General features: G+C 41.1%; 2 protein-coding genes and 1 long non-coding RNA gene across 6 annotated transcripts; 1 reads left to right on the forward strand and 2 right to left on the reverse strand.

Annotated features, from left to right (window-relative positions):
- Positions 1–1,137: 1,137 nt before the first annotated feature.
- On the reverse strand, positions 1,138–8,758 carry fadd (Fas (tnfrsf6)-associated via death domain). The gene is made up of 2 exons (XM_034105622.2): positions 8,363–8,758; positions 1,138–3,925 (listed from the first exon to the last, which is right to left on the reverse strand). Exons 1-2 carry the CDS (start codon positions 8,661–8,663, stop codon positions 3,654–3,656), a joined length of 573 nt encoding a protein of 190 aa, XP_033961513.1. The 5' UTR covers positions 8,664–8,758; the 3' UTR covers positions 1,138–3,653.
- A 5,469-nt stretch (positions 8,759–14,227) lies between these two features.
- Positions 14,228–112,975, reverse strand: ano1a (anoctamin 1, calcium activated chloride channel a). Of its 4 annotated transcripts, none has more exons than XM_071206120.1 (25): positions 112,897–112,975; positions 97,693–97,844; positions 87,698–88,045; positions 83,115–83,213; positions 82,263–82,414; positions 69,600–69,654; positions 68,340–68,391; positions 65,416–65,471; positions 65,138–65,179; positions 59,298–59,362; positions 58,800–58,934; positions 52,963–53,123; positions 49,940–50,025; positions 46,060–46,131; positions 44,945–45,019; positions 41,812–42,013; positions 40,987–41,098; positions 40,767–40,824; positions 31,833–31,933; positions 30,821–30,963; positions 25,329–25,481; positions 23,599–23,651; positions 23,269–23,453; positions 21,114–21,219; positions 14,228–19,837 (listed from the first exon to the last, which is right to left on the reverse strand). In XM_071206120.1, exons 2-25 carry the CDS (start codon positions 97,783–97,785, stop codon positions 19,565–19,567), a joined length of 2,877 nt encoding a protein of 958 aa, XP_071062221.1. In that variant the 5' UTR covers positions 97,786–97,844; positions 112,897–112,975; the 3' UTR covers positions 14,228–19,564. The 4 variants fall into 4 exon arrangements, with proteins under 4 accessions (XP_071062221.1, XP_033961850.1, XP_071062223.1 ...); XM_034105959.2 differs by lacking the exon at positions 112,897–112,975 and adding an exon at positions 110,263–110,652; XM_071206122.1 differs by lacking the exons at positions 97,693–97,844; positions 112,897–112,975 and adding an exon at positions 110,263–110,652.
- Positions 72,657–74,641, forward strand: LOC139435469 (uncharacterized). Its single transcript, XR_011644708.1, has 3 exons — positions 72,657–72,788; positions 73,617–73,703; positions 74,068–74,641. It is a non-coding gene; the product is annotated as an uncharacterized lncRNA (long non-coding RNA).
- Positions 112,976–144,179: the final 31,204 nt, after the last annotated feature.

Here is a 144,179-nt window from a genome sequence, read left to right on the forward strand (position 1 = left end):
CAAATAGCATCTCATTGGGCGGTGGTGGCGAAGTCGATAGGGACTTGGCTTGGCAACTGGAAGGTCACCAGTTCAAGTCCCGGCAAGACCAAGTGCTACCGAGGTGTCCCTGAGCAAGGCACCGTTCCCTACACTGCTCCCCGGGCGCTGTTCAAAATGGCTGCCCACTGCTCCTAACACTAGGATGGGTCAAATGCAGAGAAACAATTTCCCCACGGGGATTAATAAAGTATATCAATCAATCAATCAATCATTACACTCATATTTTGTTTGATGGCTTATGATCATAAAATATAACCATTACTGTGAATTACATTTAATTCATTCCATTTTGGAAAATATGCTTATTAATTTCCCGTCAGAATAGCAGCTGAGAACTTCAATATCGCTGCCTGGCACACTTGGCTGAGGTAACAGCCAGCAGCTGGTTAGCTTAGCACAAAGATGTAGAACAGCCAGTCTGGGACTGAGGTCAATGCTCTTACGTTATCAGCCTCACACATGCATATGTTTACAAAAATGGGTTTAAGGCACGTCCAGTTCGTAGAAAACCCTGCTGCACATCAAAACAAGCGCACCCAACAGCTGACACCAGCCATATTTTTCAGTTTTGGCAAGCCATCAGCCAGCTTTGAGATCTGCTACAGTTGGTCGACTTGGTGAAGCGATTCTCTGTATGTAAAACACTCATAGTATATTATATTGAAAATAGAATGAAAAAAGTAATTGTATAGTATGTTAAAAAATATGATAAGATGTATATGGTGTAGTTTGTCAAAACTCAAATGAGAGAACTAATTGTATATTATGCCAAAAAATGTAAAGGTCATACTATAATATCGTATGTGTAAACAAATCAATAGTATAGCATGTCGACAATATCATGGAAGAAGTTATATCTTGTTGTAAAGAAAAAAATCCTTTTAGACCATGTTGAAAAATATAAAAAAATAATTGCATAATATAGTACGTTAAGAAATATGAACATGTCATTTTATAATATGTCAAAAATATATTTCTAAAATCTCAATATTAAACATTAAGTCACATTTCTGATTATCATCATGAAAAAAGTCTGACAAAATACAGTGCAATAAACAAAACATTGTACGTTGCAAAAACATCAAAGATCTGATCTCAGAAGGAAAATAGTGTTGGATTTTACTGAAAGTCCCACGACATGCCCCCCCGTCCGGCTGCACCCAGACTCAGGAGGCTTAGAGTAATGCACATTGATGAGTAGAAGAGAGGTGGTGGAAATTCAAACAAGAGAACAAACCAAAAAAGCACAGAAAAGTCTTAAAGGCTTTACTTGTGTGCAAAAACGTAATGCATTTTTACCAAAAAGAATACACTGAAATGTAACCCCTTTGTAATCACCAACATTTTGATGATCAACTGTAATTTATTAACGGTTTCAGTAACTCAGATAAAAAATTACAACATTTATTTTGTAAATAAATGACATAACACCATTACATTGTTGCTACCCAACAATGATAAAAACCTTTTAACAAAAGTTCCCCAAATGCCTGACCGCTCCTCATAATAACATCATCTGAAGTCACATGTCTGGAGGCTCATTCATCAACACTTCTATGTGGTGATACGGCACACAGTGCTGTGCTCTGATAGCGCTGGTGACTGAACTGGGATGTCGTTCATTTATTGCCGAACGTTAGCGTTTTACTTCTGGCTATTGAATTTACGCTTCAACTATAATAACAGTGTTGTTTTTATGTGGGGATTATCCTGCTGAACAAAATGTGTAAGTATCATAAATGTGTGTTTGCCACAGAACTTATTTTCTGCAATAATCAAAATAAAGACATGCTTATTTCCCGGTCGGCCTACTAAAATACGTCATCTCTGCACCTCTGTATTGAAGTCAGTACTAAACGTGCACTCGTAGCACTTAACAAGGAGCTACTTAAACAGGTTCATCAGCATAGGAGAAAGCTCCTTAAAACCATAAACTGATGGCATTTGTGGAGATCGTCCCAATTATTTTATCTTGCGCATATTTTGGATTTTACTAAGTATTTGTTTAATTTGAAAGTCCTGAGTATTTTTGTTGGGGGAGAGCGGCCGGTCTAACGTATGAATAAACATGGATCACAATGCTAGTTTTGACACAGAAGAGGTTGAAAATATATATTCGAATGCATATCATTATAATTACGAGCCTGCTAGGCGTCCAAGAGACCAGGAGCAGCCAAGGATTAGAAGAAATAACGGCCATCAGCAAGAAATGGAGCTGTGGTGTGTGGAGAACCAGTGGAGCACAGGGCAGCTGTCTTGGTGAGTGACCGGTGTTCCGGATTAACTGGTTTCCCGATCAACTGGTTTATAGAGGTGGGGCACAGTTTAACCCGGGCGGATCGCAGTTTACCTGAGAGGATCACAGTTTACCACAGCTGAAGACTTCTCCACGCTGCTTTCAAACTGTGAGTAAACAACGCACGCTTCACTTGGAGGCTGTCTGAAGGTGTACACAGGTCTCAGATGGACTTGGTATCACATTTAAGAACGATATTCAGTAATTAGTCTGGCAGCAATAGCTGGTTTAAATGATTTATTGGAGTTCGCAATGTTTTGAACAGACATCCCCAGTCAACTCGTTTTTCTTTTTGTAGTCCTCGCTGTTCGCGTCCGGATATCTCCATCGTAACCACAACCTCACACACTGGTACTGAATGTGCATCAAAGTCTTCCTACCGAGCCAAATATACCAAAAGATGTATGTAAACGACAGAAGAAGCGATCGAAAATCACCGCCACATCTGTGCTCCAGTTGATCGGGAAACCAGTTAACGGGGAAACCAGTTAATCCGGAACACCGGCTTTAGCTACAGTTAATGTTAGCTAACGTCAGTCACATCACAACATTGTAAAGTTAGCTATCATATATATCAGGCTATAACTAAAGTAGTAATGATAATATAGTAACGTTACTGGCAGGACTGTTGATACTGATCCATAACAGAAACTAATGCGCAAGTATCAGCCGTATCTCGCGTTACCTAATGCAACTCCACACTACGTCTTACCGGACGGGAGAGAGAGAGAGGAGCGAAGGGGGGAGAGAGATGTAATACGGTTTCCTGATAAACGTTTTGTTTGATCGGCCTCAGCTGTGGAGAGTATGTGCTGCAGGGAGGTGGATGCACCCAGGAAGGAAAGCTAGCTCCGGTCCTTTTACTGTTAGGGACTCGATGTCCCGACAGGCTGGATTTTGTGCAACCTACGGTAAAATTACCGAAAAAATGCCAGCTCACTAAATCACAACCAAAAATACAAACTACCGCGGATTGGGCAGAGAAGGAGTCCGAGAAAGTTGCTCCCCATGTGACGTAATTTGACGTATGACGTTAAAAAAAGCAGTTTTTAGTAGCAGAGCTCAAAACGGCTCCTTTCCCTCTGAATTCCTGCCCTTATGTCTTGTAAAAAATATCAAATCCTGCATTAACTTTTTTTAATTGTAATTTTCAGGCAAGGTTAAGCATAAATCTATTTAAAAAAAAAACCCTGCAAGTTGCTCTTTAAGTTGATTCTTTTGCATAGTTTTATATATTTGCGTATCATTCTCTTGATATTGTTTCTTGTAGTTTAATCACAGCCCTCACAGTTCTGTCAGACTGTTGTGTAGATCCTCAACAGGAGGGCAGGCTGTCCTCCACCAGGTCGGCGGTGCGGTTCAGCATGCAGGCTCTCAGGGCCTGGATCAGCTCCTGGGTCTGGGCCTGGGCCCCCCGACTCCTCCTCCACTCCTTCAGCAGCTCCCTGGTCGTTTCCTCCAGATCTGTGGGATGCCTCTTGGAGACGGAGTCTATCTTCACCTCCGTCAGGCCCAGTCTGCGGCCCATTTTACGCCAATTCTTTCCCAGATTCTCCACGATCACCTCTGTGGCGATGCCCAGTTTATCTGATGAAAGGAGGAGGAGGCATTATGGGTTGGCAGGAGAGAAATCATTTGTATTTCTCTAATTATAATACGTTCTGAAATAAAGTATACTCAGGCAAATATGAAACTCATCTACTCAAACACCTTCCCAGGACAAAAATGACATTTGGTAGCTAAAAGGAACAATTTGGAACAGTTGAGGGTTTGGAGATTTATAATTTTGTCATTTTATTTAGCTAATTTAAAAGTCAGCAGTTTCAAACAAATCTCCTAAACATGTATTTGCTATTTTTTCCCCAAAACATTCTTCCAAGAACAAGACCGCTTCTTACATGGTCATTTCATTTTCACATGCTGATAGCTCCACAAAAGTATGATGCTGATCTATAATCCATCCGACTTGTTCGAGGAAAATGTGGAATTGCAAACACTACTACTTAAAGAGCCTGTGACACGAGTTTCCCCCATCATCCAAACCCATCAATTTGAGTAAATATTGTCCCCTTGAAAACCGTTACTGAACTGATTTTGGATATTTGTACTTTGATAACCATTAATCTGCCCTTCAATGTTGACCATTTTCTGGATCTTCTCGGGGATTCTTCAAGTCCCGCCAAATGATGTGTGACGTCATTGCGGGCACAGCGCTCCAGCTGCACCGTTCAGGATCCCAGCATCTGCATGTAAACGCACAATGGCGCACACAGCAGCAAGCTCAGACAGCGATGAAAGTTTAATTTTGAACGTGTCTGAGAGCTCATATGAGGCTGAAGGATCGGTTTATGTTGTATCTGTTAGAAGTTTAGGAATGAGGTGCGTCAATATGGGCGATCATATGGTCATGTAGCCAGTGGTGGACTGGGACTAAAAAATCATCCCGGGACTCTCGACCGGCCCACTTCGGTACCGCTAGTAAATTGTCAATGGGGGGAGTGGGGGATGTCAGGGGCGGCGGGTGCTGTAGATAGTAAATGTAAATATGTAAATATTTGTGTCACTGCATCCTGGTAAAATACAAATATAATGTATAATGTCTGTGTCTTTGACATTAGCGCTGCTAGCCACCTGTGCCCTGTACTACGAAGCCAGTTCAACATACCCTGGATATGTTTGAGTAACAAACAAACTAACAACAAACTAACAAACGAGATCTCGCTAAGCGGTCCTACGACGCTGGTTATAAACTCGGTAAATCAAGCCAGGGTTTCTCTCTCCAGCTGAGAGCGCGTTCACGTCTAAGACACGAGTGGATCTGACTTTAATTACTTTTGACTCGAGTGTTTCGTCAACATAATGTGTTGCTTAAAATAATACTTCTGCATACAGTATGTGACACTGTAAGTGTTACACGGCCAGATACGGCTGGAGAAGCTGACTTAGATAAGAAAATATATTATGATATTATATGATCGATGATCTGATTGATGATGTAATATGAATGATAAGTGCGACACGTCGGCGTCTTCTCTGCATACGGCAGTTTAAACTGTATTTCCTTTATCCTGTAATATGACTTGAGAGATTTAAACTCCGCACACTGAGTTGATCTCTTTTCTATAGACGCCGGAGGCGGGCAGCGTCAGGTAAAAGAAGTTATTTAGCCTTCTCAAACCTGAGCCTCACGCGCCGCCTATGGGGGATGTGCTATGACTTATCTGACCGGCCCACTTCGGTACCGGCCCATCGGGATTCGTCCCGATGGCCAATCCGCCACTGCACCCAGCCCACGTAAACTGTCAACGGGGGGAGCCTCGCTGCGGGGAAACGGTGGACCTAGTGTCCCGATCGGAGTGGGAATAATAATAATAATAATCCGTGCATTTTATCCATTAATTTCCCCAACATTGTGGTAAAAAAAACACGTTTAATCCATGTTGGTGTACTACAACTACAAAAAGCATCGGTTTGTTTTCTCATCAGGAAATGCAGACCGGCTCAAACAAACGATTTTTAATCATCATCCTCACGATCATTTAATGTATCATATGTTCGCCGAATTGACATGAAAGCACTAATAAATGTAGTTTCATCCACTTGAGTTTACAACTACAAAAATAATCGATTTGTTTTTATATCACATCCGACGGGAGGAAATTCAGTAGCTCTCACTACCGATTTTTAATCCTAATGTAATCATCATCTTCACCACGATCATTTATGTTTATGTTCGCCGAATTGACATGAAAGCACTGACAAATATGAATATACTGTAGTCAACTTCATTAAAACGTTATTAACGTGCCTAAACTCAGTAATTCACCATTTCTACGCATGACAACACACTTTGTCCGTGTTTGGCTCTCTCGCCGCACAGTGAAGCGTTCCCGCATTGACGTCACTTCCGGCTTCCCCCAAAACTTCAAAATGAGTTGAAGGAATTTCCCGCGATGTTCGAAATTATTGATATTTAACGGAACGGTATCGCTTTTTCTTTTTTAAACTGACGGTTCGAGATTTCTAGTAGCCCAATATTTCATTGCACAACAGTTGTTGGGATGCTATCACAGGCTCTTTAAGGGAAGATTGTACAGACAGAAATGTTCTTTCAGACTAGAACCAATAACATCCACATTTTAGTGTTACCTTACCAGCTTGGTTTATTTTTGTCTTTAGATTTCTCCTAAATTGAACAAAAGTTAGCATTAGAGAAGGCCTCATTTGAATATCTAATCATGGTGAAAATGTTTTTTTTAAAATGCTGATGGTAGTTTTTTCATTTAGAAAGTATGCATGGGTCCAAAGAGTTTTCCTTAGTTAAAGCATTTGACTCTAAAATTATATTTAAAAAATGTTCACATTTCTCTAACAGATTTTCTTTTTTTAATAAATAATTATAATTAAATAATAATTTTCAGATAGTCATAAGTTACCTGCGCAGACGATATTAGTATCATCTCCGAACATGACACTAAAATGTTGCTGCCTGATGTTTTTCCAGTTGAAACCGCTCCGTTTCATTTACACATCAGGCGGTAATGTGAAGGGACAAGTTCAGAGACACCCTAGATGCATTGCAGCTTATGCCTATGACAGCTAATGTTATCACACACTGAGGCCGTTTCTCAATCTCGAGGATACTGGCTTCCAAGCCAATATTTCAAGGATGCTATGTCATCGAGTGCCGCCGAAGGACTGTTCCAATCTCCAGCATACTTGGAATTCCACCGAGGCCGCGTCCTTGGTTTGGAGGAAATTTCGAGGCTGCACATGGGTAGACTTCGCGTCCTTAAAATCCCCACAATGCTTTGCGCACGGACCAATTTCAAAAACCCTTGCGGAGAATGGCTGAACCGATGCAGCACACATTTAAATGTATGTCGTGGCGTAGAACATGTGTTGGTAAATATGTTACTTTGTTACATTTGTTTGTTATCACCACAAATGTGTTCCGTGAAAGTAAAGCAAGTTCATAATTAGATAGACATCGTGAGGTATTTATTTTCGGTACAGTTTATGTTGAAACCGTTAGAGAGAGTGGCACACTTGTTAGCCTGTTCCATTCTTCTTCGTTTTCCGAAGCCGTGGCTTGGAAGTGACTTGGAAGTACGCGACTACCAAGCCAGCATCCTCGCGATTGAGAAATACCCAGAGTTCCAGACTGGGGTAATATTTCATGACTCTCAAAGTACTCAAATTGTTTATTTTAACCTATACAAATACATGATAAATGATTAGTTCCTTATATGTTGTGTTATTCATCTAAATAAGTAAATAAACTGGGAAAAAATAACTCCACCTACTTGTGTTTTAAAACACATTGATCTATTTACAGTCTACATAATTACATATCATTACAATATTAAATATTACATTTTGTTTTAATTCAATATAGTTAACCTATTTGTTGATTTCTTTCCTGCATTTAATTTGCACCATTGTGTCGCTTGCTCAATTCTTATATATAAGATATATACTTAGATTGTTTACAATGTATTTTTTATAAATCATTAAATAAAACAGTTAAAGTACTTATTACTTAGTGACTTGTGTATTGAAGCAACAGCATCAAATGTGCTGTGGTACGAACATAACTTTTAATAGTGAACAACGTTTAATTTTCAGAATAATAAACATGGATTATTATCATTTATTTATTTTACAATATAGGCCTACAGACATTGTGAATTTCATCAAAGTATATAAATAGTTAAAGCCTTTGACTGTTGAAATGTATTAGAGGAGTAAATAGTAGGCCTACTGTGTTTGCCTGAATGGAGTAGAAGTATAATACTTCTACTCCATATACTTCTATAGCAACATGACATTGAAATACTCAATTAAAGCAACATAAAATAATACTTCAGTACAAGAGTGTATGTGTCGAGTAGGGAAGTTAGTTAGGCTACTGTACACCAATGGTAATGTGTACACAGTCTATGGTATGGGAGTTGTAGTCCTAGAGGAGTAACACCCTCTGTGGAACTACAAACAGTAGGTAGCAGTGTGACTGTAGCCCACCTCTCTCCTCTTTGTCCGGCAGGACGTCGCTCAGATCGGCCTGACTCTCGAAGCTCTCCAACTTCTCCGCCAGGTCTTGCCGCTGGATTTGTGTGAGGAAGCGGCTCAGGCAGTCGGTGTTGTCTGCTCCGAGCTTCATTCTCTCGGTCAGCACCTGGAAGAGTCGGACCCCGCTGGATATCTTCTCCAGCTCCCGCTTCCCCAGCATGTCCCCGCACAGGAACTTCAAGTCCTCCAGCTGCTTCTCCGTCAGCTGGTTGGAGATGTCCAGCAGCAGGCTGTTGAACTGGAGGGAGCTCATGTCGATGTTCACGGTGAGCCTCCGCCGAGACACCGAGCAGTCTGAGGGAGGGAGCGGGAGGAGGAAGCACCGTTTCACTTTCACTTCCGCCTGTTGCACTGTCGGTTAGTCCAGCTGATCCATTCAATTCATTTCAAATAGCTTTATTGGCATGAGCATAATGACAAACATGAGTACATAATCATTCATAACATGAACTAGAAAAATATATAAACAAAACAAAAAAACACAGATCTTTACTTAGATACAAGTACAAATACTAGGATCTTAAATATAATCCACTATAAAATTCTCAAGTAAAAGTTCAAAAATATAAGCATCAAAATCAGCATATCATGTGTTTTTATATGTAAAAAATAAAATCGTAAAGGGGAGTGTTTATATAAATGTAATTCAAAAGTAAGATATTAGCCTCTAAAATGTAGCAGAGTAGAGATTTAAAGTAGCATAAAATGGAAATGACAAATGTGTCAAAAAAGTACTTAAATACAATACTTGATTAATTGTACATAGTTGCTTTCCAGTTTCCACCACTGGTTACGTCTTTAAGTGTTGGTTTGGAATGGATCCTACCTCTACTGCGTCTGTTTCTTGTTTGTCACTTTTCCGGTCACTTCCTTGAATGTGACTCCTACCTGCACTGAGTCACATCTGGACGACTGATGTCAGGTGCAAGAAGAGAGCACACATTTTTATTTAAAAATGAAAATCAATACAAAATGTAAGGATAAAATGTGCATATCATTTGAAGATGATGTGATAGAATGTTTTATTATTATTTTTTGCACAAGGATGGACTGAATCCAAACTAAGTTTTTAGCACTCCTACCAAAAACCACAGCAATATGACACCACCATAACAATATATTATAAATGAGAACGCAATAAAAACGTATTCATAAAAAAAAACCATTTATTTTATTTTGAATAATTTGTATTCTCATAATCCTTACCTCCCCTGGCATGTTTCTAATCATACAAGGTGTTGTGCTTTCCGTCAGTCATATATGCTATTTCTATTGTGAGTCTTATTGGACAATTTCACACTTACATTACGAGTTCAGATATGTAGACAGAATATGTCTGCCAACACCAAATTATGATATGTGTATCAATTAAAGGATATGAATATTTTATTTTGAAATATTTCTATCATCAAACACTTCCTTTTTTACCATGGAATATGCACCACGATCACACATTATCAACTAAGAGTGTATCTCCACAAAATAAGCTATAATACAATCTTAATGGTATATATTGTGTTTCTATCCTCCTGAGACCCAGAAAGAAAAAGGTTTCAAATATCCTTATTTGTTTAGATCACACAAGTCACAACATAAACTATATTGTGTGTCGTCTGAAGAGGACATCAGGGGGGTATACTGCGAAGCAGGATTTTCGCTTAGCCGGCTAAATTCAGGGAAAACTCCGGTTTTCCGGTCCTACGAAGCTGGTTCTCTTTTTAGCAAGCTCGATCTCCATGGTAATATATGCTAAGCAGCTAACCTGGTCGGGACCAGGTTAGGTTGCAGGCTAAGAGCTCAACTCAGTGAAAGCACCGCCTGCTGACCAATCAGAGCTCAGTGTGCGGAGTTTAAAGCGATCAAGTCATATTACAGGAGAAAGGAAATACAGAAAAACTGCCGTCGCAGGAAAGACGGCCGGCAAAAATCACCGACTGTGTGAACGTGAACATTAATAGAATATCACCTCCATCTTCAGAGCAATCTGACTATTATAACATTAGCGTTAAGAAAGCTTACTTAAATATCGGCCACAACATCAGTACCCGGATCAGAGTAACATTAAGTACAGTCTGCGGCATATCACTTCATAATGTATCATATCTCTCCTTATCTGAGTCAGCTGAGCCGTATCTGGCCGTGCAACACTCACAGTGTCACATACTGTATGCAGAAGTATTATTTTAAGCAACACATAAGTTGACGAAACACTCGAGACAAATGTAATTGAAGTCAGATCGTGTTTTAGACGGGCAGTGATATCATAAACCTGTTAATGTACGCATTCAAACACTTGTTCTGTTACCAGCTGTATTCACCTTGCAGGTGCAGCTATGTGGCTTTTATCCTGGATAAAGTGTTTGAGTCATGGATGTTTAAAGTTTAACTTCTTCATTTTTGACTAGTATTAAAGTTCACTTTTCATTCAGGAAGTATGACGCTGCGCTGTCAGTGCGCTTCTCCATGTTTGTGATTGGTCGAATGCTCCAGATACCACCCCTTTCATGTGAACACGCACCTAACTAGATAGGACACGGCTGGCTTGAGCGATCCACTTGATAACCAGCGTCGTAGGACAGTTTAGCGAGAGCGCGTATGTTTTGGATTAAGCCAACCGGCTAACTCAAACATATCCAGGTTAGGTTGAACCAGGTTCGTAGCATAGGCCCCAGGTGTTAGTTATGCAAAGCATAGTATACAGACAACATTAACATACAAGTACATTTAGACAACATTAGAGCACAACAACTCAATGCAACAAATACTGAGCCCTCATTTGTAGCACTCCATCCCTTTCTGAAATGCAGAGATACATCTGACACTTGAGGCACTTGATGTATGTTTTCTCACTGCATTCGTCTGCCATGAACCCTACAGAAACCTACGTGTTAGTTGTGGCTCATAGTGGACTACATTTGTGTCATGTAAAATGGGGCAAATAAATAGTTAGTAAAAATCCCCATGTCCTCCTCAGAGGACATTCATAAGAACATTTAGTTGTAGGTCAAATCATTATTACACTGCTCTGAAACTCACTACACTAACTCCTAAGATGTTCCCTTACTATAATTAATTAAAAATATTGAACTCACAATTACAATTTCTCTTTCTATAAATAGTCCTTGTGTTGATGGACGCCATTTTGAAATACGTTAGGCTTGTTTGAGAGAAGCAAGACCTGCGCAGACCTGCGCAGTTGCGATCAACGTCTTGCTAGTGCGTTGCATGATGGTTAATCATTTTGTCCGACTTGCTCTGGAGGCTCGCCCACATGAGACTTTGAAATCTCGCGGGACAAAGACGCCCGCAGCCTTGAGAGCGAGGCGAGGCGAGTTGGCGCACTTGCTCTCCACGAGCTGCGGAAGCGAAATGCTTGATGGGAAACGGCTCGCTGGTATCTCGAGCTGAGCGCTCATTGGTGGGTTTTACCACGTGCTGCTGATGAAACTCTCCAATTGGCTGGCAAAAGTGTGTTGTTGTTTTGTGTCAGTTTTACGTCGCCACATCCATTCCCATTTTTCATCATTGTTCCACAATGTTTATCATCATGAAATTAATATCTATACATTTTATACTATACTGCTTACCGTTTTCATACTTTATATATCTTAGCATATTCATACACACTGTTCATACTGCTCACAGGCTGATATCTAGTGTATTCATACACACTGTTCATACTGCTCTCAGGCTGATATCTAGTGTATTAATACACACTGTTCATACTGCTCTCAGGCTGATATCTAGTGTATTAATACACACTGTTCATACTGCTCTCAGGCTGATATCTAGTGTATTAATACACACTGTTCATACTGCTCTCAGGCTGATATCTAGTGTATTAATACACACTGTCATACTGCTCACAGGCTGATATCTAGTGTATTCATACCCCTCACTGTTTATTCATCATTCAATTCATTCTATATGTTATTCTGTAGATTGTGTACATTACTTTCCACTTCACTGCTTGTTGCACCTGGTTAGAAGCTAAACTGCATTTCGTTGTCTCAGTACCTGTAATATGTGCAATAACAATAAAATTGAATCTAATCTTGAGCAGGAACAAATGTATTTACTTAGTACATATCTGACATGAACGATTAAACACATTTGTGCATTCTTTATAAATGCAAACCGAGTCAAGCCGACTCCGGAGGTGGCGGTATGCACCTTAAAGTTGTTTGCAATCCGCCAAAAAACCGAGAGAAAAAGAATGCGAAGAAGAAGATGAAGAAGAAGAAGCCGACTCGGAGCTGTCCGACTTCAGGCGAGCTTTTTGACACCTCCCCCGGCTGCGATCGGCTACTCTCGTCTACTTTCGAGGCGAGCCGCAACGCGTCTCAAACAAGCCTAGTCTCATTAGGCTTGTTTGAGACACATTGCGGCTCGCCTCGAAAGTAGACGAGAGTAGCCGATCGCAGCCGGGGGAGGTGTCAAAAAGCTCGCCTGAAGTCGGACAGCTCGGACTCGGAGTCGGCTTGACTGGCTGGGTTTGCGATGGCGGAAATTGCGTTGGCGTTTTTCGTTGCAGATGAAGTGGATGCAATAGAAATCCCACATGTATTGTATGGAGAATGACATGATGATGAACCACACCAGTGACTGGGTTCCATAATTAGAAATGCTCCTCCCTCTTAATGTTTGCAAACTGATAGGTGGACAGGCTACAAATGATCAGTCCTTCAGATCCGCACACATGAAGCTTCATGAGCATGAATTGAACAGACCTGCTGCTGTGTTAATTCTTTAGCTGCCACTTTAAGCTTTATGATGTGTACAACATGGATGTAATTTGATTTAATCTTGCCATTTTAAATGATGTATTCAATAAATAAGGTTAAACCAAATCATTACATTACAATAGATTTTATTTTAATGATTTGGTTTAACTTAAAGAGAAACTTTATTGTTATTGCACATATTACAGGTACTGAGACACGAACAGTTTAGCTTCTAACCAGGTGCAACAAGCAGTGAAGAGGAAAGTAATGTACACAATCTACAGAATAACATATAGAATGATGAATAAACAGTGTGTATTAATACACTAGATATCAGCCTGTGAGCAGTATGAACAGTGTGTATGAATACACTAGATATCAGCCTGTGAGCAGTATGAACAGTGTGTATGAATATGCTAAGATATATAAAGTATGAAAACGGTAAGCAGTATAGTATAACATATATAGATATTAATGTCATGATGATAAACATTGTGGAACAATGATGAAAAACGGGAATGGATGTGGCGACGTAAAACTGACACAAAACAACAACAAACTTTTGCCAGCCAATGGGAGAGTTTCATCAGCAGCACGTGGTAAAACCCACCAATGAGCGCACAGCTCGAGATACCAGCGAGCCGTTTCCCATCAAGCATTTCGCTTCCGCAGCTCGTGGAGAGCAACTGTGCCAACTCGCCTCGCTCTTAAGGCTGCGGGCGTCTTTGTCCCGCGAGATTTCAAAGTCTCATGTGGGCGAGCCTCCAGAGCAAGTCGGACAAAATGACTAACCATCATGCAACGCACTAGCAAGACGTTGATCGCAAATGCGCAGGTCTTGCTTGTCTCAAACAAGCCTATTATCTTTTTCAAAGCCACACCCCCACATATGTCACATGTCTGAAAAGCCCAGGGTGTCCTCTGTGGAGTACAGGACTTAATGCTGTGGCATGTATAACCTCATAGTTATGGACCAAACCAAATGTCAAAAAGGACTAAATGAATGGGTGGGTCTCAGGAGGATCTATAGTGCATTGAATACAAATGCCATGAAGTGAATACAGGAATTTACAATAAATGTCTGAAGGCTGCAGACAGTTCATCTCGCATTTATTTGCATTTAGTTGAACCAAAAACAGACACAAATCGCAGGGACAGACAGATCGGTTATACATGCATAAACACTCACACATGTTGTGAAATGTGCTTTGACACAATGTTATAATAGATATTAGCACAACTTGCAGTGTTTGATTCATGCTGTAACTACAACATGACACACAAGGCAGGGGACATGTCATGGGGGACGCCGGGGAGGGGCTTCACATGTGACATCATCTTATAAGAGATTCAAGAGGGAAAACACACAGCTAACACTAGCTCCGCAGCCCTGTGACAGCAGCTATCACTGAATATCAACACTAACCTACTTACATACAGAGTATTAAGATTTGGTACAAAATAAAATGTGCAGTCTTTGCTCAAAAAGCGAGTCATTTTCCAAGAAAAAGCAACATCTTCTGTGATAAAATGTCTTTGTAGTCTGTATTAGGAGATGTTTTCTCCAAATTCATCGTTTCCACTAAATAATTCAAATGAAGACAATCAGATAAAATACATCACTGTCTTTGTGATAGTCTTAATAGGTGGTCCCCTGTGGGCTGATAAAACCATTTGACACATTAAATGCATTTTCATCGACAACATTTTGATCTAAACGTGATTATACATCACGGGAAAATAAAATAATAATACATTCTATAAGTCTGGGTTAGGGCTTAAATCAGGGGTAGTTTGATATATATACAGCAGGGGGCAGGTTTCGACACATGGGTGAGTTTGGAGTGGACATGTGACTGCTCCTTCCAGAACATTAAAGTGGCATCCAGTCACTCCCCGTGTTATTTTTTGCAGATTGATAAATACAAAACTAAATATATACTATATTATTCAGTCTTTGTGCTGCAAATAGTTGCAGCTTTAGGTAAATGCCAATTCATTCAAAGCTTTAAATAAGGCAAGATAATAAAATATAAACAGTGTTGCCTTTCCATTGGTACAATCTGCTTTGTACTGATCTGCTGATGGAAATCTGAAATAAGTCAGAATAGTTGAGGGAGTTCCTGAAGTAGGCTGGGAGAATGTAAGGCAGTAAATCAGTCACTTCGCTTAAAAACTGTCACTGTGGTGTGAGCAAACCCTGCCGCTGCTTTTAAGGGTCCTTAAGAAGCTCAAAATCCCTACTGTAGCCAGATGCAGAGTCCCCTTAATTACCTATTATGCAAAATGCACTTTTTTTAATGTATTTTATACATAAATATGTGTCCCCGGTGTGTAAGGAGACTCACAAAGTGTCAGAAAATAAAACCCTCTCTTTTCCTCCTTACCCACATCTCTAAAAACTGGGGTACAACGGAGCTGATCCAGATTTGATGCGGTAATGACGTAATATCGGAAATGTGGGCTGGCTTTACGTTGAACTCCTGGCAACGTTCTGCCCCAACCTATCGTCCCCTATCAGAAACGTCGCTGTATCAGAAACAATGCGCTACGTGTTTTGGAAGTAATATGGTCTGTGTTTACATTAGCAAGCATCGCCAACACTCAGCTGTACTGGAGAGAGTATGTGTAAAGACGCCTGATATAAAAGGTTCTGTCCTTGTGGTGAACCCGCAAGAGAGGAAGCGTTTGAGCTCCATACTGTTTCAGAAACAATCCTTGAGTTTCTGCTGGTAGGCAGCCTTCTCTTCACAGAGCTCACTGCTTGCATGCGAGCGCTCCAAAGGGGCGTGGCCAGCAGCAGCTCGGTTACTTTTAAAGGGCCAGACCCAGAATCAGCACTTTAGTAACAGGGCTGAAATAGAGGGGTATGAGGCATGCTACAATGGGTGATCTGTTTGGTATTTTGAGCAAAACACATTTTGTATAGATATGGTCAATAATATATTGTTCAAATATAGCATAATAGGTGAGCTTTAAGTAATGAGCCCATAGTGCTATCAGTGTTGTTCCATTCACCAATCAAATTTGTTTCAAGATGCAGTTTTCTGATTTTATATAAGAACACGATGGACATATTTGTACCACTACACGTGACTTTAAACATTGAAATCCATCTTCAGTGCACAACTTTAAATGTAGTAAATGTAACATTTCCGCAAATAAAATGTCTATAAAAAAGACTAGTTCTACGTAACATACTTTGCTTAGTTGTGTACATACAATATGCAAAATGTTTTCAACCATTTTCAAATATACAGAAGTCCTTAACCGTTTTCTTTAAGTCATCTCTAATGGTGTTTCCCCTTTGCAAATGCGGTCATAAATGGATTTTGTGCCAGATCTTCTTGAGATTTTGTTTGTTATAACTATATATATTTATACCTAATGAAGAATTTAGTTTAAGGGACATTTGGAACTTAGAAGCAGTTAGCTTCTGACCCTCATTGTAGAGAGGACACCTCTGCTGATAATTTGGCTCATGGTAAAAACCTTCTAAACGATGACCAATCTTAACTGGAAGCAGACTGCAAACAAAAAGTGGATATAGCAACCATGAAGTGACCCATTGGCTAGTGACACATAATAAGGAAGCTTTTTTGTCTTTAATATAAAAGCTGCATTCAAGTCCCGTGAGAAAGGTGGCCACAAAGGTGGCATGGTGTTGGAGCCTCAACTGTAGCACTTTCGGCCATCTGGTTTCTTGGCCTCATCATCTTGGAGAGAGAGGGTGAAGTATAGGGATGGGTATCGTTAGGATGTTATCGATACCGATACTGCTTATCGATACCGGTATTTTTCAATACTCTTATCGATACTTTTCAATAATTTGGTGCTCAAAATTATAGACATGATGTGAAGATTAAACAGTCATTTTATTGTAATTTATTTTTATATATTATTTAATGTAACTTTTTCAATGTCATAGCAAGCAGGTATGAGTGTGTTTGATAGTGTGTCTCTGGAAGGGGGGCGGTAATTAGGGGCAGTTTATAAATCCATGTAAACATGACCATTATTCAGTTAAAACGAGACGCTGCGTGCGCACCTCCTAAACCGGAAGCTCCCGTCAGCTAACCATTATAATCCGTTTATTATTTATAATTGTAATGATGGATTATCAGTAATCATTTTAAAGTTACACAGAGACATTGGATTAACCGTTTGTATGCCCTTGATCACAAAACAGCAAAGGTAAGACATCATTATCATCATGGCTATGTAAAGTGAAGTTGTTTACTTGCTCTTTCCTGGCTGCTAGTTCAGTGAGTTTTGGTCGTACAGTTACACCAATGGAATCTCAGCTTTCATGTGATATGTTATTTGTGCAGATAAAATGATAAAATGACGTAGAAAAGATCGCTTTTGCCAGTTATGTGCTAAAATAGCCGTTAGCCCGTTTCGCTAAGTGTTGATTTAGACTCTTGGTGTTGGACTTCTGTTCCGTGTGGGTCAAATGGTTAATATCGTCTGTTAGCTGAGTTTCTTCCCGTTAAGTGGGTATGCATCATTAATAGGTTGTTAAATGTTAAGAAGCCTTGAGACGCTGTTTCTAGCAAGACGTTGCGTCTGCCCCCGGGAGTCTCACAATAATAAGAGCGCTGTTAGGAGAGATGACGAGTGGCATTCACAGTGGCCAATCAGAGTGGTAATCAAACCGGATACGTCACACGGGATGAGGGTTCCCAACCAACCAGAATTGTTTAAACTAAGGAAGTAGCGTAATTCATATACCGATAGCAGCACCGTTTGTCCAGCGGCTTAACGGTATACCAATACCGTCCAATCAGGTACCGGTACTGACTTAGTACCAGTTCTCGATACCCATCCCTAGTGAAGTATAATAAAACCAAATACTGAAGAAGAAACATTTCAGGCAATCAAACCGTTACTATTAACTTCCATGTGCTCAAAATCATTTACAAAATAAACATCATGCTATTTGGAGCTAGTGATTGAGATAACTCACTAGAAAAGTATTTACTGTGGTATTTCATTGAGTGAAATTCATTTTCCTAGAGACTTCTATACAAGTGGACCCTCCTGGATATTAGGGATTCACATCCGCAAGGTTTTTCAGGAGAAAATGAGTGCAGTGGCGGCAATGGTGGTTAAGACAACAACTCCCATGATTACGCACTACTTCACTATGCTAACAAACTCTGTATTTTTAGCAACGTAAGTATTCATTGGCGCCCTGTTAATGAAAGCAGGTAAGTTAACATGAATTACAGATCGACCTTGCTAACCAAGCTATCAAACCAGCACAAGCGTTAGCTGGTCATTTAGTGCTTGTCATGCTAACAGTACCTAGCATCGCCGGCCTCCCTCCTCTCCAGCTCCTACAGTACCTCTCCTCCATGGATCATGCAAACCAAAATGGAACATTTGAGGCATGAAACAGTCGTCTACAATCCAATGGCTGATGTCACGGTAACTTCTGTATATTTACTTTGATATTCAGTCTGTGGTTTTCAACTTGTTGTGCTGACAACTTCCATAAGATAATCGCTAAACAATCTATTTATAAAGCTTAAGGAATCATCAAAAACTTGTGTTGAAAATATTTCTCTCGTGGTTATTAGGGCACACCCGAAGTATATCATCTCAGCGAGAGGAGCGTGACGTCACTTTGTGTTTATCCTCTAAATCTAGCCAAATACAGCTTTTCGACTCCAGTTCATTGGACTTGACTTGTGCTTCCAGGAATAATGCCACTGAGCACTGTTTGACAGTTTGTACATAGTCAAAAAAAAAAAAGTAACAATGAGCAAAATGGTGCTCGTACAAAACAAGAGTACAAATTGATGACACAGAAGTTCTTCCAAAACCTTCTGGTGTTCATCTCAATAAACAAAACACATGTGCTAGACCATGTTGCGCATTAAAAACAGTACATCAATACAATCTTGCATTTGTCTATAACTCTGCAAAGAAACGGGGTAAAAGGCCTTGGCAGGAGAAAGGACTTCCTGTTGTGTTGGGAGGGACTTCTTCTCAGCAGGGCCATTTGGACGGAGGCTGTCTTTCATATAAAAGCTGCATTCAAGTCCCGTGAGAAAGGTGGCAGTTATGAACCTACTGCTCAAAGATATTCATATTAAGTTGCAGGTTGGGTTTGGTTTGGACATCCTGAATGAAGACCCCATTGACAAGGACTTTTCCCAGAGTCAAGTGAACTAATGGCTTGTTCCCTTCAAACACAGTTTGCGATTCTAAATCCTACGAGTATTGTTGGCTAGATGTATGCCCGATGTATGGCTTGCTCTTTACATGGGAACAGATAAAAGAGGCAAACAATTAGTTCTACTGCTAACACGTTAACGTTTGAACTGCAGGTTAATTACTGCAAGTATTACCAAACAACATGAACGCAGCAAAGCTTTGCTGATTCCTAAAAACTGATCATGTGTTTCTTAAAGTAGCGTATTTACAGTTTATATATAGGTGCTGGGTTTTCTTGTGGCTGCTTGTGCCTGTTTTCCCACCCGGCTGCGTGCGCGGCGGTTCTGGAGCGCGGCTGCGGGGGGGTCTGCGTCGCAGAGGAGGGGTGGTTGTCCCGCGCTGCAAGCCTCTTGCCCTGCTCCTCCTTCATGAAGAGCTCCACCATGAGAATCTTCTCCTTGTGCATCTGGAGACTGATGTCCTTGGGGATGTCCGGGATCAGCCAGTCCACAAAGTCACTCATGAGCATCACCACGTTCTGCAGGGGGGGGGGCAGAGAGAAGAAATAAAGCATGGAAGCACACAGCCTAGCCGAGTAACATAAAGCCAAGCTAAGTAACTATTGTCCTACTGTTGGTTATTCGTGACATGCTGACACCATGTGTTGTGCCCAGATGGACCTCAAAGAAGGCCCTTTTTCCACTACTGTTTTACTAATCAATAACAAACAAACAAAAGAAGAAACCTGTGTCTCATACATCTTATCTAGAGTTATATTAAACACAGTTTATGGCACATCGTAGTACTGTAATATCTCAGCAGTACAATATAGTGTCTTCCTATTGGCCGTCATTACCGCAGCATTGTGCCTGAAGATCCTCTGCCGTGCCTGGTAGCAGAAGTAGAGGAGACTTGAGCTTAATTAGTAATGTCTTTTAAACAGCTAACGTAAGCCATCATTGGCTACTGGTCAATCCAGAACGAGTTGTATCTCAACTAGTCATGGTTAGGATGAGGATGAGTTTCTTTTCATTTGAAAGAGTCATGTGTGTAGGTTAGCAGCAATGAGGTCCACGACATTAGCTATCCTAGAGTTATTATTGAATACGTTTGATCCAAACTGTTTTGCCTTAAGAACAAGTTAAAAAAGATTTGTCACGATAATTTTTAAAGAATATTATTTCTATTGTAAAGATACATCCTAAACGGGACAGTTTACAGAATAACAATGAACTAGTTGGTGCACCGCAGTGACACACACTCCAAGGTAGACACTGTCTCGTGAAACATCTTCTCAAAAAGCAGATACGTTTTGTTGAGAAGCTGACCATCTGCTAACAGATTGTATAAGTAAATTAAAATCTACAAATACATTTCAGAAAGGAAGTCCAACCAAAACAGAGCAGATGTCAAAAGATATACGCCAGGGACAACTGGTTTGATTTGCTGTAGGTTAGAAATGTAAATAAGGCATAGCTATTAGGCATGATAACAAATAGCGAGTTATTGTTTTATTTTAAATGGACAGTCTCCTTGTTTGGAGACATTTTTTAAATGAATCAAGTTAAAATAAAAATCAAGCTAATTCAAATGAGCTGAAGGGAAGCCTGTTCCCTTTGAAGACCTTCCACATTAAAGTCTGCAGAGAATCTGTCACACCACTCGCTCACACACCTCATCAAACATGGATGAGTTGTTTGCACGTTTGCTTTCTTTACCCACATCAAATACGAATGGTTAAAGTAAGTGACTGTGTGAAAGCATGTTGAAGCATACGGTGTGTGTGATATTAATATCTGTGTGTTGTTCCAAACCTGAAAGACAACAACGAAGGCGAGGCGAGCGGCCAGAACCGCCCAGAACTCTTTGGAGAGTTCATACTGTGAGCTGGAGGAGGGAGGCTCTCTGTAGTCCTTATACCTGGACACAGACACATCTTTATTAAGAAATGCAATGTACATGTTCCATGTGATGCTTGTCCATCTAACCTGTTCCCCTTAAAGACATGGAGATCATCAAGAGGAGGACAAGGGACAGAAATACAGGCGACGGTGCTGTTTAACAGTACAGGGTTTTACTGTATAACAGTTCTAGTTTAGGAGGTCAGGCCATGAGAATAAGACTTTGAAAATGTCCTCCGGAGAATGGGAGGAGTTTTAGTATTGTTTGAATTTTGAATGATGAACCACCAGGACACCAATAGGGCTGTAGTGTCACAAAAAATGTGCAAGTTGCACATGAAGCCAAAATGGCAAGTTCAAGTAGAAAATTCCCAGGATGTTCCGGCGATCTTTCACATCCATGGACCCCAAAGGTCATCCGCCCTTCAGCTTTCCTCAATCCCCCTTCCAGGCTGCTCAGTGATGTCTGATCTTGACTCCGTCGTGTGAATGGAGGAGGGAAATAACTGTTAGCGCTTTTTAAAAGGTCACCTATTGCAAAATCCACTTTTTCATGTCTTTCATCAATAAATATGTTTCCCTGATAAGAGATTGGGAAAATATTCTCTCTCTTTTTGTCCTGATCCATCTATATAGAAACCTAGCTGATCAGATTTTGGCCACTTTGTGATGTCACAATGTTCTTTGGGTTGTGCAACCATTATAACCAACCAAGGTAAGCCCCGCCCACCTTATCACCTGGATCTCCTCCTCGAGCACCATTGTGTTTTTAGTAACCAATCATCTCAGTGGGGCGTGGCCCGCAGCCGCTCATTAGCATTTAAAGTTACAGACACAGAATCAGCACTTTTGGAACAGGGCTGAAACAGAGGGGTTTAGGGGATGCTACAATGATCTGTTTGGTGTTTCAGTCAAACACTTCAGAGACATGTTCTGTACATATCTGAGAACTGTAATATATTGTTGAAAAAGAGTATAATAGGGAACCTTTAAGACGATTAAAAAATGTGTACTTCAAAGACAAATCATACGCTGATTTACTGATGTGTGTTTTCCAATGAGAACAATTCTCTCTGGGCTCAATGGAATCAAATGACTGAGCTGTTATTTCATATTTCCCCTTTTGGCTTCAAAACCCTGTGTTGTATACTTCCTCTGGGCTTGGCAGAGATGCCAACGCTACGGATACAGAACCCTCTGAAACACTGACCAATCAGAGTAGAATGGGCTTAAAGGTCCATGTCATGCTTTTCCGGTTATGACCCGTCCCCTTGTGTGTGATGAAGGTTGTTCTGCATGTAGACGGTCTGCAGAGTCACAGACCCTCAAAGTACACCCTTTAGCGAGTACAACTCTAACACAGAGAAGACCTGCCTGCTGCCCCAGAACGCCTCGGTGGAGATTTCTCTTTTTCTTCCTGGGTACAGTGACGTATTTGGGTATAGTGCCGTAACGGCTCTGCGGATTGGTCCAAATGCTACGTCCGCGGAGCCGTCACACACACTCAATCTTTTCTCAGCTGCAGCTCTGCCGATTGTTCCGCCTGAGATGGCGGGACGCGGCGAGGCTGTGTGTGTGCTCACACACAAACTCCCAGCCAGGCAGCGGGCGTGTGTGTGAGCTCGGGCTGGGTGTCGCTGTCTCGCAGACGGCCACTGGGCTCACAGGGAGGGGGGGGGGCAGGAGCTCCAACAAGCCGTTTAGGACAGAGAGTGAATACACACACTATACAGAGATGCTGTGAGAAACCAATGTGAGTGTGGAACATTGAACAGTATAAATACATTCTAGACCTCAACAATGGAATTATGATCATTGGAAATGGCCATGACACGGGACCTTTAAAGAAACAGGCGCCAAAACGGAACATTTCAAACCAAGGGTGAATATAGATATATATGCTATACAGTATATGTATATATATATATGTATGAGATAAATAATGTGTTTTTTGATCAAATCAATACGTGTGAAAAATACTAGAATGAACGTTCAAATGTGTCCAATAAATCTCCTTTAAATATATCACTTTTGGTGAAGTGGTCCTGGATATAAAGTGAAATGTTACCTGCATATTTCTACTTTGTAGCCCAGGTGCATTGGCTGGAGAGGGGCTGTGCCGGGCTGGAAGTCGCTGACGTTGAAGTACGACAGGGTGTGGTTGACGAAGCCGTGCATGGTGCCGTCCAGGCTGTACATGTACTGGTACACCAGCCGAGGGATGAAGTCCGAGGTGAAGGAGATGACAAAGGCCTGGGGGCAGAGAACTGCTAATCAGCGCATCCCCTTAATGTGTCTGTTATTTTGAATACAGACGAAGAAAATCTCCATAATCTGACATTTTATTCTTCAGACATGTTTTTGAAGTACAACAGTGCAGTGATGGTAAAGGACTTACATTTACGATGACTGCTACCTTGCTGAGGCCTCTCAAGAGGTTGTACCAGATGCCTGCAGAAAGACAGAAGGTCTGCCATTAAGCTGGGACATGCACACACAGACCTTAGAGGGGGCTTCAGCTCCTGCAGACTGGCCTCCTCAGGCTTTTTCAGAAGGTCAATTGGTATTCAATAGTGTTGACAATGTTACTAAGCATCATCTGCTCTACACTCAGACTCACACATGCCATGAGGCCCAATGCCTTTGTTTAATCTGCTTTGACACTTCCCCTAACTCCCTCATCCTATTGGAACATGCTTCCAGCTGAGCTGAGACTGACGTTCATCCCATGGTGCAACTAAATGGAATTGAAGCAACTCATACGTTTGACTACTTATTTTTGTTATTATTAATTTGAATGAATTAAGCTGTTTGGAAGCCCTCAGTGCATGAAGGGTGTTTAAGGGTTTCCCTCCAATTCTACACCACTGAAAAAAAGAAATGCTATTTCTGATCATTTTATTATTGCTACAATATGTTTGTTCAAGAGTTTGGTAAAGCTAGAGCAGACAATGAATAAACACTATTTAGCCTAAAGACAAAACCTGCAGAAGAAGTCCACCCAGGACTCAGGAACAACTACAACCATTGTATCTGGTATGATATGTATTTAACATTGATGCTCTGCCCGTTGATTTTACATTCATTTAGCTAGGTGGAGCCAAAATGAGTGCAGCACCTAAGCATTATAATGGTAGGTAAACCCTGAGAGAAGGTGCTGGTATTTATATGTTGATGTTGGCTTATAGATGTCTTAGTAAAATAACTAAGACATCTAGTTATTTGGTGTTTCATGTAAATTATAAAATGTTTTTATTCTTTGTTTGTGATAATGCATAATGCACAGCAATCTGGGTGGGTAGATTTGTTCTTGGATTATTATGAATTCATTCTCTATAAAATAAGACTTTATATCATAATATTACAATTTATTTTTGAACTATTCCACATTCATTTGTGTTTTCCCAGAGTAAACAGAAATGTTGGAAAATGTGCAGAAAGTTTTGAACATGAGCAGAAATCTTGAAGGAAACCGAGTGTCCCTGAGGGAGACCCCGGAACCCCCTCTTATTCATGTTCCTGCTGTTGTGCAAACGGACAATATGCCCCTTTCCAGGATTTTAATATGTTTTTGACATTATCAAAAAAGTAGTCATTCCAGGTGTACATTATATTATTATTGTAATCAGTTACTACCAGCCACCACTAGATGGCCCCAGTACAGAGTTGGTCAAACTTCCCCATGTTTTGTGTTGTTGCAGTTGAGCACGACCACACTGCAGGTTTGGATTCTCATTTCCTATTGGTGGTCTGAGTCAAATCTATTTGTGAGGTTTATTGTATCACTTATTATGATTGTTTGTTTAAGTTAAGCAGTTTGTTTTGTTTTAAGACAATTAACAAATAAAAGGTAACTATCATTATTATTATTAGCATTTAAAAGTTAAAATGTTCTGGATGTCTGGCACATTTAAGGGTAGTCTAAGAATATTTGCTTTCACAGTGACATGTTAACACCTTCATTTTTAAGACTGCTAATCATTTTGGTTATAAATCAATATTGACATGCCTTTATGTGTACATGTCCTTCTAGTTTTTATTGTGATTGAACCTCTCGTCTCCTCCTGCACAGGCTGTTCTCCTGGATTTTCTTACAATAAAATAAAGTTGATATAGGGGGGCACCTACCAATGTCTTTGGCCTTGGCTGCAATCGGCCTGCGCAGCTCCATGACAAACTTCTTGGCATCCAGGCGGATCTCAATGATGTTATTCAGGAGAGCGAAGAGAGGAGCCAGAGGGAAGGAGGCCACGAAAAGAGTTACCATCCCAAACTGGATGACTGAAGACACAGAACAGGGGAGACATGAGCAGGAGTTACTGAATTGTCACACTGGCTTCTGCTACTGACCTGGACTCCTGGACGTTAACAGTGTAGTATTGGAACGCTATACTGTTCAACTACGTTTGGGTGGAATGTGTCAGGTCCAAAAGATGCTTGGATGTGCCATTGCCCCTATACTACAAATGATATATTTATAAATTAAATAAATAAATACATTAAAAAAACTTCGTTAATATAGGAAAATTGGTCAATTAAGATCCAGATGCTAAATTACTAAAATCCTTTAATATGTTAAAAAATATATGTGTAAAATCAACAAACACAAAAAGTGTGTAGTAGGGTGTAAGATGATGTAAAGTGGATGTAAGATGATATTATCCCAGCTTCTGGTAGACATTGCTACATTGGATCATGCTCAAAAGGGATATGTTGCCATTACAGGCAAATGACATAAACCTTTATCGTGATTTAGATCGCACATTTCTCTGTACTTGAAAATTATATGAACAGTTGGAATAAAGTACATAGACAACTCAACAAAGTATATCATTTAGATGTAGATTTAGACCTTTTATTGCAAAAATGTACATATTATTTCAACTAAGCGTGTAAGGATGACACAGCACACACACTGTATCTCCAATAAAGCCCCCAAATATACCTTTAAAATCAATATAAAAATCTCTATATCACAATGTATTTAATATAACCAAAGCCATTTTATTCTTTTTTTTTTATCAGAAGCACATACTTATGATGTAATGATGTCATCACATTCCACGCTTCTTAATTCTGGGCGGAGCTAAATGCTTTTGGAATATGATGACAGCACAAAGGCAGTTCCAGGGATGTCATGGTAACAATTCTAGGCTTTGAACGTTTGAATATACTCTGACTGACATACTCAGATACACACATTTTCCAGTAACAGTAGACCCGTACGTTACTTTAACAAACCCGTACTTCAGACTGCTGCTTCTACTATATTATATTCCGTGGTATAAAAAGTAGAGGAAGTCTGAACACAAAATGTCTCAGGAGTCCAGCAGGGATGAGACCACCCTCCAGGGAAGTGAAACCCTGGAGGGACAAAATAGTCTGTCCCACAAGGTTTTGTCTCTAAGTATGGAGACAGGAGCCATCAACCAACAGAATGCTGGCTTGAGTGTGCAAATAATTGAGCTTAGCACTCAGCTTGTGAACAGTCAAGATTTTAAAAAGCTGTTGAAAGACCTACAGAAAGAGAAGAAAGCAGCAAAAGATTTCAGTAGAAATCTTGAAAGGCAAGTGGAGGAATTCCGCATCAAACTCCAGACTCAAACAGCCTTGCAGGAAAAATGTAGGGCTGTTGAGGAGGAGAAGCAAAAACTCCTCCAGGAAAATTGGCTGCTGCAGAGTGAAATCGTGGAGATAAACGGGAGATTCACCGACCACGAAAGACTGCGTAGTGAATTTGAGACAATAAAACGTGAAAACACCACAAAGAGCCGGGAAAACGATGCGCTGGAAAGGCAGATTCAGACCACACTCAGGGAAATCCGCAAGAAAGGTGGGAGGAAACAGGAAGACAAACGTAAACGATTGCAGGGGGAGTGTATTAGCGTCACCGAACGCAACACTTCCCTGAAAACACGGGTCCAGGAACTAACCCAAACACTTGCGGATGAAGAAAGTAAAATGGCCGAGTGTGCACGTATGACAGCTGAAAAACCGGCCAAGCTGAGACAAACTGACATCCTCCAACGCAGAGTCCGAGAACTGACAGTGAGACACCGACGCCTGCCGGCCAGCCGTTATGACCAGGTCAAGGCTGAGGCGGATTGCATTTCCAGCGAGCATGAAGCGCTCAGGCAGCAACATCAGTTTCTGGACGCCAGGATCAGAGCGAGGAACGCTTTGGACAGCGAATGTGAGGAGCTGGATATGGAGAAGGACAAAATAAGCGAGGAGAACTATGTCCTCCGCAAAAACATCGAGGTCCTTCTCAATCACAGCAGGTCCAGAAACTATTACGGTGTGTTGGCCAAAAACGAAGCCATCACAGCAGAGAGAGACGCCGGACTCCAACTGAGGGAGAAGCTGAGACGCAAAGTTCAAGAGCTGAACAACGCCAAGGAAGGCGATGGTGCCATGGTGGAGGAGAAGGAGGGAGCCAGCCTGGAGCTCGTCTCTCGGCTCTTTCAGGGGCTGCAGGAGCTGTCTGACCTGTGGAGCCCTCCAGGCACCCAGAGAGGCTTCGACAGCACCCAGGGGTCCTCACACGCCAACGAGTCTTCAGGATGTACGTCCCTGTGAGCTGACCAGAGGGGAGTCTGAGCTCTTTGAGGCTTTACTGTAAGAGAGTAAGGTTTAACTCCGCCCAACTTCCTTCTGTGATCTCAGTCATTGGTTTTCTCCGGGTTAGCTCCGGTTCGCCAACATTTATGATTTCAAATGTTAAAAAAAACTAGAACTTACTTTTTATTTTGATGTGACCTTAAAGAGCCTGTGACAGCATCCCAACAACTGTTGTGCAATGAAATATTGGGCTACTAGTCATCTCGAACCGTCAGTTTAATTTTTTTTTCGGTTTTCACGATTAATTTGCATTTTTACTTTCCTACGGTTTGTGAAATGGCTGAACCGAAAAATCGCGATTTTAAAACATTTCTAGACTCCGCAGATTTGTTTTGCTTTAAGGGACTCCGTAGTAGCTTACTCTCTCACTTTCCAGAACGCGCACAAAACTCAGCCACATTGCCTGTGACTCCCCGATCTGCAGCTCTGCCCGATCTGCTGTTGTTATGCTGTGTTCGTTGTTGAGCATAACAGAGGACTCAGACATTGTACATTACATATATAACTAAACACGCCTTTTCTCCTCCTTATCTCTTTCATGACTTTTCATTTAATATGGTTTTGAACGCTGTAATCAATACTCAAGACAGGAAAAACTTCACGGCTGGTTTCATTTCTGGTAGTTCCGGTTGTTGTCTCATGCTACCCACGTCTGTAAACAAACGTATTCAAATAAACTGTACCTTCATTTAATATTCAGCAATAATAATATCTCGACGTCTATACAGTAGTTGAAATCAGTAGGTTTCGGTGTGCAACACTCCGTGTCATATCGCTACTAAATTCACCTCTATAGTAAATGGTATATTAGCCACATGCTAAATGCTAACCGGAGATGAAGGATTTTCAGAATAAAAGCTTAACAACTGCGCACGAGAACTTCTGGTTTTTCAGTATAAAACAGCATTTAAACTGACGGTATGTTTAAGGTACTTTATGCCATCAAAAACATTGATTTTAATTTATAACACTGTGCGCATGTGCAGAGCTGCAGATCGGGTAGTCACATAGCCTACTACAATCACATTCACCGCTTCACCGACAGAAGTACCATAAAAATGTCCACGAACACAGATGAAGAACTCATTCCTAAAAAAGGTGCTACTTCAGTTGTATGGAAGTGGTTCGGGTACAAGCGGTCATACATAGAACAAACAACTGTTCTGTGTAAGGTCTGTGGAAAGACAACTTCCTAGAAAGTTAAAGGGATGTTATTTTGTTTGAGGGTATTTTTTTATTATTCATTTCATTATCATTATTTATTATTTGTTGTATTTCATTTTACAAGTTTTTTCAGGGATGGCCTACAAGAGATTTTTTTTTCAGTTTGATTTAAAAAAAATCTTTGCACATTAATGACAGCCAAGTGCCGTGGTGCTGTTTTTATTTAATTTTTTTTAATTCTTGAACAACTGATTTGTTCACATAGGCCTAGACTACTTGGTAATCTCATTTATTTTTATTGTGTTAATAAAGAAAATATGTATTTAAATGTTGCCTTGGTCTGGTTTGTTTAGAAAAAAACAGAAAAAAATCGAGGTTTAAATCGAAAATTGTCCATTTTTTTTATTTTTAGGCCAAATCGCCCAGCCCTAAATTGAGTATCCTAAAAAGGGCACAAGAAGTAGAAGTATTGAGCTTGAAGCCGTTTTAATCTCTCAGTTGTATTGGGATAAGCTTCCGACATCCTTCATTAAGTGATATGGATCTTCTTCCTCCTTGGGAATTATGGATCAACGGCTTGATTAGATTAAAAAAGAGCAATTACATGACCGCCGTTTCCATGAGCCAAATTAAAACTTAATTAAACACATGCATGCATGGACATCCCTGGTGCACGTGAAGAATGATACATCCAAGTTTTCCACATGACTGACTGTTACGGTTGAGTGAAGGAAGCAGGACCCAAATGCAGATAACTCGGATTAACCTTTATTTCAAGGATATGAAAATAACTTGAACGAAACAGAACACTCCCCGGTGAACTCAGTCACCAACAGAAGACGAACCAACACTGAACACAGGAAGAGACAAGACTAAATGCAGGGAGGGGTAATCACAGGACGAGAAACAGCCGGGCAGGGGAGGAGAAACACAAGGGCCACAGGTGAACACGATCAGACAACGAGACACACAGGGAAACTAACGACAGGGGAACACACAGGGAGAGGGACCAGACAAGAACCAGAGGAAAACATGACGGGGAGAACAGCAAAACACCCAAACCTACAAACGTGACATAACATGAGAATCGTGACACTGACTGACTGTCCGTGTGCTGCTAAATTATATATTTATACAATTAAAGTCAACACAGTTGACTTCAAAGCGAACATGTACTTGTATTACAGCTCAATGGAATATCTAAGCCTGCTTGTTTCTTATTGTGCTGACACTATATGTGTTTGTTGCACATAGTGTGTGTTTCAAAGTGCTCGCAGCCATTATGCTTGTTAGATTTGACCTTCAAATGGGATGTTCCTGAGTCAGGGTGGGGGGCACCACTCTGACAGCGATGAGGCTGAGAACCTCTGCTGTTAGTCAGCTGCATAATGCATCACTGAGGTGAAGAGCACGATCAGCAAGGATGGAACTACAGACTGCTCCTGTGTCTCGTTCATGTTCAGGAACCATCAAATAACAAAACAAAAAACCTCAAGTTGTATTTTACAAATGACCAAAAAGTCATCACTTCTTAATTGTATCTTATTAGACATGTGTGAAATGTAATAATTAGAATTTCATAAGTTAGGCTAGAAACAGGTTTTGTTAGTCACAGTGAGCTTTTCCTTCTACCACCAACATCCCATCATTTCATCCCTGAGTTCAACCTTTGTGAGCAATTTGAAAGGATTCACGTGTCACGTGACAGACAGACAACCAGAGAACATATACTGTAGCCTCGGGACCAGCAGCTGTCAGCGCGGAGACATAACCAATCCCAACAGAGCATCAGTGTGCATGCCATGTGTGTTCAACGGCCTTGTGTTCAGACTCACTCATCTCCATGTACTCGGGGCTGAGGCCGACGAAGGGACCCAGGATGTGGTCCTTCTCGTGCCGCTGCAGGGTTTTGTTCAGCTCCTCCTCTTGCTTTGAGTCCAACTCTGACTTCCTCCTCCGGAGCAGTTTCTTCAGCTTCCTGTACATACATACAAGTATGGGAACAACACGTTGTTAACGGAGTCTTTTCTTTTGATAAAAAGGACCCATTACATGGATGCTAAACTAATGCAGTCTAATGCAACAGGGTAAACACCTCCCTACATGACGTTTCCTTGGCAATGTGACGTTGCTGCATTGGGGAATCGTTTATTTGTGCCTGCCCTTATTGATATATATGGCTGGACAAAATAAATACCTCTTTGTATAACTCAATGTTGTGAAATAAATTGTTACAACACTGTCAATATCAAAGTCTTTTTTCCAATTGATCCATCTTCATCCTCGTGAAACATGCCACCTGGATTATTGGTGGTTAATTGGTTATGGATGTAATCACCATAGCAACACCATTTGTTTGTGGAGTATGGTTTTTTAACGTCTCAAGGCTCTCATGATAAATCCAGACAAAGGTCATTTTCTCCTGACTATTAGAGAAAATACAAGAGAATGTGGTTTCCCCTTGATGATACAGAACTCTTTCATGGACAGAATGTACGTAGGTCTAAAAATGATATATGTGACACAGTGGAGAACTGTGCTTTTGTTGTACCACGTCATAAAGAAAGGGAACCAAACAAAAAGGAGAATAGGCTTCCATTACAGAGTTCTGTACGGATGAAGCAAGACAGAGAACATGGAAGGCATAATGCTGTCTAGTTCCCAGGTAAGTGCGTCTGAAAACCAGACAGGCCTTTAAATGATTTCTCTCGGGCAAAACTGAGTGGGAGTGCAATATTTGTTCTGGGGCTTGCTGAACCGACGCATTGCGATCTACTGTGTGTGGAAATGTTGTTCACCGTGTTAGCTTCGTGGGAATACATGTTGCAGTGGAAGTCATGTACTCACGGCATGCCTATCTCAAACAGGTTGTTCTGGATGAGCTGCTTGCCCAGCATAGTGATGCACAGCTGGATGCACAGCTCCATGAGGCAGCCTGCATGAGCACACTGCAGAGACAAGGTTCAGGAAGTGAGGTCAGATAGAGGCAAAGAGCATGGGGGGACAGTGGGGAGTTCAAAGTGCAGTCAGGAGAAGCGGACCACAGACAGCCACGTCACGCTGTGTTCCCTTAGTGCCATGAACACACACTTATCTTAGAAGTAGAATGAGAGCAGAACAGAGATTCAAATCAACATTACAACTTGGGCAGGCCAGCTGTAATGTGTATGTGTTCCTTTACTATTGAAACAATCAAAACAGTGTAACTTCCATATAAACTGACTGGTGGCAAGTTTGGACTCACATAAGTGAGGTTTTAACAACTTTAACAAGCAGCTGAGTGGTAACGTTACACAAAGAGAGCCAGATTTAATAAAACATGTAAGTATTATTCTTCATCTACACAACTCGCTTGGGAAAGCACATTTCTGTCGGTAGATAAGTGACGACTTTGGTTGGCACATTTTCTCTAATCATGTTAGCATTAACGCTAAGGCAGACTTAGCTAGCTTGATGATTCCAGCATGATTGAATCGGTTACACAATAATTGCAAAACAGTGCAATAGTGGCTGGTCCCTAACCCCTAGATTCCACCGGGTCCGTCTGCGGCGCGTACGGCTGCGCCACGGTTTTGGTCCGGCCTCCTCCGGCGTCATACCCTACCGGGCGCGTTTCAGAAGCATTTCAGAAGCGGAGCGTCTTGCCTGCCGGCTCGCAGTTTTTGTTGATTTGGGCATATTTCCTGGACAGGCTACTTTGTACAGACAAAGTTAATAATACTTGTAATATCCCAGTTATAAACGACCAGTGGCGTTTTTATATGTACAAAACTATAAAACTTAGATGTCTATAAGCTTCTGCAGTGAGGTTCATGGCTGGTGAGGCACTGGCTCTTCAGGTTTACAAATATTATATTTTGACCTAAATCAAAATACAATATTATTTTCAAAAGCTTTTTTTGTCTGATGCTTCGATTAATTTTAAACAGACAGTTCAACCAAAGGATACCCAAAACATGTAATTCTATCATTTAAATATTTAATTGTTCTCTCTTAGTAAGATCCCATTTTCAATCAAATTGCGGTCTTGACTTGAAGATGAAGTCCATTTGCCTATCCTTCTGGACAAAAATCTCTATTACTTTTTTGTAAAAGTCCTCCTTATGTTCTTGTAGTTTCAAAAGTCTATCGTAAATCTAATCTAATCAATAGATTTATGATTCGAAAAGTAGGGTAGACATGTGGATATTATCCGGCTGAACAAAACGTGCATTTATCTAACAGGTTTGTTTCCCACAGATCTTATTTTGAGCTATTTTCTAAAATCCTATGGAGAAATCTCATTGCTTTTTTGTCGAGGGAAGCCATGCGCAGCTTACTTCCGGGTTTTAGGACGCGTCACTGCAGCTCTCTCGTCTCCTCTTAACACACCACACTTTTCGCGGCACACGTACTTACAGCCAATCAGCTCTGAATGATGTGAGATGACGTATGGTGGGGATGGCAGCTCAATGCCCCTATGGTCATTATTTTTTGCCACACATTAAATAGTATTGTTAAATACTCTGAGCATGCGCAGTGTAGTTTTTACAATCACCATTGACTTAGACAGTCAGAGGGAGGGGCAGGATCAGGTTTTGTCCCACATGGCTCTAAACAGCTCAATAGGCACACACTGTAGACACTAATTAGAAGAACACAGACTAAAACAGCAATGTACAGACGAATCAGATGATTAAACCTGATCTTAAAATATATATTTTTTATTTTTTTGTAATCATTATTTGTAATACTTTCTGCTGACACTAGGTGGGGCTGTGCCCCTAATGACCAGTCGCCACTGTAAACGACATTAATCAAAGATGTGTTGCTGTATTTTAGTGATTAGTCATAATTATTCTATATATATATAATTTACACAGTGCCTGTAAACCGGGGGAGAACGCTGGCATTTATCCTCCTACTTGAAAGACTGCGGAGGGATAGGGTCTGCAACATTAGTTTGTGTGTGGCTGTGCATATATATGCTATATATGCTCTGAACGTTCCACTTCCTGCCTGCCCGACATTACCTTCCGGCTGCGTCATGTCGAAAAATAGACTTCAATCCTATTTCTAGCGGAGCCCAGCGGCAAGACGCTTCTGGGACGCTTCTGACACACATCACCCTCATCCTAGACACATGCACCTTGCAGCGAAAGGAGGAACCTATTGCGGTGAGCACGTTGTAACTTCCGGTTGTTGTTGTCATCTCCGGGTATCCCGTGTGCCTGTTCTGTTGCTGATAGCTTATTAACTTAAACTTAATCGATCGTTTTAAAACTCTTGATCACGACAAGTGCCTGACGTTGTAATCACACGTTACTACAGCTTAAGCACTCACAACTCTCCTTCTCTTAGCGACTGTAACTCCACAGTTGCCTACACTCTTTTCGGGTTTGCTAACGGTAGCTACTTTAGCTTGATAGCTAGCCATGGCTCTTTCCCCACCCTCTGGTGCTATTTCCTGCTCTTCCTGTCTCATGTTTGGTTACTTCCCGGCCTCCTTTACTGGTAAGGATACATGTGTTAAATGTAGTATAGTTGTTAGGTTGGAGGCGGGAATCATAGCCATAGAAGCCCGGCTCCGCATCTTAGAAAGTAACTCAGCTAAAGTAAAGCCCATGTTAGCATGTGCGGACCGGCAAAAGGTACCTCCTCTTAGCCGTCCCCCGGCAACTCCCGAGCAGCAGGGAGACTGGGTGACTATTCAGAAGGGGCATAACGCGAAACCCGCAGGTCCCCACCAACCCGTTCACGTATCTAACAGATATTCCCCACTCAGCGAGACACCCGCTGAGAAGCCAACTCTGGTTATTGGTAGCTCTATTATGAGACACGTGCATTTAGAGACCGAAGCCTCCACAGTCACATGCATTCCGGGGGCCAGAGCGGGCGACGTTGAGGCGCATCTTAAACTGCTGGCTAAAAATAAACATAAATACGGTAGGATTGTTATTCACGTCGGTGGTAATGATGTTCGTTTACGCCAATCAGAATGCACCAAACTTAATGTGGAGTCGGTGTGTAGTTATGCTAAAACAATGTCGGACACCGTAATCTTCTCTGGTCCCCTCCCCAATCTGATCAATGATGACATGTATAGCCGCATGTCATCATTTCAGCGCTGGTTGTCTTGGTGGTGCCCAGCAAACAATGTGGGCTTCGTAAATAATTGGACAGCCTTCTGGGGAAAACCTGGTCTGATTAAGAGAGACGGCATTCATCCTACTTTGGAAGGTGCAGATCTCATTTCGGCAAACATTTCAGGGCTTTGTGGACTTAATCCATGACAAACTGGAGTTGAGACCAGGAGGACGGAGTCGCAGTCTTACACGCTTCTCTGCGCTCTCTCCTAGGCAGTCATCCATAGGAATCCCGAACCCAATAAAATACCCAATATTAGCGGTGTGTGTGTCTGCCCAAGGACAATTTAAGGTAAAACCTAATAGAGGTGTCATACATAATAACCTAATAAAAGTAAATGTAACAACTACTACAGTGCAACAAAACAGGAAGATTAAATGTGGTCTCTTAAACATAAGATCTCTAGCATCTAAAGCAATATTGGTAAATGATTTAATATCAGATTATAATATTGATATATGCTGTCTCACTGAAACTTGGTTGAGACATGAAGAATATGTCAGCATAAATGAGGCCACTCCACCCAGCCATATCAACACTCATATTGCTCGAGGCACGGGCCGAGGAGGTGGAGTTGCAGCAATCTTTGACTCAAGTTTACTTATCAATACTAAACCAAAATTAAATTATACCTCCTTTGAAAGTCTCGTTTTTAGTCTTACGCATCTGACCTGGAAAACTTTGCAGCCAATCTTATTTGTTACAGTGTATCGTGCACCAGGTCCTTATTCAGAATTCTCTGAGTTTTTATCAACTTTGGTTCTTAAAACAGACAAAGTAATTATCGTAGGTGACTTTAATATTCATGTTGACGATGATACAAATAGCCTTACTGTTGCATTTAACTCTACATTAGATTCTGTTGGTTTCTGTCAGAGTGTAAATAAACCAACCCACTGCTATAATCACACTCTCGACCTTGTTCTGACTTATGGTATTGAAATTGAGCAACTATTAGTCGAACCGCATAATCCTGCTCTATCCGACCATTTCTTAGTAACTTTTGAAGTACTATTACTAGACTACAAAGCATTAGTCAAAAGCTCCTGCAGCAGAAACCTATCTGTTAGTGCTATAGCCACATTTAAGGAAGAGATTCCACCAATACTTAACTCGATAGCATGTCTGCATGTAGGGGAGGAAACTTATACAAAATGTACACCCAGTGGCGGCTGGTCATTAGGGGCAGGTGGGGCACAGCCCCACCTAGTGTCAGCAGAAAGTATTAAAATAATGATTACAACAAAATGCAAAAAATTAATTAAAAAATATATAAAATATATTTTAAGATCATGTTTAATCATCTGATTCGTCTGTACATTTCTGTTTTAGTCTGTGCTCTTCTAATTAGTGTCTACAGTGTGTGCCTATTGAGCTGTTTAGAGCCATGTGGGACAAAACCTGATCCTGCCCCTCCCTCTGACTGTCTAAGTGAACGGTGACTGCAAAAACTACACTGCGCATGCTCAGAGTATTTTCCTATTTAATGTGTGTGGCAAAAAATAATGACCATAGGGGCAAAGTGCTGCCATCCCCACCATACGTCATCTCACATCACTCAGAGCTGATTGGCTGTAAGTACGTGTGCCGCGAAAAGTGTGGTGTGTGAAGAGGAGGAGAGAGAGCTGCAGTGAGGCGTCCTAAAACCAGGAAGTAAGCTGCGCATGGCTTCCCTCCAAAAAAGCAACGAGATTTCTCCATAGGATTTTAGAAAATAGCTCAAAATAAGATCTGTGGGAAACGTAGCTGTTAGATAAATGTACGTTTTGTTCAGCCGGATAATATCCACATGTCTACCCTACTTTTATCATTTTCGAATCATAAATCTATTGATTAGATTAGATTTATGACTTTTGAAACTACAAGAAGATAAGGAGGACTTTTACAAAAAAGTAATAGAGATTGTTGTCCAGAAGGATAGGCAAATGGACTTCATCTTCAAGTCAAGGTAAGACTGCAATTTTATTGAAAATGGGATCTTACTAAGAGAGAACAATTCAATATTTAAATGATAAAATTACATTTTTTTGGGTATCCTTCTGTTGAACATCAGTAATTGAAGCATCAGACAAAAAAAGCTTTTGAAAATAATATTATATTTTTATTTAATATAGTTGTAAACCTGAAGAGTCAGTGCCAGCGCCTCACCAGCCATGAACCTCTCTGCAGAAGCTTATATATAGACATCTGAGTTTTTTGTGCCCCACCACTTTTGTACATATAGAAACGCCACTGTGTACACCACCCCAAATTGATCATGTTGTTGATAGTGCTATAGATGCGCTGCGAATAAAATTAGACTATGTTGCTCCTTTGAAAAAGAAGAAAATAAAACAACATAGATTAGCTCCATGGCATAATGCCGAAACCCGCAAAAGTCTAGACAACTTGAAAGGATATGGCGTTCCACTAAACTTGAAGAATCTCGTTTAATTTGGCATATTACTCTCAATGAATATAAGAAAGCACTGCGTAAAGCGAGAGCAGCCTACTACTCTTCATTAATAGATGAGAATAAGAATAATGCAAGATTTCTTTTCAGCACTGTAGCCAGGCTGACAGAGAGCCACAGCTCGATTGAGCCTTCTATTCCCATAACACTCAGTAGTAATGATTTTATGTGCTTTTTTAACGATAAAATTGTTACTCTTAGAAACAAAATTAATGACCTCTTGCCTTTGACCAGTATAGTGTTATCAACAGCTCCCGGAAACGTAATTTCTAATATTACACTAGATAGTAAACTAGAATGCTTTTCAGCCATTAACCTTGAACAATTACATTCAATGATTCTCTCTTCTAAACCATCAACGTGCATGTTAGACCCAATTCCAACTAAGCTGTTGAAGGAAGTTTTTCCATTAATTAGCACTTCTTTATTAAATATTATGAATATGTCTTTATTATCAGGCTATGTTCCACAATCATTCAAAGTAGCAGTGATAAAACCGCTTCTTAAAAAGCACAACCTCGATCCAGAGGTTTTAGCCAACTATAGACCTATTCCTAATCTTCCGTTCCTCTCAAAAATTCTTGAGAAAGCGGTCGCAAAACAGTTGTGTGATTACTTAAAAAACAATGATTTATTTGAAGATTTTCAGTCTGGCTTTAGAACACATCATAGCACAGAGACAGCTCTGGTTAAAGTCACAAATGATATTCTAATAGCCTCAGACAAGGGACTTGTCTCTATTCTTGTTTTGCTCGATCTTAGTGCTGCATTTGATACTATCGACCATGATATCCTATTGCAAAGACTAGAGCACTTAGTTGGCATACAGGGAACTGCTTTAGGCTGGTTTAGGTCCTATCTATCTGAACGCTCTCAGTTTGTACGTGTTAACGATGAATCTTCCACGCAAACCAAAGTTAGCCATGGAGTGCCACAGGGCTCAGTGCTCGGACCTATTTTGTTCACATTTATATATGCTTCCGTTAGGCAATATTATAAGGAATCATTCTGTAAACTTTCATTGTTATGCGGATGATACTCAACTATATTTATCAATCAAGCCTGATGAAATTAATCATCTAAATAAAATTCAAGACTGCCTTAAGGACTTAAAAACGTGGATGACCTTAAACACGACCAAAACTGAAGTTATTGTTCTTGGCCCGAAGAATCTACGAAACAAATTATCTAAAGATATACTAACTATGGATGGCATTAATTTGGCCTCCAGTGAGACTATAAGGAATCTTGGTGTTATATTTGATCAGGATTTATCCTTTAATGCCCACATAAAATCAATTTCAAGGACCGCCTACTTCCATCTACGTAACATTGCAAAAATCAGGCATATCTTGCCTCCAAACGATGCAGAGAAACTAGTCCATGCATTTGTTACTTCTAGGCTGGATTATTGTAACTCTTTATTATCAGGGAGTACCAAAAAGTCAGTCAAGTCGCTTCAGCTGATTCAAAATGCTGCGGCTCGTGTACTAACCAGAGTTAGGAAAAGGGACCACATTACTCCTGTTCTGGCTGCCTTACACTGGCTCCCTATAGAACACAGGATAGAATTTAAAATTCTTCTTCTCGCCTACAAAGCCCTTAATGGGCAGGCGCCATCTTACCTTAAAGAACTCATTATACCCTACTGTCCTACTAGGGCATTGCGTTCCAAGAATGCAGGGTTGTTGGTTGTTCCTAGAATCTCTAAAAGTACAATTGGAGCCAGAGCCTTTTCTTATCAAGCTCCACATTTGTGGAATCAGCTTCCAGTTTGTGTTTGGGCGGCAGACACCCTATCCGTTTTTAAGAGTGCGCTTAAGACCTTCCTTTTTGATAAAGCTTATAGTTAGGGCTGATTAGATTCAGCCCCTAGTTTTGCTGATATGGGCTTAGTTTGTCGGGGGACATCTTACTTCTTCCTTCTCTCTGTCTATACCTGTGTACTCTCATGTTCCGATTAACCCAGCTTCCCCAAATGTCTTTCTTTTTGGTGTCTATATACGCTGGGATCCGGAGTCATGGATGATCCTGCTGTCCTGTGTCCTGGATCGCGAGCGCTGGATCTTGAGTCGTGGCTGTGGTCCTGGATGGATATCCTCGTGGATTCATCTTCCTATTATACACACATGCATTTCCAAACATTTGGACTACCTATGTTGCAAATGTATTATCTTTTCAATTTACACACGGCATCTATTGCACGTCTGTCCGTCCTGGGAGAGGGATCCCTCCTCTGTTGCTCTCCCTGAGGTTTCTCCCATGTTCCCTTTAAACTGGGTTTTCTTTGGAAGTTTTTCCTTGTACGATGTGAGGGTCTAAGGACAGAGGGTGTCGTATTGTCATACTGATATTCTGTATAAACTGTGAAGACCACTGAGACAAATGTAACATTTGTGATATTGGGCTATATAAATAAACATTGATTGATTAATTCTGAGCCGTAACGCGGCGCGTCTGGTGGAATAGCACCCATTGACTAGAGTGGCCGTGATTCTTGCGGACGCCGCGGCGCAGCCGTAACGCGTCCGTTACGCGCCGCAGACGGACCCGGTGGAATCTAGGGGAGAAGTTACCTATCTAACTAGCCATTCATTTATATCTGTAGCTGGGCCAGCTATCTCTCTTACCGGCCAGCTACGACTACACTTTACACCCACATGAATGTGGCTTTAACCATAACAACAATTGCCTTTTTGGACCACACTGGTCAAATGACCACGAGAACAGCCAAGGTCCGTTGAATTTTCAAATTATTTCTATAATCAATCAATGCTACCTACACTGTCCTGTTGCCAAATATTCTCACTAGGCGTACTTATAATGGTCACGGACAGGTGAACCATTTCCTACTATTTTAGTAACCTCGGTTAAAAACTATACTATTATAATGCAGCGCATATATTGTTGAAAATGTATCTCTTCCTTAGGAATCGATTAGGTGTATAATCTTACACTGTTATGCCCCAAGCAGGTTAAAAAGTGATTAAAACAAATACTATAGCAGTTGATTTGTTGACATAAATAAAATATGGACTTTAGGAAAGTTAAACAGCTTTAACACCACCTAAATTGAGGAAAGATCAATACATTGTTGTGATATAATATGGAACTGGTCAGTGTCATATATAACATCTTTCACATGTTATTGTCATGGACAGTCTTTAACAACAGCAACATGCATTTTGAACATGTGTATTTACCTCTTCCATTCTGTACGATCCAATAACATACAAGTAGCTTCCAGGCCGCCCAACAAGCCTGTGAGCCAAACACAAGACGAGACGTGGACATCGCGTGCTTTACAATGTGCAAACAACTCAATTCAATAGGTCAATTGAATTCATCTTTTTTAAGTAATGACTGATAGGAATTTAATAAAAATGATTCAACATAACAATTTACAAAATAGCCGTTGTTTACCTGCCCCTGAAAAAGGCCAAATAGACGATGGGCGTGAACGCATTGACAAACTTCAGGATGAAGGTTTTGAAGATGAGACGCTCTTCAAAACTCTTGTCTGTCTTTGGCACCTCTGAAACATAGATACATGTTGTTTGAATATATCACAGACAAATCCACTCATCATTAGCGTTACTGAAGAAAAAGCTGTGTTTACTTTTCTAGATCGGTTGGAATTCCCTCCACGAACCGCACAGTGTGTCTTACATGTTAACATTAAAGGCAGCCTCATCTCTGTTCGAACACTAATACTGATTAGTTTGCTCCCTGGTGGTGATGTCACATGTTTTACATTTTAGATTTCACTTGCTAAATCAGATAACACTTTCAAATAGTCATGATACATGTTTTCTTTTATTTAGGTAACAATGCTTTATAATCAGGTTGTGAGTTGTACTTGAACACACCCCTCTTAGACTGAGAGGAACTGGAAAGTGTTGGTATTACTAATTGAAGTAGAGATTTCTGGTGAAAGAAAGCTTATTTTGAAAGAATAACGTTTAAAGAAATGTGTTTTGCGAGGCACTACTGGTTATTAGGGTTACACATTGAACTAATAGATATCATCATGAAACCTTCCTTATGTCCAATCTACAGACACAAGAAGACATTTGGTGGTTTGCTTTGACCTGAGATGTAAAGTAAGCTCAGAGAGAGCAGATCCACGTGAACACAAAGTGCACAGACATCATTCTGAACAGCTCCACCATCTTCTCGTCGATCTGAAGTCAAACACAAAGGAATACGATCGGGCTTCAAATGGCTGAACAGTGAAATGTGCCTCACCCAGTTTGGTGAGCCAGCGGGCGATGGCAGCGTAGATCTCATCTAAGATGATGATGATGATGAGGTTGATGATGGCGGCTGTGGTTTTGACGGTGGCTCTGATGTTGGACCGTGCTGCGGAGTAAGTGCTCATGTGCAGCGCGGCCTTAATGCTGATCCGGTACAGGATGACCCCGAAGACCATGGCAAACGTCACGAGGATCTGAAGAGAGGAGGAGGAGGAGAACACGCAATCCAACAATCTGCTGATAACGAGACAAACCATTCACGGGGGGGAAGGAGATATGTGAAGTATTGAAGAGCCTGTTGGATTCTCTCTCAAGTGGATGTTTCTAAACAACCACTCCTTCATTTCTATTGCATTTACAGGTGAGGCCTAAATGATTAGCCCCCCAGGAGTTATGGAACATTTTCCTAAAATTCTTCCTAATGTTTCCAGCATTGATACAACTTGATATAATCAAACATTCACCAGGGCTATTCAGTAGCTTTTGAAACATAAACTAAGTTTTTAGGCTCGCTTTATATCAAATATAGTGAGAAATGGGTTGCTCAAAAATATTAGCCCCCATGTGAATTTTTGCTTTCAAACCACACCTAATCAACCAATCGGCTTTCAAACCACACCTAATCAACCAATCGGCTTTCAAACCACACCTAATCAACCAATCGGCTTTCAAGCCACACCTGAGCATTCAATCAGCATAAAAGGACCCCAAGAAACAGGCACTTGAATACCTTATTGAGAGGGACCATACTCCTACTCACCATGCCAAAGTCAAAGGAAATCAGTCTGGAGCTCAGAAAGAAGACAGTGGAGGCTCATGATAAGGGGGAAGGCTATACTGCTATTTCCAAGCGCTTCACAGTGTCTAGAACTGCTGTACGTTGCATCATTGCGAAGTACAAGGAGACACATTCTGTCAGAAACAAACCTGGGCGTGGTCGAAAGCGCAAGATGTCAAGAACGCTGGAGAGGAATATAGACATCTGCCAAGACGATTGTTGCTGACCTGGCCTCTTCTGGAGTTACAAGGAACACAGTTGTGAGGGCTCTTCATCGTGGTGGGCTTCAGGGCCATCGTCCCAGAAGAACCCCTTTACTCAGAGAGCGGCACATCAGAGGTTTGCCCGTGAACATTTGAAAGGGAAAGATGAGTTTTGGAAGTCTGTGCTTTGGTCTGATGAGACTAAACTGGAACTGTTTGGGCACATGGATGTTGCTTATGTTTGGCGAAGAAAGGGAGAGGCCTTCAACCCTAAGACCACATCACGCTGTGGGGCTGTTTGGCAGCCTCGGGCACAGGGAGCCACAGGGAGAGGACGTTCTGCTCATTTCCAGGTTCATAACTGTACTTTGTGTCTCTACTGCGACATGTCTCCATGCTTTAATGTTCAAAAGGCTCTTTATTCTTCTCATACTGCCTGTGCTGCTGCACCTCTTCTCACCCTCTGAAACCCCCTCTGGAGGGAACACAGGGATTTTAGCCTTGGGTTGCTCCAAAATTACAATACAGATAATACAGATACATCTTAGTAAAAGTATACAATATACAATAGCTCAATATACAATATACAATGTTTTATATATAGTGTGGGGCTGTTTTGCAGCCTCAGGCACAGGGAGCCTTGTGCGGGTGCAAGGCATCATGAACAATTAAAATGATGTTGACATTTTGAGGGATAATATGAACAAATCTGCTCCTAGTCTTCGCTTAGGTCGTCGCTGGGTCTTCCAACAAGACAATGACCCAAAGCACACATCAAACTTGGTCCAACAGTTCCTAAAGGACACCAAAACCAAGGTGCTGGAGTGGCCCGCACAGAGCCCAGATCTCAATCTTATTGAGAATCTGGCGGGTGCTCAAAGTGAATGTCCATGCTTGGAAACCACGCAATTTGGACCAGCTGGAACAATGGGCCAAAATCCCTCAAGAGACCTGTGCCAACCTAGTAAAGAACTACTCTAAGAGCTTGTTGTCAGTTGTGGCTCAGAAAGGGTACACTATTGACTATTAATGGCCTGGGGGATAATATTTTTGACCAACCCATTTTTCACTATATTTGATATAAAGCGAGCCTAAAACTTATTTTATCTTCCAAAATGTACCAACAGCTACTAAATAGCCCTGGTGAATGTTTGATTATATCAAGTGTTATCAATGCTGGAAACATTGGGAAGAATTGTAGGAAAATGTTCCATAACTCCTGGGGGGCTAATCATCGAGGCCTCAACTGTATTTGAATCTGAACAATCAGCAGGAAGTGCATTGAAAGGGTTAAATGTATAATCATTTGACTAAATCAAAGCACAGTAAAGGGCTACAATGTTTAAACATGCCGTTTACAGGAGTCACAAACTATATAAATAATAAGGGAGACTGCTCTGACATGCATCATTACCCACCTGAGCCTGGATGTAATACTTTAATGTGTTTGTGTCATAGCAACAACTTCTGCTACACAACAGCCTCGTGCGATCAGCCCTGACGAGTCCTGACACATCTGGGTTCGGCTCCGTTTTGGAGAATTTGTCAAATAATCAGTAGTGGCTTGAAATGCTGTTGTAGTTGCATTTGAAAAAGAAAAGCTCTTCCCTTGGTGTGTGTGTGTGTGTGTGTGTGTGTGTGTGTGTGTGTGTGTGTGTGTGTGTGTGTGTGTGTGTGTGTGTGTGTGTGTGTGTCGTATCCATGTTGGACACGCAGTCCTTTGTGTCGAGTTATCCTGCCATGCTAACCATGAATGAATCAAATGAAGCAAAGAACCTGCTTAAGGGAAACTCTCGTATTTGCTACTGACTTTTGTTCAGAAGGATCATTTCCACATATTAACACCACGTTGTGATTTTTGAAGCGTAAATGCAATCGCCAGAAGTGAAAAGCTAACGCTAGGTTATAAACAGACTCCATCACAGTGTCATGGCTGCACGTCACTAATGCTAAGCTAAAGGTGGACTCGTGTCGGCACGATGACGTTTCTTAGTCTCTTTTAGTCACTTGTTGGCAACCGCCGTTTTGATGTCACATAGAAGCTTCGGACATTCATTAGCGGCGTATTTACTGACGTCATGTATGTCATAGAACAAAGCATGGAAATCTTCTAACCACAAGCATGTTCACAAAATGAGACTCACCATGAAGACCATCATCAACACGGCAGTCAGGTAAGCTGGCATTCTGTCTGTACAGGTCAGCTTCACTTTCTCACTCTGAAAACACACACACACACACACACACACACACACACACACACACACACACACACACACACACACACACACACACACACACACACACACACACACACACACACACACACACACACACACACACACGCACGTTGTTAGTGTTTTATCAGCACCATTCGATGTGATTCCTGCGCTGTTCAGTGTGATCCAGGTGCCCTGTCAGCTGCTGACGGACGGTGTGTCTGCACTCTGTGTTTGGCCGGATGTTATCTGTGACTTTTGAAAGAGAGGACCGAGTCTAATGGTCCATTTCACAGAAACCATGTTTGCTGGATGTCTGAGTAACATTATCAGACAAAGATGCAACAAAGTCATTTCAAAGTAATACAATGAAAGGAGACTTCATATTTACTGTGCTTACTGAGCGTAAGGGCCACACACACACAAACCGGTTCATACACACACAGTGCATTTTATATAAATGTAACAACATTCAAATATGTATTTGTAGTGAATGTTGTGTATGGAAAATATAACACTTTTGAATAGATATATTTGTAGATTATTATATATGTATTAAAACAATAAATATTTCTGCGGGGATAGGAAGTATATTTGTGCAACTTATTTACATGGATTGTCTTACATGTATATAAAACGATTACTATTTGTGTGTCCATTGAAAACTATTTTTGTGAATAGAGACATTTGGATGTAAATCCCAAATTATTTGATGAAACTTGTGTGTGCATTTATTTATTTTAAGTCCCATCTGACCCCATACAAAAGTGCACTTTATTCATTTCAAGAAGTTCCCAAAGTGAAATGTTATGGGTTAAACTAATGGCATGCTTAAGAAAATGATGCAGTAATGTAAATGGTAGTGTAGGTGTCCAGTTAGAGTACTAAGGCACAAATAAGGCATATCAAGTAACAAATGATGTGATATTGTGAATACCACATCTTCTGATGCCGACGCTCTGAGGACAGACCTCTAAAACATGATGCACCGTGCAGGTCTGCTTTACACACATACATAACATCAAGTACATCTACTTTACCGTGGGGCTGGATTGTTCCTGTTTCATTGTCTTTTTCATGACCTGGAACTCGTACTCGGCTCGGTTGTGGTCCTGGAATGGAAATCAGTTTGAATGTTACAGTAACTGACACGTGACCCCTGTGGGCTAGTCAGCAGGACAGAGCGATGCACAGTAGAACGTTGGGAGACAGCCATGAAAAGAACAGCCTGTGTGCATGAAGCAAAACGGTGTGTTTGAGTTACACTTCTGTGCAAGGAAAGAGCAACGCATGGACCCACCATGAAGGGATTAGGAGTATGTGAAACTAAATGTTAGAATAACATAAAAACAGCCAGTCTAGTTTTTTTGCTAGTTTTGATGCATTTATGTTTATCCAAGCTTAGCAATACAGCTAAGCTAACAGCTACATGTGCTGTGTGTGCCATCAAAACCTACCTCTGCCAGTATGTGTCTGTGATTGACATTTGAAACTGTCCTTTCTTAATCCAGCTGTTACCATCTGATTCACAAAGCTCCATGATATGGCAAGCTGCATTTTGGTTTTGATCAAATAATCCTTGCATGGTGAGGAATATCAGGTTCACATTTGATTTCCATGTAATATGCCGTCAGAAATGACCCATTTGTCACAGAGTCATACTTGTTGCATTAAGCCAAGAGGAATGAGGAGGTGCAGTGTACACAGAGGACTCTGGTGGAACCCTTGGTTGGAAAGAATGGCAAAACGTGGTTAGGCATAGTTAAGGTTAGAACATGAGCGAAGATAGGCAAACAAAGACCCAAATGCAGACACAAAGCAAATGTAAAGAGTGACTTCTTCAAGAATTGGATTATTAAAAAGGAACAATTGCTTTTCTATCATTTCATATTCAGTAGAAAGGTAATCATGTTCTTCTTAGAGTCCTCATGACCCATCGTTACTGCAACTTAACCTGCATTAACAGATTGCTTGGCAACTCGTCCTCACTGTAACAGGAGCGCGTGAGCAAGCTGCTATTTTCACACACAGCAGGAACGTGGAGTCGTGTTTGGCCACCTGACAAATATAGGTCAGAAATGCACTCTCCTACCAGCCCTACAGGAGCTTTGAAGCTGAGGTGATAATAATAACAGCAAGGTTAGAACTCTTTGGGGTTTCATCACTACAGTATATATCACACCTTTCAAATGACACACTCATTCCACCTCGGAAATATAAAAGCGTGGACTTGTTATACTGTTTTAATTGGGAACAAAAACCAGCTACCCTGCCTATTTGATCCCCTTTCGGTCCTGTTCCAGGTGGTGGGTTTTTGAGAAACATATTTCCAGGTATGTGTGAAGTTTACGGGTCAGACATACCACTGACTTCCCAGCCAACATGTCCATGCGGGCCCAGTACCGGCTTAGAGTGGGCAGGACCTGTGAAAAGTATATGAGGCGCACATGGGTCGAATACCATCAGTGCTATGAGCCCTACATGACTCTCTGGGCCTCGAGGACGTGTGAGAAGTAAAAGGAACAGATAGCTACTTCTTTCAATAGGCGCATTCACACCGCACTACTTTTCCCACAAAGGTTCATGAGTACTCTTTAGTTCTCATGAACTAAGTACTGATCGCGTTCACACCAGAATAAGTCCCTGGGGGTGGATTAGGCAAATGAAGCCGCTGACGTCACTTCTTCTTCTTCTGCTTTGGGTTTACTGGCAGGCCGCAAACCACTTCACGGCGTGTACTGCCGCCCAAAGTCCCCGGCCGGAAGTCTCCGGAGTTGGGGAAGGCTTCAGTAGAAGCTGCTGGGACTCCCAGCAGCTTCTACTGAAGCCTTCCGAGTAAATCGCCAGAACGCCGACACCTCCTCATCTCCACCGCTCCCATGTTTTATTTTGTGTTGCCATAAGTTAGTCTCTCTGCGTTTCTGCGCTGGGCTAATGCTAATGCTAATAATGCTAATGCGAGGATAATAAAATGGCGGCTTCACAAAACTTTTTGGGAGTTTTACGGGGCGTGGTTTGCAATCCGCCCAGCCAATCAGACAGAGGAACCTTTTTCTCCCACGAAAGTCCCTGCTCTCTAGCGGGGACGGAAAAGGGGGTAAAAAGGTTCTTTTTGGTGTGAACGCGACAAAAGAGTTCTCATGAACTAAGTTCTCGTGAACCTTTGTGGGAAAGTACTGCGGTGTGAATGCGCCTATTGGGCCGTTACTCAACCATTTTGGAAAACCAAGGCCTCACATAATTAAACCAACCGTATACATTCTGTTATGCCATTTGCATTGAAAGTGCTTCTCGATGTTCAGATTGTATTGACCCGACAGGTTAGCCAGTTCTGTTCCTGTTTGTTTAAAAGTACAGAATGCTAAGCCTACATTTCACACCACTTGTTCAAATGCATATTATTTCACATTGGGAGTTTGTGTGCTACCTGTGTTATGGCTCCTATGGGCCCTGTAAATCTCAAAAGAAAAGCAGCGGAGCAAGGAGGAGGACAGAGAGCTATGAGTCAAATAAATGGTCCTGTCATCTCTGCTGCCGTCAGGAGACAAACAACAGCAACAACAACACAGTGTTGAGAGGCCACACTAACAAGAGGCTTCAGTATACACCTCGGAGAGAAAGAGAAAAGCCGCAGTAAACCTTACACAGCAGATACAAGAGTACAAAATGCCAAGGGAATACTCCTGAGGGAGATTGTTAGACACCTTGAGGGAGAACATGTTAGCGTTAGCGGCTGCAGGATGGATCGTAAACGGTAGGTTAAAAAAAAGGTAAGCAAGTCGGATTCCAAACCTTATGTTCCTCCTGTCAAATACAACACACACAAACACAAAAGGAACACATGTCAATGATACAGGACATGATACTGACACAAACCTTTTAGAAGAAGGCTGTCGGACACTGCTTCATGTCCTTATGATTTGAAAAGATAGTGATGTGTTTGACTGTGGTGTGTGTGTGGGAACATTACAGCTGAGGGCTGACTCACGACACAGGGACACAGACCCCCGCCTCTCTGTCATCCATATTACTGTGTGACTTTGCAGTGACACATCTGCATTTCTTGTCATGTTAATACAAGTGTCAGCACGAGTTGTTGTTTAAAAAGAGACTTAAATAAGTCCTGTTTTCTTAAAGGCTTTCATCTCTCCGTGCATTCTAAACACAAGGTCTTTATTGCATGTGAGCAGTTTGTGGGCTCCCAAAGAAAAACCTGACAGTTATGTTGCTTATTGTTTCGCTAACACAAACATATGTCTACCTTGTGATAAGATAGCATGGTGAAATGAAACAAATAAACTGCCAAACATTTTGTAGAGAAAACTATTCAAATTAGACTTAAAATTGGACCACCAACATCTTTTTTAAGTCATTTGCCTCTCGGGGCTTGCGTAGAAAACACAACTTATTATCTTAGCATTTCATTACATACAGTAACATGTTAATTAACGCGTTTTAGAGGCAGTGGTGGAAAGTAATACGTTTTGAAATACGCAGCAAAACTTTTGTTCAACAATTTTTTAGTACAATTTTGACAGACTTGTGCTTTACTGTTCGACGCCTTGCCTTTCTACGATTCAGAGGTAAATAGTCTACTTTTACTCCACTACATTTATTTAATATTTTAGTATTCTTACACTCTGGTACTTCTACTTTTACTTAAGAACACGATCTGGGCACTTCTCCCACCTCTGTTTAGAGGTGCCTGTTGCCTGTAAGCTAGTTTCTGTTGCTGCTTATTTCCAGTCTTTATGCTAAGCTAACCATATTCCTCATATTCAGACACAAGAGTAATAACTCTCAGCAAAGAAACAAATCATAGCTTTTACCAGAATGTGAAACTATTGTTATCAAATATACTCCTGTAAAGGTATATCTTTAGACATTTGTAACCAAAAATAATTTGTAGCATTGTCTCACCTGCTCCTCTTCTCCGAAGCCCGTCAGGTCCCAGACATAGTTGAGCCGCATCTGCCGTCTCTTCCAGTGCTCCATGAAGAGAACCGCTACATAACCAAGCACACGCAGCAATATTAACACAGGCTCAATCAACATCTGTATACATGCCCCTTATACCATCATCTATACATGACAATAAACAAACAATAAGGTTCTTTTTTTTGGATTCCTTCTGTAAAGATGTGCTGTATCTCCGTTGTTTCTTTTAGACTCTAAAGGGTTAATTCGTTTTATGTTGATTATAATTGACATTGACAATGATTATTGTGACTAATCATCAGCTTGTATATACTGTAGTTAACCTCTATGCCTAGCTAGATAACCCAAGGCTAAAGCAGCGAGGAGACAGAGCCTTTGCTGTTGTAGCTCCAAAGTTATGGAACAAATTGCCCCTCGAGGTTAGACTTGCTCCAACTCTGCCTGTTTTTAAATCTCCTTTAAAAACCCACTTCTTTTCCCTGGCATTTACAGACCAGGTGACTCTGTGCTTTTACATTTGGGTTTTTATCTTACTAGTGTTTTATATTGTTTTTACGTCATGTAGGAGAGTTTCTCAGTCGGTGGCTTCTGATCTGGTTTCATTGTCTCGTGTTTTACATTTGTTTCATGTCCTGTCTGTTTTTTATGTATTTATGCTATGTTTTTATACAGTTGTTGATGTACAGCATTTTGTTCAACTCTGTTGTTGTTAAATGTGCTATAGAAATATAGAAATAAAATGGATTGGAGAAATAAATGGATAACTGTAGTGATTGCAATGCCATTAACAATGTATCTCTAGAAATCCCAAATGGACTATCCTTCACTACTCTGTCTGTGGCTCTCAGTTCCAAGTCTGTTGGTTCCTAATAAACATGCATCTTTAGATGTATTTGCTTAATTACAACAACAAAAGGTAATTTTGGTTAATATTAGATGAGGACAGTGCACGTGGGATTGAGTTTAAATAAACTACTGTGTGAGTGGGATCATGATAATGCAACAGTGTGGCTCAATGATGTGTTTTGAATAGTTATGGGCATCAGTGGAGCTCTATGGCACAGAGGAAGAAGCTATCGGGCTTTGATACATAATGTGGACTGGTTCTCCTGTTATGTCTTTAATAGGAGTTTCTTTTCTGTGTCCCTTGGTCCCTAAGGGTCTGAAACGGCTGCTCGTTTCTGGGGTGTCCCTCAGGGATGAGTCTTTGGTCCTATATTATTTTCTCCTATGTTTTTTCTAGGTTATTATTTAGGTAAAAAATGAGAACATTTTATTTGACTGTAACGCTGATGATATTCAGGTATACATCTCTTAAGGATGATGTCCCTTGGTCGCTTCAGACAACATAGCTTTCATAATTGCTGAAGCGCTGTCCTTTTGTGATGACGCCGCACAGCTGATCGTCTGACAGCAGCTAGATCAGTGCATGCGTTGCATCGTCCAATCAGTGAGCGATACACAGTAAGGGGGCAGGGCGAGTGTCTGAGGATTTCACCGCAGGATGGTCTGGTAGTTCCTCGATTATCGCTCCTCCGGCACAAATAAGGGCACTGGGACGCTACTCAAGATGGCGCAGACAAATCAACTTCCGGTGATGGAGAGACCGAGGAGCGAGGAAATGAAAAATAAGAGAAGTGAAACGCAGCCTATGTCTCCCTTTTGATCTGCCACAGTCAATTGTCTCTGAACCTTCTGCTAATGGTCCTGAATACTTCTGCACGTGGCAATGATAACACCTACCAGCAGGGAAACCCAGATCAAACCCAATGTATCTCCTTTATTACATTGTCTAATATTGTCATTTATTTCAAGGTACCTGTTTAACATTTAGAGCCTTTTTTTAAAGCAGCTGAAGACCCACTTAAAGCTAGCCTTTCTTCTCACCTCATGTGTTTTTATGGTTAATCATTATGTTGTCATGAAGAAATGTGTGATATTGTTTGATTTAGGGTGCTTTACTAAACAAAATGTACTTACAGAACTTACAATACTTATTAGTTGAAGCAGTAATTGTTGGATTGGATATTGTCATGTTATTAGTTGACAAGAAGGCAACACACATTTGTGTTTCATTTGCACACATGGACACACATGTTGCTATTTTGGCTCCTGCAATGATTTCCCACAAGGAGCAGTACGTACAGATTCATGATATTCTTCTTTATCAGGGCTACAGAACATGAACCCAGATGGCAGACAGGCTGTGACTCTGTCAGACACCAGCTCCAGAACCTCTCTGGTCTGATGCCCTGCTGCCGCTCGCAGATGGCAGCGTGGATTGGCAGGACATCAGAAGAGCGGCTCTTTGTTTACTCAAGAGTTACTCTGCAGATTCCTATTGTAAAGTCTATGTGAGCCTGAGGGGCAGTAATCACATTTCCTAAACTGAATGGATTAAACCGTATTGTCTATAAAGTTAAACGGTTCAACTAGCAACTTACTTGGCAACTTAGCAACTACTTTGCTGAACAGGTTGTGTTTGAAATTCTACTCATCTACAGTGGCCTTTTTTTAAATAAACTTGAGGTGTTCTCTTGAAGTACTCATATTGTGTATATTTTAAATAATCTATATATATATATATTTTGTGCTGATGATATGTATTTATTTATTGTTTATGGTTATCTTATTCTACTTGGATTTTATTCTAATACTAATGTTTATTGGATGAATTAAGTATAGATGATCTAATCTAATTTAATCTAGTTTCCTTTTTCACTTTGGCTGTTAAAGTATTTTGTGCAACGGTTTAACTGGCCTTAGGAGATTCCTTAAGTATAATACCAAAATAAGGACAACACTTCAAATACTTAAGGGAAAGTTTTAAGCAAACCTTAAAAAAAAAAATTGTGTTTTGAGCATCTAAACCTTTTTAGAAACATGGACACTTGAAGTCAGACCTTGGAATTTATTTTAATTTAAGATATTTTGTGCAACTGGCTGCTGGTTTTTATTGGACTCTTTGGATGCGGTTGGTATGATTGGATGTGAAGGGTCCTTACCCCAGAGGGCCATGAAGATGGAGAAGAAGACGGTGGCGGGGTTATCGAACAGGTGGCTGGCCCGGGCCGTCCCGCAGGCGGTCACCAGCTTCCAGTAGCTGCAGGCGCGGTCGCACAGCGGACACATGGTGATGTTGTTCCTGGGATCACAGATCTCCATACTGACGGATGGACACAAGAAGACCAATTCATCAAAGGCAAAGCGGTCCACTTCCTCAATCCCTCAAATGGTCCCATTCATTTCATTGAAAGCGATTGATTATTGGTTTAAATCTAAAACATATCGTATACTAATATCACGTTGACAGATATGAGGTTTCTGATGATCACAAATCTAGCTGAAACACAAATAAGCGTTTTAGTCCAGGGTTTACGAGCGTAATGAGCTTACTTTAACAAACAAAAGACACCAAGTAAATGTGTTCTGGAAATTAAATGAATTAAATCTTAACTCTCACAGAATTAATGAAAGACTTGTATATTTTGAAATGCCACCAGCTGCCAATTGATTAACGATCATAAAATGTGTTCTCTAAGGAGAAGGGAAAAGGATGTTGGAGAGGGATCAGAACAAGAGTTTAGATTCCGGTTACATTGCAAAGAACAAAATACATTTTACAACTAAAATCCTTCTTTTTTTGTTTCTGAAGCAGCAGTTTCAAAACCAGTGCCAGCCAACAGCCAACAGCCATAGCTGTACAGAAATATGGATATGTAATTGATATACTCTGACACTGGGTGAGCGTTTCCCGAGGAGAGGTCACACATCAATCACAGGGCTGACACTCTCTGTACAGAGACTGACAGCTCACTGTCAGACTGAGACAGACTGATCACCCTCACGTCACACCTTCACTCCCATTAACCCGAGGTGTGAGGGAAAACATGCTAAAACCCTGCAGAAAGGCCTCAGCTGCCCTTTATGGAGTCAATTATATATGTATTGATCATCTTTCAACTTAGAATGAAACAGTTAATGTAAATGTCATCATGTTTCCGTAACGCACTGTGAACACTAACCTGATCAATCTTGCGGCACCTCGAGGTCACCCACTTTGTGAACCATTTTGTTTAAATATATTCTCTTATTTACAGTATGTCTGTTAAGGTTCTGCATTATGAGAGCGATTGTGAAAATGTATCCGCCTTTGATAGTATTTCCTAATATCCAGATAAGCCTCCAACTACAGTACGCTGCTTCAGGGGCTGCGATTAGTGATTGGTGCAAATTGTAAATAAGAAATTATTAAATCCATGTAAATGGCAGAGGTTGGGATATTGCACAAGTATAATTGTTAAAACCCAAATCTATTGTTCCCTAGTGATGTTACGTATTGCGCCGAGGCTTCGGAGCGTGTGTCGAGTAATCCCTGAAGCATTTTGTGAAGCATGTACCGAGGCTTGTATCGTTTTGGGCCAGTAACGTCATCGATGACAAACGAAGCCTCGCTGCCTGTCGATACCACGTGACTGCTTCACGAAGCGATTCAGATCGGTTGGACCGCTGAACCACAACGCTCATAATACCCATGGATGTATAATAAGAATCACATTACCCCTCCTGTACCCGGGCCGGTGACACGATAGAATCAAGAGAGCTCAGACCCTCACTTATATAGCGGTCGGAACATGTCATAAGTATAAATAGATACAAGCATAAATAAATGTAGGAATAAAAACACGAATAAATAAATACAGGAATACATATGTTGCAGTGTTTTCAAGGAGCTTTAGTGTGTGTGCTGTGGCTCAGCTGGAAAGCAGTTGACTCATGACCGCAGGGTCCCTAGTTCAACGACTGAACAATACGTGTTGTTGTTTATAAAAGCTACAGCTAAATGAGATAATGTAGTTAATAAATGTATTCTTTGATATGGTTTAGCCTTTCTCCGGCTACAACATGGTTACGTTTATGAATATTAGTAAGGAATACAAATCCCTCTTTGCAATGTTTACCAGCCTCCTTAGGCTTTTCAATCACAATCATTAAACTGGAATAAATACAATATTGTTAACATGAAAATATGATTTAATGTTCTTTGTTTAGAGTTATTCTAAGGCTTTACTCAATTGGAACTCGGTATGAGATAGATAGAGCACACTGTTGAGATGTCCAATCTGCCTGTTTTACACACTTTGACCAGCAGGGGGTTTGTGTTCAAATGAAGCCCATGATGAAGCCTCATGAGATGAACCCTTTTGCGACCCAATTGGCTGGAAAGCTTCAAAGCTTCATAAGGCTTCATCTCACCATCACTACTGTTTAGTATATGTGATTACATTTGAAATGTAGACCTTCATCACTGCCCATTGTCAGGGATGAGCGAAGCAGGCAGGACCCAAACGCAGATTTCTCAGAAAAAACACCTTTATTCCAAGGCTAAATGAAACCAAACAGAACTCTACCCCGTGAACAACGTCAAAATACAACAAGGAACTCACAAAGACAGACAGAAAACACAGAACCTAAATGCACACAGGACTAATGACACAAACAAGAGACAGGTGAGGAGGGAGGAGAACACACAGCGGCACCAGGTGAACACAATCGGGTCATCAGACAGAAAGCAACAGGCACAACAGGGCCCTTTCTCATTTCATCAAATCCCCCTCCTCGACTCCTCTGTCCTCCGGTAGTGACCCGGAAATGAATTTTAGCGCGCCATGTTGAAGGACATCCCATTTCTCTAAATGCACGTCGAGGACCGAGCATCGAGCATCGAGGAGGTACTCTGGAGTAGCTCTAACCGAGGATACACTGATGGGTCCTCCATGGTCCTCCACGGCTCCTTCGCGGATGCATTTCCGGGAACAGAGATGTTTCAAAGAGTCGTGACGCACGGCCGGACTTATCTCAGCCAATGACAGCTCTGCATGCATCCCCTGGATATTATTTTAGAAACTGCTTTCATCGCGACGCGATGTTTACAGAGAGAACAGCTGTGAGGTCCTTGCAGAAAGCAGAGCAGTGTGTATAATATATATCACTCAGTAGAACAGGCCTACTCTCTTTATTTGCTTTAGTTTAGTAGATATCTACAAACAAAGAGTCGATATTTTTCTAAAACCATTCAGTGCTTCACAATAAAATACACAACGGCTGTAGCCTGTTTTAGGAGCTGTATGTGCGTGTGTGTGTGTGTGTGTGTGTGTGTGTGTGTGTGTGTGTGTGTGTGTGTGTGTGTGTGTGTGTGTGGTACAGTGTGTAGGTGTGTGTGGTACAGTGTGTGCGTAGATGCAGCGGACAGACAGGTCTGTTGGTTTGGTGTCCTCTGCTTACTTGTAATACTTGTAAATACAACTTTTGGCCCGTGATTTATTTTCCTCATTGTAGCGACCAAAGGGGAGAGGGGGGGGGATATATCCAGTCTCTGATAGTGTTACGAGTTATGAGAGTGCTCCGTTTGATTCTGAAATTGTATTTATTTATATAAATATATACACATGTGTGTGTGCGTGTCCGCATCTGTAGCCTGTTATTGTCTCATGATACCGCACTGTGAATGAATCAAAGTAAATATATAAGTCATCATGAACACATCTGTCCATCAGACAGAGGCTGCTGTGCCTTCTGTCATCATTAATGGGCGTCTCTTTAAAATGACCGCTCAGAGGAGAGGAGTTCTTATTTCTCTAACCGCCTGCTGCTTCCCCTCCTCTCTCCTCGGTTCCCCTCCTCGGCTCCTCCGCTCGCATCTCCTGTGGGCGGGACTAAGTATCGAGGATAGGAGTCGAGGAGGGGAGTCGAGGAGGGAGTCGAGGAGGGGAGTCATTTCAAAATAAAACAGGATGTTGATGTCCTTTTGTTGTTTTATTGATGTTTAATGTTTCATGTGGAACTACTTGAGCAGGTCTCCCTTGAAAAAGAGATCAATGATCTCAATGGGATTTATCTGTATAAATAAAGGTTTGAAATGAAATGAAGGAAACCAAAGACAGAAAAAGACAAAACACAACACAGACAGATCGTGACACCCATTATGGCCCAATACCCCCAACACTCAGTAAAAATGGCTTCTATTGCCTCATTTAACATACGTTATCCTCATGTTCCTAAACAATCATTAATACCCTCCCCACTTCGAGCGATAGAACTATTAACAGAGCACTTATATACTAATAAAGGACTGGCTTATCTAAAGCCAGTTGAGTAGCACTTGAAATGTGTTTGCTCTATGAAACCTGATGTACTTTATGATTCTGTTTTCTTCAAGTTTGTATTTTGTTGGTCGAACGCACTTATTGTAAGTCGCTTTGGATAGAAGCGTCAGCTAAATGTAATGATACTGTGCAAATGTAAAGTGTGTAATGATGCGGTGTTGCAATAAACCCAAAGCTTCCACGTGTGTTTATGTAACCAGGGGGAGTCAGGGTGTGGGCTACTCCTGCCGTCTACCATCGGGCTGCACAGTGGAAGAGACCTCCTTTATTCGATTGGGTCTGATGTGGACTTTCTAAACCAATAGTTGTTAAAAGTGTGTTTTTTTTCACAAGTAATATTCAGTTTCTGCATATTATAAAACAATACTACACTAGATTCACATACAATGCTACCCGTTTTACTTATACTGTACCACCAACAGGTGAAACAACGTTGCTTACTTGTTTTAGGAAAATGCTGTATACCATTTTGCACTCAATAATAAGCTCACTTTCCTTTTTCAGCAAAACTAACTTAGTTTGAACTCCATGTGGAGCAGTGGTTAGCATCTCCTTTACACTGGCATCGTGTTTATTTAGCAAGCTAGCCAGAGAGCCAGCCAGTCAATAAATAAAACCTTTAGGAGTAAATGCAACCTTAACAACGACATGAGAAATATTTTTTAAAGGTGGGGTATGTAAGTTTGAGAAACCGGCTCGAGATACACTTTTTGTTATATTCCATGGAATGCTCTTAACATCCCGATAGCAATGAATATCTGAAGTGCTTTGACAAAAAATCCATAAAAAAATGTAGAAGCCGTGGCGCTGTAAAAAGCACGACCAATCATCTGAGCTGGCCCGGCTAAAATAACTGGACGGCCTGCCTGCCTGTCAGCCTTCCATCTGTGCACAAGCTTATCTCGTGCCCTCATTGGTCATGTGCGTGTGTGTTGGAGGAGGGGCTCTGTAAGGAAGTGGCAGAGTTGTTCCGGCTGTGTATTTTCAAATTCTAGCGCACTCGAGCCGGTTTCTCCAGAATGACCGACCCCACCTTTAATGTAATGTCTCGTTTTATTTTTGTTTTTATTTCAGAGCTGGGTATGAACCATCAACACTTTTTGGTGGCTTCTGAAAGGCGTCCATAGCACCAAGTATCGCCTTCCATCTGAAAGATGTCATCAAATGTTCTATTTATAAGTTCCCAGTCTGGTTGCAACAGGCTGGTATGTTTTCACCTTGTGAGTCAACGTGGCACAATGTGCTCCGACTCCCCTTTTTGGTCAATCTAAATATCTGTGCAATAAGGAACATTCGTTATTTGAATTTGTTTTAACATTGTGACATAATCTGCACTCTTTGAGTCACCTCCTTTTGTCTATCCATGTCTTATTAAATCATATTTAGGACATATTTTAACATTTGAGCTTTTTGGCTTCTTTTGCAAATACATTCTCTACAAAAGAAAAACATGGTTATAAAGATTCATACAGTAATAGACATGTGATCACAACACCCATCCTACCTCAACAGAGTATTGAGTAGGCATGAAAAGCAACTCTGTATTGAAAATCCTGCTTGATCTCTCTGTGTGTGTGTGTGTGTGTGTGTGTGTGTGTGTGTGTGTGTGTGTGTGTGTGTGTGTGTGTGTGTGTGTGTGTGTGTGTGTGTGTGTGTGTGTGTGTGTGTGTGTGTACCTCGGTATGTTATCATCGACAGTGGCACAGCCGTAGAGGAACACGATGACTCCGACGATGGCTGCAGGGATCAGCATCTGTGTGTAGACTCCTAACCAGGCGAAATATAGTCCCACCTTCTCCCCAAAATACTTCCTGTGGAAGGATACACCATCACGGGTGTTCAATTTTTTTTAAATAATAAAGCAAGAAACATCCCATCCTGCTGTCTTTAGTTGTTGTAAATCATTTGTACATCCTCTACCAACTGCATTCATCTCTCAAACCAGATCATGTTCATCCTACGCCGACATGACAGTCTTTAGAAGACTTTTAAGTCCCTAGGCAGAGTGAGCTGCTCAGCCCTGACTGTGAGAGAGCTTGGATCTGATTCAGAGTCTTCCTGCCCGCAGGCTGCTGGAGGCAGTTAATGCAGCTGTGAAAGCAATACATATAATTCCTGCAAATGTGTCTGTAATTCCTCTGATGTGTGACAAAGCTCATTGCTATTGATCTGACCGTATGAGTCCGATGGGCTGGTACTTGTAGAAGACGCTGTAGCTGGCCCACTCCTCGTACAGCAGCTGGGAAGAGAAGAGTCAATCATTACTGTAATAATGTTCATATTCAATTATATATTACCGGCCATTATCTGAACAATTTTATATACATCACACTGGAGCAAGTTGGCTGTTGAAAGCTAACAAAATACTTCCTCCATATTTACTGGTTGCAAAACAGTGTCCCTCTCATTTATTTTGCAAAGCATTTAAGAAGAACGGAGAGTACCTGGTAATTATTATTTATGAAATGTCACCAATAAGTGGCTCAAAGCCCATAGTGACAGCTTTGAACGTCCTGCTTTCCCGACTAAACTACAGTATGTAGATATCTCTTTTTCTGAACCATAGCTTGGGGCTGTATGCATCCTAGTTCAGGTGACTTTATTGTGAGTGTTGATGGAGCGGCTCTGATGTTAGCACAGCCACACAGAACTCAACTCAGAATTCAGTGTTTTTCAAAGTTGTTTTTTTCTTGATAACAGCACGACGAGGTTAAAACAAAATCCAGCACCTTTATATAGTTATTTCTGCATAGTTTTAATCCGTTTGAAATGATTGAAAACGGAAACATCTCTTTTTGGGTTTCGTACTGCTGTAAACCAGATAAATAAAAATCAATACCAGAAATGTATTTAAGAAGAATAGAATTGTGATTGGATGGATGACGTGATTCAATCATCCCACTACTTATTGCTTCGTCAGATGATTTGCCCGCTGGCTTTACCTTGATGATGCATTATACTCTATGCGTATCACAGCCAGGAGCACTAATGATATACATTCAAATGTAATCATATTTGCATATTTCATAGAAATCCACAGAAGCAGCATATTCACAGTAACACAGGTCTCAGTGTGCCGAGCTGCACACTGAGACCTGCGCAGTCATCTGCTCACACATCCAAAGGAGCTGCTGCGTGACAACAACAATCGATGTAATCAAAACAAGCCTGCCGGCTGAAACCTGAAAGCTTTCCCTTCAACAGAGACCGTATTCCAACCCAACAGGGACTTCCGTCATGTTGCTAATGTGAAACAAACTTTGGACCAGCAGACATCAAGGACATTCACAATGCAATGCTAGGTATTATTGGATTGCATTCATTGCATTAATAACTGCTTCGAGCACACGCTGCTGTTATTTGAATAAAGTATTGCACTTATAAATCAAGGTGACTCAGATGAGCTTTTTAAATGTTTAATTTAAAGCATCTCTTATCTGGATCACGGAAACTGTTCAAGACTGAAAAGCTCTCTAAAAGATTGAATGTTGAGGACATGTCGATCCCCCAGTGGAAATGCTCCTATAGTCCAAACTAGTATAGTTTAATCGAGATGTTAACCTCCTAAGCAACTTTCTTTAGTTACAAAAAATTGTTGTACTGTATAGGTTGTGTTTCTTGGAAAGCCTCAGATACATCTGTATTCATTAAAGTTTTGTAATTGGTGGTTCAATGGATTCAGACCATTACTAAAGACACTCTTATCAGGGACCATGTGAGCCATATCAATCCGCAGAAAGAAGTCTGATCCATTTAATGCAGTGTTTCTCAAACTTTTTCATACCAAGGACCACTTAACCAATAAAAAAACACTCGCGGACTACCTAACTCCACAAATATCCAAAAACACATCGTTTTTTACAAATCGCGTGAAAATGGTACAAACAAGTGGCCACATGTGTGATGAAGGTGTTTATCTGGGCTATATCATGCAATCGAAAGTGAAACTTAAGCTCACTCCATTGCGGAGATATCCCCGCGAGAGTGCGGAAAACTTTAATTAATTAATTAATTTCAAATGTGAAATTGTACCAATATACTCACGGACCACTAGGGGGCGCTCACGGACCACCAGTGGTCCGCGGACCACACTTTGAGAAGCACTGATTTAATGTTAGGGTTTCTCTATCAGAAAACACGTTGTAGTCGTGGTGTAAGGGGGAGACAGAGGAGAAGGGCTCTGGCAGAATTTAAAGACTACAAAATGTGAACAGACTTGGACAGTTTCAGAAAACCTTGATCAGAGCTGCTGCCACTTTGAGTTACGTTGCTGTCACCTCAGTTCCAGCTGTAGGTCTGCAGTGGAACAGACCATTTGTTGGTGATAATTGTAATTGTTCATTTAATAACATTTTAAAATCAACATTGTCAGCCAAATCCAGAACACTGGACACCAATGTCAGCCCACTGCTCCTGGTACTAGGATGGGTTAAACGCAGAGACCGAATGTCACAGTGTGTGCAGTGTACGGTGTGCGTGACCATTAGAGGGTTCATCCTCCGATTCTATAATTCTATCAAATCATTGATTTATTTAATAAGTAGTGCAGGAGCCAATTAGCGATCTGGGTATAAAGGTAGGAACCAATGTTTGTTGATTCAAGTTCCGCCGGATGGCCAAAGCTGTTTTTGACCACACACCTGAGCACACACACAAAAACATGGTATACATGACTACACGTACAATCGCCGCGGTAAAGTTGGCTGTCCAAGCTAAGTTATTCTGTTTCTAAGTGTCATTTTTTTTTACGGTGAGGGAATCGGAAGGAAGTGAATAGATAGCATGAATGGAAAATAAATGGAGTGAGTGTCCAATTCGAAACTTTAGTATCTGACTTTATATTCATCTTCCAAGCAAGTGTGCGTCATTCACGTAAAGCAAGCAGCACCTCAGTGGATACTCACATCCACCTGAACAGAAAATGATTCTGTAAATGCTCAATTCAAGCTACACTTTCCCCATTTTTGGTTTTAGTAGTTAAGTTTGCGGAATTAGGTTACAGTAAAATCACACTGTCCATATAAGCAAATTATTATTTATTGTATTAATAATTTAAGTCAAATAGGATTCACAACGTTGTGTGATTAGTGTGTTCTAAAACATCGGACCAAATGCTCATGATTAATAAAACACGTGTTTGTGCTGTATGTATGTGTGTCCCAGTGTCATTTATATGCAAATCTCTTTATGTACAGTATAATAGGGCCTTGACAGTGATGATCAAACGGCGTACTGAGTGTGTGCTGTGATCCTACTACTCTGAGGCAATAAATCACAGCTTTTTCACACACAACCACACTCCATTCGCAGGCAGAGCAGCAAATGAAGGCTTTGAATCAGAGCAGGAGCCGTTACAGATCACGGAGACTCAACAAGTCATTCCTACATCCGAGGAACCCATTTCCTACAAACACTATACAAGTACGCTGACGTGGAGGCACTTGAAAGCACCGTGCTAGAGCTTTTCTGATGCTCGAGAACAACAGAGGGGAATTCTTAGGCTGTTGCCGTAGTGACTGTTGCCTACAGTATAATTATGGAAAGTGTTAGCAGGGGAGGAGATGACTTCAGACGCAGCGTGAGTTCTGGTTTTCTTTTTCTTGCCCGGGTGATTTTATTCTTGTACAGTGGGAGCAAGGCTCAGAATAGCACACATGCTGTACTGTTCATCCCAGTATCACGGCAAGACGTGAACATGTGACGATTTACCGTGCTGGGAGACGTGGAGATATCATGATTTCGTCCCTTCAAACGTCACAGTTACACGGTATTGTTAACCCATGTTAACCAGTGGAGAAATGCCAAGCAAATGCTACCCCGACGGTCGGTTGTTATTGTCAATATTAATATAATAATGATTTATTTTTTAATAGTCACACTCGATTACGCAGATGTTCTTGTTGCCCCAGCTGGTCGACACCTCTTTTAGCAGAAACAAAGGCTACATTAATGTATTAAATCGATGTTAATCCATGCGTGTGGATGTGGAATTAACGGACGTGACGTTGTGCGATTGCGTTGCCAGGCAACAGCTTTGATTCATAATCATTTACAAACTCTTCAACTACAACCGTAGTTATATTTAAAAACATATTAGAAGGCCTCACGAAATATTTTAATGCAAATTAAAATGTAAATGTGAAGGAATGTGTGTATAACAAAATACATCTGTCATAAACGATACTGGAAACAGACGTAGGCAAGATCCTCAGCTCGATGATTGGATGGTTTAGCCGCAATGCATGCTGGGATTTGGTGTTTATGTGATGTGAAATCTGAAAACGTTTTTTAAAAATAAAATAATACTTTATTCCGAGTGTGCTTGCTTTACTCTTTGAAAGTCATCACATAACGGCATTGCAATACACGGGTCGGCTGCATTAAATATTACACATCTGCCGTAATTCTCTATTTATAGAGCCCTGCTGAGAAGACTTCTAGACAAACCGGAGAACTGCCGCCAAAACTGAAAACGTGACGTGGATCATAAATATATAAGCAATTAAACAACATCTTCCATTTCTTTTCACACAATACATCTCCTTGCAGTATCAACACTAATTCGGCTGACTTTTATATGTGATCCAATCGGTAGATAGGCTGTATTTACACCATAAAGGTGCACAGCTGATATAAAGGGACACCTGGTGGTTGAAGCACGTTATTGAATTTTATAATTTTATTATTATATATAGTTTATATATATGTATAGGTGATATATGATACATACAGTTGAGGCCTAAATTATTAGCCCCCCAGGAGTTATGGAACATTTTCCTAAAATTCTTCCCAATGTTTCCAGCATTGATAACACTTGATATAATCAAACATTCACCAGGGCTATTTAGTAGCTTTTGGTACATTTTGCAAAATAAAATAAGTTTTTAGGCTCGCTGTATGTCAAATATAGTGAAAAATGGGTGGGTCAAAAAATATTATCCCCCAGGCCATTAATAGTCAATAGTGTACCCTTTCTGAGCCACAACTGACAACAAGCTCTTAGAGTAGTTCTTTACTAGGTTGGCACAGGTCTCTTGAGGGATTTTGGCCCATTGTTCCAGCTGGTTCAAATTGCGTGGTTTCCGAGCATGGACATTCACTTTGAGCACCCGCCAGATTCTCAATAAGATTGAGATCTGGGTTCTGTGCGGGCCACTCCAGCACCTTGGTTTTGGTGTCCTTTAGGAACTGTTGGACCAAGTTTGATGTGTGCTTTGGGTCATTGTCTTGTTGGAAGACCCAGCGACGACCTAAGCGAAGACTAGGAGCAGATTTGTTCATATTATCCCTCAAAATGTCAACATCATTTTAATTGTTCATGATGCCTTGCACCCGCACAAGGCTCCCTGTGCCTGAGGCTGCAAAACAGCCCCACACTATATATAAAACATTGTATATTGTATATTGAGCTATTGTATATTGTATACTTTTACTAAGATGTATCTGTATTATCTGTATTGTAATTTTGGAGCAACCTGGCAACAATTATTTCCTTCGGGATTAATACAATTCTATCTAATCTGATCTAATCTAAAGTCAATTTTATCTTTCCTGTGGTCTGCAAAGGCTAAAATCCCTGTGTTCCCTCCAGAGGGGGTTTCAGAGGGTGAGAAGAGGTGCAGCAGCACAGGCAGTATGAGAAGAATAAAGAGCCTTTTGAACATTAAAGCATGGAGACACGTCGCAGTAGAGACACAAAGTACAATTATGAACCTGGAAATGAGCAGAATATGTCCTCTTTAAGTCAAATGTATTTCACATGAGATTGTGCGTCATCGTTATCAGATGAAAAACATGCAGATTTTCTCCAAATCCTCCTCACTATGCTCATTTGTGATGTTTGAGAGAGAGTGACAAAGAGCGGGGAAGAGAAGTTGGAAGTTAATGAAAATGAAGAGGTGGTGTTGTGTTTCCTTTAGGACTGATTGATGATTGAGTATCTGTAAATTGACTGAAGGTGTTGCCGTGGTGACATCTGGTTCAATGTATTGACTGGTGGACTTGCTCTACGTACCTTCCTGTCGTTTGCTTCTGCATTCACCCCCTCGATGTCTCCCTGTAACCATAAATGCACTTTGTTCATCATGCATGTAATGGAAAAACGCCTTTAACTTAACACACAATTATCAATGAGAAACCTAGCATTATTTTACATACATTATAGAGTACCGTCAATTTAGCTTTGGTGATTTTCATATTAGAAACTCAATGTATTGGAATAAATCTCTCAGTAAATCTCTCAGTAATTTATCAGGCCGGTCAGGCAGAGATGGCTGTGAGATAAAAACTCACATCATGGAGAGGGTAATCAGACGTATAGACAGCATTAGCTAGTAGACTGGTGATCCCTGTAAGAAGCCAAATAACACAGGATTATAATCCAGCAGAAGAGACACACGCATGCACGCACGGACGCACTGACATTTTACCAAAAGCAGCTACCGTTTTTAAACTATAGTTAGAAATGTAAGAGGTTTATTTCTCCTTTAGAACAAATGGAAAGGCTCTCCTTTGGAGGAAGAAACACACAAAACGTTAAACCCAGAAAGGTAGACTCCTTGAGAGTTCAAACCTAAGCCTTCATGGTAACCTTAAAGTTACATAGTTTATTTTTTTAAATGTAGGTCTTATTTACAGCCTGTCCTCCCCCAAAAAGAACCTGACGTGTTTTTATTAGCAGCATCAAACAACCAATATTTGCATTTATATTAATATCTAGCAATTAAAAAGTTAGGTGACATATTTCAAAATGGGACAACTCCCCTCATGAGACCAGCTTTTACGTCTTGTTGTGAAACCAAAATGCAACTTTCAGTTATTTAACGTACGGTGTCAAATATTACCATGATTTCGCAATATTTAGCTGTAATATTTTACAATAAATGACTGTTTTACCACTTTACAGTCTTTACCTGTGATGTTCACAATATAATATTGTAATTTTGAATTTCACAGTGAAATCAATACATTCACAGTTAATTACTGTGAATGTACAGGATCAATGAATTCACAACATGTTACTGTATTATTTCATAGTAAAATACTGTATTCAGACCATCCTCTGTGATAACACAACACATTAAGTGATTTTCTTGCTTTTATCACTCTTGCTTGGCTTTAAATACTAATTTCTTTCTTTGGTGCAGGTTTTACTTAAATTGAAAGGGGCACCGCTGCATGTGCCTTAAAATAAACGATGCAACATATAAATCTATGTCAAATTGAAATTGTTGTCTTGGCTTATTGTTTTCAGGTGCTTCCTGGGCATTAACCCTGAGACAGGCTCGAAAGCCAAAAAGAGGCATGGCAATTTAAACCCCCATGTCAGCACATTCTTCAGAAAACGTGTTGACTTTGAGTGGATGTCTGACATGTGCTCCCCTCCTTGTTTTATTTCTGTCTCCCTGCTGCGCAGGTGCACCTGGTCTGCCCCTGGCTCCGCCTCTGCCCAGGTGCACCTGGTCTGCCCCTGGCTCCGCCTCTGCCCAGGTGCACCTGGTCTGCCCCTGGCTCCGCCTCTGCCCAGGTGCACCTGGTCTGCCCCTGGCTCCGCCTCTGCCCAGGTGCACCTGGTCTGCCCCTGGCTCCGCCTCTGCCCAGGTGTTCCAAATTCCACTCAGCCGTGTATATATAAAGAGAAGCTGGAGGAGAAGGATGTTTCGCCTATCCTAACGCCGGGAGACACTTTCCTTAGAATACCTCTTTGCCATTCTGAGCTGTAGGCCATATTTTTGCAGATGTGTTTATGTGTAGCCTGGAGGACCTGGTAGTCCAGTTTTCGCGGCTTTATTTTGTTTCCCATAGGGTTTATATTTGATTTATGGTTAGGGGGAGCTCTGGGTCCTATGGCCCGGTGTGTGGCTGGCTCGGGTTCCCTCCTTCTGTTTGTTCCTTTTGGCCAGTCCTCCAGACCTCTTTGTGTTTCCTGTTTCGCTTGTGTGAGCAAACTTATTATCAATAAATGCTCGTTACCAAGTACCGGTTATTGCGTGTATTCTTTCATGTTGCGGGTCTCAGCACGAGCCACTACCGCGGAGTAGAGGTTGGGGCCGTAACAACATGTCCAAGACACTGTGAAATGTACTTTGCACTTCAATGGAGTAATACAAAGTTAAGATTTTCTTTGTTTTTCTTTGTTGATTGAGCTGCTTGAATTGTGTAGTTATGGTAAAATCCCAGTTAACTAGTCACATTTACAATATATTATCGTATTATTTACATTTTTATATTTACAGTAAATTACTGGCTACTGTGTTGCATTCCTTCTACAGTAAAACTGTGAAAATACAGGTAATTACTGTAATTTATGTACAGCAAGGTACCATAAAACCACATCTCTGTACTGCTATATCACAGTAATTCCATGGGCATGACAACTGTAAAGTCACAGTATGTAGTTGTACTTTTATTACTGTTAAATATTTAGAGTAAATTACTGTGAAAGCCATGCAACTAGTAGCCAGTAATTTACTGTAATTTTACAGCCAAACGTTTTACAGTGTACCTATTTTAACCCAAACTGTGTTCTTTTACTTTTTCTGGCAAATTAGTCTGTTTGCCTAAATTGCCAGTTTTACTATGTTAAGAATGTGAGCTTAATAATGAAACTGCAACCAACCAAAAATAAATACATTCAAAACTGATAGGAATGAAGGCACTAACATAATAATAAAAGTTGTTACAAACCAGAGATATCCTTTACATTGTGTGCTGTCTAAATGCCATTTTGTCTACATTGTGAAAGTCAGCTCAGAGCATCTGACCAAATGTTTGGCTTTGACAAAGACAGACAGGTGTATTTAAAATGAATAATTGATTTCCCTCCACCAGTCCCTGCGTATTCCACATTTTCTGATCAAAATGTGACCTAAACATATGTATTGTATTTGTGTTCTCCAACTGAATGTTACTTCATAACACACATGCAAGAACTGTTGAACCCAGGTGCGGCTGAATAACTTCACCAGTTACCATTTAATTTAAGTTAACACTACTGTGTAATAAAGCACAAGTGGTTGTGTTTGACACGAGCACCAGAGGAAGGGTCATGCACTCGATAGGTTTCTTCTCTCAGGAGAATGAATCTGTCACTAGTTGTAGAGATATGCTGGCATTCTTCTGTGGTGGCAATTACACTAACTCAGATGATAACAGCCCACATTAATTGCATATTGATTTGCATCTCTTGAATTACAGCTACAGGCAGAATCTCTTACCCATGGAGTATTTGGCTCGGGTGCATCTCGTCCTCTTCAGAACCTCATAGACCTAACAATACAAGAAAACATTAAAAACTCTTATTTACCAAATGTTCTGTAACAACGGGTCTGTCTTTTTTATAAAATAACAAAAGACAGAGTTTGGTTTCAGCGGGAAGTAACATGGGGTCATTGGAGTTCGTCATTGCAGTCAGTTTCTCCCTGTTTGAATTCCCTCAGTGTCCTGAGGTTCTGAGTTTTTTACTAGAGCCGAACAATCTGCAGAAGTTTAATTGTGTCCAAAACAAAGGGAACTTGTGATAAGAACCCGTAAAAATACTCAATAAAGTAGTTTCATGTTGAAATCAGGGTTTCTCTGAAGCAGTAAAGCGGACTAGGATTGAGGTGCTCAAAGCTAACTGCTAACGCTCGCTAAGCTAGTTTTTGTGATGACTTGAAACATTCAGGAGTTCTTTGACTGGAGCCGAATTATCCGTGGTGGTCTTGTCTTCTCAAAATTAAACAGACCCAGAGATTAAAACCAGTAAAAACACTGAATAAAGCAATTTCATAGTAAGTTTGTGTTCTGTTTTGCTGCCGATAACGTTAGCTCAACTTGTTTCTCTGATAACTTAAGATGCAGACGTCCCATGACTAAAATCCTTCATCCTATTAAAATATAATACTGAAACCACAAAGATCTAAAAAGCCCATCCAATAATGAGAAGCCAATCACATTACCCAGTCATTGGTCAAAGCAGGCTGTGTAGGTGTATGTCATGTGTACGCAGATTTACAGAACGTATTCGTTTTCCACTGGAGTCAAACAGAAGCAAAGGGTGTTATTGGAGCAAAGTGCACACCAGGGAGCACAGGGTGTTCTTTACTGATAGATATGAGCAGGAAAGCACATTTGTAAACAGCTGCTTAAAGTGGACGTTACAATAAATAATGCATTAACGAGTGCTGTATTGGCCAAAAGAAAGTCGAATAATATTCATACGATTTTGTCAACTAATAATTTTGTTGATTAAATAAACTGAGGATGCATGATAAAGCACCTATTTAAATATTGTGTTTACAGAAGTGTCTTGGAAATAAGCCAGCATTAAGAAAGCATTTAAAAGTGACTAATCTACTAAAGAAATAATAGTCTTAAGACCAAAGCAACCAACTATATGACTAAGAGGGGCAGTGCCAAACATGGAATCATGCTGTCAACATGTTGGATTTAAAACTGTTTCTAAAAGTCTCCCTTCACCTTCAACCAATACTTACTATTGAGCTCCGGGTCTTGCTGTCAAAGAACTTGTCCCTGTCAGACAGATCAAACCTGGCAACAAAGAACACAACAGGTCCACTTTTAGCAGGTACATAGAGTGCAGTCTGATAGTAGCATATTTATCAAATATGCTAGAAGAGGTAAGATAAAAGAAGATGAATAACATTCAACATCTGCAGGGTTATGGTGCATTCAATTAAATTACATTTCATGTCGTTTTAGCTCACACCTTTATCCAGGGCCACTTCAATACCACAGATAATGGTATAGAAATGGCTAAATTGGCCTTTGTTGTTCAGCAAACAATATGTTTTCTATATTATTTTTTATTTAACCTAAAAAGACCATTGAGGTCCTCCTTTAAAGTGTAAAGCCTGAAAGAGAAATACCTTTTTCATACTTCTGTTCTGATTAAAGGAATGTGGAGCAACAACCTCTTCTCTGTGAAAGAACCAAGATTAAGTGAGTTTAAAAATGACTGAATAACATGTAGAATGAGATTAAATTGTTAATGTAAAACAAAAAAACTCGAACAAAAAGAACCAAACGTAAAATGACAGTGAAAATGTATGACGTGTGTTAAAGTACAACAATTAAAGTGAGGCTTTGTCAATATGTTTCATTACCGCCAGCTGCAACTTCCAACAGAGACATAATGAAGGGTGGAGCACTATAAACTCCTGTCATCCCAGCCACCCCTGCTAATGATGTTCATGAGCAGGACATATGCTGCAGTGATTACCATCAGTGGCAACATTTACTGCCATTCAGGGCGTACTGCAAGTTGTTCATAAACAAAGTTACCCAATAAATGCATCATGAAATATTCAAAGGGCAAATCAGCCTTTTCAAATCTAATGATAATGCTTTCATATATTTAATTTTTTGAAGTTTTTGAACCCTGGGAAATGGAGGGTGGAAGAAATATATATGTGTCTATGGTTGTATTTGTTACTTACATGTATTTGTATTTAGATCAGTATGAATATATGGCGAGATTCAGTGTTGTAGTCAAGTCACCAATTCACGAGTCCAAGTCACCCTCGAGTCACCACTCTTCGAGTCCGAGTCCAAGTCCGAGTCACCAAGGGAGAGTCGTAGTCGAGTCCGAGTCCAAGTCCGAGTCACCCAAGGAGTGTCCAAGTCGAGTCCGAGTCATCATTACCTGTGTTCGAGTCCGAGTCCAATTCCGAGTCACTTAAGAAGAGTCCAAGTCAAGTCCGAGTCACAAGTCTTCATGTATTAATCTTCGTGGATATATGTTTTGAAATGTAGCTGCTCCTCTACATTGCTGTTATCCTGTCTATTGAACTGCTGTGAAGCGAGTTTGGCTACAATTCTTGTAATAGGTGCTATACAAATATAAAGCTTATTTCTAATATTAATATTATTATTATATATAAATAAACTATATTTAAAATGAGTTACCTTTTAGAGAAGTGATTATATTTGTATGCCAATATTTTCCTATGGTAAAGTTTTCGTTTTGCACTTTTATTTTGATAGTAATAAGATCGGGACTCTTATTTTGAAGGAACTTTTACGGGTTAAATCAGTTTACCGATAAAGATTTATCCCCAGAAAGCACATGGCTACTTAGCATGCAAAATGACGTCATTCTGCATGTTAAGTATGTGCTTTCGTTATCGGCTGAATCTTTATTTATTGATTAGATCACGTTACTCTGATGATAGTGTTCAAGACAGCCTATATGTCTGAACTCGATCCTTAGAGTAATGTGTTACGGAGCAAGCGGCAAACTCTGGGGAAGAGCCGGGAAGCCAATACGGAAGTGCCACACACTGCAGTTCATATATTGGCCGATAGGCGATGGCTGCAGAAAGGAGCAATTTCCATAGACCCCCATGTTAAAATGCCCAACTTTACAGCGGAAAAAAACATGTTTCTCTCCCTGGCTCCATACATTTTATTATCGATATAGTTAGATTCCACCTTCATGATTATGGATCTGTGAGTGAATTGTTTTCTAACGCGACCCTTTTATTTATATTAGGTCTTAAAGTTTGTGCATACATTAGGGCGTGGTCACTTTGATTGACAGATACGTGCCTCACTGTCAGCTAACAGCAACTTGTCCACTCTGCTAGGCTACAACCATAGTGGCTACAACGTTAGTTAGTCATAGTACTGTACTTGACCCTTTAGCTTTAGCCGTGTTCGTGGTGATATACCAGACAATTAAGATGTCGTGCTGTGCGCTTGAATGTACTAACAGAACTTCCAAGAAGTCTACTCTCAGCTTTTTTCGGTGAGTAAAATGATAATATTATACATGTTAACCCCGTTAGCAGGTGTTTGTGTGCTTGTTAGCTTAGCTTGTTATGTAGCTAGCTAAGGACATAACCCTTTATGCATGTGTATATATATATATATACAGTTTAGTTTATGATTCAGCCTTGGGTAAGACTTTTATAGTCTATGGCTATGACGCCCATAATGCTAAATGGGAGCAAATGTTAAAAGGGGACCAAATGATCCCAGTGGTGGCTGCCGGAGTCCGCCGCCGAAGCTAACCGGAGCCGTAGCTAGCCCTTTGCGGCTCCGTTAGCTTCGGCCAGCGGCGGAGCCCGGCGTTATAACTGGAGATCAAGGAATGCAGCGAAACGCGGACTTGGTTCGCCTGCAGCCCGCTATAGTATTAGCTAAAGAAATGATGTTGAACAAGGCTTATTAAGCTGAACATCGCCACAATTGTTCTGTTATGTATCGGTACTTATTTTATTTTATTAACGTGTGAATGACAAGCATTAAGAATAACAACAAATAGCTATTTATCTTGCATATTATCTCGTTTGATTATGAATGTAACGTTTATATAGTGGAACTACACTGTTTTATCAAAACCAAAGTGCCACGCAGTAACTTGGTAGGCCCATGCATGTATTTCAGCAGGAAATGTGCAACCTAGATTACATTTACCAACACAGACTATATAGAAATATTTGTAAAAGTTGTTCATGCGTTACTAAGTGAATATGGCATTAACCCTCCTGTTGTCTTTGGGTCGGTTTTCATGTATTTTTGAATAAAGGTTTCCTTTCGGTGATCCAGACAGGCTGGACCAGTGGGTGCTGAACATCCGGAGGAATACATGGACCCCCAACGTTTCTTCTCGCCTGTGCAGTGCACACTTTGAGAGTCATCCCTTCAGCACGGACTCATGGGTACAGATCCTTTTTTAAAAACAAAATAACTTGGTTCCATTTGTGAGTGTAAATTGTTGTTACTAATTAAATACATGTTATACATTATACAATGCTAAATAATTGTTATGGCACAGCTTGCACATCAGTGATGAGTAATGTTCTTTTTATTAAAGGCCAAATTAAGATTTTGCCAGTTAAGTAAAGAAAAATAGAAATCGATTTGTTTGCAAACCATCACATTTCTCTTCAATTTATGCAAAGACTCTTTATCATAGATAGAGAATTGCCATTTCCCCCCACATACTCTATGTTAAAAACAGATGAATTATATTACCTTTTTTTTACATTATTTTAATAGCAACATTCATTCATCTGTTGTCATCTTATAACTTATTTATCTTAACAGCTATCACTGTAAAAAAAAGATGATTTAATTTAATTTTACTATACAATATTTATCTTTACATTCTGTTCTTGCATATGTCTTATTATATTTACGTGTATATAGATTTCTGCCTGCACTAATTTATTATTCTTAATTTAATTTTGAATTTCTTTTATTGTTTTATGTCTTATATAACTGTTGCATTGTTGGAGGAGCTCGGGACAGATGATTTTCATTGCCATTCCCACACTGTAGCCTATGTGCTATGACATAAATCCTTTGAATCTGAATCTTGGAAACACGTAATTGTTGAATGGATTAACTGCATAGTTAACACGTTGGCCCTCTATTGTCTTTTATAATGCACTCTTACATTTAAAACAACATTATTCAAAAGAAAGTTGAATATCTACAGACCTCAAAAAGTTATTTTATGTGTTTTTGTTTATTATTTTTATTAGGGAAGGAGATGCCTGAAAAACACTGCAGTGCCCACCATTTTCTATTTCACCAATGGCAAAGAACAACAGCCTGGAAGGAAAAGCAGGGTGAGTAACAATGACGAGGTAAGTGACACTCCTAGTTCGACTGTTAATAGCAATGAGGAGGTTGCAGATGTAGACCATGGTAGTGGTGAAAACAGTCTTGCTGCTGATCAGAGCAATATCATTATGATACAAGGCATGCCTGAAGAAGCCTTTGTTGTTCCACATGTGGAGCACAATGACATTCCAACAGTCAATGCTTGTGAGGAGGATGTTGGTTTGGGCAGCAGCAGCCAACAAACAAAACAAATTGGAAAACAGGCAGACTCCGCCTCTGTTCACTCTTACACTTGGGCTTTAAACTAAGACGGGTCATACTGAATAGTTTGTGCACACATTTCTAACATGTGATCTTTCTTTCATGTAGGACGCTTGAGGGAAGTTGCAACGCCTCGGCCAATGGGATGTCTTCTCCACGTGAAAGAGATTGAAGGCATCATTTATAACTTGAGACAATTTTCCAAAAGTTATGACTTGTATTGGCTTAGATAGTAATGGATTACATCGAACACGAATCAAGATCGTATAGAAAAAAATGAAAGTGTAATCCTTAGTTACATAGGAAGAGATGTAATCGGATTAGTTTTACTTTTTTTAATAATAGGGAAACTCAGGATTACAATCTTATTCAAAACCTAAAAAGAGCAGATAGTGGTTGTTGTAAAATGATCAAATGGTACCTCTTCTCTGGAAGCCGTACTGTTCTGGAGGATAATACTTTCATTGTGAATCTCTACACCTACTGCCTGAATCTGCTTTATGGTATTATATTATACATTTTAAGTAAAAAAATCATATTCATATTTCTTCTCTCCTGTGTTTATTTGCATTACATTTGATATTGAAGTAATCCAAAACAAAAAGAAAGTTATCAGGTTACATTACTTTTATATCTTGATACTCACATGAAGTTACTGGTTGTGTTTTTGGCAAGTAGCCCTCCCAAGCCTGTGCATAGGTTATATCATTTTAATTACTGATACAGTTGTTGCACATCTTTAATTTATTTTGTAGTGTACTTAAAGGGATAGTGGAAATTGAACCCCAAATAGTTTCGTTTTAATTTATATACAAGCATAATTACGTACCAAAACAATCACACCTGATTAAAAAAATATAATAATTGCCTTACGCATGTTAGAAGCACTTTATTGCAGCTTCCCCGAACTTTTTTAGAAACGAAATGATCGAGTCAGCCAAACCGGAAGTGAGGAAAACTCAGGAAGACCAAACGATAACAAACCATGGCGTCTATGCAGAATGAACGTGGAAGGGCAAATATACCAGACAAAGAAGAAGGATTGTACGAGGTATCCAGTGATGATAGCGAGTCAGAAACATCCTCTCGGCTTTCCTGCGAAAATGTAGTTTTAGGAACTGAATCTGAATCCGGTTCAGTAAGCGACGATGGTGAGAATATTGAGCCAGACGATGGACCATTACGTCCTTATTTGTTCGAGCCCGAGATGATGGAGTTAGTTCACGGCATGGGCAATGGCGAGGATGACCAGGACCAGGCGCCAGATGATGCACCCCTACGCACAAATAATCTTGACTGGTAGGTCCCTAAGCATAGCTCACGCTAGGCGCTATATTATATATTGCAAAAGTTGGCATGCATGCACTGTAGGCCTATGGCTATGCCCGAGGATGACTGCATGTAGGGTACATTTCATAACATACCAGGGTCAGGTTCACATAAATTATCTTGTCACATTTATTATTGTATATGTAACAGCCTTATGGGCATTAATTACATGAATACATTTAAATGAATTGTATACTAGCATGATATACAGCTAGAGCCAATCGGTCTTTTGACGTAGTATGGTATGGTCCTAATCCTAGGCTAGCCAGGCTGCCTGTCAAGTGTAGGCTGTACTCACAGTACTGTTAGTCTATCATGTCTATATGATGACTGTAGTGTACACATTCGACACTGTGTACCGGATTATCGGATGACGAGGCCTCCGGTCGCCTAATCGACAGGCAATAAATGGCGTTGTACACAATGGTACAGGCTAATGATGCATTAAATCAGCCAGAAAACATAATAAAATACTCGTGCCTCGTCCAATGTTTGTGCCCGTCTTCCTTTGTTTTCGTCATCACCCGAAGATTCCCGAAGTATTTCGTTTCATTGAGAGGGCGTGGTCGGGAGCAGTAAAATTGAAAATAAAATGAAACTAGGCGCATGAAATAAAAAAAAATGGTTTATTATGCTTATTTTTAATAAAAATACACAAGTTAAACCCAAAATTCGCGGATTTCCACTATCCCTTTAAGTCATACAATGATTCGAAACCTTTACTTTTCATAAAATGCAAGATGTAACTTTCAATGTGGCTTGTGTATTTATCACATTTTCAATGTAAATAGATCTGATTAAATAAAGAGTAAAAGCACAATCTTAAATGTTGACAGTTATCATTTTCCTATGCTTATTGTTAATGTAGTGGTGTTATGAACAAAATGTTGTCCTAAAGGAAATTAAGATGTTTTTTATTTGTTGACAAAAGATTTAAAGTAGATGCTCACAACATGTGGGAACATTTATAGAGAAAAAATGTTCTATTGTAAAACAAATATTTATCTGCATACTGAACAATTTAGAAACTCTCTAAAAGGTATTATCTTCTGTGACGGTACGACCCTGTAGGGATTGTGGGTATTGCACTTCATAATTACATTCTATGGTATGCTTATGACATTGATGCCAACATACATGGGACTAGGGGAGACCTTCCTGTTGTTTGCATTGTCACTGACAAATGACAGTGTAGTATTCATTGTCAAGATTTTGTGTTTTTAAACTTGGGACTCTTTTCAGACTGCTCCGGCTTGGGAAAAGATTTGAGCCTTAATGTGTAATGTTTTCTGTATTGTATGGTAAGCTTATCCTTTCATTTGATAGTCCCATTTGGATGTGATAGCTAACATTTTCAGTAAGCAGTAGACAAAAGAAGTGAAAATATGAATGTAATTTATTTTCAATATTTACATAAATACATAATTATTTTAACAAATAAAATAACAAAAAACATCATAACAAATACAAAATAAAAGGTTTGACAGACAGCCATGCCCAGCATGGGCCTGGAGAGCTGCAGAGTCCATTGGGAGAAGAGGGGGGGGTGGGATGTGGGGAAGAGGAAGAGCAGCCATGTTAACAGTGTTATGGCTACAGATGTAATATCTAACTCAACATTAGCCATGACAGTCTGGGCTTAGCAAGGGCCTTAGAATACATACTCTAAAGGCCAAATCCAAAAACAGTGATACTGACATTTTAGCAGTTCACAGTCTTTGGAGGTGGTCTTTCAGGCAATTGGCTAGTGACTTTACAAAAAATATCATTTCCCCAAGGGGTGAAATTAACTCCATCTCGCAAAAACAGCCCAGGACTGTCATGTCTAATGTTGGAGTGGTCAACAATGGCACCATTTAGGCTATGAACAAAAGTAGCCATAACACTGTTAACAAACTTCCGGGCCTTGTCCATTTTGACAGGATTTGCACCAGCCCTCCACCGGCGCCTCTGGTTCATCTGGGAGAGCATGATCTTCATGCCAGGGTGCCGATGGTGAAGCTGGTGCAGGTCCTCCTTCATCTGGTTCAGCAACTGAACACTGGGCACATCCCCCAAGTCATTGCCGCCACAGTGGATGAGGAGGACATCCGGGACTGCTCTTCCTCGCAGGGAGTAGGAAAAGAAAGGGAGGACACCTCTCCAGCGCAGTCCACCCCAACCCAACCAGCACACCCTCAGGTCGAGGCCAAGGTTGCTGCCGATGGTCTCTGTAGCTCTCTGGGCTCCATGCCGGACATAGCTGTCTCCGATTATCCATACAGTCACTATGGGAGGAAAATAAATGAGAGCAACAAATGCTTCAGATCATGAGGAATATCAAATCAATTATAAAGGGTTTCTCATTTTGTTCCTTTGACAATAACATGCAAAATAACTATGAAATCACACCTGTATGGTTAAAAGTAACAAGAGAGCAAAACCTCAAAAAACAGATTAACAGCACACAGTTTATATATATATATATATATATATATATATATATATATATATACTGTGTGCTGTTTATCTACAATTGTGCACACATGTATATGTATAGTATGTTTGTGTGTAATGTCAACCATCTGAAGTCATGTAAAGTAAGCCAGGACCATCAATTTACAGGTTGTGCAGTTTGGCGTGGAGGAGGTTGCCATCTTCATTTTTCTTAATGCTGAAAGAAATAAAAATGGTTTAATCAATATAAAAGCACCTTTCTTTTTCTACAGTCATATTTCATTAATCACATTTAATTCACGCAACACTGGCCATATCTCTGCTAGTTTACAAAGTTTAGTTACAAATGACATTTATATTTGAAAAACGGTGAAGCACTTAAAAAACAATTGTATAGTGTAGGTTCAAGAACATTTAAATCAAAATAACAAGTTTTGTAAAGTTACAGGGTATCTTACCTTCAGAATATGCCGGGAACGAGGAGCAGTGACCTCAAGCTGGGTTGTTAGCATAGGTTGTTAGCTTAATACTGAATAGAGCATGTTAGCTTAGCTTCTTAGCCTGAGCTAGGTCTGGAACGTCACGCTCGGTGGCAGCAGGTCCCGCCCTGTCCAACCTCGGCTCCGCCTCAGCACCGCCTCTTTGCCCTTATTTGGAGCAGGCGGGAGAAGGCGGGAGTTAGACTCTGACGTCGCTGTCGAGCCGTTAGTGGCCGACTCCGCCTACTAAGGGCTTCACGGCAACTCTGCAGAATCCTATGGGTGACGTCACGGACCCTACGTCCATTTATATATACAGTCTATGTTACGGAGCCTTCTCTTCTATATTGTTTCCACATAACGAGCATTTTGCGCTGCTCTTTTCCAATGTGGAAGCAGAATGTGTGAAAGCATACAGCACGATGCGGGGTGTGTCTCTAGACATCTCTAGACTGGAATAGCGGGGCCCAGTACGTGAACTCGCCATACAGGATAGAGGACATCAGACTCCAGAGAAAATGTGCTCGAGTCCGAGTCCAAGTCGGAGCGTCAATGTACGAGTCGAGTCCGAGTCATCGTGGGGGGGGAATTCACGAGTCCGAGTCCAAGTCATCCTGTGCGAGAATTCACGAGTCCAAGTCCGAGTCGCGTCAATCAGTGCGCGAGTCCGAGTCGAGTCACGAGTCCCGAAAATCGGCACTCAAGTCCGACTCGAGTCCGAGTCCAGGACTCGAGTACTCCATCTCTGGCGAGATGTGTTAACCAAGTTGCTTTACATCGCCCTTTAACCCTTTTTAATGAACAGAACATCATTTTAAACAATACTGCTGACAATGAATGTGATCACATGAAATATAAGAATACAATAATTAAGATTTTATAACCAAAACACAGCTGTTTGGGCAATCTGCTGCTAACACTTTACATGTAGATACAAGTCCCTTTTTAAATGACATACTTCATTTCAGTAATATATAATTAGTTCACGATAAAGTTGAATTATATAATTGTTACTTATTTATGTACTTGACTTCGAGACAGCAGTCCGACTCAGTACAAATGAGGGTTATTCATATGGGGTAACAAAACTCAACATAACTCAATGTCTACTTTATTTGACTAATGGGCAGAGAGGAAGCAGGTCTGATCATGACATTAGGTCATTCAGGTATCTGTGTATCTGTGCTGAACTTCTTGTGGTGACCACCTGGCTCTGTCCGAGCCACAGTGCTGCTTTGTGCATTGAACAAATCAATGACTGGATGAGTCAGAACTTTCTCCAATTAAACAAAGATAAAACTGAGGTATATAATAAAAAAACAGTTTTTAGAGGCAAGGCAGAACGTATAAAAGTTAGGAAAACTTGTCCATGCTTTTATCTTCAGTAGACTGGACAACTGTAATGGTGTCTTCACAGGTCTCACTAAAACATCTATTAGGAAGCTTCAGCTGATTCAGAACGCCGCTGCTCGAGTCCTCACTAACACTAAGAAAGTGGATCACATCACTCCTATTCTGAAGTCTTTACACTGGCTTCCTGTGTGTCAAAGAATAGATTTCTAAATACTGCTGCTGGTTTATAAAGCACTGAATGATTTAGGCCCAAAATACATTTCTGACCTCCTGCTAAACTATGAACCATCCAGAACTCTCAGGTCTTCAGGGACTGGTCAGCTTTCTGTCCCCAGAGTCAGAACTAAACATGGAGAAGCAGCGCTCAGTTATTATGCTCCAAATATCTGGAACAGACTCCCAGAAACCTGCAGGTCCGCTGCAACTCTGACTACTTTTAAATCCAGGCTGAAGACTTTTCTTTTTGTCGCTGCTTTTAATTGAAACTGAGCGGTTGTGTTTCGTTTTTGGTTAATGAACATTTGGGGCTCGTAACCCAGGGAATCGGTGTCTGGGGACTTTGTCCTGGCTGCTTTTCTCTGTGTGCTGCTCGGGACGTATGTGCCATACAAGCGTACACAGCTCATGTTCGGAGAAACCTTAAAGAAAGGCATCAGTCAAATTGAACTTCTGTGTGAACTATTCATGTCTTAAACTGCACTGTCACTTTTTATTCATGTATTTTTTTTCTTTTAATGTTTCTTATTTTTTATCTTTGCTTTTTAATGACTGTTTTTAAATGCCTTTTTCTGAATGTCTTTCATTTTTGTAAAGCACCTTGAATTGCCTTTTGTTGAAAGGTGCTATATAAAGTGCCTTGCCTTGTTGAGTTCAAGTAGTTGCTAAAGACATGTGTTACTGTAATCTGGGCGTAATCTATGGGAAGCGGCAGTACTGATGAAGATGAAGTGATGGAGAAGATGTGGAGGGAGATCTCCTGCTAGTTGTTAGTCAGAGCTGTAAATATAGCTGCCCACTGCCCACTCTCTCCTCCATACATCCCAGCAGGCTGACGTTTATGCTAAGACATTCTTCCTCTCTGCCTTTTCTAAATGCTTTTACTTGTTGGGACTGAAAGCAGCAAATAAGTCATTTTTTCTGTCTGTAGTTTATCCACTAAGTGAGTCTAAACCTTTATTTTGCCTTTTCCAAAATCCTCCAACACACTGTTGAGAAAATGTAAATGACTTTTGCAATTCAGGCGAGTTGTGTTCATTTCCTGGAGGCAGAGAAAGCTGAGGAACGGGAGCTTCAGCCTTCCTGTCAGCATTTCATTCCAATTGACACCTCTGAGGTTGCTACCTCTGAGTGTGTCTGTGTGGGTAATGCTACTTCGCTTTACTCAGAGGTGAAACATCCTCAAACATGCTAATTCTTCAAAGCCAACACTATTCTTATAGTCACACAGAAATAACTTTCATCTACCAGCTGGAGAGAATATTTCACCATGAGCTCTCGCTTCAGAATATTGTATCTATTGAAATATTTGACTGCAGTGTGAGATGAGTATGGAAGTTTTACTGGATTATCCTACGATATGCAGACTCCAGTTGATACATGGCACCTTCGCAGACACGGCTCTGCTTACTGATATTTAAAGGGACGACCAACATTATAAATAATTCCTCCAACACTCTGCAACCAACTCATCTCAAAACACTCCAGGTCAGAGGTAAACGATGTGTTCTGGAACATTCTCTTTGAATCTATGACTGTATCTAAACACACTTATACCCACATTTATATACAATAGTGTTTACACCCATGTAAAAGATAACGGTTTCTTCAGCAACCTGGATAACATTGAGTCCTTTAGCAAACTACTGTAACTATAGATATTTCAAAGTTGTGTATCAGCACTTTCAGGCTTCCACATGTGGAGGTGATACAGACTACTGTATACGTGAATAGTTGCCGCGTCCATGACACACCAGGCAACACTAGTATTCACATCAAGATGTGTCCACGCGACAAATGTAGGTCCAATATTTACTTTCTTAACTCTTGCTCTTCAACAAGTCCTGAGAAAATAATGTTTATTTAGCTGCTAAATGCACCACTCTGTTCACCAGCTAGTCGCTAACTGGGCGGATGCAATGGTCAACGTGTTGTTGCAGAGTTCTATTGTGTTGATCCAGTGTACTATATTTGGAATGGACTGAAATGCTGATGTAAACATCGATGTCATGGTCAGAAACATCTTAGCATTTTAACTTAACAATCCACAGTAAATAGAGATGTCCTGAGACCATTTGCAGGACTTATATTTATATTCTTTTTCTTTTGGTTTAGGCCTATCTATATCAGTTCTACTCCTAACACTAGATGTCAAAAACACCTCATATTAACATATTACAAAGTGACACCTTTTAAGTGTATCAATCTATGGCAAAGGCGTTGTTCCCTTTGTGCCTATGGATTTGCTGGTGGATAGACTGATAACAAGCTACATTTGACTATGATGACAATCGTCCCATATACCTCACAACTTCCATTGTGAAACAAGTGCATTAATGAGGTTGCATCAATGTATAAGTGTCCTGTAAACATTCTGTCAGAGAGTGTGCATCACATGTGTTCAATCCTTTTAGCATGTCCATAGCATAGCAAAGATGCACACAGCTACATGTGTTAGAAAGAGTACGGACAGAAAGAGATGTGACTCACAGATGCTGCTTCTCTCTGGAGAAGGGGTGAGAGAGGGACTTGATGCTTTGTGGCCGGTTGGCGTCCACTTTGGGGTGGAGGGGAGCTGTGACTTTGTGGATGAACAGTCGGATCTTCTCCACCAGATTACTGCTTTGTTTCACCTCGTAGACCTGCAGGGGAGGTCACATAACTACATTCAGCTGGAGTCAGAGGACTGCATGTTATTCCACTGCATACTTAAAATGTTATAGGATACAAATGATTCAAAAGCAGACTATGTTTACAATGGCCAGATTAGGATGTATGTAATTAGTGAACAGAATGGGACCTAAACTAGGCCCTTGCAGGAGACATTTACTAAATGAAGAGCTCTTGACTTAGTTGGAACCATTAGATATGTCTAATTGAAGAATAGGATAGGTTTGAACCTAAAATCCTGACTACTGAGGTTTTAATCTGGTATTTATCTACAGAAATGCACAATATTCAGACAATGTGGTTTGTATATTTGTGTTTTGCTCCAATTTGCAAAACCTCTAATTTTGATTAATTCATGATAAGGTAGATGTAGTGAGATTCTTGCCACACACACTACCATTATACAGTAAATACAGAAAACATGATAAACATGGAATTAAACACATTTCCACTGGTTATTGATGCATTTAGCAATCCGGTGGATTTCTATCAAATGAACATTACAAGGCTTGTTTGAGCTGCCACTGCAAATTGGCCTCAGAACAGGAAACATGTGTCTTCACTCTTGTCACAAAGCAGTGCAGCTCTGGGAACCAGTTCAATTAGCCTAATGACAAAGCTACGGGAAATAATGCATTTGACAAATTGCCGATTGACTGATGGGTGGAGTACCTTCTTGGTTGGCATCTTGAGCTTCATGAACTCAGCCTCACGACACAGAACGTTCCAAGGAGCATGGATCTTCAAGAAGCCAATTCCAGGGATCTTAGTCTGAAATACAAACAGTTTGGATATTAAAATAATATTCTGTTTGCACCCACTTTGAACTGCCTTGTGTTAGTAAATAATATATTCACGGTCATGTTCATGAATATGCAATGTCCCTGAGAAATAAACGGAATAAATCAAATTGGGACAATTCATTATTTTCTAAAACCACATCTATAAATAATGCATATTTTGTTGACATATCAGAACAAACAAGCTGGCAGAACAGAAAGTTGTTGTTCTACTTGTATAGTCCAAGAAAAGTCCTCTGCAGCTATTTCTGCAAAAAACCTCACATCTTTATTGCTGCATATGGGAATGTTTCTGCCGCCTCTAGGCCCGCTGTTATGTAAAACCACTCGCACACTGCCAGACTCACTTCACACACTTCAGCTCGGCACACTGACCTGTCTGGATACAGAAATACATAACCACCAAATTCCAACTAGCTGACTAACGGTATACATCACTGAGATTTAAATATAAAATCAATATGTTCTGTGTGTAATGCCTGATAGAGTAAATCCGTGGTGAAATAAGGTTGCTGCAGCTGGAAGGATCCGGCAATTGGGCTTATATGTTTGTTTATTAAAAACAGCCATTATGGTACATCTAAATGCATCATTTAGTTAGTGTTTGAATCAGGTCTGACTACAAATGTATGGGGAAAAAAGAGCAAGCTACCCTAAGCTTTTGTCAAAAGCCTCTGCTACTGTATATGCTTAGATAAATACAGAACGTTGGTTGATATACTCAGGTCAATAAGAGACAATGTTATTTTATTTATTTTTCAGAATGCAACAATGTATTTTAGAACATAGCTGCACTTTTTAAGAAGTAGTTCAATTATTGCTTAGTGCTGTATCTGACACCTTCAAGCCAGACTTGAGTTAATGTCCACGTAACCGGATTTGTCATCAAAAGAATATGCAGCAGCCATGCAGTGGTGAAAGGTAGATATACAAAATTGGGCTGAATGGATCTGTCACTCACAAGTTAGCCTATGCTTTAACGTATTTTTCACTTTCAAAGAAACCATATTTACAAAAAGACTTGAAACTAGCATTTGGAACCTTAACAGACCATAATAAATCAATTAAGAAACAACATGCAGGTTTAGGGCACTTCCACATGGGCTTATACCTTTCTTAGTCAATGCTAGTCCACATGAACAAACCTAACACCACCAACACTTAAACTAAATGGGCAAAATGTAAACACAGCTTTATGATTTTAGTCTCCTTCAAAAGTGGCAATATTATTTTGTGATAAAAACCCAAAGGCAAGATATATGAAAACCATGGACTTGAAAAAGTAAACCTAATTGTATCTATCATCAGGCTTCCATCATGGATCAGCCTACAGAATATGATCTTTAGGCACACTCCTGCCTTCATCGTCCTCCATAGTTCACCTTCTCCAAAGTTTGCCCAAACATTTCAAACCATTTAGAGTGACATCTCCTGACACTGTGAGTTGCTAAAAGCTTCTTTTTCTTTTTTAAATGTGTTAAATATCAAGCTACATTATGTCACAGGTTTGTATTGGATGACTCATTGTGCTAAGAGCCAATTTCCCCCCATTTAGCTTTTCTACAGAAACCGGACGAGGAGATGACAAATAGCTCTGGTTCACTGTTAATGAAAACATAGTCCCCGTGTTCATGGTCCACTCACGTAGCCAATGCTCAGCAGTGAGACAAGAGCTTCTAACAATATAGCCGACCAAACATCCACGTTTAGATAAGATGTACAAATAAACTCCAGAGTAATTCTCTGGAGTCAGGTTTAAAGAGGGGGATTCAATTAAAAAGAGTGTCAATAGATCAGTCTGTTCTACCCTTAAACCAATTTGATCAGTATTTAAAATGTAAGCATATACTCAGAAGAACTACTATACATTGCCTAAAATAAACCTTTCCTTTGAAGTTATAAAGGCAACAACATAATTTGTCTCATAAGTACTTTGCCGCACTTAGTGCCCCCAGGGCACTAAGTGCAGATCGCGTTCACACCGGAATAAGTTCCCTGAGGGAGGATTAGTCAAATGAAGCCGCTGACGTCACTTCTTCTTCTTCTGCTTTGGGTTTACTGGCAGGCCGCAAACCACTTCACGGCGTATACTGCCGCCCAAAGTCCCCGGCCGGAAGTCCCCGGAGTTGGGGACTGGCTTCTACTGAAGCCTTCCGAGTAAATCGCCAGAACGCGACTACATGTATTTAATCCCTTTAGTTACTTCACAGATCTGGATGAATGATGTGAAATCTAATCAAGTGTTGAATCAGACTTTAGTTCCACCTGGAGTAAATCCACCAGCTACCCTGCAGTCTACAAAGTACTTCAGACTAGCTGCACCTTTACCAGCTTTGAGAACACTTTCATGATCAATCATTATAAAACATATCATATATATTATTCTGAAATGGACCAATCTGCACAACGACTACTTTTACTGTCGCTACTTTCACTATATTTTGATGAGAATACTTTTCTACTTTTACTTGAGGAACATTTTGAATGCAGTACTTTTACTAACAGAGTATTCCTATTCCTACACTCTGGTACTACTACTTTTACTCAAGTACAAGACCTGAGTACTTCTACTTTTACTCAAGTACAAGATCTATACTTATACCACCTCCGTTTATAGCCTATGAAAAAAAAACTATTAGAAAACGAAGGCTAAAGCTAACATTAGCAGATAGTGACAATGTATGCTAGCTAGCTCAACGATAATATTGCGACAGAAACACTTTTCAGTGCACATCACGCTCTGCGCTCCGACAGGGAGCTCTGCTCTGAACACCTGAACGGCCCGTTCTAACAGCTGTTCACCAGCGGGCCAGTCTGTGCCACAGTGACTCCGGACCGCACAGTTAATATTAACGAACGCACCCGTAGCTAATGTGGCTGCTGAAGCTAGACCATCATCGCGGAGCAGCAGAGCCGACAGGCAGGAAGACTCGAGCACACAGCTCGCGCTGCATTATAATATATAAAAAAAGAACACCATGCGTGTCATGATGGCACATAACAACTCGCGGCCGCAGATTACTCCGGGTCCCAGACCCCCCCCCCCATACCCCAAAAATATTTTTATTGCAGATCTACATGAATCATACAAACGACCTATTTTGGATTCAAAACGGCGAATTTTGCCGAAAGGTGAGTGATTCTCATGCCTGAATAATGCTAATGCCAGCAAATACAATGACGGCTTCCCAAAACTTTTCAGAGTTTTACGGGCGTAGTTTGCAATTCGCCCTGCCAATCAGAAATTGGTATACTTTTTTCTCCCAGGATAGTACCACCTCTCTAGCAGGCACTAAACATGGGGGTAAAAGTTCTCTTTTTGGTGTGAACGCAAAATTCCAGGCACTATCGGAATTAAACGGGAAAAGTACGGGTAAAAGTACTCCGGTGTGAAAGCGCCTATTAAGTTTCATGCTAGAGCCAATCAAAACCAGACTTGCTTACTTAATATGCGCTGGAATCAAAGGCAAAATGTATTTTCTTTCTCTGCTACTTCTCACAGTTTTGCACAATATGTTTGCAAGTATTCAGTCCTCTGACATTACTTTTCGTGCCACAAACGGGTCAACGATTTCCATCTTGTCAAATATCAGTTGTACTTTGTGTTAAACACTAATTAGTAAATATTTGCCCACTTACAAGCTAAATCCTCCTGGTGAACATTGTTTATTATACCAGCTCAAGCACAGCCTCTTAGTGTTGTTGAACACTCAGTGACACATAATATTCTGTTCTCTTTTAGTAATATGATTATTGTTCCTGTTCTTTCAGATTGTATCTGTATTTATTTAGTTCCTCTATTTTATTATCATCATACGCTTTTGTACACACGTGTGTTACACAATGAGCACCTAATATTACAAACTGTGCACAAAATCACATACTATCCTATCTTCAAGCTCTTTCACTAAAGTGTGCAGACATTAATTCAGACCAGTAGGGACTAGTACACTCAATGCTTTCTCAATGGCTGACACTTTGGACTTACTTTGATCCTAAATGTTGCTGAAGAAAGAGTGTATAATAGCTATTTTATAGCAGGTAGGTACTTATAAGAAGAAATAATGGAAATGTATTTCAGATCTATTACTCTAACTCAATTCCATTTTCCAGGAGAAAAAACTAATAATATACTTTGTAAACTAAGCAGACAAAGAAGTTTATGTTGGATACAAAAAAAGGTTTGATCTTGTATTTCTTATTTTACCATGTTTAACTGGTAAACACTGCTATCCAAGGGCATTGTTGCTAATCTACCTGGATAACAACGTTATGCTCAGGATGACTTGCCTGGAACATGCAGCTTTAGCATTAGCCTTTTAGCATGGAGTCAGTTTCAAATAGGACTAACAATTTCAAGTATTGCCAATGTTATTGTTGTAAAATGCAAAGGTATAGTGCAACAACTGAAACCTTGAAAGACAGGTCAATTGTCAAATCACATTTATATCTCACCGCTTCGTCCTTTTCCAGCTCCAGCCCCGTCTCCAGGAGGTTTTCCTCAAACTCCTCCCGCCGAAAGCGCTTGTCATCCTCATGGAAGTCAGTCCGTTGATCCTGGGCGGCGATCTCAGGGTCTTCTTTTGGCTGCAGGGGGGCACGGCTGCTTCTCATGCTCAGGCTGCGCCGGAGCCGTCGGATGAAGTTATTATGTCCGAACCTGGAGGACTGGCGCCGGATGCTGGCAGGCTTTTGGATTTGGTATGCCAGCACGTAGTCCACCCGGCGCCGTCCGTCAGAGAAGTATGGGCCAAGTCGTGAAGACAGAGGTGAGCCGTCATCCGCATACATATTTTTCATTGGCTAGAAGAAAGACAGGCAAAGAGGGAAATTACTAGATTTATTTATATATAAACATCTAATTTAAAAAGAAGGACAAAGTTAAAATACAACAAGGTCAACAATCTCTCCATTGTTTTTACTGTGGTCAAATATTTTCTGTCACACCAAAGCAATGTCTGCGATTGTGCATTTATCTAACACAGTGGTTCTCAAATGGGGGTACGCGGACCCCTAGGGGTACGTTGCAGTACTGCAGGGGGTACGTGAGATTTATTTTATGTTAATGAAAAAAACAACATAAGTAATGCATTTAAACAAACTACTAATAGTAACTACTTTATTCAAAGGTTTACAGTAATTCTGGATAATAAAATGGGGGAAATAAACGGGTGCTCTCTTTTCCTCTCCCTCTCCTGACAGCCCGTCAGTCTCGTGCAGCTCGCTGAACCTGTAATAAGTGACCCGACAGTAAAGAATACATATATGTATAACTAGTTTAGCTAGTTCCAGAGTAGATAAACAAGCTAAGTGTGTTAGGTCTAACTCTTAGTGTATTTAATGTTGCTCCACTCAACGGTCCGTCACAGCGGCTGAGCTGTGATCATGCAGAGCTGCGTGTTCTCCGTCAGCAGCAGCTGATCTGATCTCTCTCGCGTCCGGTTATACTTCACTCGCGTTTATGTCCAAATCTATCAGATCTAGATAGTTCTAGTTAATTATATGACTGCCTGCTTATCAAAGGACACCTAAACAACAAGCGTTGCTAGGCAACGGTGTGTGGCCACAAAGTATAGCGCAGCATTATGCATATGTTTATATGAGGAATGAGGGGTCAAAATCCCATGCTCATAAAATGCTCATATTAAAATGAATAAATATACACATTTTGGGAAAAGTAAGGAAGTTTGAGCAGTGTGGGTTTTATATTAACAGAGTTACACATATTTCAAAACGCTAAGTGTAATAACTGCAGTTTGCCTCCCTGTCAGAATGACAAAGATCCTCAGTGAAGCTCAAGCCCATGTTTCACTACATTGTTAGTACAACTTATTAAACAGATCAGTTCAATGCAACGAATGTCGTCTTAGTGTTATTGCATGATGTTAAAATTGGTTTGCCATGAATTTAGTGATGTATTGTAAACATTTGAAATGTCGCATAAATGTTTCTCAGTTACAATGTTGTTGTTTTAATAAATCAGACACTGATGGTGCAGCGATGTACTGTACCTCTTTATACAGTATAGGCATTTTTTCCTTAACAAATAGTTTTTGTGCTTCACAGCGGGCGGAACTTGTCATAAAGTCCATGAAAATAAAGCCCACCCATTTAGAGGGAAGATATGATTGGTCAATTGTACTGACATTCGACATTACTCTCTCATTGAGTTACTATAGCGAGGCAAAGTCCCTCCCCTTCCGGTGGAGCTCCATGGGACCCTATTTCGGAAAAATGATGTATTGAAGTCAATGGAGAGAGAAAGATTATCTTTCGATCCCGTTTGAATTGTGCCACGAATTACACATATGAAACACTCAATGAACTACATCTCTGGTCTCGCACAACAACACACGTCACCAAGATGGCCGTGACTACTGTCTTAAAGGGATTGACTACCCTTACTATCAACACGTCCAGAAGAATGTCATGCAAAGCTGCCTGCCTGCCTTCCTGCATGTTGTTGTGTCCCTGGGCAAGATACTCAACTATATTTATCAATCAAGCCTGATGAAATTAATCATCTAAATAAAATTCAAGACTGCCTTAAGGACTTAAAAACATGGATGACCTTAAACTTTTTGATGTTAAACACGACCAAAACTGAAGTTATTGTACTTGGCCCGAAGAATCTACGAAACAAATTATCTAAAGACATACTAACTATGGATGGCATTAATTTGGCCTCCAGTGAGACTGTAAGGAATCTTGGTGTTATATTTGATCAGGATTTATCCTTTAACGCCCACATAAAATCAATTTCAAGGACCGCCTACTTCCATCTACGTAACATTGCAAAAATCAGGCATATCTTGCCTCAAAACGATGCAGAGAAACTAGTCCATGCATTTGTTACTTATAGGCTGGATTATTGTAACTCTTTATTATCAGGGAGTACTAAGAAGTCAATCAAGTCGCTTCAGCTGATTCAAAATGCTGCGGCTCGTGTACTAACCAGAGTTAGGAAAAGGGACCACATTACTCCTGTTCTGGCTGCCTTACACTGGCTCCCTATAGAACACAGGATAGAATTTAAAATTCTTCTTCTCGCCTACAAAGCCCTTAATGGGCAGGCGCCATTTTACCTTAAAGAACTCATTATACCCTACTGTCCTACTAGGGCATTGCGTTCCAAGAATGCAGGGTTGTTGGTTGTTCCTAGAATCTTTAAAAGTACAATGGGATCCAGAGCCTTTTCTTATCAAGCTCCACGTTTGTGGAATCAGCTTCCAGTTTGTGTTCGGGCGGCAGACACCCTATCCGTTTTTAAGAGTGCGCTTAAGACCTTCCTTTTTGATAAAGCTTATAGTTAGGGCTGATTAGATTCAGCCCCTAGTTTTGCTGATATAGGCTTAGTTTGTCGGGGGACATCTTACTTCTTCCTTCTCTCTGTCTATACCCGTGTACACTCATGTTCCGATTAACCCAGCTTCCCCAAATGTCTTTCTTTTTGGTGTCTATATACGCTGGGATCCGGAGTCATGGATGATCCTGCTGTCCTGTGTCCTGGATCGCGAGCCCTGGATCTTGAGTCGTGGCTGTGGTCCTGGATCATAGGTCCTGGATGGATATCCTCGTGGATTCATCTTCCTATTATACACACATGCATTTCCAAACATTTGGACTACCTATGTTGCAAATGTATTATCTTTTCAATTTACACACGGCATCTATTGCACGTCTGTCCGTCCTGGGAGAGGGATCCCTCCTCTGTTGCTCTCCCTGAGGTTTCTCCCATTTTTCCCTTTAAACTGGGTTTTTCCTTGTACGATGTGAGGGTCTACGGACAGAGGGTGTCGTATTGTCATACTGATATTCTGTATAAACTGTGAAGACCACTGAGACAAATGTAACATTTGTGATATTGGGCTATATAAATAAACATTGATTGATTGATTGATTGATTGATTGATTGATTGATTGATTGATTGATTGATTGATTGATTGATTGATTGATTGACACTTAATAATAATAACATTTTTTATTAGATCGCTTTTACAGGTGCTCAAAGAGCTTTACAATTACATATTACACATATTAGACATGTAAATGTCATACTGTGGACATTACCCACAGGAGCAAATGCGGTGAAATACTTCAAACACTTCGGTGGGGATTTGCCCACTGTATTGAGTATGTAAGTCGCTTTGGATAAAAGCGTCCAACAAGTGACATGTACTGTAATGTAATGTAACTAAACTTCAGGCTATTCACATTTGTGTGTGTGTGCGTGAGTGTGTGCTAGAATGTGTGTGTGTGTGCTGGCAGAGGTTATGGTAACACACTTCTGACGCACACATGGGTCAAACACACACAGATCCTCGGCGACTTGCACTGACCCTCGGCAAAGTTGACACGCAGTACAAAAGGCGTGCTGACGGATACATCTTTGTTTTGATTACATTACATGAGAATTGATGACGCTTTGGGGAAAGTGATGTCACTGCGTCACCAAAACAAGGAAGGTCACAACAGGGAGCCAATAGAGGAGACACACACACAGTCAAAACAAATACTGTAGGGGGTTATACTGTGTAAACATGTGCATCTAAAAAGGAATTCTGTTCCACAAATAGTCTACCAGATAATGCGGGTATTAACCAATAACAAGAGTATACAGCCATGCTAGCAGCTTTATTGGTTAAGTCAACTAATGTCAAAGTAGATACAAGTTTAGGGCTAGAGTTTGTTTGTTTGTTTGTTTGTTTGTTTGTTTGCACAGTTAAAAAGAAGTTGATGTTGAAAATTAGAGAGGATGTTTTGGAACCCATTTACCATGTCGACTATCTTGGTTCAGCATGCTACCTAGCACTAAAACTGGCACTCTAATGTTGCTTTAAGTTAAGAAAGACAAAGTCAGAAATGAGCTGATGAACAAAGCCAAGCATTTAATAGCAAATTAGGCAGAGATTTTCTTGTAATACTTGGTGGAGACCAAAAACAGAGCGAAAAGAATATTGGACACTATTTAGCCTGAATGGTGTTGCTCTGGTTCTGCGTGGTGTGTATACTGTATGGTATGTGTGTGTACATTGCTGTGGTTACAGGTACTGACCCATTGCATTTGTGTTTATAGTGTTGTGAGCATTTGGCATTTGGAGAAAGCTATTTTTTGAGTGTCTGGTTGTGATGGTGTGTGTGCAGTGGGTTAGTGCGTTGGTGTTGGGATCACAGGTTCAAACCCCACTGCAGTCAGCATGTCGTTGTGTCCCTGAGACACTTCACCCCAAAGTGCTCTTGTGGGGATTGCCCACAGTATTGAGTATGTGAGTCGCTTGAGATAAAAGCATCTAACAAGTAACATGTGATGTGATGTGATGATGACTCATCAGTTAACATGCAGCTTTAAAGCAGTACAAATAAAGGTGAACTCCTAGAGTGACGAGAATACGCAAATCTGAAGGCAGCAAATCCTGCATGGGAATGTGTCATGGCATTAAAAGCTGCTGATATCCAAATCGGATGTTTACTTAGTGATATAGAGACAGTGGCATGGCCAATACAAGAGCCATTTACTGAAGATGAATTGCTCTCAACGATAAAACTCAAAAGTAATATTGACACAGCGGGCATGAGTGGAAGAGCTGTTCCTTTTGCAGCCACCGACCCACTGATCCTGTGGGAGATAAGAACCAGTATCAGGAGGGTCTGCTGTGTGTGAATGTGTGTGTGTAAACTGCAGCCCCCTGCCTCATCCCCACACACATACTCATCTTTAGCCCTCTCTCAACAGGAAGTAGTCATAGCAGCAAAGGTCAGAGGTCGCTCCTCATAGGGCGCATGAGGATGTGGTGGTGTATGCATCATTCACCAATAGGAACTCTTTTCTCACTAAGCCACCGGGAAATGAGGCTCTCCTCTCCTCTGGGCTTCCACATGTACACAGCCACCCACCCACGCACACGCACGCGCGCACACACACACACACGCACACACACACACAGACAGATTTCTGAGCCATAATAAGCTCAAGGCTGAGACGAGCCAGCAGTGTTCAAGTCAATAATGTTTTTCGCAGCAGCGTGAGCAGCACTGGGAACTGTCTTTTTGCACGTTGGAGGCTTTCAATCACAATTTTGGCCGCAGTGCCAATAATAAATGTGCAGTACGTTATTACAAACCCAGATAGGCAAGGGCAATGCAGAACGTTCTATGATAGAGATATCTGTACATTACAACAGGTAAGAACAATCCCATTTACGGTGCTCACAACATTACGTAGAAGCTTGTTAACAACATGTAACATTGTCATACTCCACTGTACATTCCACTGGCCTCAGTGTATACAGCTTTTGAAGTGGCTCATTCTTCCGTATTTCGGAAGCTGAATTGCACAAGATCTAAGTGAGAAAGCGACTCTTTGAAATAACTAATCCCACTAGAGGAAAAGTGAAAGCTTTGATTTTGCTGCAAAGCAGAAGTACATTTTTAACCAAGACGTCCTCTGAGTATAATTCCTAAAACATAATTAGTGCCTTGCTCCAGTTTCTTTTTGTATTGTTTCAGATGGCATGTTGCTGTTCTCTTTGTTCCTCTAGTGTGTACATTCTTATCTTACGGTGGCTGATGTAATGCCCAAACACATTTCCATGAGGAGAAACATGAGCTGCACTTTCAAAAACAAGTCCAATTAACGCTGAAATGAAAAAACGCCCAAGCTCAAAACACCACGCAAACACTAAAAAGGGTTCCGTGTCACAGCTGCAGCTGTTTTCAAAAGCACGGAAAGGGTTGTTGATGTTCCAAGATTATACAGTTAAACAAGTGTCACTGTTGGCAGAGTTAGTCAGTTTTATAATTGTAAGTGTTTTGTCACTCAGTATATTTAATATGGCTACGTTATCTACAGTACGTTAGCAAGCTAGCTTACAGCAGATCTGCAGGAAGGAAGGACTCATGTGATCACATCGTTGGAACAAGTTAAACAAGTTTGATCTAGTATTTCAGGTACGTGTCCCATGGTCCTGGTGCCAGCTATGTGCGTCACCTTTGAATGTCCTATGGTTTCTGATGTGAAATGATGAATGATTTAAGGGGACGTAGAAGATTTTTAAACTTCGCCGAACTGCATTGTGGGGAGCATGGCTTTGCAAGCATCACGAGCATCTATCGGCATCAAAAGTTGAACAATTTTCAACTTTTGAGGCTTGATGCTTGGCATCAGCCAATCAAATCCAGCGTATGCAAATCTGACAGTACAAGCGCTAGCCAATCAAACCGCGTGTATGCTGGGAGAGACTACGCAGGTCATTTCCTCATATTCAAAAAAATGGAGCGGTCGTGAATCACCCGGTGCTGAATGATCAGTCTCTGTTCATCTACCGGGATACAAACCGGAGGAGCGAGGCATGGAGGGAGGAGGCAGAGACAGTGGGTGGAACTGGTAGGTTTTCGCCTGTTTGGGGATTTTATATCCAGTTTACTTCGTTTTAACATTGCTATTGCTTTGTATGCCGGGGGCGGGAGATTCATGTGATTGGTTGTTGGTTGCCTTGGGCGCGAGAAATCGCCAAGCCTCAGACACGCCCAGCTTCAAGATTTGTTGATGCCTGTAGTGTAGACGGGCCGTGTGTCTGCTCCAGTGCAGCTCGAGGCTTTGACATTCTCAGACAGAATCAGTATGGACAGCCGCTTCAGTGTCCCATGAACAGAGAGGCGACGTTTGGGAGACAATTGAGTGCACTTTTTATTTTTGGATAAAACACATTTTCCTAGATTTAAAACGGATTAATTTGAATTGTAAAAATGTTTCAAGACAATTATGTATTATTATGCAAACCTTTCAAAAGATACCAAATTCAAATGAAGTCTTCATTATTATTAAGTCTAGACAACACATTTTCATAATTCCTCCCTTAAGGCCATGCATAACTGTAATGAAACAGACTTCAATAGAACATGAAGACTATAAAACACATTTTAGTGGTGAGTAAGCGAATGCAATATTAAATAGATCATTCAACCTGCAATCACTTTGTTGACAATATCATCTATCATCTATCAACACATCTAGCAGACACAAAGGAACATTATTATCCATGTGATATCATGTCTTTGGACACCTGATGATTGTGGGTCCGACATTCACTCTCTGGTAGGAGCTAGAACCCACCTGCTTCTTTTAAATCAGCTGTGTGGGAACATTTCGGGTTCCCTGTGGACTACAATAACGACGAAGTGTGCGAGTGGTGGATCGGACGAGTGGTGGATCGGACGAGTGGTGGATCGGACGAGTGGTGGATCGGCGTTGTTAGACAGCTAATAGAACACACGCCAAACATGCTAAATCATATCAGAAGGCATCACCCAGATTTGCAAATCACCGGAGCCCGGCAAAAGACAACAGCAGTTCAACAGCTGATCCCCGCGGTTTAAACCAATAGACATGAAAGCGGTGAGAACTAAATAAATAACGGAAGCTTTTGGCATATGTTTTTCAACGACTATGCACTCGGAAACACTTTCTTATTATTTATGATGTAATATTTTCAAGACATTCTTTTTAGTTTTACAGCTTATTGAACCTTTTTGTTTGACATCATCCATTATAGATAATATGGCCATCTGAGTGTGTGTGGTACTGTTTATGGTTTGTTTTTAACTGTTTAATGCAGTTAATTATTCAAAATGTTCCTTATTTTGAAACTGAAACTTGCACTACTGTTCAAACATAAATAACAACAAACCTGGAATTATGCATTTGGGACTTTTTTTTGCTTTTCCTTGTTGTACCGAACCCGTACCGAACCGTGACCTCCAAACCGAGGTACATACCGCACCGTGACACCCCTACTCTCCGGTGTAACTCCTGAGGGAAATATCTGCCTCTTTAGCTGCTAAAGGCTCCACTAGGGTCAGCAGATAATATGTGTGTGTTTGCTGTTCAGCAGGTAGTGAGCAGTCTTTACAGCTGTGTGCTTTTGAAAACAGCTGCAGCAGTGACACGCAGGTCAATTGGCTGTAATATATCTTCACAATACAAATCTATAAATAATGTAAAGATGTGAAAGGTTGCAACACTCTCACTCTGAGCTAATATGAACATATGTTTCCTTTCGACCCTTGATCTCCAGTATAAAGGACTTTGCTTGTGGTGACCATGAAAAAGCTGTCTGCTGAAGGAGAGGCGCCGAGCTGCAGGAATATCCTTCAGCTCAAGTGGCGCTTTCATAGCTGCTCTTTTTACTGCTGCTCAAGCTCAATATTCAAGTGCCTGTTGCATTTCAGTCATGTTCTGTAAAACAAATGACTTCCTGTTCCCTGGACACTATGCAAATATAAAACAGTTGGCGATAGCCTAAATTAAAGCGGTTCTTTTGGCATAGGTGTAGTAGAGAGTCAAAAGTTATTTATGAATGCAATGACAAAGCATAAGTTAGAGTTATTGATGGTCAGCACTTTGAAATGGTTTATGCACCACATACTTTTGAGTAGTCCCCACATTTCCATACAATAGGAATGCTGTAACTGGGCTGTTCACAATATACATGTAGCATATAATAGGGCATCACTTATATCCAGCACCATGGTAACAGTGGAGCCGATCATAATCACATATCAGAGGTGAGCCTGTGTTGGCATGCTGTGTGCACCTGACCTTTCATCAGCGCTCATTACACCACACAGCTCGTGTCACGAACAACTGTGAGTGAAGATTCCACTGAGTTATCTTCAGGAAATCTCTCCATTTCTATTGTGTCCTGCATCGCTGTGTAAGCACCGAAGCACATTGTGAATATCACTTCATATTTTGTATTCAAAGAAATAAATTGTTTTCACGAGAGGGCCGTGTGTGTATTTGCAGTTTAGCTTGTCACGACGCCGGCAAAACTAAAGTCTGGCTTTGGGGAGTGGCGTTGACCTTTCATGCAACTGAATGCCTCCTTCACAAATCCGTGTCAAATGATACTCTTTTGGAAATGGTATCACCTTAAGGTCCCTGCTATTGTCTTTTTTTTTAAACACAACCCTGCCACACACACAGGTTTACCTAGTAAGTTGAGGAGTATTCTAGAACTCTGTGTGCCCATGTCCCCAGCTTCAAGTGTTACTGCAGGTGGTGATCATTTCCTGGTCGTCAAACACAGACGCTTTGTCCCACCCCTCGGTGTTTGATTCCGACATTAAAAGCCAACCTTCAGCGTCTTGATTTGACTAACCAGGCTTCCAACTAACTCCAATGTTAACCGGTAATCCAAAGAAATATTAGACCACTTTTAACTTGATACTTTCAGGCTTGTTATTTGAGCATTCTTCACAGTAATCAGAGACATGCAAGTCTTTGCTAACTATGTCAAGAAACAAAGCCATGAAAATATTCCTCTGTGTTCTAATGAAATGTAATGTGCACCTTTTGGGCTCTTTTCATAAAAATGTATTTGACTGATCCTCCGTAATGGCCCTAAGTCACGCCACACACCCAGTAGAACAGTACGGTGTCGGGTCTTACTATGGACTCGTTGCTCCTGGCAGTGGTGTTTAAGTCCACATCCAGGTTCTTCTCCTCGCCAGGGACCGGCAGGTAGTTGTCGTTCCTCCTCATGCCGCCAGACACCTCCTGCTGTGGGCTGCCTGAGTGCTCATGAGCTAGGGCCGGAGATCCTGGGAGAGGAGCAGAGAGATGAATATGAATTGAGTTATTAGCCTAACAATAGCACTGACCATGCAGTTTAGAGCCCTTGATCCAGGCTAAATATCCTGTTTCTACCCGACTTTTTCTTTTTGTTGATGTCGCAGTGGATACATCACCATGGTTACTCAGGCTTTTAGTCCCTCACAACACACATCCTCCACAGTCAGATCCCAACAAAAGCCTCCTCACTGTAGTGCTCACCATCCTCTGAACAACCTGTCCCCATCATTTGTGTCTTCTTTGATTGTCTCCTCCATGTTTGCCTGTTTGTTTGTTTTTTATCATGTGATGCTGCTTTGAACCTCTCAGAGCAGTGGTTCTCAAATGGGGGACGCGGACCCCTAGGGGTACGTTGGAGTACTGCAGGGGGTACGTGAGATTTATTTTATGTTAATGAAAAAAAAAAAAGATAAATATACCAATTTTAGGAAAAGTAAAGAAGTTTGAGCAGTGTGGGTTTTATATCAATAGACTAGAGTTACACATATTTCAAAACGTGAAGTGTAATAACTGCAGTTTGCCTCCCTGTCAGAATGACAAAGGTCCTCAGTGAAGCACAAGCCCATGTTTCACTACATTGTACAACTTATTAAAAAGATCAGTTCAATGCAACTAATGTCGTCTTAGTGTTATCGCATGATGTTAAAATTGGTTTGCCATGAATTTAGTGATGGATTCTAAACATTTGAAATTATTTAAGTGTTTCTCAGTTACAAGGTTGTTGTTTTAATAAATCAGACACTGATGGTGCAGCGCTGTGCTGCACCTCTTTATATAGGCATTTCTTCCCTAACAAATAGTTGTTGCGTTGATCAGGGGGTACATGGCTGAATTTTTTTTTCAAAGGGGGTACATTATTGAAAAAAGTTTGAGAATCACTGTCTTAGAGTATTAATTGAAGTGTATGGTGTCCTTGGGTATTGTGAAAGGCATGCTTAAATATAAATAAATGTATTATTATAAAACATATTGCTAAATCTTCCTGTGTCGAGGCTTTAAACATGCACATACATAACAGACTGAAAAGTGCACCCCATCAAATGAGAAAGAAACAAATCCATTACAGATTACATCGAGTTGTTTTCTCAGTGACATTATACAGGGGAAAAAGAGCCATCAAGAGCAGCTGTTGGTTAACCTGCAGCTGAACAATAGTGTTTCTTTCATGTTAGTAAGAATATGACTCCCGGCCAAAGCTTCCTGCCACACAATATTCACACTGAGACTACATATATGACTAAATGCAATATGAAACCATTAGAGACAACCTACGATGCAGCTTCTATTTTTCTGAAAGCAGAACTGTTTTGTACTTGACTTTAAATTGGATAACTAATGCATTTTCTTTCAAGTTAGTGTTGCCACAGTACGTTGCACTGCTTTAAAAATATGTAAAACAGCATCATAAAATTCCCAAAAAATAGGTTGTTTCAAACAGGCTCTTGATCAACTCATTCAGTAATCCCTCAATAAGCAAAACTTTATGGATATGATCATCTTAAGGCAAGTTCAAATGAGTAAATCCAAAAACAAGAATTGATGCAGTGAGGATTTATATTACAAACCAAATGTGAAAACCACATTTTTATAATCTGCTAAATGAGACGGATTGTTTAGCAGCTCATCAAGGGAAATGCTACTACCAGCCATTTATTATACGAAAATAAAACATTATTAAGAACCATTCAGAATACAATTTTGAGATATTACGTTTTGTTTCCATGGTAACAATTTGGTTCATAAATGTAACACATTTTACATCCTCTTGTCCCAGATCACTCACAAACTTTACGAGACGGCAGTAAACGCAGCATGGCACACTGAGGAAGGCTAGACATAAACAGATAAAGACGGATGAACGGCCACTCTCCATTTACAGGAAACAGCTGTCGCCATGGATACTGATAGACGCACGGCTGGTTCAACCATTATATTACAAGCTGTTCTTCTGTAATATCCCCAAAATTATTAGCGGAGGCTGAGTATTATCTCTGAAAAGAATTATGGGATGGAGGTTAGTGTGCTCCAATGGCAGACATTTCAACAAGGTCACCTTCCTCTGTGTGTAATGAAGCTCTCAAGATGAAGGTTATTAGTCACAGACTGCTGTAGGCTAAAACACTCATATATATTTATACCTTCTCTTACACCAGGCCACAGTCTGTAATCATGACATTCCCATCAACCGTGATGGATACTTTTAATTAATAAAAAGCTCAGGAGGAACCATCATGAAGAAAACAATTGAATGCACCTCTCCTGGGTGTTCATATAGTATCAGTATCACTGGATAACTGCTTGTTACACTGCTAAACACAACTCGATGCTGATGTGTTCAATGTTTAGAGAGGTTAGTAATATTAGATATTCTCAGTTCTCAGACGTTCAACAAGATGACACTCGGAAGGCGTCCTCTCTGGGTCCTGTAAACACAAGTTAAAGGGGACCTATCATGCAAAATGCACTTTTTGATGTCTTTTATACAGAAATATGTGTCTCCGGTGTGTCAGGGAACTCACAAAGTGTCAGAAAACAAAACCCTCTCTCTTTTCCTCCGTACCCACATCTAAAAAAAAAAAAAAAAAAAAAAAAGGGGGGAGCAGATCCAGAATTTTCGCTCCTATAACGTCATTGGTGACATCCGGCACACGTGACACATCCCAACCTATCATCGGTTAGGTTTAACAGAAACACAACTCCTTGAGGAAATTGCCAACTCGGCAATTGCCCACTTCGGTAGAAACCTCTTTGGGGACACTTTATCATCCGTCAAGACCAGAAGAGGGGGGGGTTCATAAGACAACAGTGAATGGTTTGCGTACATTTCGGTCTTCAGTGACTGTTGGTAGAACATATGACTGTAAAATGCTGTACCATCTATCCACTGATACATTTCACCACCCTTATGATTTTGTCAGAATGAAAAATGAACTATCAGTTCTGCAAGGGGCCATCAGAGAACTACAAACATCTGCGCCTCAAACAAGGCTGAGCAAAGAGACTATTCTGGTGCATTGCCCTTTGACAATAACAAACTACAAATTAAGTACATTTTGAATAAGTCAACTTCTCTGTTTATTTGTGGTTATTTTTGCGATGAACATATGTTGAAACTCTCCAAGCTCTGTTTTGGTTTCCAACAAGTCCTGTAATATCTGGCTCTTTAGCTGCTAAATGCTCCACTGTGTTCACTAGCTAGATGCTAACTTTGCATAACTGAAGTTTGTGCCAGGCAGATAGTGTACTGCAAAGTGTATATCACAGTTTATTTCCTGAACAGCTGCTGCTGGAAACAACACTGAAGAGAGCTGTGAGACTGAAGCAAAACAATCAATATGGAGGCGGAGAAACCAAAACCAACTTGGGACCACTTGGTTTTTAGCATCCCAGATGTTAAATACATTGAGTTAAGATTTCATTTCATTAATAATTTGAATCAACTTGCAGCCGTTCAAAAGTTAATGCAGATAATCCATCAGAGATTTCCTTGTGATTCCTTGTGACTAAAACCACTGACTGTCTGATGGTAAAAGTCTGTCTAATGCAACAGGGTGCAGCCTTAACCTGCCCGAGAGCCCCCGGTAGAGGGGGCTGTGGGTTTTTTTCTCACAAAACAGTGTCTCAGGGCTTCTTAATATTTAAACCTATTACCATCATTACCGTCATATCAGATTAACGGGAAGAAACTCAGCTAACTGACAGTACGAACCATTTTTACCGAAACAAAACACAAGTCTCATAAGAAGCGTCTAAATGACCCCTGAGCGAAAATGCTAACGCACTTGGCACAGAACTCAAGGTAAAAATACCCTTATTACTTATCGTAGCTGCACATACAAGATACCTGATTAAAGCTGAGATTCCACAGATTATATAGGTATTGGTGTCATCACTGAGCGATCAGAACTCGCGACAGGGGAAGCAAACACGGGAGATCGTCTCACCTTAGCTGTTATTCTGATTAAAAGTCGTGTTCAATGGCATTAAAACGATAAAAACGCTGCTGAGGGTCAATCCATAGGTTAATCCAATGTGTCTGTCACCAAATTATTGATAATCCATAATTCCATTTTGATGTAAAAATTAATTAGCTGCTAGTAATAGCCACCAGAGTGTATCGCAACTTCCGGTTCCTTGGCATTCTGGCTGCGCAGCACTCATTCACCAATGGGTAATGTTTAGATGGATTTTAGGAACTTCCCCCGATTCTATTGGCTTAACGGTTAAAAAGAGATGTCAATCATCAAAATCGAGCGAGGGGGGCCAGAGATATGGAAAATGCACCCAAATGACCCCAGAAGTGTTTTTTTTTTCTAAACCTCTCTACAAAGGTCAAACTTCACTTGTTTTGCATCAATCTTGATACAGGGTACTTATAGAGAACCGCAGTGACGCGTCCTAAAACCCGGAAGTAAATTAGCATTTTTAGTACTTCCGGTTCCTTCGTCAAAAAGCAATGCAATTTCTCCATAGGGTTTTGGAAAATAGCTGGAAATAAGGTCTGTGGTTGACACAAATTTAAGAGATAAATCACGTTTTGTTCAACGACATTAAATACATCAGCAGTGACCCCACTGGTGATTTTTGAAGAGTTTACGTGTCTGAAAAACGAGTGGCTGAATAGGACTACAGAAATTGTCGAGGCCGTTGTACAACACATAAACACTCCCGCTAAGTTTGTTTTCCCCTGTGTTCAGCTTGAAAGCAAGAACCTGCCTATCTTTAGTATCTGTATATCTATATCTGACCATTAGAATCTGTATTTTTGAAATTGTCGTTTTTAACACCGTAGTTTTACAAATGATAGAATAATTAATTACCAGTGTTTTCCAAGTTTACTCGGCAGTTCGTTTCGTTAGCTAACGTCAGCTAAAGCTAGCGCTACTAGTTAGCTACGCAATGGTTTGTTGCTTTGCTCCGGGTTGCAGCCACAGGTCCTCGCATGAAACGTGCTCGTTCTATCGTTTCCCGGCCAATGTTTTCCAAAGGAGAGTCTGGATTCGTGCCATGAGGTAAGCTGACGTTACATTTTTGTCCATGTCTCGGTGAAATTTAAATGATGGGTAGTGACTGTATCACCGTTTTAGAGATGGCGCTGCTGAAAAGACCGCAACATAAGTAAAGATAATGAATACATCCTATTAAAACCTGTGTGGCTTATATGATAAGTCTAATTAGTACAAGCAGCATAACGTTTCACCATGTAACTAAAGATTGTAGTCAGGGAAATCAGTTTGACATATTGAACTAATAACAAATAACCTCTGCCTGGCAGAGAACTCTCTGCTCCATAGCTTCTCTTGGACGTAAAATCACATGTACATTTTACATTTATATTCAATTTAATATTCCATCCCTCACATACTTTTGTATATATAATAACTTATATTTTGTTTTTCTTGTTATGCTGCTGCAACACAAACATTTCCCAAATTGGGATCAATACAGTAATATCTTATCTTAATGAATTAAGAAATATAACTATTATAATTAGTGTAGCAGCTGACACCTATTTTCAATATGGATTAATCTACCATTTATTTCTTTAGTTCAATTTTGATGTCAAAATAGTGAAAATGTTCACGAGACAAAGTGCAAGGTTATATCTTTAGATGTTTTGTTTTAGCCTATGTACTGTATGTCTTAATGCTCTTATATGTGACGGTGTGACTTCCATGAAACCAGTGATGTACCTGAACGCGTTCAATGAACGATCGTTCATGAACGCGTTCATATTTTGGGCGAACGTGAACTGAACGTACTGTATTTCCGCTCGTTGAACGTAATTGAGAACGCGTTCATTCTCAGCGCTGTATAACGGCGTTCAAAAGTGCGTTCATTCTCAGCACTGTATTATAACGGCGTTCAAAAGTGTGCCAGATTTCATATGCCTTTCAGCCGAAAACCCAGTTAAAACACACCGTAAACAGGCTTCAAAATAATGCGGAAAACCACCCAATCTGGCAACAGCAAGCTGCCTGTGACGCGTACGCGCCTGTCACCCCTGGCTGTCGCACTAAAATATAAATATACTAAATATATCAGACTCCTCACAACAAACAATGTGGAACCGCGGAACCGGCGAGCATTGAATGAATGAATGAATTAGTATGGACGAAGCCGAGAGCAGCTGCAGCAGCACTCGCTCAGAGTGAGACTCTACGGCAGGGGTGGGGAACCTCCGAGTCCGGCCTCCGGCCGTATACGGCCCGCGAGACAATTTGGTACGGCCCTCGAGGTAATTTATAAACACACGCAAAAAATAAAAAAATGAAAGAAATCTAGACCGCAAAAAAATTAAACAAGCGAGTACCTGTTTTTCCTGGCCAAGGTCAGGGTCCTTGAACACAACACGAGCCTAACGTGTCATCACGTGGTATATGTCTCGACTGACAGGGGTGCAGTTCTGACGGAGAGCACCAGAACGCCACTCCAGCACTTCAGAAATTGCAGTACCGATAAGTCCATACACATGCCGCAGTTTCTGCGTGTCTGTGTCTTTAGTTGAAAGCCCAGTGGCGATCTGCTCATCTGTCATACTGATCAGACAGTCAATAACTGTGTTGTTATCATTAGCATCTGGTTAGCTAGCTATGCTAACGAATATAAGAAGCTTTGTCTACAACCAGTGAGGTAAAGGCACATCTTTATATGATCATTATAGTTATAAAAAAAATAAGAGAATAAAGTAAACAGGTATAAAATACTATATGACAGTTATTAATAAAGAAGAATACAGTTTCAAAGGGGAGTGATTTGTCAAATATCCATACATTAAAAGAAAATCTGCTTACAGTTGTGTTTGGGTGTTGAGAGATGTGTCCATAGATCTCCTAATGTTGCTCTCAAAGTGCAACAAATCTTGCCAGGGGAGCATGCCCCCCGGACCCCTCTAGAGGAGGTTAGGTCCCCCCCACTTAAATCATGTTCACATCACATGGATAGGAAACTAAATACATGTCCACACATCTTGTGTCCATAAATTATCTTTCTGTTTTGGTGGTCACGCCACACCCTGCACGTGCATGCATACGCGAGTCATGGTGAGATATCTGGATTAAGAGGTTGCTTTTTCTTTGCACAGAATGAAATGAATGGGCTGTGATTTTAGTTTTTTTAAGCAGAGGTCAATAACTTGTACGTCCCTCTGAGGATATTGTAAAAATTGAAATGGCCCATTAACATCCAGGAGACAAATAATAGCTCGCAGCAACGTATTGAAAAAATAACTATGAACTATAAATTAGTTCATTTTTGAAACCATGAACTTTAGTTCAACATTTTGAATTATGAACTATGAACTGAACTAGCGACAACGCACGCCGCCGTGTGTAGGGGCCGTAAGGGAAGCAGTCACACGCTTTGACCTCAGGACAGCTCCAAAGTTGCTGGCAGTCAACCTTCCTTTCCTGAACAAATGCCAGTTTGGGTTGGTTCGCTGACCAGTGGTGGCCACCTGAATTGCCCTCTCTTGCTCCTCAGACAATGCCATGCTTGCCACAATTGCCTCACGTCCCTGATGCCCAACAGATTTGAGAATTTCAGGAACAGTAAGTGTTTCCAAGCTGTAGTGTTCCTCTTCTGGCTCGGGGGAGAGAAGCCAAGAAATTCCTGAGAACCTGCCCCCGAGTCTGTCCCTCAGCCAGTCACGATCTTCGGAGGTGGGCTCTCTTGTCAGCGGGTTGAATGACTTATTGGTTGGAGGAAATAGCTCCTCCACTGAATGCGTACGTTTAGCTGCCTTTGGCTTCTTCCACTGACGGGGTGTCAGTGCAGCTGAAATTGTGGATGGGAAAGATGGCTAATGCAGCCGCATGACTGCATTTCCATTCTCCACGTGGGCATTCACATTTTGTGGAGAGAATTCCCTCTTCTCCTGTAGATACCTGTGGTGGTGGGATTGTTTTATTATTTAAAATATATTTACATTTGTAATGCCTTCCCAATTATCTCTTTAATTGTTTATAGCCTACTGTATGTTTATTTCATGGATATTTCTGTGTTTTCTGGTGTTTAATATTTGTAATAAAGATTTCACGTGACACATAAAATGGATTCGTTGATGGGAATTAATGTCACTAATGTGAATAAATTAACTCTAGGTTAACGGTACTCTTGCTATCACTACTCACCGACTCTATAAACCTTGTCCCTCATGCTAGCCCTGACAACACCGGTAAGCACACCTTCATCTAGGCTGCACTGTTTTACGTGTCCTGACTTGTAGTGGTTCTCTCCTCTATCTACACTCTTCTTGTCATCTTTGTAAAACTATATCAGACTGGTAATTGACACAGCCATGACTTCTAGTTAAATTCAGTGTGGCTAAAATGGAAAGCTTTGTTAAAATATGCAAGCATGCGGAAGTCAAAGTCAGCTTTATTGTCAAAAATTCTACATGTGTTATACATCCAGAAATATCGTTTCCCACAGTGTGACATGTATACATTAAACAAAACAAAAAGGGCCTAGATAAACGTGGTATACATTAAACAAACACAAAAAGGGCCTAGATAAACGGGGTATACAGTTTAAAATGTTAATATATTTAAAGTGTTCAAAGTTTCAGTGCAAGCCAGTTGAAACGATCTTAAATTGGCGTGACGTTGAAGTCGTACGACCCTGCTGCTGTACTAGCTTGTACTGTAGTTCGTTTATAGCATAACGTTAGCATTTTGCTTTTGGCGACTAGATTTATGATTCAAAAATTATAAAAGTAGGGTTGACATGTGGAGATTATCCGGCTGAACAAAACGTGATCCCTCTCTTAAATGTGTGTCAACCACAGACCTTATTTCCAGCTATTTCCCAAAATCCTATGGAGAATTTGCATTGGTTTTTGACGAAGGAACCGGAAGGAGTTTACTTCCGGGTTTTAGGACACGTCACTGCAGTTCTCTATTATATGTTATAGTTTGGATTCCTAAAGCTTTTAGTCTACCATCCCATCATTCAAGGGTGGTTTTCACTATAAGTAATTTTTTCTTTTTGGACGGACACTATAATTTACATTTTTTTCTGTGTTCAATCTGAATTTACTTTAAAATAAAAACATCTATATTGATTCTGACACTTCTACATCCAACTCACAGATGTAACCTTGCTTTGAGAACAAAGATTATTAATTTACCCCTTTTAGAAGTGAAGATATGGTCATTTGTTCTGGGAATGTCATTTTCGAGCCTGAGACCGTAAAGTATAAACAATATAGTTAATGAGCTCAAACAAACCATCCCTGTGGTCCTTTAAAGCAGCTCTTCATGTCAGTGTGGAAGAGTTTGAGTGGTAATCTGTTGAAGACTCTCAGTCTGGAGAAAACCTGGGAAACATTGAAGAAGAAGTGGTTTGAAGCTAATGGACTGCAAACCATGCCACCAGTGCTGTGTGGTTCTATAAAGCTGCACTCAACAGCCTCACGTGTTGGTGGCTATAAAGAGGTTTGTTTTAAAAAATATTTAAAGGAAGTCAGACAAATTAGGTCTACATTTGTTAATTATTTAATACAGCAGCATGTTGTTTGGATTGTGCATTTGTTATTGTCACTATCATCATAAGAATCAGAATCAGGAACAGGTTTATTGCCAAGTCGGTTAACACACGCCTGTTTCTACTGATGATAGGGACATAACTATCATTGAGCAATGATTGGTTAATATTACAGGCTGTTTTCATACGTTGTTCTTATTTATACCTACAAAAGTAAAGCACAATAATTAACAACTATCATAATCAATTAGGTGATGTTATCACGGGCCAGGACATGTGAGTATAAAGAGCACCGAAGTCCGGTAATGGCTAGTCTTGGGTTTGGTCAAAAAAGGCTTCCATCATTATTTGAAATCAACATTGACTTACTTGTTATGTGACTTCCTTACATAAGCAATCCCAATTCCATAGTTATTTTGAAATGTCCATATTTCCAAAAACGAACCAATACGTTTTGTTGGCTAATCAGGATTCGCACTGCAACTTTCTGAAGACATTATACAAATGCTTCCAAGAGATAACATTCAATAAAGAGACAAGAAGCAGGTAAAAAGATTGAAGGGTGAGCTAATACATTGGAACCTACAGTATAGGGACACCAGCATTACCATCTGTTGACAGAGTAAATGCCAAGTTAATACGCCCAATTTCCTCTGAACTGCAGTTGTTTATTGCCAACATTGGATAGTAGAATCATTATTCTTGTAAGATGAGATCCCTCACGGGATGACTATCACCCTAATAAGACTATGAATTGTTGCTATTGCTATATATATATATTAATATTGCCTCCACAATTATATTGTTTATATGCTTAGTGGAAGTGTTATGCAGCCAACAGTTTCATTCAGACTTAACCAGTAACTTGAGTCCTGTTTCTGACTGAATATACATGATTTGCAGCCTATAATGGCTTCAGTAGGAACCAGTGGGAAAGATGTTCCTATAAACACTTACATGAGTTTTTCTGTCTTCCTGAAAACCAGCTTTAGTGGTGGTGTACATAATGACTGCCCTACCTCAGAAGCTCAATCACAAGCAAGGAGCTGTTAGACTGCCACAGAACCTCTTAGGGAGATATCTTTCGTGGAGGCTTGGCTATACAAAGTAAAGTCATGTCCATAGGTAAGAGGGCTTGTTGCATCCAACTTTCCAATGAAGGAGAAGTTAGAAAGTGTACATGAAATGAAGGCAACTATAGCTCAACAATGACACTTAAATGGATAATTGAGCTCCATGGTGTTATGTAGAACTGGCACAGACAGGACAGAGCCTCAGGCGAAGCTCGCTGTAAATGTGAGAGGACAGAACAGGCTTGTTTTGTTTGGGCACATTTAAATACCTGAAGTGAACTTGATGCAGTGGCATAGCCACCACCCAGTTTACTCATTAGCCCACCCTGAGAAAGCTTCGGTGTAATCTTTTTAATTTTGTATTATTATTATACATTTTTGTATTCACCCATTGAGAATATCCAAGCATTCCAAGTGAAATTCAAGTGAACAAATATCGAGTTGAATTACTGTGGTATGTGTTTTATCCTTTGAAACCTGCAGAAAAACTCAACGGCTGAACCTTGTTTCACCTGCCTTGGCCTTGGCTACACAGGAGTGGTTTACATGGAATATAATAGCAATCTAACAGTATCACAAGGCATGCTGACAGTGTTTGCGATTTCAGGGTGAACTGGCATCTATCAACCCCATTGTGTACCTGTCCACCACAAATACTTCCGTGTTACACAATGGCTCTGTTTCATAAGAAAGAGGGTGCCGCATAATTCAACTATCCAACAATTCAGCACATGTTGCCTGCTTCTGGAAGAAAGCCACAAAACGTCTGAGGCATATGTGGAGAATCGAACAGGTGTGTCAAACCAACTGAGCTACCATGGAGAGCAAGGCTGGGAAATATGGACACATGTTGAGAATGACCAAAAGAGCATCCCTCTGCAGATCATGTTCATGACAGTGATTCCACTTAGCTGCACTATACTATTGGTCATATTATCAGCAACATTTTATTTCACACCTTGTGTTTTATTTTGACTTAGAAATGACTTTACACAATCAAAAAGCATCCACAATGTGTAGTTGTAATCACTGTTCACTTAAACATGGCTGAAACTCATCTTAAAAGATATACACACCAACTATCCTCACTACCCACAACAGTTTTTGGTCCAACATTCCACAACATGTAATGGAAGAAATCAAACTTCTTGTGTTAAATAGAAGGACGTCTGTGAAACTACCATCCAAACTATAGCCATTTTACCCTACATATTTTTGTTTTTGGTGTAACAGTAGGATGAAGCTCCTTACAGCCCAGCAGTAAAGCCAGCTTCCAAACTACCGCACATGTTCTCTCATTAACATGTACAGTCAATGCTTTACCTTAGAACCTGGACACAAACGTTGGCAGCACTGTTTTCAGGGACTGTGCACCTTTTACACAGACTTCAAGCTGAACTGGAGTCTTGCTATCTAATGGGAGACTTTATTACCAGGTATTTTTTTATCAAACTATTTTCATTCCTTGTAATGTAGATTTGTATTGTTTGTGTTTTTGCAGCTGATGTAAGAGTTTCTTGCTTTCAGGTCTCCCTCTCAGACCATGTTCTCAATGAGACTGCCTGATGAGAAAATAATAAATAAAAGTAGCACTTATGTGCATTTTAATGTCAAAATCTCATTGTATGGGCTCACTGTGATGTTGCTCTCTCCATACAAACAGCTGTATTAGACCCAGTGCACGTGCGCTATCTCCTGAACTGACCAGAGGGAATTTAGGGACATGCATGACAATTGGAAAATAGAGTACCAACTCTATGTTCTCCCTACTGCACAAATATTGGCCATCATATTCCTGCGTTTCTTGCCAAAGGTGTAAAGCTCTTACCCGGCTCCTCGGCACTATCCTCCCCATCATCCTGTCGCTCCATCGGCTCTAAAAGGCGCTCTGAGTCCCGGTGAACGCGGTCTACAGCATCTATCCGTGCGTCCGTGTGCTGCGGGGCTTTCTGCGCTGTTGCATGTAAACGCTGCCCGAGAGCCACTAATTCATTCTTTAGGAAAGACCGTCACAAATTCCCTGTGTGATCTGTCCGAAAATAAATAACTCCTTCGATTGAAACGACTGGATTCATCTATTTATTTTAGTTTATATACAAAAAAGAATATTACAGAAGCTCTGGATAATTCCTGCCTGAATATCATCATCTGTCACAGTGAGACTTCTATGCTAAAACATATTGTCCTCGTGTGAGGACGCTCTCTGTCTAAATGGTTTTATCCCCTCACACAGCAGAGGGATAACGCGCGGGGAAGCTGAGCGAAAATCGTGCCAACACTGTTGAGAATGGTGGTGCGTTCAAGTTCCATAGGAAAACAGATAACAGCGGCTTTCCTCAGAGATTTCAGTTTTCAGGTGATAAACTGAAACTGTTTAACTGGATATTTCTACAATAATTGTGCAGGGATGCTACTTCTATAACGATAAGGATTGCAATATTCCTAGGTCATGTTAACCATTGGCATAAAACGCCACGGTAAGTGTCGGGACAATTCTTTGACATGACTTCACCTTTTAGGTTTAGTTAGACTAAGACACATTTCTTTTCCTTCTATTTTTCGGATTGATTTGATAAATGAGACTGTTGTGGTGGGGGTGGAGATAAGAGAGTTTAGATTTTTTTTTTTAAATGCCTCTACTACCATTCAGCAGAGAATTAACCACAATTAGAGCTTTGAAAATCCCTTAAGATTGTTCAATAACACTTCCTCTCATTTCAGGGTCTTTTCGGGGGGGACAAGATCCAATCATAAAATGGGAACGCTTTGTGCATATTCTTCTTTAATTCAGACATTAGTTGTTGGGGTCCAAAAAGGAAATAATAATTTAGTTATGTTAGCCAAAGTATTCAATAGAAAAATGTGTTTATCAAAAACGACATATCTTGCATGCATATCTGAACGAGGTAACACTATACTGAAAATAATCATTTAAAATCTTATATCTTTGTATCTCAATTCCTGACTGGCTCGCTTTTCTGGATCTTTTGTTCATTATTGTTGGTGCATTTTGGTTTTGAGAGTTCATCTCACAATGTCGCTTGGGTCCCCAAGTTGGCCAGGGACTGCCTGTGTAGATTTATCAAATATTACTGGTTATTAATATTTCTGAAAATCCCAATGTTCACTCTTCAATATGATGATAACACACACGAGGAACCCACTGTTTTTTTATTACTAAATATGAACCATTTTATTTTGTATGCATTGAAGGATGTGTAAATAATTAATCAATGGCTGAATGTAAAACAAAAATGATGGGGAACTAGTCTTCCAGCTACTTTAAATATAACGTGTGAACGTATGGTTATTTCCTACGGGTTTGAAAGCAGCATTGGTCTCAAGCATTACTGCACCAGCTGGTGTCGCCCACTCGCGCTCGGGTCCTCCAGGAGGCGCGAGGTGGTCAGAGCGCACGAGCGCTGGCTGTAGTGGTCTCTCGTAAAACCAAATCACAGCAACGCGAGAATGAAACACACTGATAGCTCTCACAACATGACTTCAACCACTTTGAGCAGCAGTCTCGCATCAATATGAAGCAAGTTCATGAATACAGCTGCTGAACAGTAGGTAGTTGCTCAGTCCGTATGGAACCGGGTGGTCACTGGTTCGAGTCCAAGTACGCACACAAAAAGTGCCGAGGTATCCTTAAGCAAGGTACCAAACCCTCAACTGCACCCCATTGACTCTGATACCTCTATTAATGCATGCGTTGCATTTCGGGAGTGTTTATCAATCCTGAACATGTGTATGTATTTCAGGGTTAGTGTTCTCTAAAAACGAGTGAAGACTAAACATCCCCTTGTGGGATTAATAGTGTATTCGTTTTCTATGGAGAACACAACTGTCCTAAATGTCTCTCACGTTCTGTTACATGTCCCAATAGCAACAGACACTAAATACATGTTACATGATTCCTCTCCCTTTATCTGCATACCTATCTTTTGACTGGCCGCCTGCTGTCACTTGGAGGACGCGTTCGTTCTGTACACATCTAACTGAAGGACGAAAGAAAGGAAAAGCGCATCCACTCACACCAGCAGTGAGTGGATGATAAATAATGCGCATTTAAATCATGCTGTGGAACATAGTGGCCACATCATATCTACAGCCTTTCCCACGCAGTATTCATCATAGATCGAGCGATGAGTAGACCCGGCTTGGCACAGTCACACACACGGGGAAACCTCCTCGTGGACACTGCGCCTCCGGACACAGCGCGCCAAAGAGGCTTTACGCAAGCGTGTAAAGGGAAATCCCAAATAAAGTCCTCTCTGTTTTTAAACTAAGGTTCAAAACGGCACACCAAATCATCCCCTTGTCACATTAAGGTGCAGCACATCTAATGAAAGGTGTCCACTGTCTACACGCAGAGCAAATGAATGAGGGAGAAGTAAAACAAGCAAAGGTGTCGGGTACATTTAAAGGAGTGCTTTGAGAAGAATATGAAATGGGTATTTACCTTTTCTCCAGAGTCGAAGAGCAGCCGTTCCGATGGAAAGCAGAGCGATAGCTGCAGGTTTTAGCCAGGTAACTCTCTCCACTCACCTGGGGCAGACAGGGCGGAGGAGGAAATGTTTCTGGCCTCTTCAGGTGAAGTCTCTCCGCCCACGGTGAGGCTGCGGGAGAACGTGAAGTCATTGGAGGGTTATGCAACGTGACGATGTAAGTAAAAACACGGGAGTGCTGATTGGCCAGGAGCCAAAAGATAACAAAGTGGACATTAAACATACAAGACACATCCTGTAAGATCCGGAAACGCGCATCTGGGTTTTATTGTGGGATTTAAGATATCTGCAGGTATATTTCTTATGTTAATGCCCCATCCTGACAATCCTTACGTCTCCTCAGGTGAGGCAGACATTCCCATGCAGGCATGTGTGGACTTGCATTAGACTGCCAGGAGCTTTCACACACCCCTCCTCTGAACAGTCTGAGGGAGAAGGAGTGGTGTCTGAAGTCACAGGGAAACAAGCCATTTTAAAAACAGACAGAGATATTAGTGGGAAATGAATGTGTGTGTGTGTGTGTGTGTGTGTGTGTGTGTGTGTGTGTGTGTGTGTGTGTGTGTGTGTGTGTGTGTGTGTGTGTGTGTGTGTGTGTGTGTGTGTGTGTGTGTGTGTGTGTGTGTGTGTGTGTGTGTGTGTGTGTGTGTGTGTGTGTGTGTGTGTGTGTTAGCATGTGGCAGAGCAGAATCTGTCTGACTAAAGCAGTAAAACAACATTAAGGCCTCCTGCTGTAGGTTTCCATGTTCCTACACATTTAATTAATCTTGTTTATCGGCATTGCATTGGAAAAATTATGTTATACAAAAGTAATGGAAAGTAATCAGGTTGCATTACTTTTATGTTTTGATACTCAGATTAGGTGACAACATGATTGTACACGTAACTAGTAACTGTAATGGGATATATTTGAAAAGTAGCAGCTTGAATTTAAACGTGGGAATAAAAGTGTCTGGAAACAGAAATCTGGACCCCTCCGGCCCCTCAGGTGGATTACAACAGGTATTCTGTTTCAGATTGCTTATGGGGGATTTTATGATTTATATTATAATAATACTTTTTGGATACTTCTGTAAGTATTAGAGAGGAAAAAGTTGTATTTTATAATTGAAATGTCTGGTATAGGATACTAGATAGTCCAACTAACTCAACAACAGATGATGCGCCAGTATACTTATAGTTATAATCCCAAACCAGTTTTATAACTGAATAACATGTCCTTTGTTGAGCAGAATACATCTGATCTATTTTCTAAAGAGTTAGCTGAGGCTCCTCATCCTCCTGAGCTTGTAGCATTATTGTATAGCACTCAGTGTGAAGACATTTCTTCTTTTCAAAAGAACACATACATTGAAGGACTTTCCTCTTAAATCATGTGGAAGGCTCGGCTGAGATGGCGTACATGTTGTGAGCAGGCTGACAGACCTCCCTCGTGTCACCTGTATGTCTCCTGTATTCAGCAGGCACATATCGGTCAGACTTGGAATCAGTTTGGTCACTCCTCGTCCTCGCAGAACTTTCTGACTAGATTTGAAATGATAAAGACACCAGACTGATCCTCAGAATCAGAATACCTGTTTTCAGTCCACAGAGGGGACATTTACATTGTTACAGCAACATTGAAGATAGAGGCAAAAAATACAACACTATTAGGAAGGGCATGCACATTATTATATAAAACAAAAAACGTTTCACAACAGAGGTGTCTAGTTATGTGTGTGGGGGTCTTCCAGGAGCCGTGGTGGTGGTAAAGACTGACTGCTGCAGGAAGGAAGGAATAATATAAAAGTAGAAATGTGTTTGTACTTTGTGTTTTTCTGATGATCATCAGCAAAGAGGTTGCCTTTTTTTTCTGAGGTGCGCATGTGTAATTCATATTAGTATTAGTAGTACTTGCATTAGCAGTAGTTTGGGTAGTAACGTTTATCTTTAATATTACTGCTGCTAATACACTACTGTTTCTACGTCTACAACTGATTCTGATCGTGCTAGACTTTATTAGTTCAGAAAGCTTTATTAATACCCAATTGGGAAACATTGTTTGCCCCCACATCAGCTCCTACAGTGCAGACAATAAAGACACCACAGGCAAAGCACTCAACAAATACAAATTACACTGTGCAACAACTAAGTGAAGCCACCATCAAATAGCATGTTGAGATTTGATTAACAGCTGGAAGGTGCTATTTCAAAACCACATGTGAAAGCTTCACTAAAAGATCTGACCACTGCTATAAAAGACGGTTATTGGTCCAATGGGCCACGGATGCTTTAATGTTCTGATCCCGTCATGTAACAAAAGCCCTTTTTAATACGATAGTGGTTCTTCTCTTCTCTTTATCATCCATGGAGATGGGGCCTGCACAACACAGCACAGCAGGCAAGAGGACTGGCTAAGATTCCTGATACAAAAAGGAAGCTGCTGAGTCTGGACCAACCCTCTTTGGAACAACACATCACTTCTATTAGTTAGTGATGGTGCATGAGGAGTGTTGAAACTGATAAGTCCACATGCAGTACACACAGAGATGCTGAAGCCACAAGATCTTTTTGCAGCTGAGGCATGAAAGACAACTTCAGCCAGAGCCGCGTTCAGGGTCTGGTGTGGAATTCCTCACAAGCGTACTGTCAGATGTTCATACAAAATATTCATTTCCTGCATGTAGCTGCGGGAGTCGGGGGAAGGTGTGATTTTAGAAATGTGACATGTCGAGTTATCCATACGTCTTGGGCAATCCATGATTCAACACAAAAAGAGTGCATTTCAGTAACCCAACCTGACACCTGGCACTGAGTGGTTCAACAGAGAAGAAGCTTCCGTGTGCTTGGCTTCGTGCCGCTCTGCTTGCTTCTCCAAAGAGTGACGGACAAGAGCGGGGAATGCTGTTTGCAAAACATTTCCCCACAGTGTTCAAGCCTCCCCCCGCTGCAGGTATGGGCTGAGCTAGATCCACCTATTGTGTTTTCACTCATAGCAACACCTTCATAGCCCTGGGTGTAGTTTTACACACCACACCCTAACCCACGCAGGACGCTGCAGACAGGGAGGCGGCTATCACTGAAACACAGACAGGTTCTTCAGAATCAGAGTGGGGTTACACAGGGATGAGCTTTGGTGTGAACACACAGACACAGAGAGAGGAATACATTGTGGAAAAGTAGTCATTTTACAATGATAACAACAATTTAAAAGACTATTATAACAAATGTAATTCACAGAGAACTAAGTAACGTAAAATATGATGTATACTCTCCTTTATTTGCAATAAAAAACACAAGTTAAACAAGATTTGCTCGCAATGTAACAAGTGTCTGAGGAGGGGTTAAGAGCCAGGGTCCGGTGGGTCCCGGCCTTGTTGTTGAGGCCAGTATCAGACAAGAGGAAGCTGTTCGAGTGGCGTTGGGTTTTGGTTTTTAAATATTACAAATATATAATAAAACAAGAGCAGCAAATCTTCACATTTAACCCTGTAAAGGCCCACGGTTTTAATTTGACAACATTAGTTACTTTAAGCTATCCTTAAAGACTACATTCACATAGTCAAAAGGTCCTTTTGTCAGCCTCACAATGCTATTGGGTAGTAAATGTGCCCTCTGGTCATACACTCACACAATTAAAGGGTTCTTTTGCTTTTCTGTTCTCCCTGTCATGAAAGCTTTAGCGCAAGTTCAATAAGGAAGACCGAACAATGAGTCACTGACATGTCACTCTATTGCTCCCTCCCCCCTCATTACATGCGAGGGCGTCAACCCTCAGCAGCCAATTGCGGCACATGCTAAATTCCTTAAATGCCTGCTCCAACCTGATCTCACCAGAATGCGTGACTCCACCACGACTCCTTAACACCACAATGCGTGGTGGAGTCACGAACTTTGTTACATTTACGTGTCGGCACCACGCAAACAACCCCAATGTAAAGTGAATGAGGCTCCTTTGTCGTGGTGCACACACGCATTTCTACAACGTGCATTGTGTGTAATGCAACTGTTATTTTTATTAAATTAGTTAGTTTTTAAGGAAGGCCAGAGCTTCAGCTGTGTCAAATAGATTGTTCCCTTCAGTTAACGTTATTTAAAAGATAATGATCATGTTCCCTGTATTGTATTACGAGCGTCCATTCCCATTGGATAACGGAGAATTTTACACCCGGAAGTAAGTAGCCTATTCTCCTTACTGTCGATTGATTTTACAGTGATATCTGCACTACTCATCAACTAAAAAACACCAAATTGTCCTTAATTACACAACATTGATTGGTTTGAATTGTGTGCAATGCTTTTGTATTTTCCCCCTTCGATTCGGAGAAACAAATAGTTTTTCGGAGTTTTTGGACGGCAGAAGACACTACACTACCCAGAATCCTCAGCTATCGTTTGGGACTACACCATGTGCTTAGCTTGACAAACCCCGTGATCAGTCCTCAACCTCTGTGATTGGATGCGCGACGTTTACACAGAGCGTCCAAAAGGACTTTGAAATGGAATGAAACCCATCTACGGCACACTATTCAAAACAGGAATCGAACGTGTCCTACCCCCCTCCCCCCCTTAGGTCACAGGCTCCTCCAACAGTGCTACGCAATAAAACAGATGCACAGAAAAAATAGTGAAATAGTGCAATAAGAGTCTATATACAAGTGATTGGAATATGATATATTAGATAAATAATTTCTAAGTAGCAGCCAGATGAATGCTATTTCTAAATTCAGGTGTTTAATAATCGTATAGCCTGTGGGATGAAGCTGTCCCTGAGTCTGGTGGTTTTAGTCCGGATGCTGCGGTACCGCCTGCCAGACTGCAGCAGACAGAACCGTTTGTGGCTGGGGTGATGGTGGTCTTTTATAATCCTGAGGGCTTTCTTTAAGGTTAACCTGGTATTTTTAATCCACTACATTTATTTTAGTTACTTTACAGATTTGGATTAATGATGTGAAATATAAACAACCCTTAAATCAGACTTTAGTTACACCTGAATGAAATTCAGTGAAGGTGATTGTCAAGTGCCAACAATCAGGCGAGATATTTGATAGTTGGTGCTTGAGAAGACTAAATATTTATCTGCAGATCCATTTAAAGCATATTCATTACTCGTTATTCTCTAATAGTTCATTAAAGACTGTATATAATTGCTATTTTGCACATCCCTTTCAAGATTTCAAGATTTTCTAAGGTTTATTGACATATCATATACACAACAGTGTAGTTATGCAATGAATGAAAAACTTGGGTCACAGGTTCATCAACAGTGCATTACAAGACATCTATCAATGTGTGTGTATACTTCCACCATTACACTGTCGTATTCTGCACATGTCTTTAAATAAAGCCTTATTAGTTTGCACATCCTCCTATCAGGCACTAAACTGTTTTACTCTAGATATCATTTGAGTATCTTCTTGATATTTTCTATTCTATATTTATATAATTGACCTTCTACTTTCCCACTATTTTGTATGTACTCTTAATATTTGAATGTTTTCTCATATTAAGAAAAAGGCATTTTAAACAGTCATTAAAAAGCAACACAATCTTCCTGCATTGCAATTACTCTAAACGTGTAATAACGTGCTTTAACCAGTAGGTGGTTTGGGTTAAAAGGCTGTCAAGTTTACAGTGTTAACAAAATAAAATATACTGCTGTTTCCGGTTTAGTTTACGACGAATATTATTTTGTTATTGTTTTGATATTTGTAACACAAAAGCGATGGAAAAAACCCATAGCAACCAAAAAAAGATGGTCTTAACATGACCCAGTCGTCTAGTAGTTAATAAAAAACAATAATATCAAAACAAAATATTACTACTAACTTTATTGTGAAATTAAAACAGAACGGTAAAATAGTTTCCGGTGTATTCTGATGCCCGATCTCTGTAGATAAATAAAGAACTAAGACAGATGTGTAATATTTAATGCAGCCAAACCATTTATTACAATGCATTCATGTGATGACTATCAAAGAGTAAAGCAAGCACTGCTGAATAAAGTATGATTTTCTCTTTTACGAAACGTTTTTTTTCATATGGAATGCAGTTGGAGGTCAACCAATCAAAGAACTTGAGGACTGATCACGGGGTTCATGGTGTAGTCCCAAACGATAGCTGAGGATTCTGGGTAGTGTAGTGTCTTCTGCCGTCCAAAAACTCCGAAAAAATATTTGTTTCTCTGAATCGAAGGGGGAAAATACAAAAGCATTGCACACAATTCAAACCAATCAATGTTGTGTAATTAACAAGGACAATTTGGTGTTTTTTAGTCGATGAGTAGTGCAGATATCACTGTAAAATCAATCGACAGTAAGGAGAATAGGCTACTTACTTCCGGGTGTAAAATTCTCCGTTATCCAATGGGAATGGACGCTCGTAATACAAGACATGATCATTATCTTTTAAATAACGTTAACTGAAGGGAACAATCTATTTGACACAGCTGAAGCTCTGGCCTTCCTTAAAAACAAACTAATTTAATAAAATTAACAGTTGCATTACACACAATGCACGTTGTAGAAATGCGTGTGTGCACCACGACAAAGGAGCCTCATTCACTTTACATTGGGGTTGTTTGCGTGGTGCCGACACGCAAATGTAACAAAGTTCGTGACTCCACCACGCATTGTGGTGTTAAGGAGTCGTGGTGGAGTCACGCATTCTGGTGAGATCAGGTTGGCCTGCTCTTCCTCCCTGTCAGTTGTCATTTCAGATGAACACACGCCGTAGTAGTACTACAATACTCCTCCTCGTGAGAAAAACCTTAAGAAACAATTAGCTCAAGATGTTCAACTCCGACAATTCGGAACACGAACCTTCTCTGGAAGTCTCCGATCCCGGTTCGGCTCCCCACAGTGGCTTACCAACAGAGGCAGACTTCCTCACCGCCCGGCTCCTGCAGCAGGGCATGCCCACAGCCCCAGGCCTCACTCTCTCGCAGCTCCGAGAGCTCTCGGACCAGGTCTCCAGCGTAGCTCCCCAGTCCGGGGCAGCAGCTCCAGTCAGCTCCCCAGAGAGCAGGGTGAGGACGCGGAGGTAAAAAAGGGCAGGAAGTCGAGCCCTCCAGGATCCCGTCCGCCTCCAAATTCCACCCCTTCCCAGGCTCGCCAGGCCGGGAGTGTCACTAACACACCCCTCATGGAGAGTAGCGTGGCCGGCTCCCTGCAATCCCTGGCTAGCTCCATGATAGCTATCGATGCTCGCCTCCAGGCCCTGGAAGACTCCGTCACAGGAGCTTCAACTTCCGTTGCACTCAGGTACTAGTTTTAACGAAAATGTTTGCACTCACCCTTACTGTACATTTCTCATATCTGCAGTTCCTGCAGGGATGCACACCCGAAGTCCGGTTGACCCAGGCGCAGCCTCACGGAGCGTCCACACAGCGGCGTGCGTTGACGCTTGGAGGTGGGCGTGTCTGAAGCTTGGGGATTTTTTGCGAGCAACGCGACCAACAACCAATCACATGATTCTCCCGCCCCCGACATACAAAGCAATAGCAATGTTAAAACGAAGGAAACTAAATAAAATTCCCAAACAGGCGAAAACCTACCAGTTTCACCCACTGTCTCTGCCACCTCCCTCCATGCCTCGCTCCTCCGGTTTGTATCCCGGTAGATGAACAGAGACTGATCATATAACACCGGGTGATTCACTACCGCTATAATGAATTTTCCCTCAAATGTTTAGAATATGAGGAAATTACCTGCGTGGTCTCTCCCAGCATACACGCGGTTTGATTGGCTTGCGCTTGTACTGGCAGATTTTCATAAACGGGATTTCATTGGCTGACGCTTCTGCCGAGGCGTCAAAAGTTGAACAGTGTCCGTCACAGTAGCTCTGCGCCAGAAACCTCGTGGGAAAAAAATAAATAAATTGAAATATCACCCCTCCACTCCCATTAACATCCCTCAGCTAGCAGCTGCACTATCTACTCACCCAGATTCCGTGTTTGTTGACTATCTCCTGTCAGGGCTCTCCCAAGGCTTCAGGGTAGGGGTCCTCTCATCTCCCACAGTGACTTTTGTAGCAAGAAACTTACAGTCAGCCGCTAAAGAACCCAACATAGTTTCCCAGCTCATCGACAAAGAACTTCTCAAAGGATATATAATCGCTCCTTTTAGCTCCTCCCCCTTCCCAGTGTTCCGTTCAAATCCCATCGGAATAGCCATACGCAAATACTCTGAGAAAAAAAGGCTGATTTTCGATCTGTCCGCTCCCCGTTCCGGCCCATTCTGCAGCGTCAATAGCATCATCCCTTCAGATCAGTTCTCCCTTCACCATGCCTCAGTGGATAATGCAATAAAGATGATCAAGTTCACAGGGCACGGAGCTCGGCTCTCCAAAGCGGATATTACCGATGCCTTCAAAATCATCCCCATTCATCCGTCTCAGTGGAATTTGTTCGGTATTAAGTGGGAGTCCAAACTCTATTTCGCCGTTCGCCTGACCTTCGGGTGCAGAAGCAGCCCCTGCATTTTCAATTCCTTCTCGGAAGCGCTCTGCTGGATCCTGCTGAACATCGCCAGAATCCCCTCCGTCCTTCACCTACTGGACGACTTCCTCCCCATAGTCCCGCCACAGGACAGCTCAGGGATCTCACTGGCCAAGCTTAAAGAGCCTGTGACACGGTTTTCCCCCATCATCCAAACCCATCAATTTGAGTACATATTGTCCCCTTGAAAACCGTTACTGAACTGATTTTGGATATTTGTACTTTGATAACCATTAATCTGCCCTTAAATGTTGACAATCTTCTGGATCTTCTCGCGGATTCTTCAAGTCCCGCCAAATGATGGGTGACGTCATTGCGGGCACAGCGCTCCAGCTGCACCGTCCAGGATCCCAGCATCTGCATGTAAACCTTTATATATATACAGTCAGATGTAAACGCACGACGGCGCACACAGCAGCAAGCTCAGACAGCGATGACAGGTTAATGTTGAACGTGTCTGAGAGCTCATATGAGGCTGAAGGATCGGTTTATGTTGTATCTGTTAGAAGTTTAGGAATGAGGTGCGTCAATATGGGCGATCATATGGTCATGTAGCCAGTGGTGGAATGGGACTAAAGATCATCCCGGGACTCTCGACCGGCCCACTTCGGTACCGCTAGTAAATTGTCAACGGGGGGAGTGGGGATGTCAGGGGCGGCAGGTGCTGTATATAGTAAATGTAAATATGTAAATATTTGTGTCACTGCATCCTGGTAAAATACAAATATAATGTATAGTGTCTGTGTCTTTGACATTAGCGCTGCTAGCCACCTGTGCCCTGTACTACGAAGCCAGTTCAACAGACCCTGGATATGTTTGAGTAACAAACAAACTAACAACAACAAACTAACAAACGAGATCTCGCTAAGCGGTCCTACGACGCTGGTTATCAACTCGGTAAATCAAGCCAGGGTTTCTCTCTCCAGCTGAGAGCGCGTTCACGTCTAAGACACGCGTGGATCTGACTTTAATTACATTTGTCTTGAGTGTTTCGTCAACATAATGTGTTAAATAATACTTCTGCATACAGTATGTGACACTGTAAGTGTTGCATGGCCAGAGAAGCTGACTCAGATAAGGAAATATATAATATATTATGATATTATATGATCGATGATCTGATTGATGATGTAATATGAATGATAAGTGCGACACGTCGGCGTCTTCTCTGCATACGGCAGTTTAAACTGTATTTCCTTTATCCTGTAATATGACGTGAGAGATTTAAACTCCGCACACTGAGTGGATCTCTTTTCTATAGACGCCGGAGGCGGGCAGCGGCAGGTAAAATAAGTTATTTAGCCTTCTCAAACCTGAGCCTCACGCGCCGCCTATGGGGGATGTGCTAGTGACTTATCCGACCGGCCCACTTCGGTACCGGCCCATCGGGATTCGTCCCGATGGCCAGTCCGCCACTGCACCCAGCCACGTAAACTGTCAACGGGGGGAGCCTCGCTGCGGGGAAACGGTGGACCTAGTGTCCCGATTGGAGTGGGAATAATAATAATAATCCGTGCATTTTATCCATTATCCATCCGTTTAATCCATGTTGTTGGTGTACTACAACTACAAAAAGCATCGGTTTGTTTTCTCATCAGGAAATGCAGACCGGCTCAAACAAACGATTTTTAATCATCATCCTCACGATCATTTAATGTATCATATGTTCGCCGAATTGACATGAAAGCACTAATAAATGTAGTTTCATCCACTTGAGTTTACAACCACAAAAATAATCGATTTGTTTTTATATCACATCCGACGGGAGGAAATTCAGCAGCTCTCACTCCCGATTTTTAATCCAAATGTAATCATCATCTTCACCACGATCATTTATGTTTATGTTCGCCGAATTGACATGAAAGCACTGACAAATATGAATATACTGTAGTCAACTTCATTAAAACGTTATTAACGTGCCTAATCTCAGTAATTCACCATTTCTACGCATGACAACACACTTTGTCCGTGTTTGGCTCTCGAAGCGTTCCCGCATTGACGTCACTTCCGGCTTCCCCCAAAACTTCAAAATGAGTCGAAGGAATTTCCCCGCGATGTTCGAAATTATTGATATTTAACGGAACGGTATCGCTTTTTCTTTTTTAAACTGACGGTTCGAGATTACTAGTAACCCAATATTTCATTGCACAACAGTTGTTGGGATGCTGTCACAGGCTCTTTAAACATTGCTTTCAGGAGTTAGGTGTCCCTCTCTCCAAAGAGAAAACGTTAGGTCCCGACACACGCTTAGAGTTCTTAGGCATCATCCTCGACTCCATAGACATGAAGGCGTCTCTCCCCTCCGACAAATTGCAGCGCATCCGGGACATCACCAAGTCATACTGCGAGCAACAAGTCATCACAAAACAACAGTTGCTCTCCCTTCTCGGACACCTCAACTTCGCCATGCGCGTCATCCCCCAGGGGCGCTCGTTCATCCCCCGCCTCCTGGACGCAGCATCGGCGGTCGACAACCTCCATGACTGCGTTTTCTTAGACGAAGGCTGCCGCTCAGACCTACGTTTCTGGTCCCTCCTGCTCGCCCACTGGAACAGAGTTACTTTCTTTTACGGTGACCTCGTGTGTTCCTCTGACTCAATGAGGTTTTTCACGGATGCCGCCTCATCCATGGGTTTTGGGGGTTTCTTCCTGGGAGAGTGGTTCGCAGGGTCATGGCCCCCGTCATTCCCTAATCATGCTTCATCCTCTGCTCTGCACGAGATCTTTCCGATCGCCGTTGCATGCCACGTATTACATTAGATTAGATTACTTTATTGTCATTACAAAAATGCAAGCACAGTGTAACGAAATTTAAGGATGGTCTAACCAGATTGCAAAACAGTCAGTTACATACACATTTATCAGAAGTATGTACCAAAATAAATGATACAAAAATAAAGGTAAATAGATGGGAAATGTATAAATAGGAATAAATACACAGATAATAATAAATAAATACAGTGAATACAGAATTGCGCTTCAGCACAGCACACAACAACAACTAGGCAGGATGGGACAGCGTGGGGTTCATTGCAGAGATGGAGTACTTGAGTCCTGGACTCGGGTGCCGATTTTCGGGACTCGTGACTTGACTCGGACTCGCGCACTGATTGACGCGACTCGGACTCGTGAATTCTCCCGCACGATGACTTGGACTTGGACTCGGACTCGAACACAGGTAATGATGACTCGTACTCAGACTCGGCTCGGACACTCCTTGGATGACTCGAACTTGGACTCGGACTCGAGCAAGTTTTCTCTGGAGTCTGATGTCCTCTGTGTCCTGGCGTGTGCACCTGCGAGGCGAGTTCACGTACTGGGCGCGCCCCCACTGTTATACCAGTCTAAAGATGTCCAGAGACACACCCCGCATCGTGCTGTATGCTTTTAAAGATTTCGTTTCCATTTTGAGAAAGAGCAGCGCAAAATGCACATTATGTGGACAGAAGATTGAAGAGAAGACTGGGACAACGTCGAATTTCAATCGACACCTTTCACGGCGGCACCCAGAAAAGTAAGTCGAAATGCTATTGTTAGCTTGCTAACCCACGTTAACGTTAGCCACTAAATTGACTCCACAAAGGTTTTAAGATGTCGGGTTAGATGGAGGTAGGGGTTGATATCACATCCTAGCGACCAAGTGCAGTTTTATTGTCTAGATAGATACTGTTAAAAAGATATACATGTCCTTGGTGATACTGCAGATGATGAGTAGCCTAGCCCTAGCCTACAATGAACGTGAAAATTAGAGACTGAAAATGATCTCCGTCACGGAGGCTCCATAACGCATTACTCTAAGGATTGTTCTTAATAATGTATTTTCAGTTTCTGTGGGTTTTCAAACCATTAAATAAGTTAAATTGTGACATTGTGTCACTGTGTTTAATGTATACCATTTTCATTTGTAAAGCAGCTCTTTGAAGATGCCAGAACGGAGCACTGGAGGCAATATTGGAACTGGACTCAACCTTGATGATGATGATGATGATGATTATTATTATTAGTAATAAGCTTTATATTTGTATAGCACCTTTTTTAATACAACAATTGTAGCCACACTCGCTTCACGGCAGTTCAATAGACACATTAGTATACCATGACAGGATAAAAGCAATGTAGAGGAGCTACAGCTACATTTCAACACATATATCCACTAAGATTAATACATGAAGACTTGTGACTCGGACTTGACTTGGACTCTTCTTGGGTGACTCGGACTTGGACTTGGACTTGGACTCGGACTCGACTACGACTCTCCCTAGGTGACTCGGACTTGGACTCGGACTCGACTACGACTCTCCCTAGGTGACTCGGACTTGGACTCGGACTCGAAGAGTGGGGACTCGAGAGTGACTTGGACTCGTGAATTGGTGACTTGACTACAACACTGGTTCATTGTCAGCAGTCTGACTGCTGAAGGGAAGAAGCTGTGCGTAGTCCTGTTGGTTCTACCCGGGAGGCTGCGGTAGCGTGTCCCAGAGCGGGTGCCACGTAGGGGGACAAACAGTGTATGGTTGGGGTGGGAAGAGTCTCTGATGATGTTTCGTGCCCTTCGCAGGCACCGCTTTTCATAGACTGAGGCTATGGAGGGGAGTGGCATCTTGATGATGCGTTGTGCGATCTTCACCACCCTCTGCAGTGATTTCTTGTCCTTGACCATGCAGTTACCGTACCATACTGATATGCAGGTGGAGAGGATGCTCTCGATGGTGCAACGGTAGAAGTTTATTAGCACCTGGGAGGATAGGCAGAGTTTTGCCAGTTTCCTCAGGAAGAAGATGCGCTTGTGAGCCTTCTTGACTAGGGCTGAGGTGTTGGTGGTCCAGGAGAGGTCCCCCGAGATGTGGACTCCCAGGAACTTGAAGCTGGTGACCCGCTCAACCTCTTCTCCACTAAGATGGACTGGGGAGTGCGTGCCGTCTTTGTTCCTTCTGAAGTCCACAATGACCTCTTTCGTCTTCTTGGTGTTGAGAGCCAGGTTGTTGTTAGCGCACCACTGCCAGATGCTCAACCTCTTCCCTGTATGCCGTCTCGTCATTGTTGCTGACAAGCCCGACCACTGTAGTGTCGTCTGCAAACGTAACGATGGTGTTTGAGCCATGTACAGGTTTGCAGTCACGTGTGAAGAGGGAATATGGGAGGGGGCTTAACACACAGCCCTGCGGGAGACCAGTGCTAAGGATGAGATTCGAGGATGTGAGCTTGCCTATTCTAACATGCTGGGGTCTGTTTGCGAGAAAGTCCAGTATCCAGTTGCAGAGGGAGGGGTCGATGCCAAGGTCACTGAGCTTGGTAATCAGTTTGGAAGGAATGATGGTGTTGAATGCCGAGCTAAAGTCAATGAACAGGAATCGTACGTATGTGCTACTCTGATCCAGATGGTAGAGGGCAGGGTGTAGTGCTGTGGAGATGGCGTCATCCGTACTCCTGTTCCGACGATAGGCAAACTGGTAGGGGTCAAGTGTGGGTCGGAGGCATGATTTAAGCCGAGCCAGGACCAGCCTCTCGAAACACTTCATGATGGTCGATGTGCCACGGGTCGGTAGTCATTAAGGCTTGTTGGAGAGGCGTGCTTGGGAACAGGCACAATGGAGGTGTATTTGAAGCACGTGGGGACTTTTCCTTGGGCCAAGGACAGGTTAAAGATGTCAGTCAGGACCCTGGTCAGCACAAGAGCTGAGTACACATCCGGGGATGCCATCGGGGCCAGAGGCCTTACGTGTGTTTGTCCTGCTCAGTTCAGCATGTACATCTGTGGTGGAGAGTGTGAGGGGCAGATGGTCTGCAGGGAGAGTGGCCCTAGTGGCTACCTCATGATTGACCCTGTCAAAACGAGCATACAAATAATTAAGCTCATCTGGAAGAGAGGGGTCAGTGGACGGGGGGGAGGCCCGGGTGGGTTTGAAGTCTGTGATGGTCTGTAACCCCTGCCACATGCGTCGGGGGTCAGAGGTGTTAAAGTGCTCCTCAATCTTTAGCTTGTGGCAGTGCTTCGCCCTTTTGATGCCCCGTTTCAGCTCAGCCCTGGCTAGACGGTAGTCCTGCGCGTCTCCTGACCTGAAGGCGGTGTCACGTATGGTTCCGTAAACGCATCTCGGTGCTGTGCGACAACCAATCAGTGGTCGGAATCATCAACGAGGCGCGCTCCCCAGTGCAGTGACATTATGCCATTCATGAGAAGCATCACGCGGTCGTCGATAATCCACAACTTCATAATCACAATAATCGCTGTAAACTGTGAACATTTGGTGCTGAATTTAGCTGAAAATGCAGAAAAAGCTGAATATTGTATTAGTTGAATAGTCTCTGTAGCTGCTTTTAGCTACAAAAACCAAGTAAGTGTGTTGCTGAACTTAGCGGAGAAATGCAGAAAAGTGAAATGATTTGAATCAAAATGGTTACAGCTCAAAGGCATTGCAAGGACTTTGTTGAAGACTTGGAAGTGAAATGTTAAACTGTAAGAGTAGGACAAATAGTGAAGAAGCTTAATATTTAAAAGGAAAGGTTTAAAAAAGGTATAAACAACCAAATGTATAGCCTTGATGTCCTGAAATAGCTGAATAATGTACTATTTGAATGGTTTCTGCAGCTGAAAGTAGGTTGAAGGAGTTAGATATTAAATGTAAGTAGTAGTGAATGAATGTGTATTAAGAAGAGAAAAGAAAGTAAAAAGGCTTTGAAAAGCATCAGAATATTTTAACTGTAAACGTTTGAACTAACTTGATGGCGAGTGATCTGTCACCATGGCAACGGCTTTTGATGAAACCCCATAATACGCTTAGATGTGTTGATGGCTGCATCGTAACCAAACCTGTGAAGTGTTAGGCCGTTTGGAGCATTTTCACTGAAGTTATGAGAAAACCGTGTTTCATGGTGAGCATTGTGTTGCCATGGCAACGATATTTGAAAACATCTCAAAACTGTAACGTAGATGTCTTCACGGCTGGACTGTTAGCACACGTGAAGTTTGAGCACTTTTTGACCATTTACACAGGAGTTATAGCAACATCGTCTTTTATGACGAGGGATGCATTTCCACGGAAACGGCCTATAGTGAGATCTCAGATTTGGCGTAGAGCTGTTGAGCCATAGAGAGGTGATATACAAGTGAAGATTGGGGGACGATCGGACCGTGTCCATTGGAGTTACAGCGACATCGTGTTTTATGGCGAGGGATGCGTTGCCATAGTTACACACATTATGTAACATCAGATTTGATGTAGAGCTGTTCAGGGCCACAGCGTTAACCATCATGTGATGTTTTGTGGCGTTCTGAGCATGTCAGTTGGAGTTATGACATCATCGTGTTCCATGACACAGGTGTTTATATTTGAGCTAATGTCGTTATGAAACACCTGCACTTGAGCCCAGAGATCAAAGGTTTCCATGGTGATGTGCAGTAATCAGTGAGAGGAGAGCCTTTCCATTGTTCTGAATGAGAGATAAACCTCTTACATGTGAACGTTTTGTTGAAGAACCGTAACAGATATCGGTGAAATTTCAACGCGTGAAGCATCTCAAGGACCTTGAGCATCTGAAGTGTGCTTTTTGTGTGCTTTCGGGTTAATTATGTGTGACGTCCGTCTCTGCTTTTCCGACAATAGGAACTGTTTTTGGGACTACCATTGTATTCATATTTAATAAATGACTATTCATAACAAATATGACTGATTATTCATGCTATATACTGACTAAGTATGCAATAAATCCTGCAAATCAACCCTTAGTTGTTCAATATATGTATTCAGACAATGTGAGTTTCTGCTCCCACCTAAGCCCAACGTTGCAATATTACAACATTTCCCTAAAAACTTACCAAAACGTAAAAAATGTGAAAACTCTTTCATTTCTGCTCCAGAGGCTCCCTACAACAACATCTGAAAGGTAAAAAAAAAAAACCTTTAAACAGCTAACCCACCCATGGTTTTAATTACTGAAATTCAATGTTGGATGGAAGTATTGTGCATCAAAATCTGAATTTATATATTAACTATATCTGTAAAACATATATAGTTGAATAAAAAGTAAAACATTTGTTCCAAAATGTAGCAGAGTGGAAGTATAATGTGCTATACAAATGAAAATACTAAAGTAAAGTACAAGTACCTCAAATGTGTACTCAAGTATTGTGCAGTCAAAACAGTCCAAAGGTCTCGTTTATTTTTCTCTCCGTAGCACTATACATCAACATTTAACAAAATACATTTAGCTAATACGGTTTATTTTATCACCAAAAAGGATGGAAGAAAAGTTGAAGTAAACTGTGAGAGGATGATAAATATGTGTATGGGGTCGCTAACAGAGAGAGAGGTCAGACTCCACAGCTCTTCACTCCACACGAGCACTCTCAGGTTTACCTGTGAGTGATGCAGTGTCCCACACATGCATATTTCCGAGGAAAGTCTTTGTTCCTGCTGTCACCACAGGTAGAGTATATTCCACCCTGTGAGTCACAGCTACCATGTTTACTAATGCTGGTGCTAACAAGTCCTCCAACTCATACGACCAAATAGGTTGATTGTTCAAGCCCTTATTACGACCAAATAGGTCTTTTGTTCAAGCGCTTAATACGACCTATAATCACGTTTTAAAGTTTTCGCCCTCTAGTGCTCCCATTGATTGCAAACGTTACAGAGGGTCGTGTATTCACAAAATAAGCCTCTCTGTAAAATCCTAAATTGTAGGATAGTTTGGCCATTAAAATGCTTCTAGCGAGAAGTGTATATTGTACTTTTAGAATCCACGTCCAGTCGATATGTAGGATATATAGTTTGATAGATATTACGAAGATGATTTGAGGTATGCGGGCGGCAGCCTCCATGTAAAGTTACGGGTTGAAAACAGTATTTCCGGTCTCGAAGTTTTCATAATAAAACCAATGATCAAATGATTTAACAGTGATATCTGCAGTACTCATCCACTAAAAAACATCAGTTTATCCTTGTTAATTATACAACATTAATTCGTTTAAATTGTGTACAATGCTTTTGTGTTTTTCCCATAGGTTTTTCTCTTTCGATTCTGAGAGACACATTTATTTTTTCAGAGGTTTTGATAGGATAAAACATAGAACTACACCCATAATCCTGGAGGTTTTAGCCGCAATGCACGTTAGGATATGGTGTTTATGCGATATGAAATAGGAAAACATTTTTACTACTTTATTCCGAGTGTTCTTGCTTTTCTCTTTGAAAGTCATCACATAACTGCATTGTAATACACGGTTCGGCTCCATTAAATATTACACATCTGCCCTAGTTCTTTATTTATAGAGCCCTGATCAGAAGACCTTTGGACAAACTGGAAGAAATGCCGCCGGAACTGAATACGTGACGAGGATCATAAATATATCAGCAATTAAACAACATCTTCCATTTCTTTTCACACAATACGTCTCCTTGCAGTATCAACACTAATTCGGCTGACTTTTATATTTGATCCAATTAGTAGATAGTCTGTATTTACACCATAACGGTGCACAGCTGATAGAAAGGGACTTTTTTTTTTAAAGATATTACTGATTTACTGAACTACCTTTCCAACTCCTCATGCAGTTGACTGTTACAGGTTTATACAGGTTCATGGTACAATGTATAAGCTTCACATCGAGAGACTGAAACTGTATTTCTTTACCGTTCTGTTTTAATTTCACAATAAAGTTAATAGTAATATTATGTTTGATGTTATTATGTTTTATTAACTAGACCACTGGTCTTTTAACCCGCACTGCCTAGTGGTTGAAGCACGTTATTGAATTGTGTTGTTGAATGTTATATTTGATGAAAACATTTAAATATTAAGAGTAGCCTCCATACAAAATAGGGGGAAAGTAGAAAGTCAATGATAGAAATATAGAATAGAAAATATCAAGAAGATCTCTACAATAAAACAGCTAGTGGAGGACGTCCAAAGATATTAGGAGGATGTGCAAAACAGACAAACTAATAAGGCTGTATTTAAACATTAAAGAATACTTTAAGTTAAGGTCTTCTTTTGAATAAGCAAAACACGATTGGGGTTATCAACAGATAAATATTAAGTCTGACAAAGTACTTAACGTCTAATATATTGCATAGTTTATTTTGGCACTTGACACTCACCTTCCCTGAATTTTACTCAGGTGTAACTAAAGTCTGATTTAAGGGTTGTTTATATTTCACATCATTAATCAGAATCTGTAAATTAACTAAAATAAATGTTAGTGGAGTAAAAATACCAGGTTAACCTCTGAATTGTAGTGGAGTAGAACAAAGTAGTACATGCTGCTGTAACAAAAACATTTCCCAACTTGGGATCAATAAAGTATATCTTATCTTATCTTAAGATGATCGATGGCTACTGCCATATTTGCAAAATTTGTCTCTGAACCTTGACAAGTGCATGTTTCAGGCTTATCAATTAACAACAGGAGGGTTCACAGACATAAAACCAGCTGTTAAATAAAGCTCTTCTGACCTTAGCTGTCATGTGGGTATATTAATGCTGCCCATTATGGACACAAGCAATTTTCACCCATTTATTAATTTTATGTTTTAAATTTGATAACACCAATGTGTTTCTTATCCCCTAAACCTCCAGGGGTGTCAACAGTTTCATACTGGCAACTTCTAATTGTGGGAAATACGAAAACGTCTTTTAAAACTACAATTCCCAGTAGAGACGTGCCATAGAACATGTTGTGAAACACACAATAGCCAGCATGTGTAGTTCTGGGGACAGGAGGGGGGACGGGGTGGACAGGGTGGGGGAGGGGGGACGGGATGGACCCGTCCAAGTCCAGTTTAGGATAGTCTGCCGTGGTTCCATCCCATTTCAAAGAGCTGTTTGACGCTCGGCGTAATCTTGTCACACTGCCACTCCAACATCCAATCACAGAGCTTGAGGACTAATCACGGGGTTTGTAAAGCAAGGCGGATGTTGTAGTCCCAAACGACAGCTGGGGATTATGGGTAGTGTAGTGTCTTCGGAAACTCTGTCGTGTCTAAACTCCGAGAAAAAAAAAGTGTTTCTCCGAATCGAAGGTTAAAAACACAAAAGCATTGCACACAATTTAAACCAATCAATATTGTGTAATTAACAAGGATAAACTGATGTTTTTTAGTGGATGAGTAATGCAGATATCACTGTGTAATTATTTGACAGTGAGGGGAATACTTCCGGTTTTATTATGAAAACTTCGAGACCGGAAATACTGTTTTCACCCCGTGAGGGTTGCCGCTAACTTTACATGGAAGCTGCCGCATATACACGTTCTCCTGGCGAGACCTCAAATCATCATCGCTAGAAATCTAATAAAAAAGCATTTTAATGGCCAAACTATTCCACAATTTAGGATTTTCCAGAGAGGGTTATTTGTGAATAAACGACCCTCCCTTACAGAACGGCTCACTGCTGGCAGAGCTATCACAAGGTGGATCCCATAAAAAAATGGGAAGTGGTAGCCATATTTGTTCCCATGTAATGCATGCTACACAAAAGTGTAACATGTTTAAACTTTAAAAGTACCTTTGTTTGTTTTTGTTGTTTCTTGTCAGAATCATCAGAATTCAGTGGCGAGACGTGACTTTTATACCTAGGCCCTCTGACCCCCACCCCTTCCCTCGAAAAAAAGAAACAAAAGATGAGTTATTACGTCACAGCGTATACTTCAACGGAATATCAAAACAGCGGTCTCCATTTACTCAACAATAACACATAATTATCCTTGTGTTTATATATTTGTTTGATTAATAAACACAAGTTGGAGTCCGTCAGGACCGAGGGTCGGAGCAGCTCATTTGCTTTAGAGAATATTACACCCGGAAGTAAGTATTCTCTCCGCTTCGCTTGACAAACCCCGTGATAGTCCTCAAGCTCTGTGATTGGAGAGTGTGCTCCGAGGGTTACGCCGAGCGTCGAACAGCACTTGAAATGGGATGGAACCACGGCAGACTCAGACTGTCCAAACCTTGATTTGAATGGGTCCACCCCGTCCCCAGAACTACACATGCTGGCTATTGTGTTTCGCAACATGTTCTCTATCTATGGCACGTCTCTACTGGGAGTTGTAGTTTTAAAAGACGTTTTCGTATTTCCCATAATAAGAAGTTGCCAGTATTAAACTGTGTACATCCCTGGAGGTTTAGGGGATAGGAAACACTCAAATCTAAAACATATAATTAATAAATGGCTGAAAATTGCTTGTGCCCATAATGGGCATCATTAATATATATACACACGTGCCAGCTAAGGTCAGAAGAGCTTTATTTAACAGCTGGTCTTATGTTTGTGACCCCTCCTGTTGTTAATTGATAACATTACATTACATTATATTAATTGATAAGCCTGAAACATGCACTTTTCAAGGTTCAAAGGCACATTTTGCAAATATGGCAGTAGCCATCGATCAGCTTAAGATAAGATATACTTTATTGATCCCAAGTTGGAACATTTGCGTTACATCAGCATGTGTAACAGTTGTAAATATGCAGTGGTGTTTATTTGTAAATCATTTAGTATAATCACACAAATTCTGTGTTTCCATCCATCCATCCATCTTCTCCCGCTTATCCGTGGTCGGGTCGCGGGGGTAGCAGTTCCAGCAGAGAGCCCCAAACTTTGTTTTCCCTGGTGACATCAACCAGCTCTGACTGGGGGATCCCAAGGTGCTCCCAGGCCAGCGAAGAGATATAACCCCTCCACCTGGTCCTAGGTCTACCCCTTGGTCTCTTCCCAGCTGGACGTGCCTGTAACACCTCCCTAGGGAGGCGCCCAGGTGGCATCCTAACTAGGTGCCCGAACCACCTCAACTGGCTCCTTTCGACGCGAAGGAGGAGCGGCTCAACTCCGAGTCCCTCCCTGATGACTGAACTTCTCACCTTATCCCTAAAGGCCCTGTCACACTGTCCCGAAATTGACACCCGATGGACACACGAATATGGAATTGTGAATTTCGCACGAAGATGGCCCCGTTTCTCAGGCTCCGGCAGCAACTTCGTGAGCGGAGGCAAAATCTTTGGCATGCCAAAAAATTGCCGAAGGACCTTGCGAAGGTTCATTTTCGTGTTGAATTCGTGTGTCAATTTTGCCCTTCGTAAGGCCATCGTGAGGGCATCTTGTTATCCTCGGTGCCATCGGGCATTCGCCCCGATCAGAGTGAATGTGAATGCACCGATGATAACACGAAGATGACACGATTCGACAAGATGCCCTCACGAGTGCCTTACGAAGTTGCCGCTCACGAAGTTGCTGCCGGAGCCTGAGAAACTCCACCGGCGGTCATACGATGGCTTAGATGCCCTCACGAAAGGCCCGATGTTGCTACGATCACAAATTTGAACATTTCCTTTATCGTGTGTCCATCGGGTGTCAATTTCGGGACAGTGTGACAGGGCCTTTAGGGAGACACCAGCCACCCTGCGGAGAAAACCCATCTCGGCCGCTTGTATCCGCGATCTCGTTCTATCGGTCATGACCCATCCTTCATGACCATAGGTGAGGGTAGGAACGAAAATGGCCCGGTAGACAGAGAGCTTTGCCTTTTGGCTCAGCTCCCTTTTCGTCACAACGGTGCGGTAAAGCGACTGCAGTACCGCTCCCGTTGCTCCGATTCTCCGGCCCATCTCAAGCTCTATTGTTCCCTCACTCGAGAACAAGACCCCGAGATTCTTGAACTCCTTCACTTGGGGTAAGGACTCATTCCCTACTTGGGAATTCTGTGTTTCATATTTAATAATTCTGTGTTCTTTATTTATTGATTGTTCAATACCTGACAAGGCCGGAGATGAAATATCTACATACATCTTATAAGAGTATAATACATATGTATAATATCAGTTAAAATAAGTGCTTCAACATAGTTAACATTGCTGGAGGTATGCACAAATATTGATAGATGTCTTGTAATGCACTATTGAGGAACCTGTGACCCAAGTTTTTCATTCAATGCATAACTACACCGTTTGTGAATATGATATGTCAATAAACCAGACAGTTCCTCATGTTTGTCTAGAAGTCTTATCATCAGGGCTCTATAAATAGAGAACTACGGCAGATATGTAATATTTAATGCAGCCGAACCGTGTATTACAATGCCGTTATGTGATGACTTTCAAAGAGAAAAGCAAGCACACTCGGAATAAAATATTATTTTATTTTTTGTCAAACAGAGCACATGGTGTAGTCCTAAACGATAGCTTGGGATTCTGGGTAGTGTAGTGTCTTCTGCCATCCTTTACTCCGAACAAATAGTTGTTTCTCAGAATCGAAGGGGAAAAATACAAAAGCATTGCACATAATTTAAACCAATCAATGTTGTGTAATTAACAAGGATAATCTGGTGTTTTTTAGTTGATGAGTAGTGCAGATATCACTGTAAAATCAATCGACAGTAAGAGGAATACTTACTTCCGGGTGTACAATTCTCCGTTATCCAATAGGAATGGACGCTCGAATGCCGTGCTTCCATGAGCGTCAAATCCCGCCGCAGATGGGAATACATTGCAATCAGTTGAAAGCTATTTGCGTCCCTTTATGAAGCTGAAGGAGCCTAGGAGCGTCACAACTGCACGCCACGGGACCCTGACCAAACGTCGCTCCTGGACAATTATGGAGTGAGAGTGTGTTGGCTGAAACTGTAATAAGTGACCCGACAGTAACGAATACATATATTTATAACTAGTTTAGCTAGTTCCAGAGTAGATAAACAAGCTAATTGTGTTAGGTCTAACTCTTAGTGTAGCCTATTTAATTTTGCTCCACTCAACGGTCCATCACAGAGGCGGAGCTGTGATCATGCAGAGCTGCGTGTTCTCTGTCAGCAGCAGCTGATCTGATCTCTGATCTCTCTCTCGCGTCCGGTTACTTCACTCCCGTTTATGTCCAAATCTATCAGATCTAGATAGTTCTAGTCAGCGCCATATAGATAGAAGAGTTACGACAATGGAAGTCCAAAAACGGTTATCGTCACGTGGTTCATGTAGACGAGGATCGTTCCCCGGAAGTTCATGGCGGGAAATGTGAATGCATTGATAACAGGAGATAGAACTACGATTTTTGGTAATTATTAGTGAATAAAGGTTTTGATTTGCAATATTTATACAACAAATCGATATGTGTATGTATTTACATCAATATGTTTTAAAAAATAAAATAGAATTTGCTAATATTAAGTGATAATATTAGGATTAGTGTGAACAACTAGTTTACACGTTAGGCTAACAGTGCCTTGGTTAAAGGGCCTGTTGCTGTTTATTTATAGCTTTGAATTCTTTAAAACCAATATTATCTTCTTAAACTTGTATGGTAGTCAGGAGCATCACTTTCTAATGTAATGCTTTAAAATTCAGATTAGATTAATTTCTACCATTTTCTGAAATTCATGGTAGTTTCAGTAATCCCCTGGTAATTGAGGACACAAGTTATCTAAATGACTAATGTCATCTTTATGGCTTTCAGAAAGGACAAGAGACCGACAGGTGACTATCAAAGGACTAGCAGCAGCAGCAGCAGCAGCAGCAGCATGATGATGATGATGATGATGATGATGATGATGATGATGATGATGATGATGTTAGATGTGTTGTTTTAGGAACATCCATTGCAAATACATTCAATAAACATTGAATAGCATATCATGCAGTTTGTCTGTGCCTTTTCCTCCGTGTTGTCCTGGTTTGCTGTGCTGCCTGGGGATGCTCAAATCGCTCCGAGAAAGGAGTACGAATGTACGGCTTCCCCACTGACACAGAGCGGAGGAAAAAATGGCTGGCTCAAGTCAGCAGGAGCAATTTCACGACCAACAGCAAAAAAATATGTGATGTAATTATATACAAACACTGCATTTGCACTTTTTCACAAAACGAAAACCACACCATTGGGAAAGCTTCATGTTTTGTTTAATACAAAAAAACATGGAAAGGCTTGAAAAACACTGAGGGTTGAGACTCAGGGTGCAGGGTGAGGGTCTCAGTGCAGGTATTCAGGCTCCTTTGAATCCCCCTCTGGTTCTTGTGCTGAAAGAGGGAGTAACAGACAGGAGAAAGGATTATACACACCTATATAGCACACCTATTGGATGGGAAATTGCCTTGGGGAGATAAGGTGTTTATTTATATAAAACAGTAGTATTAAACTTACCTTGTGTTTTCACTCTCACTTAAGTCCCTCTCCCTTTGTTTGTTTGTAGCCTTTATTTAACCAGGTGAAGCCCCTTGAGATCAAAAGATCTCTTTTTCAAGGGTGACTTTGCCATCAATCCAAAATCAGCTGAGCTGCAACATTATACAGACAGGTAATAATCAACATAATCACAATATGGCTCTGCTAAAAACAGTCACTCTTACCAAAGTTATATTTATCTAATATTTAACTCCCTCCACCCATACAATCCCGTTTAGAAGCCCCTCTTCTCTAATTCAACAACGTTGGACGAAATGACATAAGAGAATGGAATTTACAATTAAAAGGCTGTTCAACGTGTGTTGCTAACTTGATTCGGTATCCTAGCTTAATCGGGTATCTGTAAACGTTCTCTAAATCTACTAATTTAGGGATAATCCACTGACATTCTTTAATACACATGTTAATTTGAATCAGATGTAAACTTCTTCTTACCTTTAAAAGTCCGCCACGAACGGTCTATTATGCTGCAACTCCACAGCTCTGCTAGCCTTGGCGCTAACTTCCGGGGAACGATTGAGAGGCTCCACGATCCGCCATTGCTGTAAAAAAGTGGTCCATTGGAGTGAACGGAGATGACATAACTCTCAGTCTATATGGCGCTGCTTCTAGTTAATTATATGACTGCCTGCTAATCAAAGGACACCTAAACAATAAGCATTGCTTGGCAACGGTGTGTGGCCGCAAAGTATAGCGTAGAATTATGCATATGCGTTTATATGAGGAATGAGGGGTCAAAATCCCATGCTCATAAAATGCTCATATTTTTTTCTCTTCATTCGTGGGGAATGAAGAGAAAAAATATATATATAATTGGGGCCCCAAAATAAATGAATAAATATACCAATTTTGGGAAAAGTAAGGAAGTTTGAAGAGTGTGGGTTTTATATGAACAGAGTTATACATATTTCAAAACGCGAAGTGTAATAACTGCAGTTTGCCTCCCTGTCAGAATGACAACGATCCTCAGTGAAGCTCAAGCCCATGTTTCTCACTAAATTGTAAATACAACTTATTAAAAAGATCAGTTCAGTGTCATAGTGTTATTGCATGATGTTAAAATTGGTTTGCCATGAATTTAGTGATGGATTGTAAACATTTGAAATGTAGCATTTAAGTGTTTCTCAGTTACAATGTTGTTGTTTTAATAAATCAGACACTGATGGCTTCTGTAAATAGTTTTGTAAATAGTTTGAATATTTATCATAGTAATCATTTTCAGTCTCCCACTCTGTCTCAATTTAATTTATCGTTTCTTTGCCCCACCATATGTTTTGTTGTCCAAGGGCACTAATTTGGTCTGTGTTTTACACTTTAGATTAATCAAAATTGTGTTTTTTGGCTGAATTAATCTTTTTCTGTTGAACCCTAACCCTCTTTGTTCTCCTTCTCATTCATTTTACTTTGTTTTGTTCTAACACACATCACTTTTTCCATACACTGTGCTTAATACTTGTTCACACATTTGTTCGTCCCTTTTACTTTGTTCTTCCTGTTGTTCTTGTTCAAACACATATATCAATTGTTCATCCACTGTTGTGGTAAAATTATATTCATAGTCTTAACATGATCCTGCTACCCATGCTAACATGAACACAAGCGTTTCCCTCCAAAAATGTAAAACGTATCTAAGTAATAGGCTACCAAGCTTTCCGTTGTCACCCTGCCTCTCCAAATGCAAAACTGTCAATAAACAGTATGCAATAATGCAATTACAGCTGAAAAAGTACTTGTGTTTTTTTAATATATATTTACCATTCAATAACGCAATCGCTGCTGTCTGTCCCAAAGAAGAACATGACAGCGCAGCGCAACTATACTACGGACGTGACATCAACAAAGCCTGCTTGTGCTACCACACTTTCCCCTCAAAATATCGTTAAATAACGAAACTTGTAAATAGTGCCAATCCATACAAAGTGTAACCACATCATGTAAATATGAAAGCAATCTTTAAAAAATAACAGCGTTGGTTTAATCTATGACTATTTTGACCATGTTTGTGCTGTTTTTGCCATAGAGAAGCATTGCCACGGAAGTGCATTTGGAACTATCCCGGCATACATAAACCACGTGACGGGCTGGCGGCGACATCAAAGAGTGTCGTAACTCTTATCTCTCTAGGGCTCTGGCATAGACTTCACAGCGGGCGGAACTTGTCATAAAGTGCACGAAAATAAAGCCCACCCATTTAGAGGGAAAATATGATTGGTCAATTGTACTGTCATTTGACATTACTCTCTCATTGAGTTGCTATAGCGCAGGGGTGGGGAACCTCCGGCCCCCGGGCCGTATAAGGCCAGCGAGACAATTTGATACGGCCCTCGAGGTAACGAAATTAAGAAATCTAGACCGCAAAATATGTAACAAGCGAGTGCCTGTTTTTCCTGGCCAAGGTCAGGGTCCTTGAACACAACACGAGCCTAACGTGTCATCACGTGGTATATGTCTTGTCCAGGAGAGGCTTCTCAATACTCAAATTTCCCCTCCTCGACTTCTCGGGCTGAAGTCGAATAGTCCATTTAGCTTAGGAACCTTCCTAAAGGAGTGAAATGACCCGGAAGTCCCTCAGTGGCAGCCATGATAAGTGCCGTTCGAATTCTCTAGAATGATGAGAATGATAGGAAAGGAGGTTTCACACTTCCTTTATAACCTCCTTTAGCTTAGGAACCACTGGACCTCCCTAACCGACAGGAGAAGCGAAAATGCTGCCCAACAATGCCTTGCAGCCGCAGCATTTGCCGTCACTCAACAGTCGGCCGTTCACGGAAACAACCGATTATGACCCAGAAATGATATCATGAAAGTTACGGTGCTTATTAAGCATTTTAAAACATAGGTGGTAAGTTGCCAAAGTGCTTTGTTTTGAACGTTCATCAGTATTATAATCAAAAAGAGAAATATGAACGTTAGTTTTCACTGAAATGATCAAATAAAGTCAACATTTCAGTCTTTACTGAGCTGTGTGGGGTTTGTTCAACTTTTAAAAGATGTTTGAATGGTGATATACACAGTGATAGATGTTAAGGACTAACGTTTATAATAAATACATCTGTATTGATTTTAAGATCTTTAGTTCATACAATCATACGTATTGGGATCATTGGTATTAATGTGGACCGGAGGGAGAGGGTGACGAGCATAAGTTTCACTCTCCTTTTTTATTTAAATTCCAACTTTGGTCATGAAGAATATGTTTCTCTGTTGTCCACGTTCATAAAGCAAAGCAGCAGCATCAGAGCACGGTGCAGAGTCTCTAGATGAGTCCCTCATTCTTATTAAACATCCATGTTGTCGTCCGCTGTATAGAAAACTGTGGTTTCCATAGTTTCCCCACAGCAGCAGACGCACACAATGACGTCCGCTGGCGCATCATAAACACGTCGGATAGTGAAAGTGCATTCGGATTCTCTAAAGTACCGCAGTCTCTTCTCCTAAGTCCTTTTGAATTCTCCTATCCACTATCCCTTAACCCCGTGACGTTTCACTCAGAGGTCAAGGAATAGACGATAGGGAGCTGATTTTTAAACTATCCGACTGCAGCCTCGGTCCTCCGGTAGTGACCCGGAAATGAATTTCAGCGCGCCATTTTGAAGGAGGTCTCATTTCTCTAAATGCACAACGAGGACCGAGGATCGAGCGTCGAGGAGGCTCTCTGGAGGAGCTATAACCGAGGATACAGGATGCATTTCCGGGAACGGTGGAGGCGTGACGCACGGCCGGACTTATCTCAGCCAATGACAGCTCTGCATGCATCCCCTGGATATTATTTTAGAAACTGCTCTCATCGCAACGCGATGTTTACAGTGAGAACAGCTGTGAGGTCCTTGCAGAAAGCAGAGCAGTGTGTAAAATATATATCACTCAGTATAACAGGCCTACTCTCTTTATTTGCTTTAGTTTAGTAGATATCTACAAACAAAGAGTCGATATTTTTCTAAGACCATTTAGTGCTTCACATAATAAAATACACAACGGCTGTAGCCTGATTATGCTTTAGGAGCTGTAGGTGCGTGTTGTACAGTGCGCAGATGCGGCGGACAGACAGGTCTCAGTTAGTTTGGTGTCCTCTGCTTACTTTTAATACTTGCAAATACAACTTTTGGCCCGTAATTTCAATTCCCCATTTCAGCGACCAGAGAGAGGGGGGGGGGGGGGGATATATCCAACAGCTGTTGGCACAATAATGAACGGACGTCGCTTTAATATGACCGCTCAGAGGAGAGGAGTTCTCATTTCTTTAAACGTCTGCTGCTTCCCCTCCTCTCTCCTCGGTTCCCCTCCTCGGTCCTCCGCTCGCATCTCCTGTGGGCGGGACTAAGTCTCGAGGAGGGGAGTCGAGGAGGGGAAATTTAAGAATTGAGAAGCCTCTTGAGGATTTCATCGGAGGATGGTCTGGTGGTTCCTCGTTATCGCTCCTCGGTCCTCCGGCAGAAATAAGAGCCATGGGACGGTACTCAAGATGGCGCAGGCAAATCAACTTCCGGTGAGACCGAGGAGCGAGGAATTGAAAATAGTCGACCTGAGAAGCAGCCAGGGGTTTAGAGCTGCCAGAGCAGAGCACCAGAACGCCGCTCCGGGCCGGGACTTCACAAATGTCAGTACGTACCCATACGGAGCCGTACACATGCCGCAGTTTTTGCGTGGCTGTGTCTTTAGTTGTAAGCCCAGTGGCGATCTGTTAATCTGTCATACTGATCATACAGTCAATAACTTTGTTATTATTAACATCTGGTTAGCTAGCTATGCTAACGAATATAAGAAGCTTTTTCTACAACCAGTGAGGTAAAGGCACATCTTTATATGATCATTATAGTTATAAAAAAATAAGAGAATACAGTAAACGGGTATAAAATACTATATGACAGTAAAAAAAAAGTTGTTATTAATAAACAAGAATACAGTTTGAAAGGGGAGTGATTTGTAAAATATCCATAAAGAAAAATAAAATCTGTTTACAGTTCTGTTTCATATGGGTTGAGAGATGTATCCATAGATCTACTAATGTTGCTCTCAAAGTGCACCAGATTGATGCTTTTAACTTCAATATTTAAAAAAAACCCAGAGAGGAGGTTAGGTCCTCCCCCCACTTAAATCATGTTCACATGGATAGGAAACTAAATTGCACACATCTTGTGTCCATATCTTTCTGTTTTGGTGGTCACCGTCATGCCACAACTGTGCACGTGCATGCATGCACGAATCATGGTAAAATATCTGGATTAAGAGGTTGCTTTTTCTTTGCACAGCATGAAAGAAAGGCGAAATGAATGGGCTGTGATTTTAGTATTTTAAGCAGACGTCAATAATTTGTACGGCCCTCGGACGATGTTGAAAAAATTGAAATGGCCATTGAGAGGAAAAAGGTTCCCCACCCCTGCTATATATATAGGCCCATGTGAATGTACAAATGCGGCTTTCACACCAGCGCTTTTCCCTTTCTAGCTCCGAGCGGGAGCTTTTCTGGTTCAGCTCCGGTTTCCCTTTTCAGCTCCCGCTCTGTTCACACCGCCCACTGGCGCCCCAGAGCTGCCCCTGCTGCGTCATGACGTCACCGTTTACATCGCTGATTTGCTCCCCAACGGCAGCCATTACGGCGCTCACAACAACAACAACAACTGCGTCGGGTCGATGATCGTGTTGCTTTTAATCACACGAAGCCAGAATAAATTGAATAACGACTTCTCCAACCTTATACTTTGCTCCAGAGTGCCGTGGTTCATTGTTTATTAATGTGTTTCTGCAGCATTTACCGACCGCTGCAGTGCTGCTCTTCCACAGGAGTTTATTCTCCCGTTAGCTCCCGGTTAGCTCACACTGCAGCGGCCGCTCTAAAGTATTCACTGTCCGACTCACACAAGCAGCTGATGCATATCCCCAGTTCCCCTTAGCCTAAGTGAATGTGTGTCAGTCTGAATTGACACTGTTTGGTATCACAACGCTGTTATGAAAGTTTCTCTGGTATAAAACGGGTGATGTTAGCATAGCAACCGAAGCTAAACTGACTACTTGCATCCGATAGCTGCAATAATACCAAACAACACGTCTGCCTCTCTCCACAATGATCGATAACAGTGAACGGATGGTCAAAGTAAGGTACAAATAAACAGAATCACACGAAGCCTGGTTAGTGTTGCCTGACTTTATAAAGTGTGTTTATAGGCACTACTGCTTGTAGGCAGGCATAACAGTCGACCCATGTTCAGGGGAGGTGGGTTTAGTTTCCTGCACGCCTCGACGTAAGAGAGACGTAAGCGACGTCGCCTCTTAGCTCCAAAGCTCTTGCCTCTGGAACGACATTTTTTTGGAGCTGGAAATGAAGCGGATTCCGGAGCTAAGAGCCGGCGCCGCTGCGGTGTGAACAGGAAAACCCGGCGCTTTTCAGGCTCTAGCTCCGAGCCGGAGCTGAAAAGGCGCTGGTGTGAAAGGGGCAAGAGGGACCAACAAGCTCTCCCGTCTTCACAACTCACAGAGACGGCTAAAGGAGCTTCTTTCATTTAACCCTTCACATTCCAACAGAAACTGAACAGGCAGATTCGAAGGATTTATTTATTTGGAAATGTTATTTTAAATACAATTAAATCAAGTTATTTTGGTAAAACTAAT

The sequence above is a fragment of the Pseudochaenichthys georgianus genome, chromosome 3 (assembly GCF_902827115.2).
Source record: "Pseudochaenichthys georgianus chromosome 3, fPseGeo1.2, whole genome shotgun sequence".
Classification (NCBI taxonomy): domain Eukaryota; kingdom Metazoa; phylum Chordata; class Actinopteri; order Perciformes; family Channichthyidae; genus Pseudochaenichthys; species Pseudochaenichthys georgianus.

Coding starts and splice junctions, on each gene's coding strand:
- fadd (XM_034105622.2), bottom strand. CDS start 8,663: ATGAGCTCCCTCCAGTTCAACAGCCTGCTGCTGGACATCTCCAACCAG. Junction 3,926..8,362: donor GCCGGACAAAGAGGAGAGAG/GTGGGCTACAGT, acceptor TCCTTTCATCAG/ATAAACTGGGCATCGCCACA.
- ano1a (XM_034105959.2), bottom strand. CDS start 110,305: ATGGAGCGACAGGATGATGGGGAGGATAGTGCCGAGGAGCCGG. Junction 69,655..82,262: donor TCCAGAGAGAAGCAGCATCT/GTGAGTCACATC, acceptor CTTTGTTGCCAG/GTTTGATCTGTCTGACAGGG. Junction 65,180..65,415: donor CTGATTACCCTCTCCATGAT/GTGAGTTTTTAT, acceptor TTATGGTTACAG/GGAGACATCGAGGGGGTGAA.